General features: G+C 35.3%; 9 protein-coding genes across 16 annotated transcripts in view; 6 read left to right on the forward strand and 3 right to left on the reverse strand.

Moving 5' to 3' along the window:
• Window positions 1–9,478: 9,478 nt before the first annotated feature.
• On the reverse strand, window positions 9,479–12,820 carry LOC108999213 (protein NUCLEAR FUSION DEFECTIVE 4-like). 2 transcript variants are annotated; one of them, XM_018976036.2, is made up of 3 exons: window positions 12,166–12,820; window positions 10,779–11,869; window positions 9,479–9,610 (listed from the first exon to the last, which is right to left on the reverse strand). In XM_018976036.2, the coding sequence occupies exons 1-3, from the start codon at window positions 12,616–12,618 to the stop codon at window positions 9,508–9,510; spliced, it is 1,647 nt and encodes a 548-aa protein (XP_018831581.1). In that variant the 5' UTR covers window positions 12,619–12,820; the 3' UTR covers window positions 9,479–9,507. The 2 variants fall into 2 exon arrangements, with proteins under 2 accessions (XP_018831581.1, XP_018831580.1); XM_018976035.2 differs by lacking the exon at window positions 9,479–9,610 and having other exon boundaries at window positions 9,831–11,869.
• A 3,691-nt stretch (window positions 12,821–16,511) lies between these two features.
• LOC108999087 (protein NUCLEAR FUSION DEFECTIVE 4-like) lies at window positions 16,512–19,541 on the reverse strand. The gene is made up of 3 exons (XM_018975886.2): window positions 18,673–19,541; window positions 16,875–18,067; window positions 16,512–16,790 (listed from the first exon to the last, which is right to left on the reverse strand). The coding sequence occupies exons 1-3, from the start codon at window positions 19,153–19,155 to the stop codon at window positions 16,778–16,780; spliced, it is 1,689 nt and encodes a 562-aa protein (XP_018831431.1). The 5' UTR covers window positions 19,156–19,541; the 3' UTR covers window positions 16,512–16,777.
• A 5,835-nt stretch (window positions 19,542–25,376) lies between these two features.
• LOC108999086 (protein NUCLEAR FUSION DEFECTIVE 4-like) lies at window positions 25,377–28,547 on the reverse strand. Its single transcript, XM_018975885.2, has 2 exons — window positions 27,920–28,547; window positions 25,377–26,766 (listed from the first exon to the last, which is right to left on the reverse strand). Exons 1-2 carry the CDS (start codon window positions 28,373–28,375, stop codon window positions 25,573–25,575), a joined length of 1,650 nt encoding a protein of 549 aa, XP_018831430.1. The 5' UTR covers window positions 28,376–28,547; the 3' UTR covers window positions 25,377–25,572.
• A 13,479-nt stretch (window positions 28,548–42,026) lies between these two features.
• LOC108999221 (pentatricopeptide repeat-containing protein At1g74750-like) lies at window positions 42,027–48,082 on the forward strand. Of its 5 annotated transcripts, none has more exons than XM_018976051.2 (2): window positions 42,027–42,216; window positions 45,123–48,082. In XM_018976051.2, the coding sequence occupies exon 2, from the start codon at window positions 45,141–45,143 to the stop codon at window positions 47,787–47,789; it is 2,649 nt and encodes an 882-aa protein (XP_018831596.1). In that variant the 5' UTR covers window positions 42,027–42,216; window positions 45,123–45,140; the 3' UTR covers window positions 47,790–48,082. The 5 variants fall into 5 exon arrangements, with proteins under 5 accessions (XP_018831596.1, XP_018831595.1, XP_018831598.1 ...); XM_018976050.2 differs by having other exon boundaries at window positions 45,141–48,082; XM_018976053.2 differs by having other exon boundaries at window positions 42,027–42,195.
• Window positions 48,083–49,518: 1,436 nt separating this feature from the next.
• Window positions 49,519–59,342, forward strand: LOC108999205. Of its 2 annotated transcripts, none has more exons than XM_018976022.2 (15): window positions 49,519–52,518; window positions 52,603–52,731; window positions 52,817–53,008; window positions 53,103–53,155; window positions 53,271–53,586; window positions 53,790–53,925; window positions 54,006–54,221; window positions 54,457–54,570; window positions 55,898–56,097; window positions 56,247–56,462; window positions 56,597–56,872; window positions 56,999–57,146; window positions 57,231–57,364; window positions 58,326–58,412; window positions 58,490–59,342. In XM_018976022.2, the coding sequence occupies exons 1-15, from the start codon at window positions 49,813–49,815 to the stop codon at window positions 58,574–58,576; spliced, it is 5,010 nt and encodes a 1,669-aa protein (XP_018831567.1). In that variant the 5' UTR covers window positions 49,519–49,812; the 3' UTR covers window positions 58,577–59,342. The 2 variants fall into 2 exon arrangements, with proteins under 2 accessions (XP_018831567.1, XP_018831568.1); XM_018976023.2 differs by having other exon boundaries at window positions 53,274–53,586.
• Window positions 59,343–60,414: 1,072 nt separating this feature from the next.
• LOC108999104 (LOB domain-containing protein 27) lies at window positions 60,415–63,054 on the forward strand. 2 transcript variants are annotated; one of them, XR_001997432.2, is made up of 3 exons: window positions 60,494–61,429; window positions 61,633–61,790; window positions 61,945–63,054. XR_001997432.2 is itself a non-coding variant. In XM_018975904.2 (2 exons), exons 1-2 carry the CDS (start codon window positions 60,660–60,662, stop codon window positions 61,733–61,735), a joined length of 873 nt encoding a protein of 290 aa, XP_018831449.1. In that variant the 5' UTR covers window positions 60,415–60,659; the 3' UTR covers window positions 61,736–63,054. The 2 variants fall into 2 exon arrangements, 1 of the variants encoding a protein (XP_018831449.1); XM_018975904.2 differs by having other exon boundaries at window positions 60,415–61,429; window positions 61,633–63,054.
• Window positions 63,055–69,244: 6,190 nt separating this feature from the next.
• Window positions 69,245–74,917, forward strand: LOC108999272 (calcium-dependent protein kinase 10-like). Its single transcript, XM_035687898.1, has 7 exons — window positions 69,245–70,077; window positions 70,336–70,479; window positions 70,604–70,756; window positions 72,948–73,063; window positions 73,180–73,347; window positions 73,900–74,130; window positions 74,367–74,917. Exons 1-7 carry the CDS (start codon window positions 69,408–69,410, stop codon window positions 74,538–74,540), a joined length of 1,656 nt encoding a protein of 551 aa, XP_035543791.1. The 5' UTR covers window positions 69,245–69,407; the 3' UTR covers window positions 74,541–74,917.
• Window positions 74,918–87,588: 12,671 nt separating this feature from the next.
• LOC108999256 (dnaJ homolog subfamily B member 1) lies at window positions 87,589–92,644 on the forward strand. The gene is made up of 2 exons (XM_018976122.2): window positions 87,589–88,344; window positions 91,774–92,644. Exons 1-2 carry the CDS (start codon window positions 87,746–87,748, stop codon window positions 92,216–92,218), a joined length of 1,044 nt encoding a protein of 347 aa, XP_018831667.1. The 5' UTR covers window positions 87,589–87,745; the 3' UTR covers window positions 92,219–92,644.
• Window positions 92,645–138,920: 46,276 nt separating this feature from the next.
• Window positions 138,921–144,179, forward strand: part of LOC108999219 (ATPase 11, plasma membrane-type) — a 6,753-nt gene continuing 1,494 nt past the window's right edge. The window contains exons 1-17 of the mRNA XM_018976047.2: window positions 138,921–139,254; window positions 139,370–139,489; window positions 139,582–139,680; window positions 139,775–139,912; window positions 140,048–140,182; window positions 140,275–140,454; window positions 140,552–140,758; window positions 140,844–140,963; window positions 141,073–141,192; window positions 141,410–141,532; window positions 141,615–141,719; window positions 141,857–142,001; window positions 142,776–142,940; window positions 143,059–143,297; window positions 143,490–143,522; window positions 143,666–143,747; window positions 144,136–144,179. The exon at window positions 144,136–144,179 is cut by the window's right edge and continues 117 nt beyond it. Coding sequence (XP_018831592.1) covers window positions 139,201–139,254; window positions 139,370–139,489; window positions 139,582–139,680; window positions 139,775–139,912; window positions 140,048–140,182; window positions 140,275–140,454; window positions 140,552–140,758; window positions 140,844–140,963; window positions 141,073–141,192; window positions 141,410–141,532; window positions 141,615–141,719; window positions 141,857–142,001; window positions 142,776–142,940; window positions 143,059–143,297; window positions 143,490–143,522; window positions 143,666–143,747; window positions 144,136–144,179 — 2,109 coding nt within the window. The 5' untranslated portion in view covers window positions 138,921–139,200. The remainder of the gene's footprint in view (window positions 139,255–139,369; window positions 139,490–139,581; window positions 139,681–139,774; window positions 139,913–140,047; window positions 140,183–140,274; window positions 140,455–140,551; window positions 140,759–140,843; window positions 140,964–141,072; window positions 141,193–141,409; window positions 141,533–141,614; window positions 141,720–141,856; window positions 142,002–142,775; window positions 142,941–143,058; window positions 143,298–143,489; window positions 143,523–143,665; window positions 143,748–144,135) is intronic.

Below are 144,179 nucleotides of genomic sequence, written 5' to 3' on the forward strand. Positions count from 1 at the left end.
AATTTTTTTTTATTTTTTTAAATTTTTTTTAGTTTTATTTTTTTAAAATATATTAAATTCTTCTACTTATGATCCATATACTACTCATTTGATAAGATTAAAAAAATATATATATATGAGGTATGGTGTGTAATGGTATAAAAATAATAAATAATAAAACTCTTTCCTCTAAAGTATCATTAGAAGAATATGCTTTTCTAACATGGACCCAACCAACATTCTGCCAAAATGGCCATGGGGACCACTCTGTTGATGTCGAGACATGTTTAATGCTTTGAATGTATGAATGTATGTGTTTGTATGATATACGTCTGCCTTATTCTATTATTTTCTGCCTAAGACTGTTTTTTTTTTTTATTATTATTCTACCTAGTGAAAAGTATGGGTGTAACCAGTCCGATCCGATCTGATTTTGGATAAAATTTAAGATCAAATCAGTATGTATCAATTTTACATTTTTCAAAATTGATTACGCACTGGTTACTCTCCTAAATTGATACGTCCAATTTTATCGGTTTTTAGTCCGATCCGATTTTTATGTTTTAATAAAATGCAAATTAATCATAAAAAATATGTTTATAAAAAAAATCTTCTTTAAAAAAATTTGTTTTATTAAAAATCTGTTACTATTTACAAAAATATTTTTTATGAAAAAAAAAATGGATATGTAAAAAAAAAAGCTACTATAAAAAATCTGTTATGTAAAAACAAAAAAAAAACCTGCTATAAAAAAACTGCAATAAAACAAAAACTGAAACAAGAAATTTGCTATAAAAAAAAAAAATCTGCTATAAGCCTATAAATATAACTCCTACAAAAACTGAAAATAAAAAATCTGCAATAAAAAGAATACTTAAAAATTATATATAATATTTACACCCCTATAAATAAAAGCCTATAAATAAAAATTATTACATATAATATTTAAAAAATTAATTGAAATATATATTATAGTGAACCAGTCCGGTCTGGTCCTAAAAATCATAGAACCGAAACTGGACCGATTCTGGCCAGTTTTGGCATTTTAGAAACCGGTTTCGGACCTGTTCTTTCTAGTTTTCAGATTAAATTTTACACCTCTAAGTGCGAGTAACATGTTTGTCATTCTATTTCAATCAATACTCATAATTTACCAATTTTTTTCCTTCTCAGATGTACACTTTTTTGCCTTCTATGCTTCTTTTTCAATTGTTATCAAGTTTCCATATTTTGTTCCATAGAAAATAAACTCTTGCAATCATGCTTAATGTTATACATCAGACATCACTTAAAAGAATAAATTTTATTTCATAAATTAAATTATATCGTGTTAATACTTAAGGAAAACTGTTTATCACACTGGCTTGATCATTATAAAGTTTTTCCTCCTTCAATTATTGGGGTTATTGCATTATTGAGAGAGAGAGAGAGAGAGGATCACTTTGTTTTTTATTCTTCAAGTTACCAAGATCTTCTCTATGGTCAAGATTCTCTAATTGAGTTTTCATTTATTTTTCTATTAATTACTTGAACTCTATAAATTCTGCTACTTGCTAGCTTTGACAAGTAGTTCTAGTTAACAAGTAGTTCTAGTTAAAGGCTTAAGTAACTTCAACTTTTCTAGATAATTGTTATTGTTCTAAACTATTGGTAAATATTTTGTAGATGGAGAAAGAGAAAGATCATGCATCTGCCTCCTATCAAAAATCCATCAAAAAATCCATCAACTCAGGTATGTGGAGTATTCTCACTTCTTTCAGTTTTTTCTCACTTCTTTCAATTTTTTTGCTCTTATCATGACATGGTTGTTGACATCTTAGGTGATACCAAGACCATTTTATACATATTTGTCAACACCTCCTAATACAAATGCATCTATCAATCCTACACCCAGGTATTTTGAGTATTAATTTGACACCATAGTTTTATTAATGTCTATATTTATTAATACATCTATAGTAATGTTCATTATTGATCTATATGTTAGGTGATACTAATGTCTTTTTATCCGGATTTCTCAAGCTATATGTGTGGGGGTCATGCACCAATGCCACATGCATATGAATATTCCAGTGCTCCATTTTGAATATTTTAGCTTTATCTATTTTGTGTAATTGTTTGTTAGACGTAACTTGTTTTTAATGATTTATAGCTGCATGGAAGAGATATCGAAGTTGTAGATACGTGCAAAAATTTATTTGAACAAACAGTTGTTGGGACTCAGGAAAGTGTTCACGTTCAGGTATCATACCTCTTACCAAACAGTTATAGCTGCATGGTGTTAAGATAGTGTTTGATTTGCTTTAAATTAATCTTCTTCTTCTTTTTATCTATTGTTAGCAACCCTTGATTTATTGATTTCAATCTTTAAATTAATTTAGTTTTTTCTTTTTATCTATTATTAGCCACAAAATACTACAGAGGTGTTGGAATTTAGTAGAACCTAGTTTGGTTTTACAGTGAGTGAGACTCAAGAAATGGTAAACAGAACATTTGAAGCCACCTATATTATCAAATACATCTAATTAGAATCTTTTATTTTCCTTTCTCTTAAACATGCATTCAAAAGAATTTGAGTAGACCATTTTAGGTCCATAAGAGAACCATGCAATACCCAATTTAAAAAAGCCCCAAATATGTTTACCCTATTACAAAATACACAAAAGGCATAAAGATGATGTCAAATAGATCAGCAATGAATTACTTGTAGAGTCTCTCCATCGTATCCTTCAAGCAAGCCACATCTGCGACAACGAAAATCCTTCTCTGAGACGACGAAAATTTCCAAGGAATGGACGAAACCGTTTGAGTTAGGGTTTTTCTGAACGAAATTTGGGAGAATGGTGCAGAATGGACGAAGGAGAAGGTGAAGGGTGTGGGAATGGATGAAGGAGAAGAGAAATCTAATGGAAAATGTATGAAACTACGTACAAGGGGAAGGAGAAGTGATAGGGTTTTCTTTTCACTGTCTTGCTAAGCGCACCGTTTTAGTAAATGGATTAAAAAATTCGAAATCCCGTTGGAACGATTTTGTCGCTACCTTATACCTGATCTCCAAATCTACACCATTTCATTAAAGGCAGACTTTCTGACTTGCCACGTTGGATGGGTGTGCATATGGGTGTGTCGGACCGCTTACAAGCAGAATTTTCCAGTTTGATGACCCACATTCACATAGAGTCACCTCTTGGCCATCTAAAGGTGATTTTTTTTTTTTAGATTTATATGAATTTTTCTTGCGTTTCATTTTCATTATTTAACTTTTCAATTCTTTATGTGTTATTATATTATATTTAATTTATATTTATATTTTTTAATTGTTTCAATCTTATAGAATCATTACAAAAATTGGAACACAAAAAGGCTTATAAAAAGCCTTTAAAATTTTAAAAAATATACACATAAAACAACGATGAAATAAGCTTAAGCATGGGTAGTTAGTATTAAACTTGGAGATATTCGGTTACAACCAAGATAGTATGTGTAAGGGACGAGTTTCACACCACCAACCGTATGGATTATCTGCAACAACAAAAGGGTAGCACTGGTTGCCCTTGGGAAACTCTGATGCTTAAGTCAGTAATAGTATGAGAATAAATGTATATAAGGATGAAGATGAAATGTTTGTTACCTCTCATGGGTTATTTATAGACAGACATGGACATGGCGTATCCTTCATGATCCCTTATGAACCGAGGAGGATATTTCTTGCTTTGTATGAGTTATCTTCCCTAAAATGATTACATGCAACTGTGGGTTAGATCTCCAACTCTTTGTGAGTTATTTGCCACGTAGTCACAGTTACGGACTCTTAAGGCTTGACCCTCTTAATCCTAGGCTAAAACTTTGGGCCTGATTCTTAGTCGTGGACTTGGACAACTAAAGGGAAACCAAATATCCCTTCCAGTTACCACGCTAATTTTATTTGTGCTGACACTTGAGAAATTTAACTTTTGCACTTTTTATGATCATTGCTTACCCCTTTAGTGCAGGGGCGTGCGCCTGTACTTTCCCTTACCTAGCTGGGGTCTATAACAGTGGGTATGGTCGAGCTCGTAGCCCTTCTTTTTTGGAGGGATGTGGCTTACGTTAGCGATAAATGTTCCTTCTAATTAAATGAAAGGAATGGCACTGTCGACACAATCACCCTTTCGGATTCCCAAGAACCCCCATGATTACTCTTCTTAATTCTTCTCGATTCGCTCCCTCTTAACTATACCCCCTTTCTTTCATATTTTTATTTCTTTTGCATTTCTTCTTCTCACTTACGGCACATTTCCTCTCATTTCGTATTGCCCCATCTTTCTTCCTGCGCATTTCCTTTGCTAGTTTCCTACTCAAGACCTTCCTCTTTCTTCAATGGCCAGCAGTCGTTCTTCCCGTGCCTTTGTCCTTTCTTCTGGCCCAGCTTCGGCGAAGAGCTCCCTTTCTGAATCTTCCCTCACTCGAATCCCGACCTACTTTGAGGGATTTTTTGGCGCTCTACTCTTTCTGAGAAAGATTTGGTGAAGCTGAGGAACACCGTTTGGGTCCCAGAGTTAGTGGAGCTTTCTCTTTCTCCCGTGGGATGCGTTGATAAAGAAGGGCATGTCAGCAACGTGACCTTGACGGTGAATGCCATAACGCACATTCTGTGATTTCCTTTCATCCAGCTCGTTCGTGACGTTCTGGATTTTCTAGGGCTAGCCCCCACCCAACTTCACTTGCACGCTTGGTGTGTTTTGATGTGTTTATGCGTGGTTTTCCACATTGTCTTGGAACTCTTGGGAGATCCTTACCCAGATATAACAGTGAAGGAGTTTCTTTCTTTCTACGCAGTGAAGCCGTTGTCAGGCAACATTTGTAGTTTTAGGGTTAGGTCCCAACGTTTGGCGGCTTTTGAGCCCTGTTATTCTAATGCCAAGCAGTGACAAAGTAATTTTTTTTTTTTCATTTCTAGTACCACTTGGGAGTACCCCTCTAATGAGATGCACATTCGGGATTACTCAGTCCGTGCCAATTGGGGGAGGGTCCCTGACGACAAGAGCATATTGTTGGATTTGACTGACAGGGAGCTTTCTTGTGTGGACATCATCCTCAATTGGGTGAAAGAAAATGATAAAACGGGGTTTGGCGATGAAGGACTTGCTTTCTGCCACCAATATTGACAAGTTCTTGGTGACCCCCTGCCGAGCCCATGTCCGTGGTCGCAAACTCAAACCCATTTCACCCCCACAAACCCCGGTGAAGAGATGCACCCCCAACCAGGGGGAAAAAAGGAAGACTTCTGAAATTGGCGGTTCTTTGCCTAAACGCCCTTGTGGTGGCATTGATGCGGGCGAGGTTGTTGTATATGATGTTGTGAGGGCGGAGGTGGATCAAGAGATGCGTTGTGATCCCTCCGGAGAGAATACGCCCAGAACTTCCCCGGTAAGGGTCTCTTCCCCTTTTGTCGCCAAGTCTTGGCGACCTACCTGGGATCATGGGCCAAGCCCTCACTGACCTAGCGATAACTTTTGATTTTGATTTGCCTGCCACGGGCATTGAACTCGTGGGCATGTCGCCGTTCGAGTTTCCTTCTCTTCTTTCTCCGACCTCAACGCCCAGTGTTGGCGACCTCTCTGCGGACATGTACAACGCTTTTTCTATGGGCTTGGCTAGAGCTGGGATGCATGAAGTTGTCTTACTTGGCAGCGCCTAGCCTAACGCTGAAGACAATCATGGGGAGCAAGGCTTTACCTCGAGTTCGGTCCTCGCTACTATTTCTGGGGGTGAAACCCCTACAACTAACTACGAGAGGGTCTCAATCCCTTCCCTCATCCCCTCCTCAGATGGCAATGAGGAGAATTCCCCCATTCCCCTTAAAGGTGGTGGGTCTTCCTTAGATGATGGTGGCATTGGAGTAATGGGCGTGGGCGATGAGAGTTTGGGTGATGCTAAACTTTTTTTTTTTTAATAAGTAAAGGTGATGCTAAACTTAGAGGAGAGAGTGTAGGTTCGGACCAGATCCTAAGGACCATGCTCTCTCCGGTACTATGTTTTCTTTTGCTTAGCATACTTACTTTTGTGTTAGGGTGCCTTCTTAATCATTTTCTTGTGTAGGGTGTTGACGAGTTGGCGGTTTGGATCGTGGGAGAGCATGCCGAACAGGAGTATGAGATTAAGGAGCGGCGAAAGTTTGGATATTACGCTAAGAAGGAGATGACCAGGCTCAAGGATGAGAAGACTGAAATAGAGTGCTACTTGGAACAAGCCGATGGGCACATCCGCAACTTGGAGACTAACCTTGAGCTCCTCCTTGATGAAGTGTGCAATCTTCGTGGAGAACTGCTTCGAGCCCAATCTATCCAGGCGCACGACAATTTTATCTTACAAAAGGCGGAGTCTGAAAGGGCATCTACTCGAGCCCAGGTGTCAAGGTTGAATGAGGCCCTTGCCATCCAAGCGATCACATGCGGATGCATACGAGGCTGCTCAAGCATTGGCTGCTTTGGAGGAGAAGCATACGAGGCTTGCCCTTGAATTGTCGGAGGAGAAGGCGTCTCACGTGGAGGAACGCATGCAGTCCAACATCCAATTGTCCAAGGTGAATGGGGATTATGAAGGAGTGCGGTCCAGATTTGCTACCTATAGAAAGGTGCGGGAGGATACTGACGCCGCCCAAAACAAGATAGCCCAGAGTCTGCAACACCTAAATGATACTACTAAAGACCATAAGCAACAGTTGGGAGAGTCGGGAAAGCAGTTAGCTTTGGCCAACGGGAGTTGGTTCGTCTGCACCCTCAGCTGGCCGCCACCCTATATGTTAGAGATCGCGCCTTTGGATATGGCTATGGGGCTGGTATGGCTAGCTTGTGAGCCTACCTACTGGCTAACCCCCATACCAACCTGTCAAAGCTGAATTTGAAACAGTTTCAGCCTGATGAAGTCTCTTGCCAGTTTGTGGACACTTTGGGGCGCAAAGAAATGTCTGACGCATTCCCACGTCCCTCGCCATTGGAATAAATTTTTCCTTTGCTTGTGATGATTGTTGGGCCCTGTTTTGGGCTTTGCGTAATCTTTGGGTGTTGTATTTGAACAACTTATTTTTCTTGGCCCTTAAATTGGCCTTTTCTTTTGTATTTAACTTTTGGGTTGGTTTTGAACAATTGCACTACTTTGTTACTCCATATGGTTTTGCTTTTGCCTCTTGGTAGCTTAGTTTGTTTGTTCAGCCATCTGTTATATATGACTACTTGTTGAAAGGGCTAGCCAATAGCTGGCTGTGGGGCCTTCTGGCTCCCATGCCTGTGGGCTTGCCTCATGAGTTGTACTCGAGCCTGGTGGTTACTCGTTAGGAGGTCGTAGGGTCTTCTAACCTCCACACCCTTGTTGGTTGCACCATGAGTGTATCAGTCGATCTTTGGTGGCTAACTGTTTAGTGCACCGTGAGTGTATCACTCGATCTTTGGTGGCTAACTATTGAGTGCACCATGAGTTATCTTTCTACCGCTTTAGCTCCTCGTTCTCCTTCTGCAGTTGCTCAACAACTACCATGACTTGTTTCAGTCTTTCTTCTGTTTCGGCTAACCTCATCTCCACTTCTGTCATGCTTGTTTCTGGATCCCAGTGTATGTGTGATCGCTTGATGGTTGGCACGTAAAAGTCACGTTAATGTCTGTCAGAAGATCCCACAAACGACACCACTGTAAAGGACGTGTTTCACACGTACAGATTATCTACAGCAATAAAGGCGCGGCACTGGTTGCATTGGGGAAACTCCGATGCTTAAGTTAGTAACAGTATTAGAATAAATGTATATAAGTATGAAGATGAAATGTTTATTACGTCTCAAGGGTTATTTATAGACGAACATGGACATGGCATATCCTTCATGATCCCTTATGAACCGGGGAGGATATCTCTTGCGTTGTAGGAGTTATCTTCCTAAAATGATTACATGCAACTGTGTTTTAAATCTCCAACTCTTTGTGAGTTATCTGCCACGTAGTCACAGTTATGAGCTCTTCAGACGTGGCCCTCTTAACCCTAGGGTTTAGCTTTGGGCCTACTTCTTAGTCATGGGCTTGGATAGCTAGAGGAGATCCAAATATCCCCTCCAGTATGAGTATCCAAGTTTTGATACTAAAAAATGATATTTGCAATCACGAAATGCGCAAACGTCGTGCATTCATTTAAAAAAAAATGAGTAAAAATGAGATCCACGTGAAAAAATTAATTTTTTAATAATAAATTTTACTTTTTTTTCTAAATGAGTGCACAATACTTGCATAATCTGTGACTTTATCTAGCATTACCATGGACAAGGGAATGATTAAGCAACATTGAATGAGCAGCTTTTGATTCTTCATATTAAAAGTATTATGAGTATTTTTAAAAACCTGCATCTTATTTTAACATTAACAAATTAAATGTTTAAAATCAATTATTCTTAAAAATAAAACTTACCACATATAGTGATTTAGAATGTGTTCTCTTACACCAATCTGTAAATATATTTTTTCTTAGAATAATAACTTTTATTCTATGTCTTAAGTCCTATGACTATAAACTCTTATAACTCCTCTTTTAAATTTGATCTTGTTTTATATTTTCTTGAAAAATAGAGTACTGGTCGTCCCCGCAAAAAGGGGAAAAAAACAAAAAAGAATAAAAGAGAGATCCATAATTTAAAAATACAATAAAATATATATTGGCTTTAGCCATAAAACAGTACATAAATGGATCGCAATTGAGAAAATATATATACTTCATTTGTTGAAATGTCGTTTTCTACTGTGTCATTAAATTAAACATTGACAAGTTGACAAATGAGTAGGCAATGATGGACACATTAGCCATAATTTCCCTTCACAAGAATATTAATAAAAATACTGACAATAATAATTATGAAAAAAAATTAACCTTAGTATACTAGTGAGTAAGATGTTTTAAACTCTATAGAAACACGCTAAGTAGATCTTTCGATCAATTCGCACTCAATCTCTTCACTCTTTATGCCATCATTATACCCTATAAAGTCGTCTATGGCAACTTAAAAGTAGTGGTTAAGAAGTAAGAATCATCATAAAAGCCCAATATATAAAGGTGAAGCTTTAAATCACTGAACAAAGCCAAATCATGATTTGAGAAGCATATCAAAAGTGGTGAGCCCAAAACGAAAAGCATAGAAAAACAATCCATCTAAAATTGGATATATTACAAGGACTGTCGTGTGTGTGTATATATGTATATGATACTTTTGAAATTCCAAACACATGGCATGTACTTGTACACTTTAGTTTTAGTTTCTTACAAGTAACCCACAAAAAGAATAGTTGTCTCAGCTAATACTTCTTTCTTTTTTCGGCATCCCATTTGATGGCCAACAATAGAACTATGGTTTTCATTTTTTTTCTTCCAACCATATTCAACAAATATTAATAAAAGGACATATTTTCATTTAAAGAAAATGAAAAAAAAAATAATCTAAAAAATCACATAAAAATAATAATTTTATCGAAAGTATAGAGATATATTGGTTATCAAATGGGATGCTAAAGAATTATTTTACCTAAAAGAGTGGTTTAACCTTCTGAGCACAAGTAGCTGATAGATTTGCTTAGTACGAAAGAACAAGGCAATGGCAACAAGAAACCCCAAAAAAGCCACAAATGACATTATCAGAAAAGAAAGCATAAAGCAATGAGTACCAAAGCAGAAGTTATCTTCACCACCAGCTTCCATGCCGTAAATATAGCCAATTATTCTCACAGAGAAAATGTAAGATCCAACAAATCTAAAGCGATCAGTCCTTAATCTATTTAAGTCTTGGTCGATCCTGTAAGTTTATGATCTTGCAGCAGAGCCATGTCCAGATGCTGAAGGATCAATAAAGCAGTAGAAGCCAAATGTATAGTTACTTATTAAGAACAAATTGGGGGGGGAGGGGGGGGGGGAAATTTACATACCGAGTCACCGACACCATTTCAATCGATTTCCATTCATGCAAATCTCCATTTGCTGTCCAGGAAGTAGATCACTGTTTCTAGGTTTATAACCTCAATACCCACCGCATAATTCTTTACCTAAAACTTAAAATCTTCCTTCATTAGTAGTCACTCAAAATATTTTTCTCTAAACCTCTCTCAAACCATATTAGTCTCAACTGGTGCAGCCAACTGCCAATATATAATAATGCCTCCAAGTTATGCCCCTGCAGCCACCTACATTACTGAATTCCCAACAGTCCTTAACAGAAAAATTACAGCCTTTTAAGGAACGTGTGCAGTATCCTAATGCAAGTCTTCTATGATAAATATGGATTCTTGCACAGTTTCAAGCCACATGGATGCCAAGTTCCTCCAGTCTAGTTAACTATATCGATATATCTGGTCATTATTATCCATAATGTTCTAACTGTCTACGGTCAGAATGAAATAAGTTGAACCTACAAAGCTACCTTATGAAATGCTTTTTCCAGATCTAAAACTAGTTCTCATGCAGGAGATTTTGCAATAAACATTTGAATCCATATTGGCAATTATTAACTGAACTTAAGAAGGACAGTGTTGATGACTCCCTCTGTTCCCTGATAGCCCAACTAAACTTTCACACGAGAGAGAGAGAGAGATGGGTGTATGCGCGCGGGCATGTGTGTTTTGGAATATACCTCGTTCTCACCAACCAGCAAAAACTTCATGACTCCTTCAGAGTACTTAGCAGTCTCAGCAATTTACTCACTGAAACAATGTAGCAGTCTTCTACATACAACCTGATTATAGTAATGTTTAGTCCGAAAGTACAACCCCAAGGCAGCAAGAGAGCCCAGAAGAGTAGCAGATGCCATGATGATAAAAGATAACATGAAACAATGTGTTCCAGTGCATGTGTTGCCCTCCGCTGATGATTCCTCATCATATAGATACCCAATAACCCTCACCGAAAATATATAAGATCCAACAGGATTTGCTATGGTAATTGTATTGAATATGGTACCCATATGTACCACACCAAATATCTCGGAAGTGATTGTAGGCATTAATGACCACTGGGAACCATAACAAACACCCACCAATATTGAACCAGCAAACAGAGCTCCAGGAAAACCAGAAGCAATCACCACATGACCAATGCTCATGGTTGCTAGAGTGATGACCATGAACAATGGCCTTGCCCATCCTCTAGTATGCAGGAAATAATCTGACACATAGCCAGCTCCAAAACGTCCAAGAAAATTCCAGATACTCCACAAAGAAACCAAAGTACTTGTCTCGAAGCTAGTGTAACCAAGAGATCCTCCTATCTGGCTGATGTTATTCACTGTGGCAAGTCCTGAGCCCATACCACACGCCATGGCAAGAAACAAAATCCAGAAGTCTATCGTGCGTATGGCTTGCAACAGATTCAGGTTTTCTTCTGCTGGGAAAGGTCTTTCTTCGTTACCATCAACCTCTTGATCAGTACTGCCGGGCACACAGCGGTACCCAGCAGAATCTTGTCTTACATGCATCTTCTCAGCATCTGCTTGGTTAGGATCATCCACTGGTTGGTCCCCCTCAATAAAGAGATTATGTGAAATTCCATTAGAATCCCTTTGATGGGCTCTAATCGCTACGCAAAATGGTGAGACAAGCAACAACACGAGTAGGACAAATGTGACTACACGTATTGACAATCGAAAGGTAATAACATTCTCCAAAATTATGACAAGCATAAGGTAGGCAGCGATAACCAGAGCAATTAATGAGAAACTATCTAGGTGCTTCTTTTCATCTCCTTCAATTGTGTTGTGGATTCTCACAAACCACATGAACAACAGGGCATTGACACTAGGCAAAAGAGCCAGCATCAGCAGGTAGGATGTTGGATCGTTATTGAATATTGTCCTATATACTTGAACTAAAATTGCTCCACTCAAGCCAATAAAACCCTGAAAAAAGAAAAATATGCATCTTCAGTATCCATACTTCAATCATAATAACCCACAGGCAGCAAACTTGAAGCTAAACTATCAAACACTAAGCCTCTGATCATAACAACCCAACAATCAAAACCCAGAAGAAAAAGCATACTTCTTGTATCAAGGAACTCATGTTGCTGCAGATACATTCTCTTTTCGACAGAGAACTAAACTATCAAACACTAAGCCTCTGATCATCATAAAGAATCGCAAACTTTTTTTACACAAAGCAGAAGCTTTTCACATCGGAACTGAAGTGGAGGTACCTTTATAATGCCAACGATAGTGCCACTGTAATTGGAAAAGTTCCGTACGCCAGTGACCACATTCGAAGTGTTGAAGAAGGTCGCTGCGTGGGCTGCCACCAACATGAACAAGCACATGGCGGGCACAGACGGCCGGGGGATCAACCCGACGACGGAGGCCCACAAAAGGAAGAAGCCAACGAAACATTGGACCGCACCCGCGAGGTGGACCACCCAAGGCCCAGTACGGCAGCGGTGATTCGCTGTGGCGGCGGAGTAGAGAAGACCGGAGAGGACGCCGAAGTTGCCGCCGATGTCCTTGAAGACGGAAACGGTGTCGAGCGTGGATTGATCGTAGCCCTGGCTTGATTTAAGAAGGGAGGAGTAGATGGAGAAAGTGTATAGGAAGCCACTGGTGCACTGGATCCATATGCTGGCTGCTGTGGAGACCCATTTGTTATGAAGCTTATCCATTTTAGTCTTGTTTCGACTTCATGGGATTCTTTGAATTTGATCTCTGCTTAAATAGTAAAGTTCTCCACAGGTGATACGATGTCTACTGCATAGGTTTTGTCTGGATCAGCAGCTGTAGCCTGTTTCTTCGTCGACGACTTGAGCTGGTGGCAGTCCTGAGTCCTGTGGTCTTGACAATTGTACGCTGCCTCTCCTGAACAGCCTTTTGTGTTTTGTTTTTTCCGAATCTAATTGCAAATGTCATACCACTATTACCAAATACCAAGTCACAAGTCATCCCTAGCTTGATGACCCACATAGAGTCACCTCTTGGCCATCTAAGGTGATTTTATTTTCTTTTTCTAGATTTATGTGAATTTTCCCTGTGTTTCATTTTCGTTATTTAATTTTTCAATTCTTTCTTTGTTATTATATTTAATTTTTTTTAATTGTTTCAATTTTATAGATATAGTTATCATTGCAAAAAAAAAAAAGAAACACAAAAAAGCTTCTAAAAAACCCTTAAAGTTTTAAAAAAGATACGAATAAAACACTCATGAAATAGGCTCAAGCATGAGCGATTAGAATTAAGTCCGAATATGCAGCTACAACCAAGATGGTATGAGTATCTGGGTTTTGATACTAGGATATCTGCCTATGTTAGATCTAGAGGACACCAAACAAATATCTAGACTGTACTAAGAATTTGTTTGGAAACATAATTGTTCTCAAATTATTTTATTATTATTCACAAATTATTCACAAACTATCTAAACGACCCATTATGCACTCAAATGTGAATCGGGGTATGTGTACACAAATCTACATCCGTGTGATTAATTCTAGCAATGAGTTTGCTCGAATTGACGCCAGATCAATTCAATGAGACATTCATAGGCCAATTTAAGGGATAGGTATAATATCAAGTATTAATATGAAGTTTATACGTTCTCAAAATTTTATTCAAACAATATTAAATATTGTAATGTTCACATAATGTGTGTATATATATATATATATATTTTCTAAATTGAATCATTCGATTCAATGAAGTAATTACAATGGATCTCTATCGAACGTTAGTCTGTGCTTTGGTTATTAGATTAAAGGGGAGGGAATGATTAAGCACCATTGAATGCGTGCAGCTTTAATTCTTCATGTTAAAAATAGTATTTGAGTATTTATAAAAGCTGCATCTTATTTTAACTTCAGCAAATTAAAAGATCAAAACCAATTATTCTTGAAAATAAACTTACCATATAGATAATGAATAAATTTTCTCATCAGTCACTGTACAAAACTTCACACCCCACACCCTACGTGTGAACTGGATTTACTAAAGTGAACTGGCTCTCTCAATCCACCCCCAAGAAAGAAAGCATAATTTCCCCACCCTTCAGAAATTCTTCTTTCGCTTTTCCTCTCTCTTCTGAAAGCTCCCGCAACAAAAACAGAAGACACCATGCGGAAGAAGGTAAGGGCAACGTAGGTGGCTGTGTAGAGATCAACGGTGGCAAGAGCGGTGGCAGAGCACTATGAGAGAGAGAGAGCCCAATGGGTGCTGTTGTTGGGTTGTATATAGAGACTGGTCTGTGAGCAGAAAATTGAGAAATAGTGAGTTCACTCGACATGTGCTCGATAGTGAGCTTGAGCGAATCTCAACCTGTGAGTTCGCTCAAGATGCACTCGACAGTGGGTTTGAGCGAGACACAAATCCTAGTATTCACTCGAGCCACACTCGACACCCCGCTCGAGCTAATGTTCATTGGTTGTTAACTCGAGGCGTGCTCTACACATCACTCGAGCGAAGAACGTAGTTTTTGCCAGATTAAGATTCCAACACCATTTACTATAAATATATTATATTTGACTTGTTTTTGTACGACTTTTCAGCATATTTTGATAGAGAATAATTGTCAAGTGTATGCATATTATGTGAGAAAGAAAAAAGATCCTAAAGAGTGTGAGTTCAGATTGAGTGATTGTAATCTCCTCTAGTTAATTAGATTTTTGCAGCTCTTTGGACGTAGACAATTTACCGAACCACATATATTGTGTATCGTGTGCTTCATCATGCTTGCTTTTACTTTAGTTTAGTCGTTGGTGTGTGTGTGTGTTTTGTACAACAGCTATCATACCAAGAAGCAAGGAGTAGAGGAAGAGATGTGAGTCGTCGTGGGCCTACCGAGAGAGGGAATGTCATGCGACGAAATTGGGTTGGCTGGAAGCTCCCTGCGGCAATTTCTGTGGAGGTTCACTGGTTCATGGCAACTGTGGGCACATTGGTTCATCACTGCTCTGTACTGTCCATGGTAGAGTAGTTGGCATGATGGTGGCTGTAGGTTTACGTGAAGGAGCATCACACGGTGGAGGAGAAAGGTTGTTGTTGTGGAGAAGCAACGGACGGTTGTGGAGGGTTGTGGCTTTCTGGTTTTTTGTGTTTGGTGGAAGTGTCGTGTTCTGTTTTTGGGGTGCAAGAATAAAGGTTGCATTGGTGTCTCATGGGGCTGCTGGGCTTCATGTCGTGCAATACAACCATGATGGTTGGTGTAAGGGGTGGAGTGGCAAGGGAGGAAATCATTTGTGGATAAGGGTGTGGTGCTGCCATGATAGGTGTTTTTGTTTCGATGATAGGTGTTTTTGTTTCGATAGTGTGTTGCTGGTGACTAGTTAACTGTAACTTTCTTCTTAGTTTGGACATGGAGGATTGGAGACCACAGGGTGCTGGGTAGAGGGAGGAGCAATTTTTTTTTTTTGGGGGGGGGGGGGGGGGGGGGCAGCAGAGTAGATCGAGGAGCAAACGACGAGGCAATGCTGGACAGAGGGAGGGGCATCACGGGGTGGCACTAGGCAGAGGGAGAGGGGGCGACTTAGGTTGCTGGGCAGAAGACGTTCAAAACGACGCAAGATGCTATTGAATTAGAAATGCATTTTCTTTGCCCTCAAAATGACGTTTTAGCATTTAAAAAATAAATAAAATAAAATCCATATCAGGTGTGGGTTTGGGGTGGTGATTTATAGAAGAACTCTATAGTCAATAGTGATTTAGATTGTGTGTTCTCTTACACCAATCTGTAAATATATTTTTTCTTAGAATAATAACTTTTATTCTATGTCTCGAGTCCTACGACTATAAACTCTTATAACTCCTCTTTTAAATTTGATCTTTTTTATATTTTCTTGAAAAATAGAGTACTGGTCGTCCCCACAAAAAGGGGAAAAAAACAAAAATAAAATAAAAGAGAGATCCATAATTTAAAAATACAATAAAATATATATTGGCTTTAGCCGTAAAACAGTACATAAATGGATCGCAATTGAGAAAATATATATACTTCATTTGTTGAAATGTCGTTTTCTATTGTGTCATTAAACATTGACAAGTTGACAAATGAGTAGACAATGAGGTGATAATGGACACATTAGCCATAATTTCCCTTCACAAGAATATTAATAACAAAACTGATAATAATAATTATGAAAAAAAATTAACCTTAGTATAATAGTGATTAAGATGTTTTAAACTCTATAGAAACACGCTAAGTAGATCTTTCGATACACTCTCGAACCTTCTTTTAGATTCCTTTTATCGATCAATTCGCACTCAATCTCTTCACTCTTTATGCCATCATTATACCCTATAAAGTCGTCTATAAAGAAGTAAGAATCATCATAAAAGCCCAATATATAAAGGTGAAGCTTTAAATCACTGAACAAAGCCGAAACATGATTTGAGAAGCATATGAAAAGTGGTGAGCCCAAAACGAAAGAAAAAAAATCTTATCGATTATTATTCATCATTTCACAATTTATATCTTATAAAAAATTTTATATTCTATAAAAAATACTCTACAAGTTGAATTACAGAGTAATTAGCTAAAAGAAGAATGAGAACAGAGGAAGATTTCGTAGGAAAGAAAATTGTATTCCTATTTCTGTGTTAATGCACTTACAAGGAGAGGTTGCTTATGTACAGTAAAGAAATAATTAATTCTGACAAGTCAGAAAATAAGGAATATACAGTTACGTAACAAACTGTAAAATTACACAAATGTACATAACATTTCAATTATAGAAGGCCCTTTTGGTAATTCGTATGAAACATTATTGCAAGCTTGTGAGTGCACATTGTAATGCACGAGACTGCAGGTCAGATGTCTTCTTGGTGGTGTGAGCAGTTTCATCTTGATGATCTTGAGGAATGACAGTAGAGCAGTGTTGATCATGCTGCTCTAATAATATTGGTTATCAAATGGGATGCTAAAGAATTACTTTACCTTAAAGAGTGGTTTAACCTTCTGAGCACAAGTAGCTGATAGATTTGCTTAGTACGAAAGAACAAGGCAATGGCAACAAGAAACCCCAAAAAAGCCACAGATGACATTATCAGAAAAGAAAGCATAAAGCAATGAGTACCAAAGCAGAAGTTATCTTCACCACCAGCTTCCATGTCGTAAATATACCCAATTATTCTCACAGAGAAAATGTAAGATCCAACAGGATTTGCTATCCCAATTGCATTGAAAATGGTTCCAACATGTCTGACCCCAAACATCTCAGAAGCGATGGTGGGCATTAGCGCCCACTGTGAACCATAACAGAAGCCCACCAGAATCGAACCCACATATAGAATTCCTGGAAAACCAGAAGCAATAACAGCATGGCCAGCAGCCATTGACGCAAGAGTAATGCCCATCAAAAATGGCCTCCCGCAACCTCTTGTGTGTAGCAAATAATCTGATAAATTCCCAGCTCCAATACGGCCAACAAAGTTCCATATTCCCCACAAAGACACCAAGTTACTGATCTGCACACGTGTGTAGTTGAAAGATTCCCCAATTTGGCTCAAGTTATTCACCACAGCTTGCGCAGTTCCCATCCCACATACCATGGCAACAAACAGCAACCAGAAGTTTAAGGTGCTCATGGCTTGGAGAAGATTCATGCCCTCTTCTTCTGGTAGATTAATTATGTCATCTAAAGTAGCATGATTAACTTGATCACCCTCACCACCAGGCAGTTCTTGGTATGCCAGAGGATCCTTGCCTGCAGAAGACTTTGATGACTTCATTAAAGGATTACTCTCAACAGAAACCTTCTTAAGTGATCTGATCTTGTAGTAGTCCTCTTCCCTCTGGGCTTTGATTGCAATTCCAAGAGGTGATGCAAGCAGAAGCAAGAGCAGTATGAAAGTAAAAATGCGTGCCCATGATGGCAAAGTGAAGATGTTCTCCAAACTAATTATGATCATGAGATAACCAGCAACTATCAGAGCCACTGCAGAGAAACCATTCAAGTGCTTCCTGTCATCAGTCGTGTCTGCATCTTCGTAGATTCTCACCAAAAACATAAGCGCAAGGGAGACGAACGTAGGCAATAGAGCAAGCATCAGCAGGAAAGTGCTCGGCTCGTTCTTGCTGAATGTCTCGTACCCTTGGATCACTATTGCTCCACTAATACCGAGAAAACCCTGCGACAGAAATTAATTAAGATGTTGAATGAAAACGGCCTCTCGATCGCACGGAACATATATATATACCTCAAGCAAGACTGCAATATATAGCATCCACAAAAAGACATGATCATAACTAGCCTAAGATCATAATTTGAACAAGCATTTATCTTTTTAGCTAATAACAAATTGTTCATGAAATTAAGGTTCCATTCTTAAGTTGTAATGGATATTTATTTGAATAGAGATCTTTACTAATTTTCCAACGAATTAGATGATCAAATTTTGGAGAGATAGACATCAAGTACTGGACTCTACAATTTTTGCAGCAAGTACAAAATCTTCGAGAATTAGCATATGAACTCACATGAGCAGTTTGTCTCAAATCATCTAATTTGCTTAAATAATTAGAAAGGATGTGTTTATTTTAACAAATAATTAAAAAAATATTTAAAAAATAAAAAATTATATTAAAAATTAGATAAAAATAAAAAATTATTATTATTATTATTATTATTATTATTATTATAATAGAGAATTATATAGCTAGTCAGTTAAGTATTTGGTGTGGAATTCAAGACTGTTCATTTTACATGGCTTTCTCATGAAGATATTTTATGTACCTTCATGATTCCCACAATGGTCCCGCCACATTCTGCAAAGTTCTGCACACCACAGACCATGTTGGTTGTTGAAAAGAACGTCTGAGCATGAGCCGACAAAAAGACAAAGAAACACATCAACGGCACCGGAGGCCGGTGAATTACTCCGACGACGGAAGCCCAAATTAGAAGGTACCCCAAGAAGTTCTGGATGGCCCCGGCAAGGTGGACAACCCATGGCCCAGCGAAACTCCGGGACCGAACAGTACCTGACCGGTTACTGTTTCCAACAGCCACGGCTGAGAACAAGACGCCGGAGAGAACGCCGGCGTTGCCACCGATGTCCTTGAAGACAGAAACGATGTCGAGCGTTGACTGATCGTAACCTTGGCTGGATTTCAACACAGAGGAATAGATGCTAAAGGTGTATCCGCCGACGCTGCACTGGATCCATATGCTTGCCACCGTTGCTATCCATTTGCTACTCATCAGCAACCTCTCCATAATCGAATATTGATCCCTCCAAATCGTTCTCCTCTCCTCTCCTTTTCTGCTCGGATATTTACAGCTTGTTATGCCTATCTACGCGCGCAGCATCCTAGGAGGGCATGTGATCTTCTTTTCGATCCGTCCATGTTCCCCTATGAAATACTTGTTTTCAAGTGTTGTAGCCTTGTAGGCCCGACCTTTGCTCTTTCTTGCATTATCGGAGGGTTTGGGAATGTTTTGCAAGCAACCGAGATTGCCTGTCATTGCACTGTACGTCCGACTTAAGAATTACAGGGGAAAATCGGATCGGACAACCGAATCACAGGGAAACCCCGATTTCACTTGTCACATCTACACCACTAATGTACATTTTTTTTCAAAAGTCTACGGCACGACGAAATTAGGATTGACTTTTGTTACGCAACTTCTATTACTCTATATTCTATATTTTTTTTAATTTTTAAATTTTTTAATATTGTTTTTTAAATTTATTCTTTATAAATTATTTTATTCATTATTTATATAATAAATATTTAATAAAAAAAATAATAAAAATTAAAATAAATATGAAATATGAAGTATGAGGAGGTTGTAAAGATTTATTCTTCTTGAATAAGAGTTCCAAATATATATAAAATTAAAGAGTTTTACTATAAATCAATAACTGTTTACATCACATATCCCACAAATGATGCGAAATTTTTTTTTTCATTTTTTCATAAGGAGTGAGGTGCTTTTCATATAGTGTATGAGTATTTTTCATGGAATGTTGATTCTAGAGTTGTAAATAGTAATTGATGAGAAGAATTTCACAAAATTAAAAAAGGTCATTTGCAAATTTGAATGTACAATAAAAAAATAAAAAATAATAGTAATTATTTTAATTAAATTTGACATTCTTTCAACTAATAAAAGTATTAAGTTATTATATTTTATATTAAGTTTCTCAGTAATTTATTTTTCAATATAAACTGCGAGATAAGTTTCTCCGTTTGGATGTTGAGATTCATCTTATCTCATTTCAATTCATCTTAACTCATCTCAACATTCAAATATCACTTAAACATATAGGCTACATTCGAATGTTGAGTTGAGATGAAATGAGTTAAGTTCTTTATGAATAGTAATGAGTTAAGATTGTGTAGTGAGTTTTGTAGAGTCCACTTAAGATGAGTTTAGATGTATTTATAAGAAGTTGAAAAAGATTGTGGCTCACATATTCTAAACGTAGTCTATATTTTTCAATTTCAAATTTTTAACTTTTTTATCTTATCATATCTAATTATTATAATTTTTCTAAATTTTTAAATAAAATATAAAAAATAATTGAAATCTAATGTGATATTCCCAATCAGTTTTGGATGCATGCAGCTTGGCTTTTTAGGGAGTTGTGAGATAACTACGTGGATTATGATGCTACATTGACGGCAGATAGATCAATCCCGAACACATTTCTCCACAACTTCTTCCAAAATTCTATCTGCAATTGTATCATTGGTTAATTATATGTTTACTTGTTTTGTTCTATGCAATCAAAATGAAATGCATTATGATGATTTAATTCTTCGAAAGTGTGGCCAATACAATAAAATTACATTTTCAAGCAAATTAAATTTAGTTTGTCACGTGCGTTGAAGTGTGGTATAGGCTCATTTTGTGTAGAAATCATTTGCTTCATATAATTCTCTTATTTTATGATCACCGAAATCTAAAATTTGGAGATCATATGTAACACCTGGTGCCAGAAGTTGTATGGTTAGACTATGAATTTTTTTTTTTATTTTTTTGTTTAGCTTGATATTTAGGTTATTTTTATTTTTTTTGGTTTTTAAGTTATAAATCGAGTAGTGATTTTTTTTGTATTTTTTGAGCTTGTGGCTGTTTGTTTAAATCTTGAAAAAAAAAAAAAACCCTATCGGTTTATGAGCAGCTTTCCTTACCCGCACAACTCTTTTCACATCCGCATGCATATCTCTCATGCATAGCCCCCGTCCTTTTTGGTTTTCATCTAGGGTTTCCATTCAACTCTTTATATGCATCTACTTCTCTCCTGAAAAAGTAGCAGCCGCAAATCTCCCACGGTAGTCTTCATCCCTACAAGCCCAACGCCTCACTCACGCAACCCATAGCCCTCGACTTAGCACTTGTCAACCTTGCACCCATAGCCAACCACTAGTGTGCATGACGAAAACCTAGAATAGCCGCTTCTTTTTTTTTCTCTCTCTCCCTCTCCTCTCGGTTTCCCACAATCATCTTTGCACCTTTCAGCCATCCCTGTTGCCGTCCAACACCCTCACAGAAGCCCAAACGTGTGCGTCACCACTGCTGCCCGGTTTGTCCTCCCCCAACCTCCATCTCTACTTAAAACCAATGCCCAGAGCAACCATCGGAAAACACTTTTGACAGCTACGGGAAACAGCAACCCACGGCTTTTATCAAGTTAAAATCCTCTGTTTTCCATATCGAAAATAGAGCATCACCACAAATCCGGTTGATCACCACCGTACAACAGGAAAACTATCGGACTAGCCACAGAATCTGCTGGTTGTCACTTTTCCATCAGCCTCGAGCCGCCTCAGTTTCACCTTGTCCCACACGGTGAGTCACTCTCATGTTGCTCTTTTTATTTTTTTTCCTTTCCTCTCACGCACTCACCCTCCATTCTCTCGCATTTCTCTCGCTCTCACCACCTGCGTAGGCAGCATCTCCACTGCTCGCCTGCTCTCTAGCCGCGTCGCCACTGCCTACCCAGTCCAATCATCGCACACTACCGCATGATTTCTCCTTGCGTAAGCCCCTGCCATGCAAAGTTTTTTTTTTTCACGCAGGTTATGTTTTTGTTTTCAAAGAATTATATGAAATTACGTTAGTACCCTTTACTAATTATTGTATTAATGTGCTTTTAAACTTTTATTATGTATTAATACTTTCTAATTTATTTATGTTTACAGAAACCTTTTAAGTAAATTAAATTAGTATTAAGCAAAATTTTCTTTCAAAGAGTAAACAATAATGTTGTGTTTATTATTATGATCTTGCTTATTATAATTTTAACTGTTTAATTTTTAAAATATTTTGGTATAAATATATTAGCTAGAATTAAATTTTATAATTTGATCTCATTAGTAAATAAGTTAGTTTTGTGTTTTGTTTTTTTTTTTTTTTTTTGTTCAGATTGATTATTGGGATATTGATGAATTTAGAAAATGTGATGATATTTTAGGGTTACGTGAAGTTAAGTTTTTGAAGAATTAAAATAGGTTATTTTAGCATCTTAGGCATAAATATTGAAATTGTGTTCGATTGGAAATTTATGAGAATTACGTTATTATGTTATAGGTGACAATTAACAATTGTTCAGCATTTTGAGGAAATTTCTGAAAAGCTAAGAAGTCCAGGTAAGCGGGGTTTCTATGCTAGACTTTGCATTAAAATAAAATGAGCTGAGGTTATTTTTGAAAAATATACATATTTGATTATGAAAAGAAATTTGAACTACCTCAGTTATTTGTTCTGCATTATTCATGAGATTCTGTTTAAGAATAAATTATTTTCTATCATGACTGGTGTAGACATGAACTTATTTTTGATATTCTGCTTTTGAACTTTGAAAAGAGAGCAAATATGAAATTTTGTGCATAAATTATGTTGTGATATGATTTTGTTCTATTCTGAAGATTTTCTGTACTCTGATATGATCTGATGTGATTTCTGAAAACTTCTAGCATAACATTCTGTTTCTGTTTCTGTTTCGTTCTGACCTTACCACGTGTGTAAAACTGTAGCCTCTGTTCAGGTTGGTACCAATTTTTCTATTTCTGGTGCACCCACTTTGGAAACAAAGTGATTTTCTACATGGTCTTTCCTATATGCACACTCGGGGCTCTAAAAATGAATAAGGGGAAGATTCACATTCTATTTTTGCTCGATTAACTACCAGGGTTTGCACAACCCTACCACGGGAGTTAAACATGGTATTTGTTATGATATGATAAGATAAAATGTGATGTTTCAGTTTATACTATGCCAAAAGAATTTTGATTATGAATATTTTCGAACTTTTGCTCTGATATTTTTTATAACATATTCTGACGCTGCATTTTGAAAACATTATTCTGATTCTGCATTTTGAAAGAAAATATTTTGTTCTGCATTCTGAACTCTGTAAATGCTCATGTTTACATACTAGTATATGTCTTATACTTACTGAGTTGTTGATAACTCACCCCTTATCTCCAATTATGTTTCAGATAATTTTGATGGTTCAGCTGGAGAACAAGAGTATGGAGTTTTAGCAATGTGTGACATCCGTAATGGAATAAGTGTCCGAGGGTACAAGTGCTTATTTGAGAGTCATAGTTAATAAATTGATTTATTTTTCGAGTATTTTGATTTGATGAGTTAAGGATAATTTCGAGTTTTATGAAGATTTCTAATTTATGTTATTGAGAATTTCTTTATTGTCCCCATGGAGGAACTTAGATATTTTGATTGATTAAATTGATTAATATTTTATGGGATTTTCTGGATTTTATAGTTGTGTTATTTAAGTTAATTTTAGTTATTAAGAGTTAACTCTCCGAACCTCCGGGAACGGGATAAACATCGACTTTACGATCTTTCTTTTCACTTAAATTTATTGAGAATTCCAATATAAATACTTGAACTTGAGAGACAAACATGGTATTGATTATAACTCATCTTTACTTGGTGTAAGGGAGGTGGATGAGGGGGTGATGAAACAAAGAAGCTTTAAAATGAATAGAGAATGCACTGTAGGTATTCGATAAAATGCCTAAAAAAAAACACAAGTTTTCATTTCTATTTTTCTATATTTCACCACTCTGCATAACCTTTTCTTAGCATATTTATACAGACTTTAGATAGAGAAAATAAATCACAATACTTTGATCACAAGGTTCACATCATCCATTCGGTTATGTAAGAATATTCTAGAGTTAGAACAGATATAATGCTATGATTTGTGCTTGCATGATTCTTTTCTAGAAGTTTCAAATTTTAGTATCTCCTCTAGTTGTTGCACCATCTTCTATGAGTATTCTTTTAACGTAACTTCTACTTGAGGAATGGCTGCCTTAATAAAGGGCAAATGCCACAAAATGCAAAGCGTGGAGTGACTAATTTGTTATTAGTTGGCGAGAGAAATCAAGAGAACAAACCTATATTCTAAAATGATTAATGAATGTTAGAATTTGAATTCATTTCGAATTATTATAAAAGAACTTCTCCTTATCAAAAAATGTAAAATTGTGTTTACTAACTTATGTATTTAATTCGGCTCATTACACTACAAATCCATTACAAAATAGAAATAATTACATGAGCTGAAAGAATTCACACAAATGAAGTTAGAGATGGGGCTTCTCTTTTCTTTTCTTTTCTTTTGTTCACTTAGCACCAGATAGTGGAGAGGAAGGTGTCACATAGAAAGTAATTCCATAACCTCAAAGTTGTCATTAAATAGAAAGTCAACATATCATGCCTTTCACACAACCCAAAATGGGCTACTCTGATCAGAGAGAATGTGGGCGATGATGGCAACGGCCATTGACCAGTTTTAAAATCCAAAACCCTGATAAAAGTAACAAAATAAAAAAATATTAAAAGGATAATTAGTAAGATAAGATGAGATGAAATAGTTTTATATGAAAGTTAAAAATTGAATAAAATATTAGTAAAATATTATTTTTTAATATTATTATTATTTTAAGATTTTTAAAAGTTGAATTGTTTATCATATTTTGTGTGTAAATTTAAAAAAATTATAGTGATGAGATAAGATGAAGCCGTTTTTGTATCCAAATGTAACCTAAGTAAGAAATGAAGAGAGAAATGATAATCACCGAAAATGACACAGAAGAAACGCTTGAAGCCTAAATTTCTTAATTTGTTTCCCTTTTCTTCTTCCTTTTTTCCCCTTTTGATTCCAAAAATGTAGTTAATATGGAGGTTTGATGCATTGATGTAACACATGTTGCATGGTTTTTTCGTATGAAAAATAAATAAATAAATTGGGTAAATTACAAAATCACACATATCTCAATATATTGAAATCAAGATATCAAAGCCTAAACCAGGAGGAGACTAGGAAACCAAATTGAGTTTTGGCCGTTTCGAGGATCGTTGTGCAAAAATTAAAAATTGAGGCCTCGATTTGTAAAAATTTGAATCAAAGATTTGTGCTTGGGCTAAGACCCTGTTGAACTGTTGGCCTCTTAGCATAAGTATCCCTTTGAGATCTACAAATCCAAAGGGATACTTATGATAAACTGTAAGGAAATAAGTATCAATAATATGAGAGACTTAAACTGTTATTTCCTCCTCAAAACTGAGATGCCATTCCATCCCTAAAAAGCTATGGCCTCATCTAACACCTTTCCATGCACACAAATCTTTCATATATAGTACTCATCAATTTGGATAATGCACTAAACGTCTAAGCACAACCAGCTGATAGAACCTCTTAGTACGAAAGAACAATGCAACAGCAACAAGGAAACCAAACAAAGCCACAGATGCCATGATCAGAAAAGATAACATAAAACAGCGAGTACCATAGCATGTGTCATCTTCACCAGAAGCTTCTTTGTCATAGATATACCCAATCAACCTTACAGAGAAAATATAAGATCCCACTGGACTTGCTATGGCAATTGTGTTGAAAATAGTACCCATGTGCCCAACACCATATATGTCCGAAGTGATCGTGGGCATTAACGACCACTGTGAACCATAACAAATTCCCACAAGGATTGAACCAATGTATAAATTTCCAGGAAAACCAGAAGCAATAACTATGTGTCCAACAGTCATTGTGGCTAGTGTAATAGCCATCAACAGTGGCCGTGCCAAACCTCTTGTGTGCAGCAAATAATCTGATACATACCCTGCTCCGAAACGGCCAAGGAAATTCCATATACTCCATAAAGAAACTAAGCTATTTATCTCCACAGTTGTGTAACTGAGAGATTCTCCAATTTGGCTCATGTTATTAATTGTAGCCAGCCCAGAGCCCATTCCACATATCATGGCAATAAACAGCAACCAGAAGTTTACAGTACGCATGGCTTGCAATAGATTCAAGTTTTCTTCATCCAGTTGCATGTTTTCATCTGAAGTGGCCTGCACTTGGCTCTCACCACTCAGCAATACATTATTCTCTATGGGATCCTCTGCTGTAGAAAACTTTGGTGATGTGATTTGCTCGGCATTTTCAGTTAACAGATTACTATGGATTGAATCCATTTGTGGTAATCTCCTCAAGTCCTCCTTCTGGGCCTTGATTGCAATTCCAAGAGGCGATACAAGTAGAAGCAGAAGAAGTATCAAAGTAGAAATACGTGCCCATAATGGCAAAGTGAATATGTTCTCCAAAATTATCATAACCATGAGATAACCGGCGATGATCAGCGCAACAGCAGAGAAACCATTTAAGTGCTTCTTGTCATCCCCCGTGGTTGCTTTATAAATTCTCACACAAAACATAAGCACAAGGGAGACAAATGTAGGCAACAGAGCAAGCATCAGGATGTATGTGCTTGGCTTGCCCTTGCACACTGTGTCATACACTTGGATTAGTATTGCTCCACTGAGACCAAGAAATCCCTGCCCATCAAAGAAGTTAGAATGGCAAATTTTCATAGGAAAGTATTAGAAGTTCCGAGAAGACAATAGCTGGGAATTTTGTTCATCAGTGACTTCACAAGGAAAATTAACATCCGCATAGGAATTGTTACAAACAAATAATGAGTCACAGCCAACAGTTAACCATTCTCATAGATTGTTTAATAGGATATTTTACATCATATGAAATTCAATTATGCAATGCTTTTTAATGCGCAAATAGCTCACAAATTGACTAATAAAAATAGTGGATGAATATAAACATATGCGAGAGGCTCTGAACACAAACATAACCTTTGTTAAATTTTAGTTTGGTCATGCAGAGCATTGAGACCCAGCTCAAGGAAGAAAAATAAAAGCTAGGGATTTTTATTTAAAGAGCTCGTATTCAGCTATACTGATTATCTATTAATTCTCCTCAAACTTTACCTGGTAGGCCTAAAATAAAACATTTAGTGGAAGAAACGACTAAACCAGAGGAAAGTTCTAATCCAGAAAAGCCCTGTATGCAGAAGCCATTGAATTTCGAGAGCACTAGCAAAGCCCCATGCCCCCATTCTAATTCTAACTCTGAGTGGTGGCCACCACGTCTAACTCTGAGTGGTGGCCACCACGTCAAAGTCCACAACCAAGCATTAGTACACTTACAATGATCCCTTCAATCTTCAATGATCTTTATAATGTGTTGTAATTTTATTCTTTTTATCCTTCTTGGAAAAACATGTCGAGGAAATGACTTCACGGGTATTGCTCCATGGAGTCGTCTCTTTCTACGAAGAACAGAACAGAAAAAAGTGTCACATCGCGAAAGCCATTGCTGCTGCACCTGTCCGTTACTCTGCTCATAGTTGCCCATTCCACTGCGCTAATTCGTCACACTTTATCTCCCATTGAATGCAGTTAGTCCATGATTTTTAGATCACCATGCAAAGCTTAAGAGGAGTTTCCTTCGCAGTTTGGAAATTTGTTTTCTTTCTCTTAATGTAACATCGAAACTAATTAAAATTCCTATGAAAGATGTTTTGAGTTTCCAAGGGCGTGTTTGAAATAATTTAATGGGAATACCCAGAACAGAAGCTCAGAGCTCTGATCAATCAAAGCAGAATACACAAACAACAACACCCACACGTTGTACCTTCATGATTCCCACGATCGTCCCACCATAGTCTGGAAAGTTGTGTATACCAGTGACCACATTGGCGGTGTTGAAGAACGTCTGAGAATGAGCTGCCAGAAACATGAAGAGGCACATCAGCGGCACAGGAGGCCGATAAATCAAACCGACAACGGAGGCCCACATGAGAAAGTATCCCAGGAAGCACTGGACGGCCCCCGCGACGTGGACCACCCATGGCCCACCGAGACGTGGGTTACCGAGGGTGACGGAGGAGTAGAGGAGGCCGGAGAGGACACCAGCGTTGGCACCGATGTCCTTGAAGACGGAAACGGTGTCGAGAGTGGATTGGTCGTAGGCCTGGGTGGATTTGAGCTCAGAGGAGTAGACGCTGAAGGTGTAGGATGAACCGCAGCTGCACTGAATCCATATGCTGGTCACCGTAGCTATCCATCTCGTGGTCCTTAGCCTCTCCATCTCTCTGCAATTCTCTCTGTTGCGCCTCTCACCCGCTTCATTACGCCCGTTTGGAAATAAAATGATTTTGTACTACAAAAATAAATTATTTGGCCATCCACCCTCTGCCATCCTTGACAGGATGATGAAAATATCCAGCTGTTATCATCCAACAACAGAACACATGTCTAACTGACAAAACGTTTGTAACTACTACCTACCATTTAAGTTCTGGTAAGTTATCGAAGTAAACTCAATTTATCCTAAAATTAAATAAATTATTAGTGGGATTTATTATTTTTTAAATTTATCATAAAAAAATTAAAGTCTTTAATCTAATTCATACATTTAAATACATACATTAATCTATTTATATTCAAACACAATTTAATGAGATCCAAAAAATATTATTATTTATATATCAATTTAGATAATTTAAAATCACCTCAACAATCAAACGCAGCTCACCTTTGAGAGCATTAGATCGATCATCTAAATAATTTTATTTTTTGTATTATTTCTTTTTAAATAAAATTTGAAATTAGCTTTATCACTAGTAAAATGAAAGACTATACTAGTACCAACATATGGTCAAAAGAAAAAATTATTTACGAGTCCGTTTGTTATTGAAGTAAAAATCCGTTACAAAAAATGTATTTGTACTTTAAAATTTTTAATTATGTTTAATTGTGCACTAATCATAACTTAATTTCGTAATTCGAGGAATATAAGAGCCACAAGTAGCATTGCTCATCACTAGGATTGTAAGAGTATCGGACCTATAGTTTTGTTCGTCGGTTTCATAGTGTATTTTTTAGATCGGATCGGATTGAGATCGAATGAATGTATATATATATATATATATATATATATATATATATATATATATATATATATATATATATATTTAAATATTTATATATATAATACTTATATAATAATTATATAAGTTAATTATATAATTTTTATTCAAGAAATTACCATTGATCATATATATAACAAAATTATTTAATATTTATTAACTATATATAAAACGTTAAAAATATTATTTAATTTTAATTTTATTAATTTAATTTATTTTGTGTATTAATTTTTTTGTCAAAAAAATAAAAAGATAAATGTGAGAAAATATTTATAGATCAAATTGAACCGATAGTTAATGGTCCGATTTGACAAAAATTTTCAATCAAAATTTTCAATCTTTAATCCCTCCCAAACCAGACTGAACCAATTACACCGTCCTCATCACAAACTTTTTTTCTCATATCAATTAGAATACAAAAAATCTACTCAACCTCTTACTATTCACACAACCTCCACACTCCACATTATTTTTAATTTTTATTATTTTTTTTATTAAATATTTATTATATGAATAATGAATAAAAAATTTGAAATAATTTAAAAAGAATAAACTCAAAAAAAAAATTTAAAAATATTAAAAATTTAAAAAATTTAAAAAAATATAGTGTGTGGAGTGTGGTGGAGGTTGTGTAGCAAAACTCATTAGAATATGCCGCTTTCGCTCTCACCTTTTTCTTTCTTTTTTGACACATTATTCCTAACTCTGTATTCCAACTGACCCTACATATTTATGCAGTTATGCTTGTCCAATAAATGGATTCTCTTTTTATTTCGTCTCCCTTTATTAAGAAAAAAAAAAAAATCATACAATGTGATCTACGGTCAATATAATATAAATAATTAAATTAATTAATGCGAGTGATAATTTAATATAATATTAGAATAGAGATTCTGTATTTGAATATGACTCGACACTCCACCCTATTAATTAAATAATAATATTACTACTCATTCTATGTCATCCCTAACTGGTTGTTGGCTTATTTCGATAATGCATATGTTGCGAATAGAAATTTATGATATGATAAATACTCTAGTTATAAAGTGATTATACAAAATTAATTATACAAACTAATATGATTTGATGTGATTTGTCAAATTATAAAGTTATTTTTATTATAAAGTAAATCTAATGGGTCAAATGAAACTACATCAATTTGTAATATTGTTTCTGTGTAATTTTTTTGTAGATGTAACAGTACTATTATGATATTCCATCCCCCCGCTCATAGAAAACTAATTAAGAGATTAAAGATTTCTAACTCTAATGTTTACCTAAACTTTGTATTGTTTTGCCCACCTTGTAAGGGATTTGAAATTTTGGAAGACGTTAGATGCTCTGTGTGATGGGAAAAACCTACGAAACACAATTTACTCCTTTTGGTTTCACAGATGCTCTTAATCCATCTCATCTAATTTCATCTTAGCATTCAAATACTATTAAAACATAAACACTTTTCAATTTTAAATTTTTAACTTTATTATCTAATCATTACAACTTTTCTAAAATTTCAAAAAAACACAAAAAAAATTAATTTTTTCAAATCTCAAAACAAAAATTATATTAAAAAATTATATTTTAACAATATTTTAATTTTATAATATTTTTATTCAAATTTTTATCTCTCATTTTTCAAAATCTCATAAAACTAATTATTATTTATAAATTTATTATCTCATCTAATCTGTGTAACCAAATTAAGTTGTAGCTTTGCACTTATCCCCTTACTTTGCTTACAAACTTTGTAAACCTACCCCATCACGTTTCAACTGAACCCTATTCCAGCTTTAGATTAAAGTTGAGATCAGATTGCACCTACAAGTGTGCATATTTGCATATGCAAAATGGATAGTTGAGGGTTGAAGGTTAGTTGATGGGATCATATTCTGCATGGATATGCATGAAAAAAAAATAGTGGCATGTGAGAAAAAAGAAAATTAAAAAAATAAAGATATATATCGAAAAGGACAAGGCTCCTACATTTCTTTGTGTGGAATAAAATGATTTACACCTTTATAAAGAATAATACTTTTAGGCATTGGTATCTTTAAAATTTGAAGAAATAGACATGAAATAATCTCTATTGGAATAGTCAAATACTATTGACATCAAATATGAGTTACAGTATTTTTAAGTGTTTTTTCATATTTGAAGATGTACTATTTATTTTCAAAAATGATATTTTATTATAAAATATCAAACCCAACTGCTCATAACTACTTCGATATATTAAGATAGGCTTTTATATTATACTTGGTCTTGTATATTATTCTTGGTATTGTATATTAGGTTCACATATCAATCTTCAAGAATAAGTTGATTTTGTAAATTAGGTTGAGGAAAAAATTAGTTAGGAAATAATAATTTAAATAAAAATTAAATTATTAATTAACATATGGTTAGTGTAGTTGCAAGATATGAAAAAGAATTATAAATATTATTGTTAAAAAATAATATTATATTATTATTTTGACTAATCAGATGTGGATTTATGGCTTAAAAGGTTTCGAATTTATGAAAAATATATATTTTTAGCTATATTTTGGAGATGACTTTGATGAAGCCAATAGTACTAATACTCTTAGACAAGGGTTTGATCTCGAAATTATCATTTATTATGAAATTACTTAGTAATAACAATTCAATAATTTCAATTAACGATTTTACTTGAGAATATTGAACTCAAAAAATAGAGATAAATACACGCGTCAATCAAGTATAGATCTAATGTCTTTTTTTATTGAGAAATGTTGATCTTTCATACTGTATTTTATCATTCTCGAGTTATCTTTGTTGATGTGAAGGATTTTAAGTGATTTACATGACAAGTCAATTCAAAATTGCAACGAGTTAGTGTGACTAATATGAAATATTATTGGTAGAAGCTACTATTTATAGCAGTCATTTTTGCACACATTATGTGTCAAAATCTATACCACACATTTGTTAAATTTAAAATTAGAGATGGATGAGAGAGATGATGAGAGAGAGCGGAAACGAGAGAGAGAGAGAGAGAGAGCAGAGAGGAGAGAGAGCAGATAGGAGAGAGAGAGAGAGAGCAGAGAGGAGAGAGAGAGAGAGAGAGAGAGAGAGAGAGAGAGAGAGAGAGAGCAGATAAGAGAGAGAGAGAGAGCATAGATGAGAGAGAGAGAGCAGAGATGAGAGAGAGAGAGCGAAGATGAGAGAGAGCAGAGATGAGAGAGAGCGAGACGAGAGAGAGAGAGAGAGAGAGAGAGAGATGAGAGGGAGAGGAGATGATGAGAGAGAGTTGATGAGAGAGAAGCCGCTGCATTTGAAGGAAGAAAAAAAAAAAAACACAAGTGGATGAGAGGCATCCATGTAGTGTGTGCACCACTACAGTGAATGCTCTCTAGCACTTCTCGACTAATATAGTATGACAAGTCAATTCAGAAAAGGCAAAACCATAGTATTATCCTTTTTCTTTTACTCAAAAATGGCAGAATTGTTTCTCGATTATGAAGTGTTAAGTAAGAGGTTCAATAAGAACCATCAAGCAAGGCCACCAAGTCTCCTTCTACTCCACGGTCTCTTGCTTAGAGAAAGAAACTCTCACTTCTCTCTAGAAAATTTCATCTCTTCAAGTGTCTTCGCTTGAAAGGAGAGTGGAGTTGTGGCTCTCACCCTCCTCCCTTCTCCCTTTCTATTACCGCACTGTATATACACTTTCTTGTAGTGTTTTTTTCTCCCTCCACCGGTTCGATTTTGGTCAGATTTATTGACTACAACATCAGTCAACACGTGCCCCGCCACGCCATTCTACAGTCGCTGACTACTGAGACAGAGCGGAATCGTGCCAAAAAGCTCAACGCATGGCCCTCACGCGCAACTTTTTGGTCAGATCTCTTCACGTGCTACCACGCCACGACGCCTCCGTCTGTTACACGCTTCGTACAAGCAGATTCTCCACGCCAAGATCTTCCAGATCTGCCCGGCCTCGCATCCATACCACCGGCGCGTGGTTGCCACGCGCCACCACAGATGAGCGGGAAGACATATGGCTTGCCGTAGATCAGTCCTTTCGATGCCGTGCTTTCGACTATATTACCGCTTTCCATAACTAATGATCTTGAAAAATGGACTACGGATCCACAACTTTCACCGCTTCCAGTGGTGGTTCTATAGTTCACATGACTTTGTGAGTTGCTAACTACCGTCTTTTAAGATAGAGCCCTCTTTGTAGGGCATAGATGGGGAGACCAAGAAATTGGTCTCAAAACTTTTTTTTTTTTTTTACCACTTTTGCATTGTGATTATTATACTAGGACGTTTATTGAGAAACTTCATCCCCTCCTCATATATCATCATTTTTGTTTCTAATAGAAATTTGCTTGCTTAAAAAAAAAAAAAAAATTCAATAAAGTGGGCTTGAGCCGAACCAATGTCTACCACACCTAAGGTCCATTCTAAAAATAAAAAATAAATTCGAGCCTAGTACATGCAAATTTCAACCAAGTCCTAAAAGTCCAATTCTGAACGCATGAGCTTTTATACTAGCTGTTTCTTCCGTTAAACATGAAAAATTCTATGAGAAAGTCTTATATCATATAATTTTATTTAATTAATATATAATTTATTTTTATTTTTATTTTTATTTTATCTTAATATTTAAATATACGTGTGTTTAAATAGAAAAAAAAAATAATAATAAACCATTTCTTTTCCACCCCAACATGAGAATTGCTCAATCATTTTTCATCATTTTTAGGCGAGTGTGGCATTTCACAAGTAGCCGTGACATGATAGAGTTTGAGTTTTGAAAAAATCTTCTTTGCAGCCTACTGTTAGGAGAAGTCCCAGCACACTCAACATGCTGGCTTGAAAAAAAAATAAATTATGTGAGGTGTGTGGAGAGTGCAATGTACAATAGGTTGATGAGTAGCATTTCTCTTGAGTTTTTTATTTGGTCTCCTGTAAGAGTTGTCCTTACTCTTATGTAGCCGGTCCAATTTTTGATTTTTTTTTTTCTCTGGTCCGGTTTGGTTTAACCAATTTTTTGAAATTTTTTTTCACCCTTTAGTAATGTCTGATTTATTTCTATACTATACTTATACTATAATATCTACTTACATATTATTATACTAGTATCTAACTTATTTTTATATTTGATTATGTATGATAATAACTTATTTCTATACTCGATTAATATTATATTATATCGGATTTTAATATTAAAATTTATCACATTAAAATTTATATTAAAATTTATAACAATAATATTATGTTATATCAAATATTATATTAATTTTACATTATAAGATTAATATACATGAAAAAATAAAAATAAAATTTCATATTATATTAATTAGCATATAATATATAATATAAAACATTAATATATATATATATATATATATATTCCAATCTGATTTGGTTTAAATCACTTTTCAAAACATAAAAACTGGAATCGGACCAATTTCGAACCGAACCCACCAAATCTTTAACAGGTATTTTTATGTTTTTTTCCACACCTGTGCCACCTTCATCCAATTAAATACATACAATCACAATTCCCAATCACGGAATTCCAAACTGCTCGGTAGATTGTATCCAAACTTCTGTGTAAGGAATAATTCATCGGTTCCAAAGCCAATTTTAAAGGTGAGAAATGATATTTGTCGTATTGGAGTAGGCAGTTGTTGCGTATTTTCTTTGAATAAAATAGATAAATTTAGAATTTATATAAAAAATTATTTTTTTAATAATAACATTCATTATTTCAAATGAAATACGCAGAGACTGCATATACAAGAATTATATATAGCAATACCTTTTTATAAGTTTTCTTTTGAAATTTTATAATTTTTAACATGTAGAGAAAATACGCAATTGGGGAGATGATGACAATGGATGCTGATGAAGAAGGAGTGGGATGGGGAAAATACCTAAGGGTTAGAGTAAAGTTGGACATCTCAAAACCGCTTCCTATAGGTAAAATGATTAGAGTTGAAGGAAAACTAAGGTGGATAGAATGTAAATATGAGAGATTACCAGTATTTTGTTTTCTATGTGGTGCTATAAAACATGTTGATAGAAACTCTGCTCTGGAAAAAAATAGAAAAAATCTTACAAGTAAGGGTACAACCCAATATGGTCAATGGTTGAGGGCCTCTAATAGCAACTTTAATGGCGAGAGAGAAAAAAGGTTGGGACTAAAAGGAATGAAGCAAGTTTAATCAAAGTTGCAGGTTGGACCAGAAGAGGAGCAAAATATTGGTGGGCTTAATACTAATGTTCAGATGATTAAAAGTGGCAAAGACATAACAGAAAAGGTATTCAGTATCAGGGAAGCTCCTTTACACATTGATAAAGATCAAATTGTACAGGAATCAGAAGATCACATTCAATTAACTGCAATATTTAAAAAGGAAGGTTGGGAAGGTGAGACCAGTAACTCATTGAGGGAAGACACAGAGACTAGTATTACCTGTCCAAATAATGAAAATAGATTAGTTCAACCAAGCAAATTAGTTACAGTATCAGAAGAACCAGTGCTTAAGAAGACAGGTTGGAAAAAAATAGCTAGGCAATCACACATGAGCAGGGTAATTGACATGGATCCTATGGATACTACACAGCATGAAAATGACCTAAAGAAAAGGGACATAACAGAAGTGATGCAGGTGGTTCAACAGGGTCCTCTTAAAAAACACAAAAATACACTCAATCCTGCAAAGAGTTTAACTCATGAACAAAAAGTGGTGGTTGCTGAGTAGCACCACCCACAAAAATGAAGTGTATGAGCTGGAACTATAGAAGGCTTGATAATCTTCGACCAGTTCATGAGTTTCATCTTTTGATGAGGCAAAAGCACCTAAATTTAGTCTTTTTGATAGAAATCAAATGCAAAAAGGAGAAAATGGAAAGAGTAAGAAATAAATTGGGGTATAACAAAAGCTTTATTGTAGATAGTAAAGGTTTTAGTGGTGGAATTGCTATGATATGGAACTCCGATGATCAAATTGAATTGGATTCCTACACTAGAAACCATATATCTATAAATATTATAGTTCAAGACATTGGGAAGAAGTGGCTCCTGACTGGGTTATATGGAAATCCTTGTACAGCTTTTAGAGAGGGGAGTTGGCAACTGCTAAGGCTTTTGAAACCAATAGATAATAAACCTTGGCTTTGTATAGGTAACTTTAATGAAATAATATACCAACATGAGAAATTTGGAGGGGCTTTGAGACCATATACTCAGATGAAGTCTTTTGATCAAGCTTTACAAGATTGTGAGCTGTTGGACATGGGTTATAAAGGACCTAAGTATACTTGGTTTAACAATAGACAGGGTATTGAGTTTACTATGGAGAGATTGGATCGAGTGATGGCAAATCATCAGTTCAGTAATTTGTATCAATACATTCAAGTCCACAACATTGTTGTTTGTACTTCAGATCATAACATCATCTATGTCTATTGCAATACTTAGTTTATAGAATAAAGAAGAAATGAAAGATTGTTAAGATATGAGTATAGTTGGGGAAAAAAAACAGATTGTCAAAAGTTTGTTTTTAATGAATGGATTCAAGGCACCATAAATGATAGTTCATTAGAGACAATCACAAATAACCAGCACAATTGTAGGAACAAACTCATTAGTTGGAACAGATCTCAACAGCAAGCTACAAGAGGTCTTATGGAAGCAAAGAAGGCAAGGTCGCTTCTTTTGCAACAAAGCAATAATGATGAGGATATATAAGAAATTTAACAGATTAAGCAACAAGCATCTCAGATTTTGGAGAGAGAATTCTAAGTAGCAGCAAAGAGCTAAAGAAAACTGGTTGCAATATGGGGACAGAAACACAAGCTATTTTCACAAATGTGCTTCCCAAAGAAGGAAAACAAATCAAATCAGGAGTATTAATGATGAAGGTGGACATATTCAAACATCTTTTCAAGGTATCAATCAAGTTTTTTAGACTTATTTTAACAATTTATTCACAACCTCTGATCCTAGTGGCATCAATGAGAGTTTGAAGCCTATGCAAAAGAAAATAACTGAACATATGAATCATAACTTGCTGGAAGAGTTCACTTTCAATGAGGTAACAGAGGCAATTTTTAGCATGAAACCAATGGGATCTCCAGGACCAGATGGGTTTTCAACTGAGTTTTACCAACATCATTGGTAGACTGTGGGTAATGGGATCTGTGGAGCTGCAACTAGGGCCTTAAACACTAATTATTGGGAGAGATCAATCAATGACACTTATTTGATTCTCATACCAAAGAAGAAAAATTCAAGTCAAGTGTCTGATTATAGGCTAATCAGTTTATGTAATGTGATATACAAGATAATGTCGATAGCTAACAGATTAATGAATATTCTACCCAACATAATCTCATAAATCAAAGTGCTTTTGTGCATGGGAGACACATTGTAGACAATGTCATAGCAGCTTTCGAGATCCTACATTTTATGCAGAACAGATTGAAAGGTGCAGAGAGATACATGATTGTGAAAATGGACATGGCATATGACAGACTAGAATGAAACTTTATAGAAGCTGTAATGAAGAATATGGGTTTTGCAAGTAGTTTGATACAACTTATTCTCAATTGCATAAAGAATGTGTATTACTCCACTTTAAGAAATGGAACTCCACAACTTGTTTTTAAACTATCGAGGGGCATAAGACAAGGTGATCCCCTATCACCCTATCTTTTTATTATGTGTTCAGAAGCTCTCACTCTTAGTCTCAACAATGCAGAGATGATGAAAATCTTTTCAGGATTTCCTGTGGGAAGGGGGAAGCTTACAATAAATTATTTGCTTTTTGCAGATGACAACTTTCTATTTTGTAAAGCTTCCCTCATAGAATGGACCAGATTGCAATCAATCATTGAGCAATATGAAATGGCCTCAGGACAAAGAATGAACAAAGAGAAGTCATCCATTTTCTTCAACAAGAACACAAACAATGACACAAGATGGTCCATTCTAGACATAATAGGTATTAGAACTACTAATTCTTATGATAGTTATATGGGTTTAACTGCAGTGATAGACAAATCCAGAATGCATTCATTTCAAAATGTGATTGATAAAGTGAAAAATAAAACGAATAACTGGAAATACAAGTTTCTCTCGAGAGCAAGCAAAGAAATTCTCCTCAAAACAGTCATTCAAGCTATTCCTATCTATTCAATGGCAATGTTTAAGATTCCAAAATGATTATTGAAGGAACTTACCAAGCTGATGAAAGGATACTGGTGAAGACAAATCAATCAAGAGAGGAAACTCAACTGGATTAATTGGAAGGAAATGGGGAAATCAAAAATTGAAGGGAGCTTGGGGTTCAGAGATTTTGAAAATTTTAATATGGTTTTGTTAGCAAAACAAGGGTGGAGGTTATTGCAATTTCTCAACTCTATAGCTGCACAGATACTACATTTAAAGTATTTCCCTAATTCTGATTTTATAAATACCAAACTGGGTTATAATCTATCTTATATTTGGAGGAGCTTGTTAGCAGCTAGATCTTTACTTTAAGAATGAACAATCTGGAGGATAGGCAATGGCAAATCAGTCAGAATCTGGATGGATAAGTAGCTGCCAGATCCCACCTCTTTCAAACCACAAAGTGGTCTTAATCCATTGTTTTCAGAAACTATGGTTGAGGATCTCATTAACCAAGACACAAAGGAGTGGAACTTGAACTTGATCAATGTTATTTTCTCACCAGAGAAGCAGAAATTATAAAGAAGATAGCTCTTACTCAGAGTGATAGACCTGATAAACTAGTCTGGACAGGCACACGAAATGAGACTTTCAATGTCAAAGGTGCATACCTTTGACATTGAAATTGAAGACTAAACTTGTATATGGAACCTGCACATCCCTCCTGCTACAAAAATTTTTATGTGGAGAGCATGCCTTAATATCCTACCTACCAAGGTAAATCTATGCAAAAAGAAGATATTGACTGATGATACTTGTCCCTTGTGCTTAAGTGAACCAAAAACCACAGAACACAGTTTATGGGAGTGCATTGGTACAAATGACATTTTGGAAAAAAAACTCCAAACAAATTCAGAAGATCAAGGCATCATGTCAAAGTTTGAAGATGTTAATGACAGTTATGTTCAACAAGCTTGAGAAAACAAAAATGGAAGAATTGACTTTGATTTTGTGGAACATATGGTAGAGAAGGAACCGACATATTTTTAACAACATGCTCATTAATCCTAAGACAGTCAGTACAGAATATGCAACAAGATATGAAAGGGATACAAACTACATCCAATACTAACAGTCGAAGCAGTACACACAGATCTGCAAATTGAGATATTCCCCCTCATAATTTCTGTAAGATAAACTGGGATGTAGCAGTTGATAGCAAAAACAACAAGATTGGTAGTGGGATTGCAATCAAAGATGAGGAAGGAAACTTGTTGGCAACTATGAGGAAGAACCAACCTATGTGTTATGAACATGCTTCATCGCCATCACCTCACGATCAACTGCAACCAAAGAGTAGAGGGCTTGGGGGTTCGAGGGAACGCCTTCGATGTCTAAGTTAGTGACTGAAGATAATAATAATAATACCAATAAATCCGATCCCTTTTACGTACCTGGGTTCTCCTCTTATATAGAGCTTCTGAACCATTTTGTTGCTTAAGTGATAATAGACATATCTATTATTCAAATTCAAATTTGGGGATAAGGATTCTTGTTCTAATGGATTGTTGTAATAATTGCCCTTCATTTATTGCCTCTGAGTGGTTACTTAGTCGGTAATGAGAAGTGGATTGGGTCCTTCTCAACTTGAATGGGCCCCTTCGATATTGTGACTCAAATCATGAGTAGGTAAAGGCCCAGACCTGTACTGTATGGGCAAGAGGAATTTCCTCTCCACTATGTGTCCTGATCCATTGATAGCTAAGGCTGTAGGAACTCTTAACAACAACAAAATTTGGAATGACACTCAGAATGAGAATAGTAATTCTAGAAGGTGATTCCAAAAAAGTAGTCATGGATGTTCAAACACAAAAAGAAGATGACAGCTACTATGGTTTGATCATCTCGAATATTAGAGATAGGGTCAAGTGTTTTGATACTTTTGTTGTTAGACATGTTTTTAGAGAAACCAATGTCATAGTTCATAAGTTGGAAAAATATGCACCGCTTATATCAGAGTGCAATGTGGAATTGGAGGAAACTACTCAATGTTTAAACAATTTGTAAGTGGTTCTGTCTACTGAAATGAGTTACTTGAAATAAAAAAAAATCTAGCATGGATAGTTACGAGATTGAGTGGTGCTACTCAGCTGTCTGAGTAGCACTGTTCGTCTGTACTGCTAGTTATTTTTTGTATTTTTTAAAAAAAAATTTAATATATTTTAATATTTTTAAAAAATAAAAAAATATACAAATATATTTAAAATCAATTCCTTAATCTCTGAATAAAGAAAAAAAAAAATTGTTAGAGCGGTATACTGTAGCGGTCATTTTTGGCGGCATAAAAGCTTTTCTCTACGGGATTTACATTTAACGATATGATATGATCACGTGACAGTGAAACCCAACGACAGAGATATTTGCTTGGGCAAGAAGCAACATTTGACCGCCAAATGTCGCATGAGAGGTGCTCCTTCGTCCACGTCCGCATCATTTTTGTCAGTGACAGCTGCGTTACCATAACCGTTGGATTGATTCTTCATGATTTTCCTAACCACACATAATGGACATGCAATATTTTCAGTGTTTTTGGCTATTTTTCATTGTATAAAATTAAAACATTTTCTAATATATAATAGAATATCAATAAAATCGATATTTCACATTTTATTTTAGTATGGTTTAGATTCAAGATAGTTACATGAAATTAAAAGGAAAACAAAACCATTATTTTTGCAATTTTATTCAATAATTAAATTAGTGGATATTTAATACAAGTATCAAATTGGTTCCAAATCTTTTTTTCAACAAGTTTGTACAAAATAATTACTTGGTATGGATAAATAAAGAAGATCATCAAATAGTGATAAATATGTTACATCTTGCATAATAAAATAAAAATAAGATGAGAGTGTGATGTATAACATTATTATTATTTTAAATATACTCTACATCAGCTTATTTATTATTATTTTTATTATTATATTATTAGTATTAATATTAATATTTAATTACTTATTTTAAAAAGTAGTGTGATGGGGAGACATATAATGAAAAAAAAAAGAAAAATAATAATTTTTTGTTATCATAGATAAATAGTGCTTATCCATTGCACAATAGGCCGTTACCAATAATCAGTATAGTAACATCCTGTTGATCAAGATCCCTCAATGCTTATTAAATTTTCATAGTGGAAAAGATCCACCCTGATTGTAAAGTTTGTGTTCAGATTTCGGACACTATTTCAGTTGTATTATTTTGTTATAATGTAGTTTAAACTTGTCGAGAAAAAAAAAATGCTTATCCAATTATAAAATAATTACCATAGGAAACATTATTAAAGGGATTAATAATGTATACTTTACAGGAAAACTTATAAACCGTTATTATCTAATTTTCATTTTTTTGCGAAATGGATTAACCATTGTCAATTCTTTTTTTTGAAAGATTAACCATTGTGATTGTTTGAGAATTGACCAAAAATATTTATTAATTTTCATAAAAAGAAAAAAAAAAAAGACAAGAGAAAGCACTGGTAGTAGAAGTCTCCGCCTGTCACGTGTGAAAGCCACGAATCATGAATGTCATACAACGGAGTTCTACACTACCATCCCACAACACGGACAAAAAAATTACTCAAAAAATGAAAAAACAAAACAAAAGACGTGCGTGTGATATCAGGGCTCACCTCACAGCCTCTCTCTCATATTCTCTCTCCCCGACTTGCTTGGAAAAAACACAGGGTTGACGGCAGAGAGGCGAGCCGCCACCTCTATCTCTCTCTACCTCTATTTCTCTGCCTCTATATCTCTACCTGCATAGACAGACCCTGTAAGTCATTCACCATTTCAGGTACCTCTCCCTTTATCCGTCTATGAGTATTTTTAGTGTTGTTTAGCTGGTTATGAGCTGTAGATGTTTTATGGGAACCATTTGTTTTGCTAGTTGAAGAGGGGGTTGTTTTTATTTTACATCTTTGGTGATTGAGATAGGTGAGTTTGTTGGACAATTTTTAGATTTGGTAAAAAGTTTGTTCTTTTGAGTCTTGTCTTTGTGATAACAGGTGTAAGAACTTGTATTTAAGAGGTGAAGTTGTGTTATTATGTTGTTCTATATGTGTAAATTTAAGGAACCCTGGCAGTAAAATGAAGGGATTTAGATGGTTCAAGTTTATTTTTCCTTTTCTTTTTCTTATGGTAATGATTATGGCTTTACCAGCAATTGGGAGTGCCTTTCTCTTGTCTATTGGGAGCAAGGAAAAGAACATCCAAAATCTACCGACTCAGTGATCCATTTCAAAATTTTGTTCTTTCTGGTTTTGATGTCCCGTGGGACAATGTTGGTTTAGCGGATAGTTTTAAACAACATGTATAAGTTGTTTAAAAGCGAAATCAAAGTAACAAAATTTACAATTTGAAGTGGGTGCATTGATTTATATTAACATCGGGTTCACCTTGGGCTGACATTTTCTTGTTTGTTGCTTTAAAATTTATTATTTGAGGAAAAATATTGTCTCTGTTTTGCGTACCACTAGAGACTCCGTCACCATTATAAAAACCATCTCTGACTTCATTTCATGCTTACAACAAGAAATAACTAATTGCATTTGGTGCTAGCTAGAAGCAAGTTTAAAAGTGTGCTGGATGATATTATAGGACATCTGTGGAATAATGTCAGTTAGTTTTTAACAAAAAATTAAATCGATTACGGTTCCTTAACTAATCAATATAAGTTACTAGTTTCGTATGCGTTTTGTATCTTGTTGAAGGATATCAGTTTTGAATTCTCCCAGTGAGAAATTCAACAAAATATGTGCTTTTAACACAAATTTGCCCCTCAAAGATAAGACATTAAGTTATTTGAGGTTTCAGGACCACTTGAGGTGTCAGTTCAAGTGAAGATGCTAATGATGTGGAATCACATTCATACAAGTATAGGGAATTTCGTGTTGTAGTGGTAAGTTGTGGTGTTTAGGTATGGTATTGTCTGAATTCTTTGCCTCATATTGTGTAACAAAGACAGTGAAGCAGAATACAAAGGAAATCCATTAGCATGTGTGGAGGATGCATTATGGGCTTTAACCCTTTATTTTTATATCAAGCCACAATTAGGGCGCACAGTTTTTTTTTTTATCAGCAGAGGGTACCCAGTTACAAGTCTTGCCAGGAAGAGCAGCATCTGAGCTGATTGTGGACGGTGATTACTTTAAGAGGCCATCTCTTGTTGAGGGCGGCTAGATAATAGCAGGGGCAGGATTGTCTATACTCGCCATGTAGTTTTTAAAGTCTGAAAACACGACTCCGATAAAAAATGTTCGAAAACACATCTTTGAATCGGTCACTTGTGTGATTAAGATAGTGTGCATAATTTCATGTCTCTTTGGAAAATCACAAGGTCTGGTCTGTTAGTTCAACATTTGTTTGGAAAGAAATTTCCATCAAGGAATAATTGATGGTTTAATTATTTTTTTCCCTTAGTTTTCACCAATCAATGTGGTTTTGGATGTTCTTCCATATGCTTTGCCCAGCCTTTTTGTTTTCCCCTGCAGCTTGTATGATAACGCCATCAATGGCTATATCGGGAAGAACCTAACACCCTTGGTTCACTTGTATTTAGTTCATTCCTTTACTTGTATACACTGCTTTCGACATTCTAGGTTTGATGAAGTGGACAAAAAACCCACTGAAGGGCTTGTTATAAACTAAACTTTCATATAATTGCATTTTAAGAAGTATGTGGATCGATATATGAGATGTTTCTTTGTTATATATGAATTCTTGTTCTTTTCTTTTAATTTACAGATTTTTAACATATTTTTGTAATCTCATTTAGTGTTTTATTGTAGGTGTAATCGGTCTGGTCTGGTTGGTCTTGGAAGGAGGTTTTGGACATGACCAACCGTTAAGGCTTGAAGACCAGACTGGACCACTTTGGTTCAGTCAGGCCGGTCTTATCGGGTTGTTTCGGTCCTGGCCACTTTTTTTTCTTTTGTTTTTTTGTTTAAGTTTTTGATGAAAAAATGTATGAAATGATAAAAAATAGTAATTGGGTGATTTAGTCTAAGTTGTCTAACTAAGTTTATACTTTACAAATTAATTGTAATAAATTAATAATGTTAATAGTATGTGTATTATCAGTGTTCAATAACAGACATTCACATATAACATTTTAGTTAATGGTTAATTGCCTATCTTAACATATTACACAGTAATAACTAAGTATAGATACTTAGGTTACGAAAAAATTTACCTAATTTTTTGGTTACGATTTACATTACTACATAAAAAAAGTCACAAAATGTATAATATGTTATATAAAAATTATTTAAAAAATGATATATATATATTTGGTCAGTTTGGTCGGGTTCGGGGTGAAAAAACTGCATCTTGGGACCGGACCGAAAACTAATTCTTTTTGGAAATATTGGACTGAGAGCGACCGGTCTAGTGGCCAGACCGGAGGTCCGCTCGGTTTTCTAGGTCCGGTCCAATATTTTTACACCCCTACTTTATTGCAAACAAGAGCAGGAAGTCATGTTCTTGATGTATTTGGATAGATTGACAAACACTTTCCTGGATATAAGCATCGGCAGAATGTCCTTATATAGTATGCTACTATAAGAAAAAAAATATGATACTAATGCTACTATAAGAAAGAAATATGCATTTTATTTCTTGCGATGATGAGACTGGTATGGTTTAATACTTTAATGTCTATGCTTTTAACTTATTTATGATCCTTGAAACCTTATTGTGAAGGTGCTACAATATCTGCAGATGTTAAGAGCAAAACAGATCGGTAGTCTTTCCAGTAGTGCTAGGTCATTTTTCCTTAATGGGTCACGATGTGGTGCCGCAGATGGAAGTTCATGCACTTGCTGCGAAGATGAAACTTGTATTTCAAGAAGACAGCATAAAAGAAATGAAGTTCTACTTGCACAAAAGCCATCCACCTTAGTATCCACATCTTCAGGAAGGGTAGGAACCTTGGTTTCAGAGAAGTCAGTTAAAGTGCTAGCCTCTCAGAAGGCTGAGAACGTTGGCCACCCGAGTCCTCTAAAACAGGTTGTTTCTGCCCCAAGTTCGTTGCGGAGATCCGATTGTGTAAGTTATGCTAGTGGCATTGATGCTGCTCAAAAGGATGTGGTACAGTCATCTCCCCTGGTTGCTGACCAGCTTGTCAAGGCTGGTATTGCAGCAGTAAATTTTCTGTCTGATATTGTAAATTATAAGATTCCTCTATCAGGTGGGGATGGAATACTAAACACACCAATGAACTGTATGGTTGATCCCACTAGGCCTCTTTCCAGCATCAAACCATCAAATGTGAGACGCATCAAAAGAGAGAACTTTTCCAGTGTTCATCCGAAATCATCTGTGCAGATAGCAGATGGGTCAAGCCAAACAACAAATGAGCACGCTGCAAGGGGTAAAGGTGATAGATCAAATTTGGTTAAAAATATTAAACATGTTCCTTACACTGAAACTGGGAATTCGGTGGCAACTCACAGTATATCTACGGATACTCGTGAGAAGAAGACTGTACCACAGAGACCAAGATCTCATTCAAATCGCTTCACATCAAATATCAACTCCAACATGCAGACTTCAGATGCAGAGATTTTGGGTTCTAACAGTAGAGGTTTCAACAAACAGGGTAGAGGTTTTCACAAAGCCCCCAGTAATCTGACAATGACGACTAGAATTGCTCCAATCAAGCGGCAGGTTGCAAATACTGGATATACTGTGGATAGTGTTTATCAAATACTGCAACAACTGAAGTGGGGCCCTGCAGCAGAAAAGGCTCTTGGAAATATCAGATGTTCAATGGATGCATTTCAGGCAAACCAGATTCTCAAGCAACTTCAGGACCACTCAGTGGCTCTTGGCTTCTTCTATTGGTTGAAACGGCAACCTGGGTTCAAGCATGACGGGCACACTTACACCACTATGGTTGGCATCCTTGGTCGTGCCAGGCAGTTTGGCACAATAAACAAATTACTTGATCAGATGGTGAAGGATGGCTGCCAGCCTAATGTTGTGACATATAACCGTATGATTCACAGTTATGGTCGTGCAAACTACTTGAAGGAGGCGCTCAATGTCTTCAATCAAATGCAGGAGGAAGGATGTGAACCTGACCGTGTCACCTACTGCACACTTATTGACATCCATGCAAAAGCTGGATTTCTTGATGTTGCCATGTGTATGTACGAAAGAATGCAAGAGGCTGGCCTTTCTCCTGACACATTCACTTACAGCGTTATCATAAACTGCCTTGGGAAAGCTGGGAATTTGACTGCTGCCCACAAGCTATTCTGCGAGATGAGAGGTCAGGGTTGCGTTCCTAATTTAGTCACCTACAATATCATGATTGCTTTGCAAGCCAAGGCAAGGAACTATGAGACTGCCTTGAAGCTTTATCGCGACATGCAGAATGCAGGATTTGAACCTGATAAAGTGACCTATAGCATAGTGATGGAAGTTCTTGGCCATTTTGGGTACCTTGAGGAAGCTGAAGCAGTGTTTGGAGAGATGAAACGGAAAAACTGGGTCCCAGATGAACCTGTTTATGGTCTTCTAATAGACTTGTGGGGAAAGGCTGGTAATGTTGAAAAGGCCAGGGAGTGGTATCAAACAATGCTCTATGCAGGTTTGCGGCCTAACGTGCCAACTTGCAATTCCCTGCTCAGTGCTTTCCTTAGGGTGCACCTACTGTCAGATGCATATCACTTGCTACAAAACATGGTGGGTTTGGGTCTAAACCCTTCTCTGCAAACTTATACCTTGCTCCTCAGTTGTTGTACGGAAGCACAATCACCATATGACATGGGGTTTTGTTGCAATCTCATGACCATCACAGGCCACCCTGCACATACATTTCTACTGTCCATGCCAGCAGCAGGACCTGATGGTCAAAATGTGCGGGATCATGTAAGCAGGTTTTTGGACCTGATGCATTCCGAGGATAGGGAGAGCAAGAGGGGACTTGTGGATGCAGTGGTAGATTTTCTTCACAAGTCAGGGCTCAAGGAGGAGGCGGGTTCAGTTTGGGAGGTGGCTGCACAAAAGAATGTGTACCCAGATGCTGTCAAAGAGAAAAGCTCCAGTTATTGGCTTATTAACCTGCATGTTATGTCGGATGGTACTGCTGTGACAGCGCTGTCAAGGACGCTTGCTTGGTTTCGCCGACAGATGCTAATTTCAGGGATAGCTCCCAGCCGAATTGATATTGTAACTGGATGGGGTCGGCGGAGCAGGGTGACAGGATCATCTTTGGTGAGGCAGGCCGTGCAGGAATTATTGAATATATTTAGCTTCCCATTTTTCACCGAAAATGGCAACTCTGGGTGTTTCGTAGGCTGCGGAGAGCCTCTTAATAGATGGTTGCTCCAATCTTATGTGGAGCGGATGCATCTACTGTAGTTGAAGTCATGATTTTGTTTAATCTTTGATTATAGCTCGAGCACAGTTTTGTAGCTGCCTCGTGCATTAGTATGTTTCTATGTATTTAACCTTGTTCCTGTGTGCAGCTATTTTAAGTTTCAGTGGAGAATGTGTCAATTTTGTGAGGTTCCAATATATTAGAACTAGATGACATGGTGTTCTGCCTGACATGGATTGGATGAGCCAGACAACAATCTCATTATTTATTGCTGCTTGATGCACTGTCATAACATGGATCGGTAATATATGGAGGATATTGTTTTATTCACCAACCTATTTGCTTTGGCCTTTCGGCTTTACCCAGTTGCATTGCATTCACTTTTATGGTCATCTTCTTTAGCACAAAACTACTTGCATTCATTTCTTGTGAAGAAATTTATGGCGCAAACATGTTTTAGAGTAGAATCCAGCAACTTCTTTTGTCTGTCATTTCCAGCATTTAAATCAAGTGTTCTCAATTAACTAAGGATCATGCTACAGCCCCCGCTGAGAGCTCCCGCTGGGGGCTGTAGTATATATTGTATGTGTTTTTTTTTAAGTTATTTTTTATATAATTTTTTTAATATTTTTTAATATTTTTTAAAAAATAAAATAAATTTAGAACATCATTAAAAACACTTTCTTAATTAAGAAGTAAAAAAAAAAGTTATTAAAAAATACTTTCTTAATCACGAAGTAAAATAAAAAATCATAACAAAATATTTTATATTTTACTTCGTGATTAAGCAAGTATTATTTAATAATATTATAAATTTTTTTATTTTTTAAAAATATTTAAAATTATTAAAAACATCTATATAAAAAAAAAATTAAAAAATACACATAATAAAATACACTGGAGCTCCAGCGGGAGCTCTCAGCGGGAGCCCCCAGCGGGAGCTCCAGCATTTTCCATTAACTAATGTACTAGTTGTTTGAGAGATTTTGATACTTCTTGAGAAGATATTAAAATCTTCTTCTATTTAAATGAAGTAATTAATTTCCTTGAGAATCTATGAGTTTTAAACGAATATTACAAAATTAAAAATATTTGGAAAAATAGAAAATGCCAGAGGGAATAGTGTAGTACCATTCCATATGCCAAAAAAATGAATTTTTGCAAGGACAAATACAATAAACATTGATGGCTTGACCATATTGGTGAATATTAAAGTCTTCATAGTTACATATACAATTAGTGTAATCATATCACGACTTAAAAGCAAGAAAACAAAAAGCACTAAAATCCAAATTTTTTTAATATCCATTTGAATTATATTCAAGAGAGATAGATACAATATAAAAAATTTATACAAAAGATGAATTCTACTTATCAGCTACGATTCAATCTCACACTCTATATTTATAATTTTTTTTATAGGATGTGTGGTGTGAGATAATGAATAATGGCTGATGAGAAGAATTTTTCTATACAAAATTTATATTGATTGAGAATTTTACACAACAAAGATAAATATTGAATTTTAAATGATCCAAATTATAGACAATTCAAAAATTCAAATTTAAAATATAATGGAGATAACATTTTGATACAGAGTACTAACCTCTCATGATCTAAGATATCTCAAATAAAAGAAAAGAAAAAAATTAAGGGGAGAGAGAAGAAAAAGAAATGGTTAATTAAATCAATACATTTTGTAGATGATGGGGCACATGATATATATAATCAGCATTTTATTAATCTCTGTGTTTTCACCCAATCAAAGAAAGAAAGAAAGCTTACCCCCTTCTGTGGGTAGGTGCCTGTCTGTCGCACACAGACCTCCACTCTCTTCCTTTTTTCAGTTTTCTATGCCTAGGTTTCGCCGCCGATCCTTCTCCGTCACCGTCTTCGTCTCCGGTTAAGTCCCTGCTCTACCCTCACATTTTCTTTATATTTCTCTATGATTCAAAGTAAGTCTCTTCTTCTATAGTCTATACCTCACCTTTCTCTCTATACATTTACACGCGCGGATATAATATATGTATATGCATGTGAATCGGATTGCTGCAAACTCGATTGATGGGGCATAAGAAGCGAAACGTCGCTCGCTCCAAGCAATCACCGGCGGCTCAACCGGCCGCCGGCGGCGGAGCGGATTATGCTACTCTAGCGGAAATCGACTCCTTCCCCAATCCAAATACCAATACCCACAAGAACCAGACTAAGATCGAGCCATTGGTGGAATCGAACGGTTCGTCTTACTCCACTGTCAAGCTTGAATGCGAGAAAGCCCTAACTGCGCTGCGGCGCGGGAACCACACCAAAGCGCTGCGGCTCATGAAGGAGTCATGTGCTCGGTACGAGGGTTCGCCTCACTCGGCGCTGATTCACCGAGTCCAGGGAACAGTGTGTGTTAAAGTAGCCTCCATCATTGACGACCCCAACGCCAAGCAGCGGCACTTGAAGAACGCGGTGGACTCGGCGCGTAGAGCTGTTGAACTTTCGCCGAATTCAGTCGAATTCTCGCACTTCTACGCGAATTTGCTCTACGAGGGGGCCAACGATGGCAAGGAGTACGAGGAGGTGGTGCAGGAGTGCGAGCGGGCGTTGGCGATCGAGAAACCGGTCGATCCTGCCAAGGAGAGTTTGCAGGAAGAAAGCCAGCAGAGGATATCATCGGCAGAGGCGAGAATTGGGCATGTTCAGAACGAGCTGAGGCAGCTGATTCAGAAGTCGAACATTGCGTCCTTGTCGACTTGGATGAAGAACTTGGGGGGAAGTGGGGAGGAGAAGTTCCGGCTGATTCCAATTAGGAGGGTTGCGGAGGACCCCATGGAGGTGAGGATGGTACAAGCAAGGAGGCCGAATGAGATTAAGAAGGCCACCAAGACACCCGAGGAGAGGAGGAAAGAGATTGAAGTGAGGGTGGCTGCGGCGAGGTTGTTGCAGCAGCATAAGTCGGAGTCGGACAGGGCCCAATCCCATAATGGGGGGTTGGATTCGTCTTCAGGATCAAAAGTAGCTGAGCAGCGACGAGGCAAGTATGGGGTTGTCAGGAAAAATGGGTCTAGGGCGGAGAGGAGGGATTGGGTTTGGTCCTATTGGAATTCTATGAGTGCTGATATGAAGAAAGAGTTGCTTAGGATTAGGGTTTGCGATCTGAAGGCCCATTTCGGTTCATCCAAGGATGGTTTAGCCAATGAGGTTTTATCGGAGGCACTGTCATTTGCCGAGGCTAATAAGACTTTCAAGCTCTGGGTTTGCTGTCGATGTAACGAAAAGTTCTCTGCTTCAGAGTCTCACATGCAGCATGTTGTGCAGGAGCACATGGAAAACCTCTCACCCAAAATGCAGTCAGTTTTGCCTCAGAATGTTGATAATGAATGGACTGAGATGCTTCTTAATTTTCCTTGGAAACCGCTAGATGTATCAGCTGCTGTTAGGATGCTTGGAATTCAAAGAAGAAGCAGCTGCAAGGATTCTGAGTTTGCAGAGGATTTCTATTTGGGGAATCGTACAGAGGAGCGTGAGGACTGCTTCAAGGATGCATGGGATTTCTCTTCCCCTGAGAATGATAGTCTCAAGGATAGTTGCAACAACGCTTCTTTAAAGAGCAGCAATAGCAATGATAAAGTTGCCAACATTGAGAGTAGAGAATGTGATGACGGCCATTTCTCTTTGACGTATTCCCTTTCTCATAGCTGGCCAATATCTGATGATCCTGAGCGCGGAAAACTTATTGAAAGAATTCGTGCTGTATTTGAGGTGCTTATTAGACACAAATATCTTGCTGCAAGTCATCTTAGCAAGGTGCTACAATTTACAATGGATGAGCTGCAAGGTCTTGTTGCTGCTCTTGCTTCTGGTTCCCAGCATCTGAACCTTGGTTTGGATCAAACACCTATATGTATCTGCTTTTTGGGAGCAACCCAGCTCAAGAAAATCCTTAAATTCTTGCAGGAATTATCGCATTCTTGTGGTTTAGGTAGGTATCCTGAGAAAAGCAGTAGTGGTCCCATGGATGATGCAACCAGTGGTACTCAAGCGCATGAGATTAAGGAGAAGATTGTTCTTAATGGAGATGGATCTTGTCTTCTTTTGGATGAATCTTTGCTGCCAATTGAATGTACTCCTGGCATGGGTCATGGTGCTGCCATTGATAATGTGGCTGCTGATGGCATCGCAAATGAGGATCAACCTGATGCAGATGCTTTACTATCTTGGATATTTGCAGGTCCTGCAAGTGGGGAACAGTTGTCTTTCTGGATGCGTACAAAAGAAGAAAAAATGCAACAAGGATTGGAAATTCTTCAGATGCATGAGAAGGAATTCTGCCACCTACAAAGTCTCTGTGAGGGAAAGTTTGAGCATTTGAGCTATGAGAAAGCATTGCAGACGGTGGAGGAGCTGTGTTTTGGAAAAGGTAAGAAGAGGGAGAATTTTGCAGAATTTGTGCATAGAAGTTATGACTCTGTTTTGAGGAAGCGTAGAGAAGAGCTCCTTGAGGGTGACAATGATGTACTTATCAAAAAAGAGAGTGAGAATGATGTGATGTTCCTCAGCAGTAGGTTTGAGCTCGAAGCTATATCAAATGTTTTAAAAGAAGCAGAAGCGCTAAATGCTAATCAATTTGGATATGAGGAAACATACGGTGGGGTGACTTCTCAGTTATCTGACTTGAAACCTGGTGAAGTTGTTGATTGGAGAGCGAAGGACTATTTGCACCAAGTGGACACTTGTATAGAAGTTGCGATTCAGAGGCAGAAAGAACAGTTATCCATAGAGGTTTGTTTGTTCTTCTTGATGCACTTTGTTTTAAGGGTCTTGACAATGATCACTGCCATTTAACTCCCTCATTTTGTTATGCAGCTCAGCAAAATTGATGCACGAATCATGCGAAATGTTTCCGAGATGCAGCAGTTGGAACTAAAGCTTGAGCCTGTTTCTGCCCTTGATTATCGGTCAATATTATTGCCTCTAGTCAAGTCATACCTGAGGGTTTGTATTGAGCCTGTTTTTGTGACGTTACTCCTTTTTATGGACCTAATTTTTTTTGTATTCTTCTGCCACTCTTTGTTTTTAGGCACACTTAGAGGATTTGGCTGAGAAAGATGCCACAGAGAAGTCTGATGCAGCTAGAGAAGCCTTTTTAGCAGAGCTTGCTCATGATTCCAAGAAGGGTCTCAAAGGAGGAAGTGATAGTTCCAGGCATGCACAGGAGAAGACAAAGGATAAGAAAAAGAACAAGGAGTACAGGAAAACCAAAGATTCAAAGGTTTCCTTTGTGTGGTCTGGTTTTGTTTCTGACTGCAGTGCTAGTTATTCTATGTAGAAAATCCATTATTATCTGATGTTTTCATATTTTTCAGGCTACCAGTGGTCTCGAGCCGGACACGCTTCATCCTGAGGCTGTTGAGCCAAAGTAAATCTTCCTCTTACTCTGTAATATGCATATTAGTGCCACTCTTTTCAAATATGCAACAATTTGACTCTGAATGCTTATCTTTTTTTAATAATTCTTGATATGTCTCTTGCAGCAGTTCCTTTCCAGTTGAATCTGATTGTGATCATCAAGATTCTGAGATTGTTGTTTCTGAGAATGGCAATTACTTAATACAACAGGAAGAGGAATTTAAACTTAAATTTAAGCTTGAGGAGGAAGAAAGAATGCTTGAAGAAACCTTGGAGTATCAAAGACGAATTGAGAATGAGGCTAAACAGAAGCACCTTGCTGAGCAACATAAGAAATATACTCGACCATATACAGAGGTGGCAGAAGGATTGCATGATGTTTACTTGGAGTCTGGTGCAGATGATCAAGATGTGCATGAGCAGCTGATACCTTGTACACAGGTAAAATATTTGTTCTTTGGCTCTATTGTTTGATTTAATTCGATAGTAGTTGTGCTTATTTTTCTTAAGTTCCATTCTCCATAGATGATTGGAATGTTGAACTGAAAACTGGCTATAATATGACAACCAGTGCTATACTGTTCAATCTAGATGAACTTTTATTTATATATCAAGGACTATTTTATGAACTTGCACCTTCTCAGGAGCACTTGGCACTGAAGGATGGAATCCCTAACGATCTAGAAGACATGCTTCCAAATGGTTCCCCTCTGCCAAAAATATCTACTGTGTCTGGTGCCAAAAAGATGAGTAATATGAATCACACAACAGCTAAACAAGGTTGGTAAACTTATGGTTCTCAGATGAGGCGGCTGATTTTGATATTAGAGGATGTTATAATTGTGTAGTTTGTTATGCAGTCTTAGCTAATGGAGGGATTGCAGAGGATGGCCTTTTGCCATCTGATCAACGAACAGGAAAGAAAGGTAAACGGCGGAGGAGTTCCTCCAAATTGGTCGATGGAAAGGGTCAAGCTATGTCACCTGGAAAGGAAAATATTGATGTTGGGAGTTCACATATTGAAAGTGGCTTAAAAGAGCAAGATAGATTTCATGACCCCCTCTGTGCAGACAGCGGTAAGCCTTACACTTTCACCCGGATTTTTTTGCTTTGCTACTAGATTATTTGAAGCATTTGAAGCTTTTTCAGCCATTTTTGGGCAAGTTTTGTTCTATTAATCTTTACAATTCCTTCTATGAGATGTTTGTTCTATTAATCTTCACAGTTCTTTCTACGAGATGCACATAATTTTTCTTGGCCATTTCGGGAATGTAGAACTAACATCACATAGGTTCTTAATGTGAAAAACAGCTGGCTCTATTCCGGTAGACAATGGAACAAAAACATTGAGACAATTGCAAGTAGAGGTTGACGAGGAAGAAAGGTTCCAAGCTGACTTTAAACAAGCTGTGCTCCAAAGCCTTGGTAATATTCTTCCCATCTATCTATATCTCTCTCTCTCTCTTTCTCTTCATGTTAGCCTATTGATTTATGTATTGTTAAACTTGGCATTGAGACCTCTACAAGTCAACTTATGGGAGCTGTATCATGAGAATGCTGACCAATTGATTAGTTGTTCAGCTAAGCTGTGCTGAGATCTTTCTTGAAAATTATCCATGCTGGGTATTTTTTCCTGGGTAAATTGTTAAGTCACGCATGAGTTATTTTTATACACTATGGTTCCTGTCTAGGGTGAGCTTCAGCCTAATTTCTAAGGATTCTTACTGTAGCTAAGTGGTTCAATTTGGAAAAATATGATTGATGAATAATGTAAGTGGATGTGGTTACCTGTCAAAACAAAAAAAGAAATAAAGATGAAAAATGTATGTCGTGTGTTTGAAGACCACTGGCCAGGTTTGAGAAAACCAAGGGCAAGTTATGTGACTATACTTTCATGAAGGTTCAGTGGTAAGACTCTAAGAGTCTTGGTCTTGGTGATATGCTCCCTTTAGATCTAAGGTTTGAACCTTTAGGTGCAAACAATTTCTAGGGGCGATTGGATTGGGGGGATTTCCTATAATTTTCTTTTTGGTAAGTGATTTCCTAGGTGCTCCTGAATTTCCTATTGAATTTCCTGAGGTGCACTTGCAGGAAACTCTTTGCCTGGCTTGTGCACCCCCGGGATTAGTCGGGACTTTGTTCCTGTACACTGGTGCCAATAAAAAAAATTGGAATAAATAAAAGAAAAAATTTTTTGGCTTGCTAATCTGACATCTCTTGTATGCTGAATATGTGAGCCTTGGTCAGGTTGGTTTTGCCTTATCTGAACCATTCTAAGGGACTATACATTTTAATATGTTGTATGCAGTGTTCTTTTTATACATTATAAATGCATCTATATATATATATATATATATATATATATTAGACGATGCTTAAATGAACTGAATATGTGAGAACTGAGAGTGGCGGTTTTCACCTTTAATAAAATTTTCTTATCCGTCTAAGTGACCCCCGTCTCGTTCACCCTCTGTTATATATCTATCTTTATGCATACTTTCAAGTGATAAATTTACCTGGACTTAACTCATAGATTATATACCTCGGTCTCATTTAGTCTTGTTGATTTTAGTATTAAATCACACCTGACAACCTACTTTAGGCCAATTGATTTAGATTGGATGAAATATTGTCAAACTGCATTGCAATAGCCATATTAATTCATTTACCTGAATTCTGAGTGCATAGATTCAACGTCTCCTCTTCTTTGAAGTATGCAACCCTCTGATCTTGTATATATATTGTTCCTCAGACACATACAACGCTCAAGCGCAGAAGAAACAACCTGTGGTTTCAAGTTTAAGGACACAACAGAGGATTTGTCCAGAAGCAGATAAGTTTGATGTTTCACCAAATGAAGGCACAGTGGATGTGAATCATGCAGATGTCATTGGTACTGGCCTGCAGAATGAAGTGGGCGAGTACAATTGCTTTCTGAATGTTATCATACAGGTACTGAGTTATTTTTCCAATTTATGATTTGTACTATATGATTTCATTGCTACTTATAAAAAAAAAAATGATATGATTTCATTTCTTCTCTTCTGGCACTTTATCTGGGCCTCAATATTGTTTTTCCTTTCTCCTCTGCTTGAATTCAGTCCTTGTGGCATTTAAGACGGTTTCGAGATGAGTTTCTGAGGAGATCAACATCAGTGCATGTTCATGTGGGTGATCCTTGTGTCGTTTGTGCATTGTATGAAATCTTTACAGCCCTGAACATTGCATCAACAGATATGAGAAGAGAAGCAGTGGCCCCTACTTCTTTGAGAATAGCTCTAAGCAACCTGTATCCTGATAGTAACTTCTTCCAGGAGGTAATTTGATGGGGCTTTGATTGTATGACTTGCCTTTGATATAGTTTAACATATGTTCAGTTTCCTGATTCTCATTACCATCAATTTAGTCATGGCATTGCTCTTTATGCGTCTAATATATTGTCAACTGCCAGGCTCAGATGAATGATGCTTCTGAAGTACTAGCAGTGATCTTTGACTGCCTTCACAGGTCATTTATTACTGGTTTGACTGTTTCTGATACCGAATCAGTGGAAAGCGATTGCACGGGGTCTTGGGATTGTGCAAACAATTCTTGTATAGTGCATTCCCTTTTTGGAATGGACATTTTTGAAAGAATGAATTGCTACAATTGTGGTCTGGAGTCTCGACATTTAAAGTATACTTCCTTCTTTCATAATATAAATGCCAGTGCCCTCCGAACCATGAAGGTATCTTGATGGAAGATTTCTTTTTCTGCAAACACTTATTTTTGTATCTGTAGGAGGTACTGTTTCAGGGACGTATTTTTTTTTGTCAAGTCTATTTACTGCTACTGATTTCCATTCACCCTTCAGGTTATGTGTCCTGAAAGTTCCTTTGAAAAGCTTTTAGATCTCGTAGAAATGAATCATCAGTTAGCTTGTGATCCCGATGTTGGTGGCTGCGGGAAGCTCAACTACATCCATCACATTCTCTCAACTCCACCACACATTTTCACAACAGGTGAATTATGAGTTGTTATGAAAATTTTCAATATGGCACTAATGCGTTATTTTGAATCCCAGAATCTTATGTTTGGTCTTTCAGTCCTTGGTTGGCAGAATACATGTGAGAGTGTTGATGACATAACAGCAACTCTGGAAACCCTAAGTACTGAGATTGATATCAGTATCCTTTATCGTGGTTTGGATCCCAAGAGCACGCATAGTTTGGTTTCAGTGGTATGTATGCTGTGATGAATCTTGAATAAGCTTTTGATGTGAATATTTTAGAACTTTTTTCATATGACTGGAAAATAAGAAGATATATGCTTTGTTTGTTTGGCGTAATACATTTTCTCTGTATCAGAGAAGATTGTTTTCAGGAAAATAATCTATTTCCTATTTTTGGCTGGAAGTAAGGAATATTTTTGGCTGCTGTTTGGTGTTAATGGGTTAGGGGATGGAGGAAGGGGGCCAGACCTTTTGATAGATGGAAACGGTGAAATAGTGCCAGAACCTTAGTAGCAATGGAAGGGTTCAGATTGAGGGAGACTTCATAACTTGTGACCTGGAGGCAATGACAAAGAACTTCCCTTTTTCTTTGGCCTTCTAGGGCTTACCATTTTAAGGCCAGAAAATGACATGCTTTTCCAAGGGGCAAGGAGTAACTCATCTTCCCCCCATTTGAGTTTAGTTTTCAGTTGATCAAGGAAAACATTTTTCGGTGACTGGGTTTTTGATGGTGTTGGAGAACAAGCAGAACCATCTTCTGAAAATATTCTACACCAAAACAGATGAACCATGGTTTGTTTGTTATTTTCCTGGAAAAAAGATGGCCTTTTTATGTTTGGGTTGATAAAGATTATGACTGAAACCAATATTGATCTATAAAAAAAAAAGAGTGAAACCAGTATTGGTTTTAAACTCTATTATTTCTGTAAGCATAGATTTCCATCAAGACCAATACACCCAATGATGTAGAGGTACACACAGCCAAGCTTATCACATGTATAAACTTCCCACAGCCCACCCCCCTCCCCTTCCAAGTTGCCTTCCAAACAAAAATGTAATCTATGGTTTTGCACGTGTGTTGTGGAACCATGAACCGGAGAAAGTTTCAGTGTAACCTCCAGTTTTCTATTATATCTCTACTTGTACAAAGATTTTCTATTATTCTCTAATATGTTTCTGTAACTTTTAGGTTTGCTACTATGGGCAACATTATCATTGCTTTGCCTATAGTCATGACCATGAACGATGGATTATGTATGATGATAAAACTGTCAAGGTAAATTCACCTTATTTCATAAATATTGCTTTCTGTTCTGTCCATCCACTTTGTATTACAGTCGATTTATTTTTCAGGTCATTGGTGGTTGGGCCGATGTTCTTTCCATGTGCAAAAGAGGGCACTTGCAACCTCAGGTTCTTTTCTTTGAAGCTGTAAACTAGTTTCGTGTTGGAAATTGTCATGCTGGATTAGGGAGCAGAGTTTGACATTCATCTGCTGTCTACGGTGAGGTGTTAATGCATTATTGCTGCTGAAGCCGGTGCAGTTCAAATAGCAAAACCTGCAAGACTTGGTTTTAGGAAATATTGTGAAGTTTTGATATAAAATTGAGTTGTGGAATTGAACTCAAGAGTTTTGGAGCAACTGGTCCTGGCAGGAAAATATCTTGTATTAAAGGAGAGGTTTTTGTTTGAACGTAAGGACGGCAGATGACTGAAGAGCCCGAAGCATAGATTTTGGTTCTCTTGCTTCAGATTGTTTAGGAATAGTCAAGTCATCCTTGGAGTTGTCGTTTCATTCCTTGGACCTTTTTAATAAGATGGTTGGTTGGGGATGATGGGGGGGAGGGGCTGGTGGTGGTGGTGGATAGAGTTACTATAAAAGATTGCATGGCCGTTTATACACTGGAGGAGCATATCGTAAGCCATTTTAACGATGGAAATGAGTGCAGGTCCTCGGGAGCATATAGCCAGTTGTAACAGGGTAAAAATTCAGGAAATTAGGTTCAAAAGCTCTTCAAAATGTTTTTTTCTTTTTGGAGTTTTGAATGCCTTCCTCCCCCCTCTCTCCTGTATAGATCAGATCATGGTGCTGCTTACAACAAGATCGTTACGGCATCATCTTGATAATGCCCATGTGATTATGAATTGGATAACTTTTGCTCCCAAATTCTGATTATTGATGTCAATTATCGGTTAAAATTTTGCTCGTCTTTTATCACCTCTTATTCTATAGTGAGTGTAGGATTTGTGCATTGGCTGAAACCCATCTATGGTCTATGTTTTGACCCTTTTTTTTTTTTTTTGACAAAAAAATTTAATACGTCGGTTTCTCTGTACGTTGAGAAGGTTTTGCTGCAAGTTTGCGTGGAGATGAGATGGACCCAGCTTTTGTTCGTTGGAGATAGAAAAAGAGGGAAATCATGTATTGTAAGGTGGGCAATCATGAATTTCTATTTCGAGCTCTTCCATATTACAACTGACAAGGATGCTTGAACCCATCTGGAATTGATGCGGTTTGGAAAGCTTAGGCCTTAGTGATCAACATGGCCACGCTAAATATACGGGCAGGTTTGGGGGATGGGATGAGATACAAAATTTTCATCTCATCATTATATATTTTTTAAATCTTCATATAAAATATAATAAACAATTCAATTTTTTCAAATTTTAATTTAATTTTTTTAAATTTTAATATAATAATAATACCAAAATATAATATTTTAAACATTAAAATAAAACATAAAATTATCATCTTACTCTGCCAAATCTGCCCGAAGAGTGGAGTCTGCTTATTAATAAGAACCAAAATAAAAGGGCATGAAATTGCATTATCACCCATCTGATAGAAGAAAAAGGAAAAGAGTTTTAAAAAGTGATGCACAATTACTGTCCAAGACGTTCCAATTAGGTAGGGAGCAGGTGAGTGAGAAAAGAAGTGCAACACTGGAGCTTATATATCAAAGCAAAAAAGAAAGAAAAACAAAGGAAATGACACGACGCCAGACACCAAAATGAAGGAGTTGGTGTGAAAAAGCTATATATGAGGCTATGAGCAAGGTGCAACAGCACTAATGAGGTGGCCCAAAGAGTTAGGACTCTCCTCTAAACTCCGAACATTTGTCCCCCAACGGTGGTGACACATGACTTCCATAATCAAAACAAAACTAAATAAGCAATTGCCTATTATCTCGCTTTTGCTTCCTTCTTCGTTTACTCAGTCTCTTCCTCACCCAGCAAAATCCGGTCTTATTAGACCTGTTCAGATCATATTGCTACCCATTTCAGTTCCAACAGCCCCACCCCCTCCAACCCCCCGCTCTCTCTTTCTCTCTCTCCCCTATATCATTTCTTCCACGTTCTTCCTTATATTATCAACATATCATATCTCTATGACTCCTTAATTGTTATACCATTTATTGTTTTCACCCTTCTTCTTATCCATCGTCTATCATGATCGTCATCTTCTTCCTTAAAACATTGCTTCTTGGATTCCTACTAGCAACACCATAAGGTGTTGGGAACTATGACCCTTAAGGGTGGTACAAGCCACGCCTGCGCTGCATGCAAGTATCAAAGGAGAAGGTGCTCCGCTGAGTGCCCTCTTGCTCCTTACTTCCCTGCTGAACAGCCAAAGCTATTCCAAAATGCTCACAAGTTATTTGGTGTCCGCAACATGTTGAAGATACTAGAGCATTTGGAGCCTAGTCAGAAAAATGAGGCAATGTGGTCTATCATCTGCCAAGCCAATATCCGAGACAAGTCTCCGGTGTACGGCTGTTGGGGGATAACGAGGCAACTACAGTACCAAGTGCTTCTGGCAGAGGAGGAGCTTCAAGCTGTTAATGCACAGCTTGAGATGTACCGGCAACAACATCAGCAGCATCAGCAGCAGATTTCTTCTATGCCCATTGATATGACCTCGCAGTTAGAATTAGGCATGGCGCCCCCCAGCAATGCCCTTTCACTTTTCAACCATACTCCACAGCCTTACAATGTCGTCCCTGCTTTGCCTGTAACACAACAACAGCAATCTTACTCTAATAGCAGCAAAGCTGGTTACAACTCCTCTGCTTTCATGGATACCAAGGATAATGCTGCAAACCCTTTTTGGGTTCAACATTCTTTTGCCAATAACAATAACAATTCAATGGCAACATTTCAGTCTCAGTTGGCTGCCTCCCAACCACTCGCTATCCAACAAGTAGTTCAAGACTATGATGAGATGCATCCTTTCTTTGACACCATTGATGACAGACAATCATACATTGATTCCAAAGAGGCTTATGAATCAAGGTACATTTATCATTTTGGGTGCTTTCATCATTACATAATTGTTTAAACTAATCTGAACAATATTGAGGTTGGGAGTTGAATATATGGTTAGTAGGCTTCATTCGTCGCCATGATGATTAACTTCTCATAAATTTGGAACTGCAGTTTTTTAGTGTGATTTTCATTTGATTCTCAAATACTCAATGTTTAATGTGACCCTGCAGCTCGGAAGAATCCTTGAAAGATACAAACCAGTCAATTGAGCACGTTGCAGAGAATGAATTGAAGAGTGCTGCTGCATGCTTCAGTCTTACCAGCGTCAACTGATCATATGAGCCCAAGAACAGTAGCTTGTTTCCCATCTGTATTCTTTTTCCCCAAAGTTGGTGCATAGAATAAATTCCACAATTTTGAGATTTTTTCTTTTTTCTTAATGTCACCTATTCTTTGAACAGCTCATAGTCGATTTTCTAATCAATATTTGAGATATTCCATGTTTCTAACTACGTTGGTATTCTTTTGTTTGTGGGAATCAGTGAATGTTTCTCAAACTTAGCAGATTTAAAGCAGAGGTGCTAATTGGTGCCACATTTTATGCCGATCTATTTTCTTCTTCGCTATCCACCTATATAAGTTTTCACTTGAATTTATCATCGGATTTGGGCCAAATTGGATAGAGCTTTGGCTTATCCGTGAGTATTGTGGATTAGGAAGACTTTGACTGCATGCAGTCCTATGCTCATCTCTGCAGAATCTGATTTTGTTCATTATATATGGTTCTACCCCATTTTGATTCTTGAGGATGTGATGAACCAACCCATAATGTTTTCAAAAAATTGGTGCGGAAAAGCTGGTCGTAGCCTGTTCTTGGAAGTCATTGGTTGGTGAAACTTATTGCCAAGCTTAATTAAAAATTGGAACAAGACGGTCCTGTTTGGTAGAGTGGAGCAACAACTACAACTGCAGCAATTAGAGGATTCCAATGTAGAGTACTTCGAGGTAGATCTTGTTAACAAAGGGATGGAGCTGGAGAAGTCTCTTCTACAGGAGGAAATACTTATTAAAACAGGAGGCCCGAGAGAAGTGGTTCAAGAAAAGACACATGCTAATACGATGTAATTTCCTCATGCTACTCTCCACAAGATATACATGATGATCATGAAGCAATCAAGTATTTTTTTTAATGATCTGCTCTCTCTTCAAGTGATTCTATCCCTAGCTACTCAGTCTTGCTTATTTTATTACTCGGTGTTGTTGTATTGGAAAGGAAAAATGAGCAGTTATACAGAATGCCTTCAACTGAGGAAGTACTAAAAGAGGTTTTGCATGGAAGACATTCTTCTTGATAGCAGCCCGAGTTCGGATGGGATTATCTCGAGCTTTTACCTTGAATATTGTTGTAGGTATATCGTGAGGGTGGATGTGTGCATGGGAGGCTACAAAAGACTTCATTAATGATGCTTCTTTTCCTCTTTTTTCTTGATCCTCATCTTCCTGAAGGGAAGAAGTATGGCTGAAAATGTGTCCCTTACTCAGGAACTTGTGCTTTGTCTCAATAAAAAGATGTAAGGAGATGCAATTTAATGGTTAAAGTTGACATGGCCAAGCTAGCTAGGTAGGCATATGATTGATTGGAATATTGGAAACTTTTATCCAACAGTTTGGAGGAGTTTGGATTTTCTGAGATATGCAACAGTGTGTTTTGACTTTCATTTATTCAATACGGTTTTTAATTACGATGAATGAGACATATAGAGGTCTTTTAGTCGTTTGGTGGGATTAGTACGTAGGGGAATTTATTGCCCGTATATTTTTTTTGTGTAAAAAGAAAAATTTATTACAAAAAAATTATTTATTTGTTATCAATTATTTCTAAAGAAAATAATTATTGATTGTCAAAATGAGTATTTTTTTTATCAGAAATATTCATTATCGTCTGAAATAATCTATTACAAATTCTTATTTTTTATGCAATGAAATGAGTTAATTTCTTTCCTGAAAAAGTAAAATAAAGTAAACTAAAGAATGAGATATATGTTATTATGATGGAATAGTGAAGGGTGATGGTTGGTGGGTGGCCGGGTTTGGCCGAGCGGCTTAAATAAGCATGACCAAGTTGAATTGATGGGCCAGCACCAGCTAGCCTTTGAGTTGAGGTGACGTTTTGGGTCGAACAAGATTGTTAGGTTAGGGTTTAGTCATTAATTAGATTGATGGGCAAGTGGGGAAAAAGGATGAGGACAACAAGAGAAGTTATGCTTTTGTTTTCTTGGTAATTTTTTTGTTCATAGATCATGTAAGTCAGAGGCTAGTCTGGCTAACCAATCAGCCAGATTCTCATGTTGGATTGAGTAGTAAATGCAATAGATTAATGATATACATATTATATAATATATTACACAATAATATTATAAAATGAGAATATTTTTATAAAATGATGTTATTTTTATAAGATATTTTATAAAAATACTTCTTATTTAAAATATATTCGTGTAAAGTATTGTAAAAAATATTATATATAAATCATTTTCCCTACCTTTGTATTGAAGTTAATTGGTAGAAGACCAGCTAGTTTGAATAAGTGTTTTGGGTATATAGAAATCCCACGACTATGAGTGGATGAAACGCGCATGAGATGCCCTAGACGTACGGTTGGGATTGTGGCATGAGAACATGCTTGAGATCAAATATTATTGATAATAGTTATAAAGTATATATAGGCATATAATATAATATAATATACGTACGTAACTACTTATAATTAATCAAGGAAGACGATTGCAGCATGCGTGATGAGCATTTCGTGTTGCATTTGGTCATGAGATCACGACGTACGTACGTGAAAATGCATAATATTCATGTGGCTCACGTACCTAGCTAGTTTTTAAGATTGGATGTTGTTGGTCCATGAGTAGTACTATAGATTGACGCACGGTACGTATTATATTTCCATGGAAAATAAGACAACTTGAGAGAGAGAGAGAGAGAGAGAGAGAGAGATTGGTTGATACCCCACCTACATGACTTTGTGATTTAAGAAGAAGATCATGCATAAAATGGATCAGGAGATGCATGGCCGGAGTTAGCCTAGCTTGAATAATATATCATTCATGGCAAATTCATCAACATTAGAAGAGAAGGAAATCTTGGGATGGATGGATTGCTAGCTATATATATATATATATATGTGGCATATTGTACGTATTAGATCTTTTATTTTAAAGAAAATGGCCAATGGCGCCACTGCCTATATCAAATTCTTGATTGGGATGCTTCCAAGTGAAAGAGTGGATGCTGCCCATTGTACAAGAGGTTGTGCAGGTCGTTTTTTAGACCAATGTATTTTTTGAACTTTCCAATCTTAGAATGCCAATGCTATTAGATGGCGATAGTGGATATTTCTAATATATTTTACATGTAGTTTTGATTATAAATTAAGAGTAACATAATCAAAGAGATAGATATCCATTCATAAAGATCATGAATCATCACTACAAGTAAACTACTTATTTGTAGCCAGTTATATATATTCTGTGAAAATGATTATTTTCTGTCAAAATCAATCCGTTTTTGTCGCAAATAGTCTGTCATAAATATTTATTTTTCTTGTATTGCATCCAATTAGGATAACTTTATTAAGAATCCCAAGAACCCCCCGTGGTTAGGGGAACAATTGGAACTTTTGGAATTAGGAAAAGGGTGCCTCAATGTAGGGTAAGTGCACCTTTTGAAATTGAAAAGGAGCCGAAAAGGTTTGTAGTAATCCTAATTTGATGCAGTTGGCGTGGGAAAGATCACATGCTGCCTTGCAACCCCATCATCAAACATCATTATAGTGCCAACATCATCAACTTTCTCTTCTTTTTTCACTTGGAAGAGAAAGAGATTGATTGGCCATGCCATTGCCAGGGTTTAAAGTTTGCCTATACCTTCAAAGCCACCCTTTCCTCATCATTACTACTCTTTCCCTTTGGCAAATGGTATATATATAAGATCAAGCACCTTTCAACTCAATTTTGAGATCTTTTATAGTTTTTTTTATCTGAATTTTAGGGTGAAATTAGACTAAGATAGTTTTTCATCTTATATTTTATTATATATTCTCAATTATACAGATGATATCAATCGATGATTTTTGTAGCAATTAGCACGTACATGATGATCAATATGTATGTATAATCCAAAACAACATTAAATGCACTGATGAGAATTTGGATGTTTTCCAACCATATATGCTTTGGCCATCATCAAACATGAGTATTTCTAATCCATCGCATATTCCATTCCATTAACCCCTCTAACAAAAGCAATTTACCTCGTTACGAGGAGTCACGAGAAAGCATATGCAAGTATTTTATATATATAAATATATATATATATATATAATGGATAATATTATATATAGTCTTAAAATGTGCAGAGTTTCTGTATACTACCTTTAAAAAAAAATATAGATTATTATTAAAAAAAATAATTTTTTCGTGTAGATTTTAAATTTATTCATTTAAAATATATATATATATATATAAATGAGGATTGTAAATATTTTAAGACTGTAAATATTATTTAAGGTGTATTAAAAGATTGCAATGATTGAAATGTCACATTAACGATGCCAATCGAGGACAGTTGCAAAAGCATTTTTGAAGAGTCGTCATGAGATGCTTTGTGGATTATTCTTTATTTTAAAAAAGAAAAAGAGATACTTTGTGACACCAAATATGAATATGACTAATATATGCAATTTAATAAAAGGTTATTCTACTCCCATAAAACACTAAGGTGGTCCATAATATTTTCTGAGGAGTAGAGGCATTGAACATAAAGATCATAATAATATTAATCAACTCATGTGCCAAGCCAATTGCTCAAGATTCATTAACAAATGGTTATATATAATTATGAAGAATATATAACTAAAATAAAAGGAAAATGACTACTCAAAGACAACATGATCATTCTAAGTTATATTTGCTAATGCTTTACATTTTAAGTGATTACATACGTCGACCATTTAAGTAGCAGTCATTTAAATATGCTGTATAACAACTGTGATCGAGGATGATAAAATTTAGAATGAAAAACAACATGATTATGTGTATATCAATCACATTTTTCTTGGATCCAAATGTAAAATAGTTAAAGACTATTATTTTTCAGTTTATATGGGAGATCAATAGAAAGAGATACTTTGTGACACCAATTATAAGACTAGCTGCTACAATTTAAAAGGTTCTAGCTCCATGATTAAAGTGCTCCAAATAATCTCATTGGAGGAGATATCGAGGATGAATATAATATTCATGTGTCAAGTCAATGTTAAGATATATATATATATATATATATATATATATATATATATATATATAAAATATAGACTCTTCAAATTCATGCATATCATCGTCCAATTCAGTATGCATATGCAAGTTCTTTAAAAAGCATCAAATTATAGCAATCGAATCCTATCTACGTGGGTCAATCTATGAAATTTACAAAGTGATTTTATAAAAGTAAAGTGATAAATTGATGTAATTTTATTTGATACATTAGATTTATTTTATAATAAAAATAAATTTATATTTTAATATATCATATCAATTTATAAATTTATTTTTATATCATTATTAAAATATTTTTCGATAAAATATTTACGTTAGGGTAAAGACATAAGAACTTAATGAAGGGCGTGCATTGGGGTCGGGGTCTCGTTTTTTGAGAACTTCTTTAATTATATGCTATTAGCCTTTTGACTCTCAGAAATTGTCTTATTATTGAATATATATATTTATTTGGATACTCTTACAATAAGGTACAAATCTTACGTAAAAAAGTCCAAATTATCAAAAAAATAAAAATTTGAAACAGTGTCTGTTTCATGCGCGTAGCTGCAAAATAACATTAGCAAACCCTTTTATAGAAATTGAAAGAGTATGAGAAAATAAAGCCATAGAATTTGATTTTGGTCACTATAAAAAAACTGTTTATTTATAATTAGTTATTTTTTAAAAAAATAATTATTTTTTATTAAAATGAGTCTGTTTTTATTATAAATAATCACTCATCATAAATAATCCGTCATAAAAATTTATTTTTCTTACAGTGAATTAGCACTACCAAAATAATATTTGAATGGTAAAACACATTTTTATTAAGAAGCAACGCCAAGACATTTTCCTCTTTCTTTTGCTTAAAGGAAGATGGACTTGTCATCATCTTTGTTGACTTTAACAAATGGAATCTTAGATCTTCCATCTTGATGAGTTAAGGAGGGAGGAGGACTCTCATGGCCTCTCACCATCTTGACCATGTCTCCACCTACTTCCTTTCTGTATTTCTTCAATCCTCTTTCTCTCTCTTTCTGGATATTCCCATACTAATGACTTGCTTGTCATGCTAATCATACCCTTCTTTTATATAAAACTTTTTCTTACACATCAAAATTTGACGCTATAATTTTTGTAGGTATGTACGAAGTAGTCGTGAGTATAAAATGAAATTTTATAAATTGACGTAATTTAATCTAGTGTAACAGATCTATTTTATTTTTATAAAAATATCTTTATAATCTGACATATGACGTTAATTATTGTATAAAATAATTTTTATATTATTAAAAAAATATTAAAATGAATTTCATTTTATTTTATTAAAAAAATAAATAAATTCCAAATACAACAAAAACATTAGTTGGGCATTTAATGAGGTGGAATAAAGTCAATGAAGAGTAGTTCATTCCTATAATAGTGTTGCACTATTATTCCAAAACCAAACCATTTTGTTAAACTACTCAGAAATTTCCCATCCACCAATAAAAACAAACGAACAAACACACGTATATTCAGTACTTTTGGATTTCAATTACTTCAAAAATATACTTATCAAGTTTTTTTGGATATTTCTATGGAAACTACAATCATGCAAAACCCCCATATTTCACGTCACGTAAAGACGAAATATTGTATCTATCTTTCCTCGAATTAATTATTCATTTCGTGAGTAAATGAGATGACGCGAAATATTATGATAAATAAATAAATAAATATATGTCATCCTTTTACCAAATAGGCTCATAATTTTTTTTTTCTTTAATATAAATCCAACTAATATTTTTTTCGAGAAATGCTTTGATTATTAAAAAAAAAAATTCATAAAAAAAAATTCACTGCATAATTAAAACTATATTTTAAGTAATGTTACATATAATTATAGAATGCATAAATATCGTGCAATCATTTAAAAAAAATAAATCTATCATTAAAAATTTAATTTTTATTTATTTAATTTTTTTAAAAAAATTACGCGATATTTACTGTAAATTCTCGTTTTTATAAAATCTTGTTGGACTGTTGCAATTCTCTTCTTTCCGTATGGAATGGAGAAGAAATAAAAAAATATATATAAAATAAAAGTCAAAATACTCCCACCGCAAGGATCTCGACCGTTGAACAACTTCAACAACTATTCTCCACGGCATCTTAAACAGTAACACTTAGCTCATTGACCATCGGATATAGGTTTCACAAAGAAGAAAATAATAAATAATAATATTATTATTATTCATAAAAAAAATCTATAAAAAAATCATAAATTAATGTGGTTTACTAGATAATTGTATTCTAAATAGATTATAAATGATTTAAAAAAAGAGATATTGAGTACACCAAAATCTCATGTACCCTAGCACACTTAACAAATTACTCCAAACTCGTATAGCCAATGTACTGTAATATAGATAAGGACATTTCAGTAAAATCAAGTTAATCTTCTAATAATAATTAAAATAATTTCAGAAACTTAAAATATAAAATTATATTAATGTTTTTTCAAAAGCCACCTTGATTGTCCTCTAACTGAAACCCCGCGTTTTCTCTCTCCCCGCTGGCCGGCCCGTGTAACTCACCGGCGCCACCACCACCCGAAACGCACCGTTTTTCAGTGGCAGCGACACTGAATATCTCTCTCTCTCTCTCTCGGTTTGTGTCTGTGCGTCTGTTACAGCATGGGAAACTGTAATGCTTGCGTTAGAGGAGACGCCAAAGCAGAGAGGAACTCTAACCGCACAAACCGCAAGAAGAAGAAGAAGAAGAGAACTGTTGAGCGGAAGCCAAACCCGTATGCCGAGGACTCGATTCGTTCTCCCGCCCCCATTCGAGTGCTGAAGGACATCGTTTCATTAACCCATCGCACCCGTATCGGAGACAAGTACATCCTCGGCCGGGAGCTTGGCCGGGGAGAGTTCGGCATCACTTACCTGTGTACGGATAGGGAGACCAAGGAGGCACTGGCCTGCAAGTCTATCTCGAAGCGGAAGCTCCGGACGGGGGTTGACGTGGAAGACGTGCGCCGGGAGGTGGCGATAATGTCGACGCTTCCGGACCACCCGAACGTGGTGAAGCTGAAGGCGACGTACGAAGACAACGAGAACGTGCACCTCGTGATGGAGCTGTGCGAGGGAGGGGAGCTGTTCGATAGGATCGTGGCGAGGGGGCATTACAGCGAGAGGGCCGCAGCGAGCGTAGCGAGGACAATAGCCGAGGTGGTGCGGATGTGTCACGCCAATGGGGTTATGCATAGGGACTTGAAACCTGAGAATTTCTTGTTCGCCAATAAGAAGGAGCATTCGCCGCTCAAGGCCATCGATTTCGGTCTCTCCGTGTTTTTTAAGCCAGGTACGGTACTAGATGTTAATTTCGGTTGTTTTTGTGGTTTTGGATTTTTTTTACCAAGGGCCTATGGTTTTGCTTCATATTTTAGTTGATTTCAGACTCTTTGTGATGATTAAGCCTCGCATGCAAGTGATTTCCGGTTCCTCGTGACACATGCTGTGTGGGTTTTGGGTTGATTGTTGGTTTTTCCAATATTGTATTTTTGGTTGATTGTTGATTTCTTTTTCAACGCTAAATTTGGTGTTTTATTGTGGTTCTTAGGGGAGAGGTTTTCGGAAATCGTGGGGAGTCCCTACTACATGGCGCCGGAGGTGTTGAAACGGAATTATGGACCAGAGGTTGATATATGGAGCGCCGGCGTGATCCTTTATATTCTGTTATGCGGGGTTCCTCCATTTTGGGCAGGTGTTTTTTTTTTTTTTTTTTTTTTTTTTTTGTGTTGTTTTTTTTCCCTCCCTATTAAAGCCAGCTTTGGTGAACGTGGCGGTGAAAATCTTATATTTTTTATTCTTTTGATTGTTTATGGCAGAGACCGAACAGGGGGTTGCTCTTGCGATTTTAAGGGGGGTCATCGATTTTAAGAGGGAACCATGGCCTCAGATATCTGACAGTGCTAAGGGCCTAGTTCGACAGATGCTGGAGCCGGATCCCAGAAAGCGGTTGACTGCTCAACAAGTGCTTGGTAAGTTCTTTAGCAGTTTGTGATACTGGGTTTGACTTGCTGTCATTCAATACAAAGTTGAATAGTTTTCGAAGCTTCATTGTTAATTTGGTTCCAGATTTTACGTCGGTTAGTAATGGACTTCTTATTGGGAATTAAGTGATGCACCTTAGTGGCAGTAATCTCACCACTCTAAATTCTGGCTTTCATTTAATTGAGGTTCCACCCAAGGGCTTAATGCGGTGTTGAGAGAATGTTTTGCTGTCTCACTCTCCGTTTCTAGGATTCTATTCTTCTTGTCATGAGAAGGTTTTACGATAGTGATTCACTTGCTTGAAATAGTTTTACCATTTGATTATGCATGATCATCAGTATCATTTTAATCATCAGTCTAAATGACCACACTTATCAGAGAAAAAAATCAATCTAAATGACCATGGAATACTATTGTTTGCTAGATTTTGACTTAGATTTCAGGTTTAGCCTTTTAGATTGCTTGATAGAAAATCTCATGAGTGGTTGGCAAAGAGGAAGAAGGGATATCTTAAGGTTGAACCACTTGGATTTAACTTAAACTTTCGGTTTGGCTGGTGTACTCTTTTCCATTCCCGGTAAAAGGGGCTAACAACTAAGAAAATTTGAACACTCTTTGTAGTCGCTCGCTTTTTTTTTTTTTTTGGGGTGGTGTTGAGATCGGAAAGAATCATTTCTAGGTTGGGTAGTGGTGGAGCCCCAAGTAGACCAGAGGGCTATGCGTCGTCCCACCCAAGAGAAAAAAAATTGAAGGCATTTCTTACACCCTTAGTGATATAAATAGATCCACAAGTCACCTGTAGAAAAGAAATGTTAGGCCCTTCTCGAAGTCTTTTTAAATTCTTATAAACCTCTTGTTAACAATACCAAGCAAATGAACCCATTAAATGTAGCTAAGTTTATACGTATATTTTTCGCATAAAAAAAAAAAAGAAAGTATCAATAGATCATTAGCCAACTCATGTTATTATATTACAATCATTTAAATGTTACGAGAAAAATTTTGTTTTATGTCAACGAACATGTACATTTATATTTTTTAGTAAAACAATACGTCATATAGTCCAACATGGTGAATTCCAAAATGAATCTCACCATGATAATAATTATCTTACCACCTTGTGATATTTTTTCTGCTTTTTATTTGTAGAGCAATTTGATTCATTTTTACAGTGTGTATACTTTTATGTGGTTAAGGCTAACCATGGCCTCTACATAATAGTTTGCATCTTGCCACTTGACTTTAGAACTTTAGGGTGCTGTGCCATGCCCTGAAATCTTAGGAGGCTTACAGGTTTTAGACATTAAAAAAAGTTTAAAGGGTATGGAAGGTGTATTTTGTGTTTGATGTTGCCATTATCGTAGATTCGTAGTGATTGAGTCTCTTAAGACTTAATCAGCAGACTCGGAGCCTCCTGGAAGATAATAGCTGCTATGAGGCAATTACTTGGATAGTTACATCATGCATGGCTTGCTTTATGTCTTCAAGATTGATATCTCCGATACTGTTTTTTTTCTTTTTCTTACCTTCCTAGATAGCCTTTCTTTGAACTGTTTTGTTTCTCAAGATCTTGATGGCTATGATCTCTTCATTATTCAGAAATTGCCACGGTAAATCTGAAATATTTGACCGTGTCGATAGCCCACTCCTAAGTCCTGCTAAATTTATTTGAAAATAAAATTGAAGACCACTTTTTGTGGTCACTTCATTGGGCCATGACTTTATTTGGGAATCACATTGTATTGTTGGTGGCTTTCCATAGACAAGATTTTCTTAGAATGAATCATTTTAAGATGTATTCATGATAAAAGGCTGGACTTCACTACTCTTTTCTACTTGTAAGTTGACGAATAACATTCATGTAGTTTCAATGGAAACTGTATTCAACACTACTCGCTATATCCTTGTGTTTAGTGCAGTAATCCCTTCTTTGTTGACAAGTTTCTATCTCAAAAGGAGCTATTAAACAGCTATTAAAAAGGCATGTGTTTATAGACACAAATGCATATTCTCATATCACTTGGAGGCAGTGTGTTATTTTGGTTGGTACAAGGAGGAAAATTGTTGAGCTGCTGATATATTTGAACTGTTTGGAGTTTGAGTTTTTCTGCAGTATGGCTAGCTTTCTTAAAACTGCTAATACTAATCTGTATTTTCTTCTCTTTCATCTTTTGGTAGATCACTCCTGGCTGCAAAATGCAAAGAAAGCGCCAAATGTCCCATTGGGAGATATTGTGCGGTCAAGACTCAAGCAGTTCTCTGTGATGAACAGGTTCAAAAAGAAAGCTCTTCGAGTAAGAATCTATTTAGGTTTTAGGTGTAATTGTTGGCTCTATTTCTGACTATAAGAGTGGTGATGTACAATTTGACTTTGGTCGGTGATTTGGGTTTGTTCGATCAATTTATGTAGGTAATTGCAGAACACTTGTCTGTTGAAGAGGTAGAAGTAATCAGAGATATGTTTACATTGATGGACACGGACAGAGATGGGAAAGTAACATACGAAGAACTGAGGACTGGGCTTCGAAAAGTTGGTTCACAATTGGCTGAACCAGAGATAAAAATGCTGATGGAAGTGGTAAATTTCTTGCTTGTTTAAATGCAGATTTGAAAGTCACTTCAGTTATTTTCAGAGATAAAAACTATCATACATGGTTCACTGGACAGCATACCTTGGATTCCCCTTTGGTTAGACCTTTTCTTCTCAAACCTCTGTCCTCATGTTACTACCCACAAAATCCTGCTGATGCCATTTGCTCTTTACCACTATGCCAAACTTGGCACCTCCCTATGTTTTCAATGAAGTGAAAATGCTTTGAAACCTGATAATTTCAAGTATTTATAAGCAGTTAGGATGACTTAAACACTTGTGACTATTACTATGTATGGTTCAAATAATGTTTCCTAGACAAGTGAGACTCATAAAGAGGATAAATTTTGGTTGGGTTTCACTGTAATGTCAACACTCATTGATTGATAAATGCTTTCAGATCACAACATCTAAAAGCATTGGTTTCTGTTCAATATGGTTCAGTGCTCCATTGTCCAAAATTTTTATGATAGATTTTGTTGTATTTTGTTTTTTTTTAATATTCAAACTAATAGACTACAAGTTGTGATATCTATTTAGGCTGATGTGGATGGGAATGGAGTACTGGACTATGGAGAGTTTGTAGCGGTAACAATTCACTTGCAAAGGATGGAGAATGATGAGCATTTCCGCAGAGCCTTTATGTTTTTCGACAAAGATGAAAGCGGATATATTGAATCAAATGAACTGCGGGAAGGCTTAGCAGATGACTCGGTTGAAACTGATACTGATGTGGTGAATGATATAATGAGAGAGGTTGACACAGACAAGGTTTGTCTTTCAAGCCTTACCGTCTCTTGTATTTAAAATTCAGGACCCACCACCTGTCAGAAACATCACTTCTAGAACATCTTGAAACAGGAAACGAAATGGTAATAGTGATAAATATTTGGAACTTGTCAAGATGCTGCAAAGAGAGTTGAAGTCATCAAGATTTTAAAATTGATGTTGAGCATTCTGATATCAAAACTCTCTCTCTCTCTCTCCCTTTTGCAAATTCTTTTCAGGATGGGCGCATTAGTTATGAGGAATTCGTTGCTATGATGAAAACTGGAACTGATTGGAGAAAGGCATCTCGACAGTATTCTAGGGAGAGGTTTAAGAGTTTAAGCCTCAACCTGATGAGGGACGGTTCTTTGCAGCTTCATGATGGTATTACTGGTCAAGCTATTGCTGTATGAGCTAAAGTTTTCGTGGTCTTCTTGTTTGTGCCACCGAGAAGTTTCTTTCCTTTTATCATTGCTGTACACGAAAATATGGCATGTGCGTTTTCACCAAGTACAAAATTTTCAATCAGCCGAAGACAGGGGAACACTAAATATTCTTTGGTTACTGTTGGAGGACTTAAGTTGGCCTTTGCCTGTTTGAAGCTGCAAATTGACTGGGGCTCATCGGCTGTCGACAGAGATAATGGATCTAAGTGTTCTTTTAGTAAGTGTCACATAATTCTTGTATATTTGTTATGTTTTTCATGCTTGATGTATTGTTATTTCCCTTTTTTTCCCTTTTAGGATTGTGCAGAAACCACTTTAAGAGTTGTTTATTGGAATTGAGAACACTGGAGAAGCTTTTTAATGGTTTATTATTGCATCAATATGAAGCCAACCTAATTTCTGAGAAATCAAGGACTTAATTTGATGACTTCTTTCCAATTGTTTGTGAAAAAAGATACTAGGCTTGAGTGTTGCTTTGGATAATGAAAATCTAAATACGGTTCACACAGGCTTATTTGTATAATGAAGAATAAAACTTTGATCGCTGTCATTGGAATGTTATCGCTATTGATCTTTTACCTTCAATTTAATCACAAGAAAGAAAAATATCTTCTTGTATCACATTACAACATATTTTCAAGCATGATTAATCAACTGCTACTAGATCATAACTATATGGAGTATGCCAAGAAAAGGGAGTATAAAAAGGCCAGTTCCTTCTTGTTCTTAATGATCCGACTCCATCGCAGACAACAACTGTGTGATTCTGCAAGATTGATCTAATGAATTCGAACTCACATTGAATCCATAATCAATATTCTTGTTCTCGGACTCAATGGACACTAGGCTTTGGGTATCTCAACATCTGAGTGACTTCCAATATTGCTGCCTTTTAGAACTCTTCCATGCAGATCATACACTATCCCCCACCCACCTAGCTCTTACCCTTCTTCGAGCTTTACCTTCTCCAATCCCTCAATGGATGATTTTGTCGCCACCCATGGGCTTGACCTCGTTGGCATCGGCTTCCACGTAACAGTACTTCCACCACCTTAGACTCGGCTCATGGTTGTCATCAACCTTCTTCTTTCATGACCACCACCATATGCAACAACCAGTGGGGATCCAACACAAAGAGGGATACACGTCAAATATATATGACACATTTCAAATGGATGTCATTTAAGTAGTTGCTATTAGGGCCGGGCAACTGGGGGTGGGTGGCCCCGCCCGCATCTGGCACCCACAATGGGGGCGGGGGCGGGATGGGGTTCACCCCCGCCCCAACCCCGCCTTTTATAATATATATAAATATATATATAAATAATTGTATATTACAAATTGTATATATATTACAATTTATTAGACTTGTTCATAAGATTGTACATGTATTGTATTGGCCAAGGATGGATTCACCCCTGTCCCGCAAATATCCTGCCCCGCCCCCCGCCTTTTATAATATATATAAATATATATATATATATATAAATAATTGTATATTACAAATTGTATATATATTACAATTTATTAGACTTGTTCACAAGATTGTACATGTATTGCATTGGCCAAGGATGGGTTCACCCCTGCCCCGCAAATATCCCGCCCCGCCCCCGCCTTTTATAATATATATAAATATATATATAAATAATTGTATATTACAAATTGTATATATATTACAATTTATTAGACTTGTTCATAAGATTGTACATGTATTGAATTGGCCAAGGATGGGGTTCACCCCCGCCTCACTCCCGCCTTTTATAATATATATAAATATATATAAATAATTGTATATTACAATTTATTAGACTTGTTCACAAGAGTGTTAAACTTATCCACAAGATTGTACATATATTGCATTAGTCACCTAGGCCAACCTTTATATAGAAAGTCAAGTAATACAAAAGCCTTATTTGAGCAATGTGGGACTCACAATCTACAATACAATCTTGTGAACAAGTCTAATATTCTTGTGATCAAGTCTAACAAATTTAAAAATTGATAACATAGTTTTATGTTATCAGTTTTTAAATGATTGTTATATATTATTTTAATTTACAATTTAAATTATATACTAATTTTAGTTTGGGTCCAAAAAAATATTTTTTGACCCAGAAATCATTTTTAAACCGAATGGGACATCAATACCCTTGAAGTGGGCGGGGGGCGGGGCGGATGAGATATCCTCCCCTACCTCCCAGGGGCAGGGTGCAGGGCTTGAAACACCCCCCCCCCCCCATATGTGGGGGCGGGATGTGTGGAAGGGGTGACCCCGCCCTCGCATATGCGGGTAGCACCCTAGCGAGGGCGGGGTCACCCCTAGTTGATATAAGAAACCATTTAAAATTATTAGAGATTACAAGATTTAGAATGAAGAGTAATATTACTAAAACAATTGACAGTACGTACGAGACTATAAATTATTGAATTGTTGGATATATACATTATTAACACAAACTTGCTGGAAAAAAAAGTAACATAGTTATACAAAGATTTTTTATTTATTTATAGGAAAACACCATATTATTGATAAGAAGCATTACAGATTATTTTTGTCAAGCCAAATGGCCTACGAAACAACAGTTGGAACATTATCCCACCACATCTCAATGCTTTCAACATTACAAGAATAATAGGCAAGCTTATGGGCTGCCTCATTCCCTAATCGATTAACATGTTGAACTTTGCAAACTCTGAAAAGTTGCATAAGCCTTTTTGTTTCTTTCACCGGTATCCTTAGAGAAGAATGGGAATTTGTAGCACAATGTAGTTCTTTGATTATCAACAAGCAATCACTCTCAAGTATAATATCATCAATGCCCATATTTACACAAAGTTGTAAGCCTCAAAACATGGCTAGGAGTTCAATAGTTTCAAGGTCATGGACCTCATTTTCTAGTTTGCTAGCAGCCATCACTATGTCTTTCGTTGTATCCCTGAGAATAACTCCCACACCTGCTTTGTGCTGATAAAAAAATATTGCTCCATCTATATTCAGCTTTAAGAAATCCTGAGGAGGTGGTCTCCAGCTACAACAGGTTGTCGACTTTGTGCTTGGAGTAGCTTTCAGTTTCTTGTGAAGATTCTGAATTGATAAAGCATATTCAATCACCAGATTAGGATCCAGACATACCTTATCGTGCATCATTTTGTTTCTTCGATACCAAAAGCCCCATTCTATTAGGAAGAACATAGCAAGGTCTTCAATAGTGCCCTTTTCCTTCACACTTAGTGTTATATCTCTCATATTCATATCCTTGTTGATACCTTGCAGCAGCGGTACATATATGTTCCCGTGATTTCGAATTTTAGGACAGTAAATGATGGCATGTGGAAGGTCTTCCATATTATCCTGCCAAAAACTGCAATTTGCTTCCACTTCAATATGCGTTTGTCTAAGATTAAAAAGAGTGGGTAGTCCATCCCTACAGGCTCTCCAATGCAAAAACTTTGAATTTGTTAGAAACTTTCAATTTCCATAATGTATGACAAAGTGCTTGTTGTTTGTTTGCATCTTAGCTCTCTCCTGGGTTCTGTTTTTCTCTGAAAAATCTATATGCACTTTTTATACTAAACTTGCCATTCTTTTCTGGGGTCCGTGTCCGCTTATCTTCATGGTCTCTTGGACACATAATAATCTTCACAATGTTTGCTACTATAGTTGGATTGAAAAGAGCTTTAATCTTCATGATATTCCACCACTTAGTATTGCTATCAATAAGACTATCCACAGTATCTTCATTCTCTTCTATTTTCATATTATTGAGTTCCTTATAAAGAGCTTGATGACCTTGAATTCAGTTGTCCTTCCATTTCTTCACAGATTTTCCATCCCCTATACTCCATCTGCAGCCTTGGATAAGCAGGTTTTTTACTTCCCAAATTCCTCTCCAGGCATATGAAGGATTATTGCCCAAAGAGGATTCAAAGAAATTAACCTTTGGGAAATAATTGCCTTATAAATTTTCTGCAACATGCTTCCTTCCTCTTGTGATATTCTCTACCTTTGTTTTGCTAACAACGCCATATTAAAAGTTCTCAAATCTTTGAAGCCTAGGCCTCCTCTGAATTTGGAGTCGCACATCTTGGCCCAATTGATCCAGTGTATCTTCCTCTCATCTTTTTTCTAACCCCACCAGAATGTAGTTATCATGCTTTCAAGTTTAGAGCATAGACTACCAGGTAACTTGAAGCAACTCATAGCATAGGTAGGGATTGAGAGTGTCATAAGCTTGATTAGCATCTCCCTTCCCCCTTGAGAGAACATATGCTCATTCCAACACTGTAGTTTCTGCAAACTTTATGCTTAATTTCTAAAAAAGCTTGAGATTTGGATCTTCCAATCACTGGGGGCAAGGCAAGATATTTCTCATATTGTTTTACTGGGTAACACCCCCACAAAGACATAATCTTTTCCTGCTTTCCAATTGGCACATTCATGCTTAACACCATAGAGGTTTTCTCTCGGTTGATTTTCTAACCTAATGCATTTTCGTATTTCTTCAACAATAGTTGCACTCTCCTATTTGTCTAAGCATCTGCTTTACAAAATATAACATTGTCATCTGTAAAAAATAGGTGATTTAGTCGATGTGATCCTCTACATATTTTAATGCCAAGGATGGAGTGATTGCAGTCAGCTTCCTTCAATAAGCTAATAAGCCCCTCAATGCACAACAAGAATAGATAGGGTGAGAGGAAATCCCCTTGCCTCAGCCCTCTACTAGGAATTATAAGCCCTATTGGCTTTCCATTAATCAATATAGATGTTAATGTCGTGTTTCGCACACCTTTGAGTCAAGCTCCGATAACTCAGATCTTCAAAAAGGGGCCCTGCACAAGATAGAAAAGACTGCGATTTTGAGAGGGTGGCCTGGGGCTGGGTAACCCTTAATGCCAAAGTTAGTAAGTATTCTTGGAAGGTAGCAAATAGGTAAGAGAGTCTAGGAATTAGAGAGATATTCTTGTACCTAGGATCTGCTATTTATACTATAAGCCTGAGGAGCAGATAGTGCCTGCTACCATGATGTCGGTGTTCCTCATATTGTTCCTTGTGTCAGAGTTTTTAAATGCAACATGACTCTTTGACGGTGTCATTAATGTGGTGTGTTGTTTGGGTGGTGGAGCTATTAATGTAGCATGGTTATCCGATCTCCTTTTCTCAGTAGCCATTAATGCGGCATGGTTATCCGACCTTTTTTTCTCAGTCTATCTCCCTTATAATCCATTCATACCCTTTTTTTCAGTAGATCAAGGGTTCCTCGTATATTACACTTGTCGTGCGGGAAGGCACTTAAGGGCTAGACATTACTCGAGGGGGCCTTAGCACGACGAGTCACATCCTTTACAGTACCATCTCTCCTGCAAGTTGTGTATAGAGGAGATTTCCTGTAGGCTGGGTTAGGGGCTTGTTACTTCGGGCCAGGTTTCCGATCTTGCTCCCTTTCATTTATGGGCCTTTTAGGCTTTAGTGGGGAAAATCCCCTTACAATAAAGAAAGAGATAGTTTGGACACACATCATAATCAGCTTTATCAGTTTGTTATCAAAGCCCAGTTTGTGCATAATAAATTGCAAAAAATCTCACTCTTTGTCCAATTCCAAAAACATAAAGCATTTGTTTCCTACTCTCTTTTGCCTCAAGTAGTTGATCAGTTCATAAGCTATCAATACATTATCTCTTATGACCTTTCCAGGTACAAAGGCACTTTGAGAATTAAGATTATGTAAGGAAGCACTAGTTTCAATCTATTGACAATCACTTTTGAAATAAGTTTGTAAATAACTTTGCAAAGGCAAATGGGTCTAAAATCTGTCACTTTCCAAGGGGATTTCTTCTTTGGCACCAATGTTATGAAAGTATGATTTATAAATTTTGGGAACTCACCAGTATTCAGAGATTGGAAGACTGCTGCAGTGAATGATTTTCCTATTATATGCCAAAACCTTTGAAAAAAGAGGGGGGCCATGCTATCAGGTTCAGGAGCTTTTGTAGAATTCATTTGTTTCAGTGCCCTTGTCACCTCCTCTTCAATATAAGCCTTAGATAACTCTTCATTCATGCTGCTAGTGACTTTCTTTGCCAGATCCTCCAAAAAATCAAAGGAGCCCCTCTTATCAGAGGCTGTAAAGAGTGGTTGAAAATAGTCTAGGATAATTTTATCTCTATTCTCTCCCTCCTACCATTCTCCATTCTCCATACTCATCTTTTATTTTTTGTATTATGTTCTTCTTTCTCCTTTGTGAGGCTTTTGCATGAAAGTACTTTGTATTCTGATCTCCATCCTTTAGCCATAGAGCTCTTAATCTGTCTTCACATAATTTACTCTCTTTCTAACCACAGTTGAACTTCTTGTCTTGCCGATATAGTAGCTGAGATGTCAATGCCTTTTGGGTCCCTCTCGTGCAACATATTTAGTTTCTATTTTGCCTTTTGCAGTTGCTGGTGAACCTTCCCAACATATGTAGTTGCATTGGGTTTTATTAAGTTTGATAATGGGCCTTCTTTATAATATTCTTCTGTTTGGTCCAAGCCTTTTTGTTGTGAGCCCATATTCAACTCCATGTCCCCCCTCAAAAGGATTGACCATTGACTTATCTTCCTCCTCACGCTGTCCCCGTACCTCCAGCTCCTTATTTTCCTTTTCTAATTTTTTGCTTTCTTTTCCATTCAAAACCATATCTTCTATTGATTTTGCAGGGTTCTTCTGTTGCAACTTTCCAATTTCATAGTGAATCTCATGAGCCAATCCACCCACAATTTACATTGTGTCAAATTTGTTCAGAGCCTTTTCCTTGATTTTCGTCGGGCTTGTTTCTTTCCTTTCGTTGTTCACCAAAGTTGCCACCGATGGTGATGCGCGCTCAGCTTCTTGTTTCTATTCTTGTCTTCCCCAACTCATTCCTTACTCCCAGCACATAACCATTTTCTATATGGAAATATTTCTGTTTCATAGGATTCCATCTCAGTCTTCCATTGATCGCATTCACAGTGGCCATGTCCCAACGTTCTGCAACAATAACAAAAACTCGGGAGTCTTTCATATGTAAATCAAACCCAAAGGGGTTCAATTGTGCCTATGTTGATCTTCTTTCCTTGTAGTAGAGGTTTTGAAACATCTAAACATACTTGTAAGGGATAAAATATAACGTGCCCATAGTATTTCCTAAGCCCAGCCCAACAGAAGGAACTCATCAGGAGGGAAGAAAGAGAGGGTGAACATAAATGATGGGTAATGTGACATAAAGTAAAGGGAAGTGACACAAAGCAAATGGGGCAGGAGATAAAAGGCAAATGCATATACAACTCTAGGAACTTTTGACCAGGTTTTTCCTCGAAGGCTTTTTCAACCCCACGAAAGGAGTTTCAGCGACAATATCTCATTCAAAAGACAAAACTTTGAGATCGATTGTACAGTGAGAATGAGAGACCATGAGAGACTGTAAAACAAGTTTATTATAGTGGATTCTCCCTTCCCCGAACCCTTGTGGACATAAACTTAGTGCCGAATCACATAAATCTATGTGTCTCATTCTCTTTATTTTCCCTGTATTTATTTACTGTTCATCGTCATGGATATACGTTGGACACCGTACAACCGTACTGGATCACTGTTGGGGACTCCACACAATACCAATCTAGGCTCAGGCCCAAAACAACCTCAGCAGGGCCAGGAATGAATCTTTCTACCCTTTTGGACTGTCGCGCTATTTTAGACGTTAACACATGACGCCATCTGTGGAATTGAGATTATTTTTACACCGGAAGCGGAAGAAGAACAATTTTTTGACACGCAAAATAATCTCCGAAAGAGCAGATAAAACTTTTCCAGATAAGTATCTTCAACCTTTTCACTTTTATTTTTATGAAAAGTACTATTGCAAAAAAGGGGCGAGTGAACCTTTCATCGCCTAGACGATTAACTGCACTGCACTGCACTTAATGTTTTTCCATGCACGCAACGTGTAAGCCGGGAACCAAACTCCCCGGCCACTTAAGCTGTAAGTGCCATTGATTCGTGTACTTTAAGTATATAGCACACTTGGAATACACACGCGAGTACACACAAGTGTACAGTGCATAAGGATGGACGAAGATACTTAAATCCACATCGCTTCGAAGATACTTAAGGACTGAAAAATTCCCCAGCAATAAACTGACTGAGTTGAGAAAAGAAAATAAAAACAAAGAGAAAAGAAGAAAATGAGCAATAAAGAAAAGAAATAGCAACCAGTAGCGGATAATTTCGGTCAAGCAACAACTAGTTACAACGGCTAAAATACCCCAGTTTGTCTCCTTCAAAACTTATGTGAATTTTATTTTTACTAATATGATTGATTCTTATAGCGCGAGACATTTGCTAAACGCCCTACCACACTCAAACACCTTTCAAATGCCTCAGTATTACTCCATCAAGGTAATCTCCATTAACGTAATCTCCACCAACGTAATCTCCATTAGCGTATCTCAAGCAACGTAATCTCCACCAACGTAATCTCCATTAGCGTATCTCAAGCAACGAAATCTCCATCAACAACTACTTACCTTCCCGCGAGGCACCAAAGGGATAAGTTACGCCAGAGGCTGCTCTATCCTTTTCGCGGTGGAGAGCGGGCTAGCCCTCGGCTGCTCGACACTTACATTTCTCGTGAGTGTCAACAGGCGAGAGCGAGTCTAGTCCCAGACTACCCGATAACTTACCTCCCTGCGAGAGATAGCGAGATACGCCTTAAGGCCATCTCGACGAAGAGTGGGTCTAGCTCCTCGACTGCCCGACAACTTACCCTCACCTCTGTTATGACGAAGAGTGGGATTAGTGCCAGCCTAACCCAACATTTACCTTCCTTGTGATGTCAGCGGGTGAGAGCAGGTCCAGTCCCAAACTGTCCGATTACTTACCTCCCCTTAAGGACTAAAGGATGGGCAAGCAGCCCAACCTCCCTCACGAGGAGAGTGGGTCCAGTTTCTCAGCTCCCTGAAATACTTACCCTGCCTCTATCACAATGAAGAGCAGACTGGCTTCTCAGCCGTCCGACACTTACCTCCCCGTGAGGCACCAAAGGGATGAGTCACACAAGCGGCTGCTTTTTCCTTCTTGTGGTGGAGAGCGGGCCAACCCTCAACTGCCCTACACTTACATTCCTCGTGAGCGTCAACAGGCAAGAATATGTCTAGTCTCAAATTGCCCAATAACTTACCTCCCCGTGGGAGATAAAGGGCGAGATCTGCTAAGGTCATCTCGCCCCTCCCATGACAGAGAGCGGGTCCAACCTCTCGGCTATCCAAAAACTTTCCCAACCTCCACCAAGAAAAAGAGTGGGATCAACGCCAGCCTAACCCAACACTTACCTTCCCTGTGCTATCAACGAGTGGGAGCAGATCCAGTCTCAAACTGCCCAGCGAGTTGCCCCACCCCCATCGTAGTGAAAAGCGAACCAACTCCTCAGTTATTCGACAACTTACCTCCCTGGGGGCTTGCCTAAGGCATCCCGACCTCTCATCCGGTGGAGAGCGGATTTAGTCTTTCGACTGACTGACACACCACAAGCAATCTCCTACAACGGAATGCCAAACGAATCAATGCCTCAGACCCTTGCCACACGCCATCTCCTGCAACTGAACGCCAAACGAATAAACGCCTCAGACCTTCACCACATTCCATCTCCTGCAATGGAACACCAAACGGATAAACGCCTTAGACCCTCGCCACAGTCCATCTCCAACAACAGAATGCCAAATTGAGTAATGCCTCAGACCTTCACTGTACCCTTGCAAGACAGCTCAAATTTATGAATTCCACACCCGTGATTGGAGATTGTTTACACTAACCGGTTAGACTTTTGCAGCATGATTGAACATCTCCTACTTACCTTCCCATTGAGGGTTGACAGGCAGGTCCAGCCTTAAGGCGGCCCAACCTGACTCACTATGAAGTGCGGGTTCAGTCTTTCGACTGCCCGATGATTCTCTAGGGATCACATCTCCTCCAGCAAATGCCAAGCCTCTAATCTTCGCCGCACTCCAGGACAATGAGTCAAGTTTGCGAATTTTGCACTCGTGATTGGAGAATATTTACACTGACCGATTTGACTTTTGCAGTATGGTCAAACATCTCTTACTTACCTTCCTATTGAGGTTCAACAAGTCTGTCAGCCTTAAGGCGGCCTGGCCTGCCTCAATACGAAGTGTGGATCTAGTTTTTCGGATACCTAACATTAATCTTGAGATAGCATCTTCTCTAGCAAACGCAGAGTGTTTACACTTGAGCCATGGATGCCTCCCCTGGGTTATTTTTGACAACGAGTCAACAAACGAGAAGGGCCAGGGGCCGCTTGGCCCCCCTGGCGCCCAACAGGCTAGCAAGTCACCTGACTACCTGACTTTCACACCTTATGCGGTAGAGAGCATCTCCCACCATAACCAAGCTAGCGCCTAACAGGCGGGTAGGTCACTCGACTACCCGACCTACACACGCTACGCGGTCGAGCATATCTCCTGCCATAGCCAAGCTGGCGCCCAACAAGCAGGCAGGTCACTTGACTACCCGACCTTCGTACTCTATGCGGTTGAGCATGTCTCTCGCCATAGCCAAGCTGGGGCCCAACAATGGGCAGGTCACTCGACTGCTCGACCTTCACTCCTTACGTGGTAGAGAACATCTCCCGCCATAGTCGAGCTACACGCTCGCAACTTACATGGTACATCTCTTACCATAGCCAAGCTGGGGACCAACAATGGGCAGGTCACTCGACTGCCCGACCTTCGCTCCTTACGTGATAGAGAACATCTCCCGCCATAGCCGAGCTACGCACTCGCAACTTACATGGTACATCTTCTGCCATAGCTGAGCTACATGCTCGCATCTTACGCAGTTGAGTACATCTCCCGCTATCGCCAAGCTACGTGCTCGCACCTTACGCATTGGAATACATATCTCGCCATAGTCGAGCCCCGCGCTTTCACCCTACGCAGTCGAGCCTATCTCCTGCTTATCTCTCCAAGTTGAGCCACACTCTCGCACCCTATGCGGTCGAGCCTATCTCCCGCTTATTTTGCCAAGACGAGCCTTACACTCGCACTCTAAGCAGTCGAGTCCATCTCCCGCTCACTTTGCCAAGACGAGTCTCACATTTGCAATTTATGTAGTCGAGTCTATCTCCTGCTTATCTCGCCAAGTCAAGCCCCGCACTCGCACTCTATATGATCAAGTCCATCTCCTGCCTAATTCTACACTCAGAAATCTTCACTGCGTAACGCAAGATGAACAAATAACCAAGGACCAGCTCCCGGAACTTATTTCTCTACAGACTTGGGTGGATTATTTCGATTGCATATTTTATCTTTGAAGATTCTCAAGTTCTTCCTTTTAGAGCAAATTGTCTTTAAGAATCGCGGTCAATTACAAGTGATAAATATAACGGGCCCTTGGTATTTCCTAGACCCAATCCAATAAGGGAGAACTCATTAGGAGAGAAGAAAAATAGAGGGAATGAGCAGACAAAAGGCTGAGAAGGGTGTGAGGGTGTTAGGAGAAAAATATGGGAGTGGACATAAATGAGGGGTGATATGACATAAAGCAAAGAAAAGTGACACAAAACAAAAGGGCAAAAGGCAAGAGCATATACGACTGCAAAGACTTTTGGCTAGGCTTCTCCTCGAAGGCTTCTTCAGCCCCACGAAATGAGTTTCAGTGACGATATATTCTCCAAAAGACAAACATTCAAGATTTATTGTATAATAAGAGACCATGAGAGACTATAAAACAAGTTTATTATAGTAGATTCTCCCCTCCCTGAACCCCGTGGACGTAGGCCTAATGCCGAACCATGTAAATCTATATGTCTCATTCTCTTTATTTTTCCTACATTTAATTACTGTTCACTATCATGGATGTACGTCAGACACTGTACAACCGCACTGGACCACTGCTGAGGGCTCCATACAATACCGATCTAGGCCTAGGCCCAAAACAACCTCAATAGGACCGAGAATGAATCTTTCTCCCATTCAAGACTGTTGCACTATTTTTAAGTGTTAACAATACTCTAACTTGCATGAATTCACTCCATGCCATCTCACCTTTTTCCAGATCCACTTCTTCCGCCCTCCCAATGGTGTTTTCAATCAAGTTGCTTATATACTCGTTTCTGGCTATGAGTGGTAAATCATGAATGCAGACCCAAAAAAGAGCTTCAATTAATTGAATTTGATGAACTTGTTGTTTTCCGTCAACTTCTTTCATCAACACCAATTGTTTATCAAATAACTAAGGTCCTTCACATTTTACTCGTTCTTTATCTCAAATATATTCGAATTCTAGAAAAATTGGATCCAGGTCTCAAAACTTGATATACTTTACTGGGCACCAGATTTTCTTCATAGACTGCTTAAAAGCTTCAATTTATAGTACCGATTGGTTAACAACGTAATTATCAAACATTTTCCACTTCATTCCAACAAATTCGGTTCCACTTGAATCTCCTTCTCCTCTTATTCAGTAAGAGAAAGTGTCCTTTAAAACTTCTCTAAGCCATCCTCCATCTTTCTCTAATGTCCACTATCAGTTCACATTAGAGAAGATCTCATGCAGATGAATCTGCCACAATGAATCCTGTACTAAGACAGCAAGGGGTGACCTCTACACATGATATTTTATTTGAAGATGTTTTTATTTGACTAGAAAATACACGTGTCTTTCGTTTGTGTGCGTGTAAACTACGAAAACATCTCTGATTAGACCAGAGGCCCGCTGGGGCAGGGCCTAAAATTGTGGTCCAAAAATTCAGCACCGCCCCTGCTGGGTGCTTCCCCCAGTAGTTTGCAGCACGTAGATAATAAGATGAGGTAAGCTGATTGATTTTATATATATATAAATATATATATTATTATTAAATAATAAAAAATTATTTAATAATAATAAATATATAATATCTTATTTAATAAAATAAAAATATAATAAAAATCTGTCTAAATTTTTCATATATATATATATATATACACACACGTACGTATATATATTTCCGGGACCCAATCATCGTCCACAACACAATTCCCTCCTTTATTGAAGAAAACGAAATTGCTCCCACTACACAACCGTCGGATTTTCTTTCCTGTACTCCATCTTCCCCTTCTCCGACCATTTCCTCCATTGCCGCACAGAAACATAGAGATAGATGGGGGTGGATTACTACAACATTCTGAAAGTGAACAGGAACGCGAGCGATGATGATTTGAAGAAGGCGTACAAGAGGCTCGCCATGATATGGCACCCTGACAAGAACCCCGTCAATTATGTCGAGGCCGAGGCCAAGTTCAAGCAAATTTCCGAAGCTTACGACGTTCTCAGTGATCCCCAGAAGCGCCAGATCTACGATCTCTACGGAGAGGAGGCCCTCAAGTCCGGCCAATTTCCCCCACCCCCCTCGTCATCTCGTGCCGCCAGCGGGGTCCCCCATAATCTTCACCATCAATACTACAATAGCAACCGCCAGCATCCCACCTCCTTCCGGTTCAACCCCCGGGATGCCGATGACATCTACGCCGAGATTTTCGGATCCGAGAGTAATGGTAGTGGCGGCGGCGGTGGTGGTGGAGCAGCAGCTAAGGGATTTGGTAGAGACGGGTTCTTCAGAACGCCTGGTGGTGGGTCAGGTACCGGGTTTTCTAGGAAGGCCGCGCCGCTAGAAAACGCGTTGCCCTGTAGCTTGGAGGAGCTCTACAAAGGTGCTAAGAAGAAGATGAGGATCTCCAGGAACGTCTATGACGCCTCTGGGTACAAAAAATTACAATAAAGTTCATTTTTTTTCTCTTTACTTATCGGCCCCAGATAACGATTATATAATGATAATGGTCCTGCTAACCCTTTTTGGCACTATAGTCACTAGGCATTGCAATTCAATTTATCTCACAATGTTAGTTTCTTTATTAGCTAAAAGCATTAGGAACCTGTGCGTGTTGAACCGTGTAAAACATGATGGTAGTTTTTTTTTTTTTCATGTTATGTCAGTTGCATGGAACTTGCAGCAAGGTACTTTGCTTATTTTGAACGAATACTTGGAATCTGTTAGAGTTGAGGTTGACAGAGTATGTGCAGTATTAGAAGTGTGCACGGTTTCCCGGAGTAGAATGGATTTTGGGATGGAAACTTCTCTTTCGTGTCTATAATTGCTTATTTTAGGATGTGAGGATAGAGTTTCAAGTTGATTATTTGGCATGGTCGAATTTAGGTTGTGAATGACAGTTGTGGCAAAGGTTATGTTGTTGAATTCTTATTCTATTGGGGCCAGTTGTCTAGGTGGTTGCCTGTGCTCCCTAATCAGCCTGTTGACTTGGCATAGAACTTCTAGTTTTTTTTCCTATCCAACATGTGTTCCTGTCGGCAACTATGATGAGCGTTATCAACTTATTAAAAAAACTTTGATGAGCATTATCTCACTAGGTACATTCAGTAGTTTTCCGAGCTCTTTGCCCTCTCTTGATAGGTGTACTCAGGGAATACTCCGTGTGTACCTTGATGTTGCCTATATTTCTCTTTATTGGTTATGAATAAATTTTTTAATCAAATTAATTGATTTGAGTAGATTACAGGCTGTTGAGCATTGCATATTTTGCTTTTAATTAGTAATTTGTAATCTTGTACAAGCTGGCGGAAATTATCTTAGCTACGCTGGTTTCAATAATGGCTTGGCAATACTGTTTAGTGGTCTATTTCTGGTTCTTGACATATTGCTAGCTTTTACACATTTTTAGTGCCGTTTATGATTTGGCCAGTAACTTTCCGTATGTTTCATTCACAGAATAGCTTGGATCCTTTCCAGTCTTGAAATTGTCTAGCCTCAATTCTCCCCAACATGGTTGGCGAGATCATTGAACTCTGTTTAGAACTTTAGATATTGCAGCTTTCTTCCAATGGCTGCTTGGTTTTCTTGTGAAAGTGTTTCATTACAATAGTTAAAAGATGTTATAGGGTATATTAATGTATACACCTGGACCTGTCCTAAACAATCATGGATGCGGCATAATTACTAGCACCAAAATAAATAAATAAAGGGCATAGTTAAGGAAGTTGAAGTAATGGATTTGAAAGGTTCCCATGAGGCTATTTATCAAAAAAAAAAAAAAAGGGTTCCCATGAGGTTAAATTTTTTTTATTATAAGAATGAAGATTAGGCCTCAATGGATTGTTATGAAATCTAGTAACTTTTATGGTAACAAGCAGTTTTAAGAATCAGTAAGGTAAGCATGTGTACACTTGACTCTTTGACCCGATGACATTATATTTTGTTATTGGTCCTCAATGGGTTTGGGGGCAAGATTGGGGACATGGTTTCTGTGTAGTGCAGCCTCTAGCTGGACATTCAAATTGTAGTCACACAAGGCCAAACCCAATACATTTCTATCTTCCAGCACTTTGTGTTGCATGTGCAAGAAGAATGGGGAAGTGGTAGATCACTTGTTATGTCATTGTGAGGTAGCTAGGAACTTATGGAACAACTTCTTTGTTAGAGGAGATTAGCATGGATGATGCCTAGAAGATTGGTCAAGTTTCTAGCTACTTGGAGGGGTCTACAAGGTTATCCACAAGTGGCAACAATATGGAAGATTGCTCTCACATTTCTATTGTGGTGCATTAGGAGGGAGAGGAATGTAGAAGCTTTGAAAATCACAAGCAAACAATGGATGAACTTAAAGTTTTCTTTTTCAACACCCTGTTCCTTTGGGCAGCCACAACAAATATTAATGGACTAAGCGTCCAAGACTTTCTTGTATCTGTTGTAAATCCTAGATGGATGTTTCTCTTGTATATGTCCCATATACTTGGGTTACGCCTATTGTTTTCAATTAATAAAACTTATTGATTACTTATATAAAAAAATGCATGGGGGGAGATATATATATATCATATAGATAGAATCCATCAAGTGAATCCAAGAAACTGCTTTTCATCTCCATCATTTAGTCCTTTGATGAGTTATAGAATAAAGAAAACCCCTACATGTAAATTTCAGCCATTGAACTCATGCTTTGTTCTTGCTGAAAATTCCGAATTGTGTTTTGTCTAGGGAATCAAAGCCAGTGGGTTTCTCTGTTTACATTCATTATCAAATAACGTGTTTGGAGCATATGTCCTTTTGTGGTTGTAGTTAAAAATCCCAGTCTTAAATATTGATGCTAATGTTCATATGGGTTATATTCACCTTCATGATTTTACCCATGCATTCTTTCAACTATGGTCTACAACAATACAGATACGCTGGAACATGTTGCCATGGGGAGTTAGATGGAAGTGTTCCACATGTACTGTAGTTAGAGGCAGCATCATCCATAAAAGAGTGAAGACTAGTCAGCCTTGAAGATGAATAGAACATGTTGCCATTGGGGGAGGGGGGTGGGGGGGACTAGATGGAGGTGTTCCACATGTACTGTCGTTAGAGGCAGGATCATCCATAGAAGAGTGAAGACCGGTCAGCCTTGTAAGATGAATAGGAGAAAAGTTCAGCAAGTGGGATTTTATTTTAAGCTTAGGGAGATTGGTCAGATTGGATATATATGGTCTCCTTTCTGGGTAGTGCATTCCATATAACACTCTGATAGTATTTTAAAAACAAAGAGAGAGAAAAGAAATAGAAAAGTTCCCTTTTTCAATAGGAATAATGCTTGTTTCCTGGCTGGTGCAAACAAAATTGTTGTTTTCAGCTTTATTTTATATATGAATGAAGGAATAATGCTTTTATCAAGTGCACTCTGACAATATTGGGGATGATTATAATTGATTGAACTCATCTTACTTCTCCCTCAGGTGTATTAAGCACCAAAAAGCTATGTTCTTTTTCACTTCTTTCCTATCCTCTGCTTTGGTTCTCTTTGGTTTGTTATTGAAGCCCTACAAAACCATAAATCTAAAAGTTTGGGCATGAGTCTATTATCTTGGTCCATCCTGTTAAGACAAGTAGGTCTTTTCTAGACAAGTTTAAAGACCTGCACATCATCTTAAAAACTGCATATTTGCATATAGATAATTTAAGGTTTATGTAGTAAATTCAAAAAGAGGAAGTGATGCCCTTTTTTATGACTGCCATGGTGGCATTGGCCTGCATCAATAATCTACTGTACTGTATACATTCTTTCTGTTAACTCTGAATTAATGTTTTGCTTCAACGTTGTTTACCTCAACTTGATGGCATGAGCAATTCCCTTGCAGTAAGTTTCGGACTATGGAGGAGATATTGACCATTGAGATCAAACCTGGTTGGAAGAAGGGTACCAAGATAACATTCCCCGAGAAGGGTAACCAGGAGCCTGGTTTCACACCCGCAGATGTGGTTTTTGTGGTAGACGAGAAGCCGCATGCTCTTTATAAGAGAGATGGTAATGATCTGGTAGTCAACCAAGAGATAACACTTCTGGAGGCCCTCACGGGGAAGACCCTTGACTTGACTACCCTTGACGGAAGGAATCTCATGATCCCCCTGACAGATATAATCAAACCTGGAGCAGAGGTCATTTTCCCAAATGAAGGAATGCCAATCTCAAAAGAACCTGGGAGGAAGGGAAATTTGAAGATTAAATTTGCCGTCAAGTACCCTTCAAGGCTTACAGAAGAACAAAAATCTGATTTAAAAAGTGTTCTGGGTGGGATTATATAGCTTTGAACATCAGAGGTGACAATCAACACAACTAGTGGTTGTTGCTATTGGATGTAAATATGGCACTTGTATCCCATTGAAGAATGTGAATACTAGGAAGTTTGCAGGCCGGGATCTTATCCAAAAAATTAAAAACCGAAAAAGAAGTGTTTAGGGTTGGTTTTCCCAATCTTTCATTGGGGGATGGCTTATGCGGTAGGATGTAAATGGTCATGGGGCTGGGCATCAGTCTTAACTAGAAGAAATGGGTAGGAAATACTACTTGACCTTCTTCCATTTTTGCCATAGTGCTATTCTTCATTTGATCTGGATGCTATACATAGAGATGATAGTCCTTGGATTTTCAACGTATTGTGGAGTGACTTTGATGTTTTAACTTGGGGAAGTATTGAAATTTATTATATTGTTGGTTGATTAAAATTTAAAGATATAAGCTCATTTGTTTTTCTCTTAACTTGTGCTTGAGAAGTTGGAAATGTAGCGTTACCACATTTTAATTACTGAATCAAAAGCATATATGATGATTACTCGCCAGTCTGCAGTTTTTAGCCAGCACGGGTCCTTCTGAAGCAGCATAGAATTACCGAAATATGCATATTTGTGGTTGGACTGTTTTCACTACTGTCCGTTTTCATTCAACACCTCCCTCGTGTTTGGCTTATTTTGTTTGGATCCAGGACTCCATTGGCCAATACTTTTAGATCTCAGTCGAAAATTGTCATTTGCCATCCTTTATTATGAACAATCATTGCCTAACATGGCATTAAAATATTAGCAAATTATTTGTTATTTTTTATTTATCTACCAATCATTTAATACCAAAATAGTTAAAATGGTAGAGAAGTTTTACAGTTGAGCAGGACAGTGGAAGTTAGCACCATGTACATCGTCTCATAGTTTATTAACTCCAAACTCAGTTCCCTCACACTGCGCTTCATGAGGATCACCATCCCTTTTTAAGTTTTGCTCAGAACTTTGAAAGCTTCAAGCAGGAAATATAAGAGAAATAGAGTTTGGATGTTGAGTTGAGTTGAGTTGAGCTGAATTGAGTTATTTATGAATAGTAGTGAGTTGAGATGGTGAAGTGAGTTTTATGAAATCCACTTAAGATGAGTGTAAATGTGTTTGGATGTTAAGATGCATTTATGGGAATTTGAAAAAGGTTGTGGGTCCTCCTTGTAAAGAGGTTTTGAGTTGAGATGAGTTTAGTAATTTGAGAGTTTGGTGTTTGGATGTTAGACTCAGTTTAAAATTAGACTAAACTGAGTTGATCTCAATTGAGTCTAACTACCAAACGGGGCCTAAGGCTGCGGGCTGCGGGCTGCGTTTGGATGTTGAGCTGAGTTGAGTTCTCTATAAATAGTAGTGAGTTGAGATGTGTAGTGAGTTATGTGGGACTCACCCAAGATGAGAAACATGAGTTTAGATGTATTTATGAGAAGTTGAAAAAGGTTGTGGGTCCCGCATGTAAATAGGTGTTGAGTAGAAAAAAAGTTGTAGATCCTACGTGTAAAAATTTTTTGAGTTGAGATGATTTTAGTAATTTGAGAGTTGTGTTGAATGTTAGAAGAAGTCTAAATCTGAATCAAACTCAATTGAGCTGAGTTCAGTCAAGGAACCAAACAAGCTATAGGCTCCATAGCATTTATTGAGGATATAATAATACTTGAAAATTCAAAAAGTCATATATAAGTTTTATAATATGATCTATTTAAGGTATCTATCTTTCTCTTATTTGAGATCCTTAAATTTAGATAGATTTAACATATCCATCCTTTTTGGCTTGATAGAGGGCTTAGAGCATCTTCATTGGATTAGTCAAATACCACTTGAGCTCTTAATTTAGTTAATGTCATCATAAATTGCACTACATTAGATTAGTCAAGCCAAAGCATCTAGTCCATGAGCTACAGTAAAGCCAAATACAAATATGACTTGCTACTGTAGCGAGATCATATAATTTTATATCAATTTTATATAATTTTATAGATTGTTGGATTGTGAAAATGAAAATGATTGTTGGAAATTATGAAAATGAAAATAAAAAAATAATTTAAAAATAAACAAAAATACATTAAAAATAGACTAAAAAAAATTATTTTATTATTATAAAAAATGAGATGGCTAATTCCAATGTGAAGTTCAAGTTTTAAGTGATTAGCCAAAAAAAGTGACATATTAGCCAAACTTTAACTTTTAAAACTGCTAATTCGAAGATCAGGGGTAGAACTAGGATTTGGTGTTTGGGAAGGGGAGATTAGCAAAATGTGTGGTATGTGTCAGTATAAGTATTATGTATTTTTTGCACGTGATTATATAAAAAATAATAATCACACGTTATACAATTGTAAACTAAAAATACATGTCTATAAATCATCTTATAAGATAAGTTTCTTTAGGATTTCCATAGTTTGTTAGAGTCCTTTACAAAAAGAAAAGAAAATGAAATATCAACTTAGGATTTCTTCTTTAAATTAAACTCGACGACGATCTTTCATGGAATAAAATTCGTCTATTATCATCTCCGAAATGAAATTCTTGACAATTTCTTTATCAATATAAACTAGCAAATGATCTGCAAGAAACTCATCTTCTATTTGAGTACGCAATCTAATTTTTATAAGTTTCATGGTAGAAAATGCTCTCTCAGTAGTAGCAATAGAAACAAGAAGAGTTAATACTAGATGAATTAACTTGTCAATCAAATAATAAATCTTTGGCATTTCTGAAATTGCTAGTCCTCTACATACCTCAGATAATGTAGACATATCTTGAAAGTTCGGATGCGTCAGCACATCATACTCATAATGCTGCAATTGAATTCTCAAAAGGAATTTTCCTTGCTTAGTAAAATCGGATAAAACTTCTCAAGCAATTTGCATATATCATCAATTTTAAATGATTGGTATGTACCTTTAGGGTTTAAAACAATACTAAGAATGATAAATTTCATTGTATAGTCATTAAATCTATTGTTCAATTCTTGCAAATGGAAGTCTATTGTAGTAGTAAATATATCAATCCTAAAATGATGTCCCATTGTTGTCAATGACTTGTCAACTTGATGACGAGATTTGCCTCGAGCTCTAGTATAATGATCATTCATATCTGGAATATCAGTTTGGTGTTTTTCACAAAATAATTTAACATCAGTAAGTAAAGACTCCCACCCATCATCTATCAACTTTTGAATTAGCACTTTTGTGGTTGAAACTAGGCTCGTGGCATTCATAATATTTGAAAATTTTGTTGCAAAGATTGGCAAAGTGCATTAGTGATTCCCATTATTATTTTTTATCATATGTAATATCAGAATAAATTCAAAAGATGTTAATACCATGTATGCCGCTTCAGCATCACCACATTGAAAATAATTTGATCCCTCATTTGAGATAGTATTGATAATTGAGCAAGTGGTACCGAACATCATCATCAATCTACAAACAGATTGAAAATGAGATCCTCATATAGTATTTCCAGCTCGTTGTAACGTACCAATTTGATTTGCCCCTTTTCCAGACTTTATCTCATTGGATGCGATCAAACTTTCAATTTCAGCAACTTGAGCAAATTATAATTCATCATTACGTTTAGAAGAACCAATAATAATATTAAAATGGATATCAAATGGACAAAAAACTTATGAACATGTTTGGCTTCTTTAGAAACTGCAACTAAAACCAATTGTAATTTATGAGCCCAACAATGCACATGATATGCATAGGGACAATTTTTAAAAAATAAAACTTGTAATCCATTCTATTCACAACACATATTACTTCCTCCATCACATTCCTGACCTCGAATATCTTCAATTTGAAGGTCATAACGAGAAAGAAGAACACATATCTCATTTTTTAGCGTTAGTGCCATAGTATCTTTGACATACAGAATATGACAAAATTGTTATCTAATAAAACTAGTTTTATCAACAAGTCTCAAAATACTAGTCATTTGTTCTCTTTTAGATTCATCTCGAGTTTCATCAACAAGAATACAAAATTTGGCATTCCCGATTTCTTCGCGAATCACACTTCGCACATTATTTGCAAATATATGCAAAATTTCCTTTTGAATTTTAGGTGATGTATATTTGGCATTTTGTCGAGCATTTTCCATGGCAACTCCATTAACTTGATCATTATAACTTGCTAGAAGTTTTATTTGTTCAATGTATTTACCTTGACTTTTTGAGTCAGATATTTCATCATGATCTCCGAAGGCACAAGTTTGGAACATAAGCCATTGAACACTATCTATCAAAGTTTTGAGCTGCAACCGATTATTCCTCATCTCTTATGATACTTGTTTTTCAACTAACTTATCAATATGTCTTGACTGATTCATTATATCCTCACAATATTTCACAACATTTATATGTGGTGAATTTAGATCTCTCTCCACGTGTCTTATTAAATGACAATTCATTCTACCATTCACTTTTTTCTAATTGTCAAAACTTTTATTGGTAAATGCATTTGATCCTGGATGGCCCGTTGATTTCTTAGCAAAAACATAATATGAAAGACAAAATATAGAATTCTTTGATGATGAGTATTTCAACCAATTTGAATATCTTTGAAATCAAGAAAATTGAAATCGGCGACGCTGATTGCCTATTCTTGAAAATGGATATTCTGAAAATTTAGGTTGATATAGACCAGCTTTAAGATAGGGACATCGGATCTCATCTTGTAGGTTAGTAGGAAATTTCTATATTTATGGTCATAGTCCTGGATCACGTTTCAAAGAGGTAACATCCATCTCTTAAGGTTGGATTCTTGAAATTTTAGACGGACACTCATCAATGATAGAAGCATCACATTCTGTTATTACCGAGCTCTCTAAACGTATATTACTTTTTGAATTGTCCACGTCTTTCTTTTTAAAAAAAGAAACAATTGTTATTGGATTGGTCATATTTTTCTATAATTTAAGAAAAAATTATAGATCAAGAATAAACCTGAAAAGTACCTAATAAGTAATGGTATAAAGTTGTTAGATTTTTTTGTTTTTGTATAGTTTGTATTATTATTAATAAGTGAACAAAAAAATTTTATAAAAGTAAGTGAACCAAAAAAAAAAAGTGTGAATCTCTCACAAATAAAACCACTAGAGCACTAAGAAGAAGACAAGTGGGCCTAAGTGGCTGGTTTAATACAAGTACTTCCATTTTGTCGACAAATCCACTATTATGAGATTTTGTTTGTTACAATTTGATCTCATATTAGTTTTCTACTCTTAATCTCCTGCTAAGATGTTTTATAGAGAGAGAGAAGAAAAAAAATTTGGAAACCATGTATGCCTGTGGCTCATCTATGGCTCAAGCCCAAGATAAATTATAATCACGATGATTCATAAACTTCTAGATCCATGGATTTAGAACATTAACAATGGAGATGAAAGGAAATAAAATAGAGTTGTTCTTGCAAGTAAACAATAATAATGTACATCAGTACATGTTTAGATTAACATACCCAGAATTGTATATCTAGTGTTATTTGTGGGGACTGCTTTCAGAGAAAATCAACCAGCAACTATGGTCTGTGTAGTTGTGCTTTGTCTCTAGCATCAATGCTGTAGAAAAGGAGAAGAAAATTTAAAGATACAGATTGGATAGTAGAGAAAGAGAGATACATTGTATCATATTGTGATAGATCAAGTAAAAGTGTAAGCATTCCCAATGGGTGCTGTAAAATACAGTTTTCTTTAAAATATAAAGAAATTTGTTCAAAATTGCCCTCCAATAGATCTTGTATTTCATCTTTACTTTACACTTTGCTACAATACTCCCGCTACATATAAAGGATAACTGTTCATGACTGTAAACATTTTAAATTAATCTCTCTCTCTCTCTCTCTCTCTCTCTCTCTCTCTCTCTCTCTCCTATGTTGCTGATTTTTTTCCAATTTTCAAAAGTCCCTATTTTCATTTCAGATCCCTCTCTCTCGTTCCCACGCTTTCATCTGTGTTTGGTGCCAAAGACGAAGTTGTGGCTGAAGGCGCCATTTTCTTTCGACTTCGTTGTTGCTCGTCGACTCCATTAAAGGTCGATCTCATACTTCAAGCATTCATTTGAAAAATTGGATTGAAAGTTGTGGTTCTCCTCTCTACGGTTAAGCATTCCTAAAAACCCACGGCCGAGGTAAACATTGAGAAGTTTTTTCTAGGAAGCTCTCTCTCTCTCCCCAAAAGGCATGAAAGCATTGGTTTTATTCTTCTTCTTTGTTTTTCCTTTGCTCTGTTCCTGGTTTGAAGAAGATAAAATTTTAGAAATTTTTTTCTTTTCAAAATATGGGTCAGGAGCTTGCGTGCCATTTCATTAATCGAGTTCTCTATTTCTTCTCTGATTTTCTTAACTTGTATATACATATATACATACAACATAAGCCGCATTCAATTTAGTTATTGCTTGTATCATACCAATATGTTTTTTGGATCTTTTTTTTGTTTATTTTCTCTTGTACTTGGATTTTGGACAACTAATTTCAGTTGTGATGCCATTTGATTTCTCGATTTCCTTGTATCAATGATTTGGATTTTTGGTGATCTATGTTATGTTGTTCTGGAAAGTGTCTTGGATGGGTCGTGTGTAGATTTAAATTGGACTGAAAGTGTTTGTAAATATGTCAAAAACAAGAAGTGGAGAAGAAGAAGCAGTTCCAATTTTCACACTAACTCTGTGTTCCTCGTATATGTGTTTGTATGTGTGTACAATTGAACTATTCCCTTGTATATTTACAAGAGGCTTTAATTGGTTCTTATAAAACACTTCTTTCTTTTTCTTTGAATTACAATATTTACTCAAAGACATTAGGTAAACTTTGCTTCATTTTCTAGATCGAACTTTGGGTTTTTGGTTTGGGTTTTCGGTGATCTATGTTCTATTGGTCGTGGAAAGTGTCTTGGAGGGGCCGTGTGTAGATTTAAATTGGACTGAAAGTATTTGTGAGTATGTCAAAAACAAGATGTGGAGAGGAAGAAGTAGTTCCAATTTTCGCAATGAATCTGTGTTCCTCGTGTATGTGTTTGTACGTACATATTCTCATGTGAGGATTCTTAGGCTATATATTCCAACTGATAGATGTTATGTTTTCTTTGTTTTTTGATCTGAAAAATAATCCTTTGCTTGTTGATGCACAATTGAACTATTCCCTTGTATATTTACAAGAGGCTTTAATTGATTTTTATAAAACACTTCTTTCTTTTTCTTTGAATTACAATATTTACTCAAAGACACTAGGTAAACTTTACTTCATTTTCCGGATCAAACTTTGGGTTTTTGGTTTGCATTTGGGTTTGTAAATATGTCAAAAACAAGAAGTGGAAAAGAAGCAGCTCCAATTTGTCTCTAATATATCTCTTTTCGAATAGTGAAGATTTGATGAATATTATGGATGTATGAATATTAAGTGTCATGTATGAACGTTGTGGGATTATTTATATTTTAACATGATTGTGGAAGTGCCATATTATTAATGCTCACACATGCATAATGAAGTGGTTGGCTCAAAACCAAAATTAGCATCTTAGAAACTCATGGCTCCCTTTAATCTCATTAATACCAAGTAATCAACTTCCTTTTTTTTTTGTTTTTTTGTCCACCACTAACCTACCATGTTATTATCCCCATTTGATAAGATGGATAACAAAAAATGTCTGACTTTGTTTGTATTTTTATCAAAACAAGTGGTACTTATCAAAATTTAGAATTTCACAAACTTTTTAATTGAGTTTGATTGAGTTCCATGATCCCTTTTTTTTCTTTTACTTTTTTCCTTTGAATGATGGATTCAGAACTCCATGGAGTTCATTCCTTCACTACCCTCTCACATCTTTGAATGATTTAGAATCCCAAATTACTCATTCCAACTCAAAACAAGCGACTACTAGAAAAACAAAATCTAAACAATGAAATTTTAGTACAGAATGGGACAACTTACTAGTGTCAACTTGGCTTAATACTAGTTTGGACCTGATCAATGAGGTTGATCAATCTAAACATTCATTTTGGACTAGAGTACATGAATATTATGAAAAAAATGAAAAAATTCACATCTTGTGAACATAGTTCCAGCTCTCTATCAAATAGATGGACAACCATCTAACATGCTACACATAAGTATTGTGGGGCCTTAACTCAAATTTAGGAAATATCTCCAAGTGAGCTTACTGAGCAAGATAAGGTACACAAACAATATCATTTAATTTCATCGTTTAAATGATATTGTATTAGATATATTTCACATCTCATTTTCAGATTTTTCAGATTTAGCAAGCAAATGAACTCTATTGAAGTAATTAGTCCACTGTGACTGTGGCTGAGGGCACAGTGAAAACTAAGAGAAGATCAGTAACCCCAGATGCTCATTTGCCTGAGTTTACATGTCTAGATGAAGACACCCTATCTCCATCTATAGATATGGATCTGAAGAGACCCATTAGAGAAAAAAAAAACAAGTGAAAGAGGCAAGATAGTATATCTTCCAATCTTGTTCATTTGGTGATTGAAATGAGAAAGGAGAAGAAGAGAGCAAATGTTGAGAAGGGAGAAGATAGGAAAGAGACTATCTGCATTACAAAAGAGATGCTTGATTTGGATCAACGGAGAGAATATAAGGAAATTATGAGGATTAACACCTCAAGTTTGCCTTCAATGCTGTAAGAGTATTTTTGTAGCCTCCAATTGGAAATACTTGAGAAGTAAAGGTCTACAAAACCATGATTGGGTTTGGTATAAGCTGCAAATACAAATTTTTTGACAAGTTTACCTCCAAACCAATGCAGCCAATTTTGGAAATGCTTCTTTGATAGTTTTTTGTATCGAACATAGCACAAACCTGAAGCTACAATTGCAGCCACATTTGGAAGTTCTACTTTGATAGTTTTTTTGTATAGAACACAACACAAACCTAAAGCCACAATCCAGCCAATGGATAGTTATATTTTGATTCTTTTATAGAACACAACACAATTCACACACTAAACTGTCTTAATAATCTAATGTGTTCTCTGTTGGAGAAATTATGATGTGGCACACTAAACTATGAGTTCTTATGGAAACTAAAGTGTTGTTGTGAATGGTTTGAGAGTATTATGTAAATAAATGAACATGAATGAGTTGCTTCATGTGTTATGTGGATCATGAAATGAATATTATTTGGATGAATGAGTTGTTTCGTGGGTTTCTTGATAGCTGTTTGGATCTGTTCGTGCATATGTCACTTTAACTTTGATAGAATATGGATAGGCTCTATGGGGTCAACTTGCATGCTTATTCTTTGCCTGTTGAATGTATCCAAAATAGTATATATATACCATTTGATATTTTATTGACAAAGATTAGACACTCACAAGGATTGATAAGGATTATTTTAATGGCCAAACTTTTAGTATCTACTATCTTAATAGTCTAAAGGCAAGTTGGTGCAGGAAGTACTATGTAATAAACCATTCAAAATTGAAATTGAGTCTCACATATCACTTATTTAATAAACTGACAAGTAGATTAGATTAGAAATTAAATAACACAACCATACATGCATATATAGTTTTTTGAAGTTAAGGTTACATCTTGTACAAAACAAGAATATAACTTTAGGCTAAACATAGTGAAATGTAAAATACAAATACTTAAGATTGACTATATATTTGTCATTAGAGGTGATACCCGCCCCCTACGGGGCGGGGCCACCCCTCCCCCGCCCCCCGCCCCCGCATATGCGGGGGTGGGGAATTTTTTCCTGGACCCCACCCCCGCATGGGCTGGAGCAGGGTCCCCCGTCCGCACCCCCTCATCCCCCTACTGGGCCTTCGGCCCAGTACATTTTTCTAGACCACTTTGAGCACATTATTTAGATTAAAAAATATATAAATTTAAAAACAGAAAACAAATAATTTTTTTTTATAAGTAGAAATCAAATAATATATATATATATAATTATAGATTGAACTATTAAGTAGATATTAAGTTTCAACTATTAACTAATTAAGTAATAATCATTACTAAGGCAATAAGGCACTATGCTAAAATAAATAGTTTACAATTATACAAATTAATAGAACTAATAAACTATTACACTATTACAAACTCCTTTTAAAAAAATAAATATTACAAATTGTACAATTAACTATTGTAGCAATATTACAATTAATTGTAAATTAACAAAATTGATTTTGGGGAGGAGCCATAGAGGTGAGTTCACTGAGTTGTGTCGATTGCTGTGAGACTGAAAATCAAAATCATAAAAGTTAATAAGTTATAAAACCTGAAATATTAATAAGTTAAAAATAAAACAAATTAGAATTAAAAAGTTATAAAGATGAAACAAAATTTTAAATGTAAAAAATAATTATGGGAGAAATTATACAAACCATGGCAATGGTAGGTCCAATACAAAGTCATACTGCATCGGAGGTAGCCGTAGACGCCATCTCATGTATCACTATAAGTATTAAATTTGAAATCAAATTAATGAATACCAATTAAATGAAAATAAATAAATTAAAATAAGAAATTAGAAAATGAAATTAAAATAAATATCAGATCCAGACTGATCATCACCCTCCTCCTCGACGTCGGCCTCCTTATATTCAAGAACATCCGAAACATGAATTGGAGTTCCCTTGATCCAATTCTGCGTGCAAATCAAAGCCTCCACAGTGGCAGGAGCTAATGAACTCCAAAATGAATCTAATATACGTCATCCGGTGCTAAAAGCCCACTCTAAGGCTACTATGCTAACAGGGATGGCCAAAAGTGTGCGGGCTATCTCTCCACGGATAGGATACTTCACAGCATTCACCTTCCACCAACTTAATATATCGAAATCTCTTGAAAATGGTAGAATATTTGCTGCTAAGTATCTGTCTATCTCTGACTGAGCTTCTACAAAACTTCGGAGGAATGGGGTATGCTCATACCTCTCACTCCACTCCATTCTACGCCTTTTCTCAACCTCGACTTCAGGAAATTGTGAGCCTGAGGCTGAGGGGGTAGGTGTAGGTGCCGCAATATTACCACTCCATATAGTGGAAAACTCATCAAATAATCTAGTAAGGGTTTTCCGAATCCTTGCTGCAATAAGCTCCGCCCATACTTGCCCGTACGCAATCCAAATATCATGCCATCCAACTTATACCTCGGGTCAAAGACGATAGTTACATATAACAAAATATTAGCCCTAGTTAAATCTCTCCAATATTTGTCATACTTTGTCCTCATAATCAATGACATCTCCCGCAGCCTAATGTGACCACCCGCGACTATGTCATCTAATTCTTCTTTTACCCTACATATTTGCTGACATACAACATTGGATGTAGGGTACAAAGTTTCTGATAGCCTCGTGGTGACATCGTAAAAATGTATCAAAAACTTTACAAAAATAGTTACAATATCCCAATCATCATCTACGGGTTTCCCCATTCCCCCGTGATCATCAAAATATTTAACATATTAGATGTCTTCGTCACCCAATAATACAAATGCCAGCCTATATTCTTGGGCCGCCTCCAACATCAGAAATGTTGAGTTCCATCGTGTAGGCATATCAGTACAAAGACCCTTCTTAGATGTTAGACCCGCAGATCTCGCAACAACGTTGAATTTCTCCAACCTCGAAGGAGAAGATCTCACCTATCTCATAGCAGTCTTAACCTGAGCAATCGAGTCATGAAAATCCCTCAAACCATCAGTGACAATCAGATTCAGAATATGTGCCGCACATCTCACATGCAACATAAGTTTTTAGATGTTCCAATGCAACATCGTTAGACGAGGCATTATCGACTGTGACTGTAACAACTCGGGTCAAACTCCACTCTTTTATTGAAGCCTCCAAGGCCTTCCCAATTGTCTCATCCTTATGATCGGTGATTTTATAAAATTTTATAATTTTCTTTTGCAATGTCTAATGACAATCAATAAAATGCACAATTAAAGACATATAATTAAAATGTTGAATCGATGACCAAGTGTCAGTGGTGAGACAAACAAATTGATCTGCCAATTGACCCATCAACTTCTCATTTTCAATGTAAAAATATTTTTTTACATCATTTGCCACCGTGTGGCAAGAGGAAATATTAAACCTTGGTTTCAAGTAGCGAGAATATGCTTGGAACCCTTTCCCATCAACAATTTGAAAATGTAGCTCGTCCATTATGACCATAAGAGCTAGGTGTATTCTACACTCATCAGGATCATACTTAGTATACCCTCTCAAAGTTGCACCCCAACTAATCCCATCCACCATTTTTTGAAGTCCAATTTCTATCTTAGATTCGCTTTTCTCTTGTAATGATCTTTATATTGGACTTTTTTTACATTGCTCTTCTAAGTGCACCTTTAATTGTGAGGTGCCATGTTTCCTATAGTGACATCCATAAATTTTTCCACAATGGTTACACTTGGCTTGGGGGTTACTTGAGTCACCACCATCTAATTTGGTGAAATGACTCCAAACTATTAAAGCAGGTTTCTTGCTGGACTTGGGGGGGCTAAGGTGCCGTAGGGTTAGGGGTAGGGATATAAGTAGGAGGGGTAGGTGTAGGTGTAGGTGTAGGTGTAGGGGTATGGGTGCCCTCGGCCTGAAAATGAGAGCTCGCACTAGAATCTGCTGGCATATCCATGAACTCAAGCAAATAAGAAATCTGAAATTATAGAAAACATAACAACTATATAATGAACATAAAAAAAAACTAGAATAAAAAAAAGTATCATTTGACATTCATATATATATATAAATATATATATTGAGTACTTTGGTTATAAATGTAATAAAGTATATTAACAATATAGTTTCTTAGACTTGAAAGACAATAAGCATAGCAACTATATAATGAACATAAAAAAGAGTTGGATTAAACATTTACAAATATTCACGTGGAAGATATGTATATGTGTGTGTATATATATACAAACATTCAGATTGGAAGATATTTATACAAACATTTATGAACATTTACAAACATTCACGTGGAAGATATTTACAAACATTCAGATTGGAAGGTCATGACTCATAGTATTGTCCTACTACTACTATTGTATATATGTATATGTGTGTATATATATACATATATGGTATATATGAGTTATTCTATTGATTAATGCATTACAATTTTGCTAATGATCATATATACTTCATGATTTCTTAGTTGCTAATGTGCCTTTGTAGATAGGGCATACTTCTATGTGCCTTGAATTTTGTATAGGATTTGACTGAGATTTCTTATTCCCAAGATGAATCAGTTTTCTTGTTTCAGTATGAACAATCACAGTTTATAAATTTATTATTCCAAATCTTGTATAATAAATGCATATTAATTGTTTTCTGATTTCTCAAAATTTCTTGAACCTGAAATCTGGTTTGCTTTTCTATTTGCTGCAGCATAGATGAGCAGGTGTCAAGGGATATACGACTCATTTTTGTTTCTGTTTTCCTTGAAGATCTTCTTTTTTAATGTATTAAACTATACCAACATAGGCCAGCTTTAAACTTTTCTTTCCTTTCATAGATGTACCCCATATAAAAATGATGTCAACTATGTATTGTCAAAGTTTGGAAAAGTAGCTCTTTGTTCCAAACTTTGGATGGAGTTTTTAAAAGATGTCATGAAGAATTCTATTAGCAAATGTGTTCATTTAGGATTGCATATATTAGAACGGATGTACCATTTAAAACTTGGAAGATTGTACACAGGGAATTGGCCAACAACAAATGCTTATGGTAGAGTAGGGGTTTTTCTAGGTTCATTTTATACAAGTATTAGAACTTCATTAAAAAGAAGAAAAAATTCAATTTTTTTTTTATAAGTAAAATAAGTGTTATTAACAAGAATGGGCATCAACTGCCAATTACATAGAATTATGCCCTATCTACGAAGGCACATATGCATTACAATTTTATTTATTAATGCATACATATATTGTTCATGATCATAAATTTCATGCACTGCTTAGTTATAAAATTGAATTTAAAAAACTTAAAAATGGTATGTATGCATGCAATAAAATTTAATTAATTTAGGGTTTATCTTTGAAACCCCTAAATTAATTTAGGGGTTCCAATCCAAATTAATAGTCTTAGATACAAATAATATGGCACTCTTTAAAGTATAAATCAAACAAAAAAAAAATAATTACAGAAAACAAACACAATTCACATGCACGAAGTCACAGACTCATTCAAAGTTCAAACCAAACCACATGCACAATCTAAGCTCCACAGCACACAATTCACAAAAATCTCATCCTCCATCTCCTATAAATCTCATCCTTCCTCCAATCTCCATTAAAAATATAAATCACAAAAAAAATAAAATGGGATAAAGTTTCTTACCTTCGGATATTCGGTGACAGAGATGTAGAGAGAGGGACTAGATGCGAGTCGTGCGACGGCGACGTTGAAGCGGACGGCGATGCAGAAAGAGGAACTAGGTGGCTGAATGTGACGCCAGGAACTCAGAGAGAGGGAGAGACGAGTTGAAGCACGGGTGGGAGGAACCGAGGAAGTGAGCACTGAGCGTGGGTGGGAATGGGGGGTAGGATTTCGTTATTAACCCAGGCATGAAACGACATGCCTGGGTTTTTAAAAAAAAAAAAAAAAAAAAACCTACGCATGAAACGACGTCGTTTCATGCGTAGGTTTTTTTTTTATATATATAAATATATATATATATATATATACATGGGCGGGGCGGGGGTCACCCCATCCCACCCCCCGACAGAGGCCCAGATGCGGGCGGGTGCCCTCCCCCCCCTAGCGGACGGGGTGGGGCAGCGGCCCCGCTGCCCACCCCCATTTATCATAAATGTTTGATAAGATCCGATTGGAGTTGAGAATGAAGTTCTCGATCTCGAATGTGATGATGACGTTGAATGAAGTTTACAAATTCATCTGTATGCTTATGGGACACTGGCTCTTGGGATATTTCATTATTTTCTTCATAAACAAAGTCTTTTACTTAAAGATAAGAATGCCGCTCATCTTCTACTATCATATTATGCAAAATTATTTATGCCATCATAATTTCTTTTAGCATTTGTCGATCAAAAAACCATGCAAGTCCACATATAATTGCAAATCAAGCTTAAAGCACTCTAAATATCCATTTTACATCTTTTCTTGTTGATTCTTAAGCTACAGGAATTTTTTTTTTTTTTTTCATGTGATGCATGAATTGTTTTGACAAACATCGACCACAACATCAAGATAATATCTCATTAAGTAGTCATTTACATTTATTAAGTAGTTGACCTTTGGAGCATGTCCTTCAGCGAGCTCTCTAAAATAGAAGAATATTCTAGAACATTAATATCATTATGAGAGCCTGATAATCCAAAGAATGCATGTCATATCCAAATGTCGTATGACTCTATGGTTTCTAAAATTATCATTGGTTCATGATTGTGACCACAATACATTCATTTCTATGCACTTAGACAATTTTTCCATCATCTCAAGAAACCCACGATTTTCTCCAACTGTGAGCAATCGAAAAATATCGATATTGTTTGGTGATCTTAAGTACTCGTTGGAGAAGATGCTAATGATAGCCTTAAAAAGTTTCTTCAGACACTCATTTATTGTATTTTCTGCAATCTTTAAGTATTCGTCCATAAAATCACCAGATACTCTATAAGTTAATATTCTCATCGCAATAGTTATTTTTTGAAAGGTGGAATGCCTAAGTCTTCTAGTAACATCTATTCTTTGGACGAAGTATGGTTCATATGCTTCGACTGCAGCTTGAATATGCAAGAGAAGATGACGTTGCATTTGGAACCTCCTACGGAATAAATTTGGAGGATATGTGGGTGATTCAGCAAAATAATCTGCGAAAAGGCGTTGGTGGCCTTTAAACGAATTTCTTCAAATGAATATACGACGCGGAATAGAATTATGATGCAATGTCTAGCCTTTTTCATTACCCAAACGTTCTTCTTTCATAGCAAGAACTAAATTTAATCCCGACTCCTCGTCAGATGACGAAGAGTCAAATATCTCAAAGATAAGATCCATAAGAACTATATAGAAAGAAGAGCTAGAAGAATTATGTTAAGAAATGGAAATGAAAATGTTGGTAAAACTTTATAAACAAATGGTGCTATTTATACTTGAAATTTTGAGAAAGTCAAATGTTTATTCTCATAATATACTAAGAATATTCTTTCACAATTATTGAAAATGAATATTCACAGAATATATCAAAGAATATCTTAAGCAATTATCGAAAATGGATATTCACGGAATATACTAAAAAATATCTTAAGAATATTCTTCTATTATTATTGAGAATGGATATTTTCATAATATACTTTGATTATATTTTCATTATATAATCTCTTCTTTTTATTTTTAATTTATATTTTGGTTTAATTTATAAATTTAGATTAATTTAAAATAGAACATAATTATATAACATTATATGCATGAAGATATTACAAATATAAAAAAATATGAAGATATCATTGGTAGTTAAAGAAAATATTTGAAATGAATAAAAAATATTAAAAGGTATAATATTTAAATTATATGAAAAAAAATAGATAAGTTAATGTATAATATATTATAAAAATTATTATGTAAAAGAAAAATAAATAAATTTTAATGATATATTTTAAAAGATTTGGTAAAAAATTCATTAGAAATGCTCTAAGGGCAGGTTTGGGAGTGGGATGAGACATAAAATTCTCATCTCTTCTCATCTGATCATTACACTTTTTTCAAATTTTCATACAAAATATAATAAACAATTCAACTTTTTCAAATCTCAATTCAACTTTTTCAAATCCCAATACAATAATAATACTAAAATATAATATTTTAAATATTAAAACAAAACATAAAATTCTCATCTCACCTCCCAAACATGCCCTAAGTGTCAGAGTATAAAATCAAAATAAGATTAATCTCATTCGGAAGGCTGTGTTCAAATAAAAAATTGTGTTCAGTTAGAGCACTCTCATTGGAATGGCTAAATTAAAGTACATTTTTGATGAATGTAAGATGAATTTAACTTTTAGCTATTTCATTTTTATAAATCTTCACATTGGAATAGCCATTTTTTCATTATATGACAATAAAATAATATAAGATGAATTTAATTTTGACTATTCACATCAAATTTTCAAATTGAATTATCAATTTATTCATTATATAGTAATGAGTAATTAATAATTTTGAAATTTTTTTAATTTTTTTAATTATAAATTTATTTTATTTTATCATATTTTACTATTTATAATATTATATATTAATTTGTAATTGTATTCTAATTATATTTTTTCAATTGTCATTTAAAATAGAGAGATAAATAATTAATATTAAAAGGAGAGAAATAAATAATATAAAAAGGATTTGATGAATGAATAGTGTGTTCCAAATTTAGAAATTAGTTTGGATATTACTGTAGCTATATTCCAAATATTTGGAATATAGCTAATTCAATGTGAGCAATTTATTGACCTAATAGCTAAATTCTCATTGGATTTAGCTTTTAGCTAATCCAATGAGAATGCTCTTAGCATGTTGAGTCAAATCATCGGTTTTGCAGCAAAATTGCCAAAGATAAGTGAAAGTTATCAATATTATATTAATTTTTAAAAAAGTTTTTTTTTTTGTTTTGTGGGAATTATTGGGAGAGCAATTTCAGTAAAATTTTTGGGTGCTACCCGAATATTGGGGGCAGTTTCATTTATACAAAGGAAAATTATAATTATTTATATAGTATATTAATTTTTTAATATACAGTTCCGCCTCTGCCGGGGATGCTCTTACTATTCGTTTTGGAAAATAATAGAGTTACTACTTTCGTACTACTCATTTATTATTTTTTTTATATTTAATTTTTTTTATAATTTTTTATTTTACTTAATAGTTAAGGAAGTGATAATTAGTAAATTTATATATTTTTTTAATTTCTTCTTAATGATTAAGGATGTTAAAAAAATACTTAAAATAAAATGATAAAAAAATAAAAACACTACAAATAATAAATGGGTAATAAATAGATAGTAAGCCTATCACTGCCCATTCATTTTTCCCCACGCTAGGCTTCATTGAAAATTAGGGAAACAGTTCAAAAAAAATTAAAAAAAAGGTAAACAGTATTGGACTCGAAAATTGAAGATATGTTTGTGAGCTATGAGCCATGGAATTGCTGTTCACTTCATCTTGCGGCCCAAGTATATGAAAGCAGTACTCTTAACTCCAGCATTCGATATGTACTGCAGTGACATAATCAAGTAAATGGACCTTATCGACAATGTCACGAGCCCAATTTCCTTTTCTCCTTGTAGCCTTTTCTTTATAAAAAGATTAATACTACATACAGTCGTAGATTGTATAAATTTCATACAGTCACTTTAAAAAAGAGTAGAGTTTATTATTAAAAAATTAATTTATTTTCATGTGAGTCTCATATTTATTCATTTTTTTCAAAACGACTGCACGGCACTTGCACACTCAAGACTGCAAATATCATTTCTCTTATAAAAATTGTGTGTGGCTGCTCCCACCTAGGTTTCTTCAAAGCAAATTGGGATTAGGGTTTGAAGAATATATTATGAACATGAGCATGACAACAATCGGACACTAGGTTTCTGCCAAGCAAATTGTTTAAAGAGCGAAGAGCTTGTTTGAAATGTGTGATTTCAAATTCAAAAATTAAAAGATAATATCACGTCAACATGGTAAGTTAAAAGTGAGATGAAAGCAGAACAGATCTTTATATATATATATATATTGAAAGTACAATCATTGCAGCGTTAATTATATGTTTGATTATTTAAATGAAGGATTGTGGGTGTCCTAAACACCTGAAATCCTCAAAATTATAATTTGCAAAGATTCCATGAGATATATAGATAGAATGGCCAAGTTGCACATGCATACAACAACTGTTACAGATTCGTCTTCCAAAAGCTGCAGGTTCTCATCTTTTGTTTCCGATGATCTCTTATTCTACACTCACTGATTCCATTCCACCGGGACATAGAAACAAATGTCAAATGCCAATGACTAAGCCACGACTACAAAACGCCATTAATTAATTACCATGCAACGTGACCCCCACAAACAACCCATCTAATTGTTTTTATTCCTTGATGCAGACTCTTATAACTATCTAATTATATATGCACTGGCAGATTGTATCTGTCATTAGTGATATCCAACGCCATCTCAACAGCTTTCCTGAGAAAATAATCCATCAGCAAGGCCAAAGTACTCCAAGTTGTTCAGTCTAGATCTTGCCAAATGAGTCATGACTTCCATGCTCTTGCAAACTGCTGAGTACAAAATCATATGAGCCAGTTTTGACTGATCAGCACATGAAGCATTCCCATACCCTATCTCTTCCACTCTCAGTTTGAATGAATTGAAGATAGTGAGAAAGACCCGTCATTGTCCCTTTTTGTGAAGCTATAGTGAACGTATTTCATACTGTCAGTATGATCTATCTCAGTTTACATTAGACTATCAAGTTCAATCGATCTTTAATTGACTTATCTCGGTATCTGCCATTTGATTATCAAGGACGGTCTTGATCATGGTTCGAACTCATAAGTACTTTGGGATTGGTGTAGTTACAACGAACAACTTTGTAAACAATAATTCCTCTTATCTTCTGATCATGAAATGGTTCTAAAAAAATCTTTCTACCTTCCTAAATTTAATGCTTATTTTCTTCTCTCTTGCTGGAGCACAAACATAAAAAAAAACTGGAGTAGTGGTAATTGTTATGGACGTGTTTAACCGCTACCACCTCACGATTACACAATACACTTTTAACATGTTTTCTTTTGAGAAATCAAAGCACTTTTTATCTTTTCAAATGTATAGAAAGTATAGATAATGATACTTAAAGCAAGCATGCAAAAGAAAATGACACTAAGGATTCTGCTTGTGCCCATAAAGATGGATCAGTGTACATCAGAATCCACTTGCAGGTAAAGACACCCTTCCTTTAAACAAACGGCACGGCACAGCACACAGAAAGTTTTTTTTATTTCTTTTCCCCAATCAAAGAGCTATTCATTTTCTTTGATTGTCTTTATGCTTTAAAGTGGACAACTACTGCTTGGCAAGTTGGCAGCTGGTTTCACTTTCAGTATCTATCTATAAATGCATACACTTGGTGGAGATCAATAATAAAGGGGAAACTCCTTTTGTACACTTGAAGAAATTTACTACAAAAAAATATAAATATTTGTAACAGATTATTTACAATGATAACGACTATTTGCGATTAAAAAAATTCATTTTAGCATGAAATAATCATATTCGTTGAAAATAACTAGTCATAAATAAGCAGTTTTATTGTAATAATAGATCTTTTTTCTTTTAAAATCCTAAAATGAGTAGTAATTGAGAAATAAATAAGAGCCTAAACCCCATATCAATATATAATTCTAGTAAGGCTAAAAAAAAGTATCAAATTGTGTCATACCATTCAAGCAGCATCCAGATCAATGGAGTTCAAAGCAAGCTAGCTAAGCCCCCACAAGTGCCCAAAATGAGATGGGAACTGATGCTATTTACTCCAAAATTTATTCACAGTCTGAGTCTGCACCATTTTCTTTTATTTGCTGCATTTATAGGAATCAAAGTTATTATAAGATGGTATGGATTTCGAGTCTGAGGCATGAATTCCATACCCAAACAAACCAAGATTAAAAACAAAAGGGGGGACATATGAGTAGTAATAGCAAAGGAATATATTATTTGTAGCTGAGTTAAGGCTGCAGCCCGACCCAGAACAACCGAGTTTGTACCTGACCCGACCCGAACTTCCCCATTTAAGGTGCCAAACCGAATCGACCTGACCCAAATAAAATAGAATCAAGTCGAACCCGTATGACCCGACATTTACCCAAAAAAAAAAAAATTCAACTTTTTGCACATCTATTTATCTCATATCTGAGGACAAATAGACAATAGACAATTTTTCTCTTCGTTCACTACCTACAAAAGAAAAATAAAAGAGAAAAAAAAAATTCTCAGAAAACAAACATAGAGAGAGAAGATAAATACGAGAACCCGAAAACTTCCCAGAGCTGTATCTCGCCATCCTCATAGTTCCCCAGACATGATTGTGTTTTAAGGCTCAACAACAGTGTTGGAGACCTTCGGGAATGGGAAGATGAAGAAGGTGAGCATCATTCGGTTTGTGCATTCCTCTCTCATCTTTGGGATCAAAAGGGTACCCATACCAGATCCATGCTACCAGACTCCAAATCCATGAGAACATCGCATTGCCCACCTTGGATGTGAAGGATCTCATGCATCTTTGCTTGAAGTCGGAAAACAACGACAATGACACACCCACTACATTCTCTCCCTTCATCCCGCAACAAACCCAAAGTCCCAAACACATCCCAGCTCCACCACTTCTTCTTCGACCCACGGGCCTATCCAAGAGCAGAAAACCTATATCTTACCGAGAGAGAAAGAACACATCTCTGCAATGATAAAAGATGGTGATGGCAAACGCGAGTCTTCATTTTCGAGTCAAATGTTTTCATTTTCGAGTCTTCGATAGGGTTTTTCTTTCAGTTTCGACAAATTCAACGAGTTGTTGATATAAAACTCGTAATTAATTTTTGACCTGATGAACCCGTGTTTATTCGGATTGAAAAGTGGGTCTTTCAGATGGATCGGGCCAATGCCCTTTTTGCACAGGCCTAAGCTGAATAGATTGGAGGGAATATTGTTCATTTATATGACGAACAACAATCAAAGGATTTTTAACAATTATATGTGCATTTCTTTTTGCCTATTTTGGTTATAATTAATACACTCATGGTCACCGCCCATGATGATCAAATCTATCTTCTTCCTCATCCGGATGAGAAGATTTTAGAGTGTTGTGTACCACTCGAGTAAGCAAGCAAAATAATCGTGATAAATTGTACAAAATGATTGTGGGCGGCAGAAGCACATGCCATCATTGTTGAGCATTTATTTCTTGGTTACAAAAACAGATAGGATTTGAGGTGGCATCACTGATTTTATTCCCTTTTTTTTTTTTTTTTAAATCGGTGGTTGGACATTGATTACTCCATTGCCACAAATTGTACTGCTTTCTGACACATAAAAGGGAGCATGTCCTGGACACTTTCCAAGCTATAAGTCTCACCTCAATTATCCTGTTTCATTTCATTAAATCCTCTTTTGCATTTAGGTCCACAAGTGTACAAAATTTGGACATGGTCCCAAATTAAACCCCCACATAAAGAATAGTTAGAAAAATGGACATGGTCACAAATAAAATAGTAGAAGATAATGGTCTATCTTTTTGGTTAAATTATTTTATATTTTGAGATAAAAGCTGTCATGTTATCTATCTAATTTCTCTTTTCGACATTTGAATTTGAACACACATGAAATTTGCATTTTATTAAAAATAACATAAGATCATGATGTGTATATGTATAAGCCAGCCAAATCCAAATCTCAAAAAAGCATATATAAATACGAAATCAACCTAAATAATTAGAATAAAACAATTTAATATGATCAAAGCTCAACTGATAATTTTAAGTGGCGTTAATAAAGATAATTGATCCATAATTCATAATTACAAGTCGATTCTTCATTTCTTGTACGTAGTTTATAAAAATAAATAGATTATAAATTAAACATGATGGAATTTTTTTATCAACTTATAAACTATTCGAAGATGGATTATAATTTAGATGGTCAAATTTTTTTTTTTTAATTGAGTAATGTTATATACAGTCTAAAGATATATAAGTCTACAATATCCTTTAAGAAATATGAGGTCCATCATAAAAAAAATTAATTTTATCATATGAATCTCAGACTTTTTTACTTTTTTTATTATGCAAAACTTGCATATGTCAAGACTGTATAAATATTTTCTTTTTAATTATAAATAATGTACTATAACAAAAATAATTTTATTTAAGAAATTAAACCCAATAAGGAGCTATGGCCCCTGTGGACCCCCTTAGTTTCGTCTATAATATTACATAGATCACATATAGGCCGGTTAGGTTGGGAACACAAAACGTTTTTAAATATTTTTAGATATTTTTTATTTTAAATATCATTCAGATATAAAAATATTTTTTAATTTTAAAGTTTAAATTTTTTATTTAATTATTATAATTTTTACAAACTTCTAAATAAAATATAAAATATAAAAAATAATATAATTTTTTCAAATTTTAAAATAATTTTAACTTTATAATATTTTTATTCAATTTTTTACTCTTTCTTTAATCAAAACACAATAAAATATCTTAACTTAAATTATTTAACTATTATTTACATTAAAATATTCTAAATGTCCAAATGAAGCTATTCTATGATTTCTATCCCTTCGAATTACATAAAATAAATTAAATTAGAAAAGCGTAAATCAAAGACTCTTTATTCTTTATTAGGCAGGTTTAGGACAACAAACAAAATACAAAATTCTCATCTCATCTCATCTCAGCATTACACATTTTTCAAATGGAAAAATTATATACATAAGTCTCACACTCTTGCACACCACTTAAAAGTATATGAATTTATTCTTTTACCCTCATGTTTCATGAAATATGAAATATGAAATATGAAGATAAAAGAGTAAAATCATATATATTTTTAAGTGGTGTGTAGAGTGTGAGGCTTACGTGTAGCATAACTCTTTTCAAATGTTCATACAAAATATAATAAATAATTTAATTTTTTAAAATCTCAATACACCTTTTTCAAATCTTAAAACAATAATAATATTAAAACTTAATATTTTAAACTTCAAAATAAAATATAAAATTTTCATCTCATCTTTCAAACCTATCCAGCTGTTGTTCATCAAATGCATTAATTGCAAGAGATAGAGATAAGAGAAAGGAAAATCGTATCTTCAAATAAATTAAATGACGAAATTAATTGTGAAAGCTAGTAGGTAAGGATGTGAGATGGATGACAACAGGCCAGCCACTTTTTTTCCTTTTTTATCTCCCCGAGGGACGACAAGCCATCCCATGCACGCATGCTGCATTTATAAGATAAATGAGATTTATAATTATAACAGAAATGCTAAATATTCGAATATGTGTCTTGAAGATGTATCTTGAAATTTTTTATTTTTTATTATTTAATAATTAAAGAAGTATTTTTTAATAATATTATAAATTTTTTATTTTTTTTACAAATATTTATGATGATTAAAAAAATACATGAAATATAAAAAATAAAAAAATTAGGAGATGTTTAGATTCATAGATGAGTTGAGATGGTTTGTGAATAGTAGAATAAAAGTTGAATTATTTATTATATTTTGTATAGGAATTTGGAAAAGTTATTTTGGGATTTGAAAATATTGAATTATTTATTATATTTTATGTGAAAATTTAAAAAAGTTATAATGATAAGATGAGATGAGTTGAGGTAGGTTGATGTGAGTTTTAAATCCAAACCTCTCCTAAATTTTCAGTTCGATGGACTTTTAGATTACATCTCTCGAAAGATGTAGCACTGCTCTAATTATAAATATGTAAATATCATATATTTAAAAAAAATAAATAAATATAAAATTTACATAAAAAAATAATTTTTAAAAGCATTTTCAAAATTGAAGGTATATCGTGCAGTGCGTATCCAACACAATCGAAATGACCAATGGATTGATGAGTTTGTAAAGGGAAAATCCAATGAAAATAATGAATGAAGCATGCCGTGAGTGCATCACTTTTCACACCTTTTTGAACTACTAATGCAAATGCAATGCTACTTTGCCCTCCATTCCATTCTCTTTTGCTTCCTCTCAATTTAAAGAGAGAAATGGCTTGACGTGTTACGGTGAAGTACGGAATGGTACCTTTATTTTTATTTTCTTGGTTTGCACAACAAAAGGACAGACAAACCTCATGTGATGTGATTTTTTTAGTAATTTTTGTAAATTGGTTGCCTTTTGGATGCCTTCTAAAGTTGTTTACTGCATATGCTGACAAACCCTACCACGCTTGTCTCTCCATTTCACATGCCTCTCCAATTATTAGCCCCACCCATCCAATTGAAATCAATTTACAAAATCAAAGTGCGACATATTATTTAATATAAAATTTAAAATAAGAAATAATATTGTTATTCATATTTAGGATGAATTTAGATTTTAAATCCATCTCAACTCATCGTTATAATTTTTTTAAATCTTAGTATAAAATATAATAAACAATTCAATTTTTTCAAATCTTAAAATAATAATATTATTAAAAAATAATATTCTAACAATATTTTATCATCTCAACTCAACTCACTTCAACATCCAAATACACTTTTAATATGAGACGCTTGCGTTTTCTCAATTGAATTAAAATCATGATAAATAAGAATTTTTTTTTAACAATACTATATAGAATCATAGGATGTGCAAGATTCGTATACTCATTTAAAAAAATAAGATCTATTATTAAAAAATAATTTTTTTTCATGTGGATTTGGATCTCCAGATTTTTTGAAGGGAGCACTCGGAACTTACACTCCTTAAGACTGAATATATTATTTTTCTATTTTAATTCAAAAAAATATTTTAGAGATATATTTCATGGTCAGAGTTCCACCAAGAGATACATTTATATGGATGCATCTAGTTGTATGGAATGCTTTAGATCGAATGATTTGTCATTATGGGTAATTGGTGGAACATTTTTATGTGTAAAGTGTGTTGTAATGTTCCCAAGGGAGTGAAAGAAAAGTAGGTTGGGCTTTTGGTTTTCATGAGTACGTGCTTAGTTTGAAAATCTCGATTGGTTTTCTTGGTGTGTTTGGTGACCTTCAAATTTAGGTTTGTAAGTTCAAATTTTCCTATCAAATTTAATCGAACGAATGAGGAGTGAGAAGCACTTGACAATTAATGAATAATAACCAATAATCTTGAAAATGACGTCATTTTTGTAACATTAAAAAATATATTTCTATAAAAAAAAGTCCGGAACAAGGCTTGAAAGGTCGTTGGATTTTAAATCGGAAATTGATCAGTATTAAATAAGAAAATATGCAATGCAATTTAAATATGTAATTGATGTATAAATATGTTTAGAATGTGAAATTATTAAAAAACATAGTAAAAAAATTATATAAATCTAGATAGCTTTGATAAGAATGCAAGTCATCATGTATGCATGTGACCTAAAATATCCTCATTTTTTTTTGCCTCAACATCCTTATTTATGAACAAAATAAATACCCTAATTAAATTATAAGATCATAATATTTTTTGTATTTCGTTGCATCATCTCTAATTTAATACAAAGCATTCACTTCTCTCATAACTTTATTCTTCAACCAAATAAAGAATCAGTTTCGAGTTGGATATATTATTGTATTACTATTTTCAAGCAAGCCATTGTTTGGAACTATTGATCATATACCATTTGAGTATTTGTATCCTTATTTTAACCAAAAACAACATTAAAAAGAACGTAGAAATTAACATCTGTTTATATTATGACCCCCCAAACTATCAACTTCTTCATTTGACACTGCTACTTGATAATTTAGTCTCAATCTATTTTATGCTACTTGTTCTTTTAAGGTCTAAACAGACTAAATTATCCTCGCATTGTATGTTATTGCCTAGGGTTGCAAATGAACATAGCAGCTCGTGTATGCTCGGTTTGAACTCGATTTAGGCTCGCGAACAAAACTCATATAAACTCGACTTAACTTGTTTGAATTCATTTTGAAGCTCGTAATATGTGTTATATACATATGTGTTATATTTATTACATGTAGTTATATTTTATATACTTAATTGTATATTATCAATTTATTTATAGTTTACGTTATTTAATATATTTATTATATTTCCAAAGTGTGTATAAGATAATTTGTATAATAATATTTTATACAATTATAACTTTTGGTTTATTATATTATCTATATATATATATATATTAAATAGTTTCGTTTATTACATTTATATGTATTATTATTGTTTAATTATAATTATAAGTTAATTTATTTTATAAAAAGTTATACCATAAGAATTTTTTAATCAAAACATAAGATTCAGTTTTAAAAAAATCGAGTTCAAGCTCGAGCGTTTATTTATTTTTTGTCGAACTTGAGTCGAATTTGAACAATATTAATGATTAACGAGCCGAGTTCGAACAAGAATATTCGAGTTCGAACGAATAAGCATGCTACTCAAGCTCGAATATCCTTATTTGAATTTGATTCAACTCAATTCATTTGCAGTTTTTAAATAATAAATATTACCTTCTTTTGTATTTCTTTTAATCAGAACTACAATTTGCAGGTCATTTCATGTTGAAATTAAGATGCAAAGTATCAAAATTAGTCTTCAATTCGTCTAACACGTCCAATCCCAACATAAACCAAGTCTAGTCTTTATTTCATTTTCCTCGTGATAATGTGATTGAAAAGAAAGAAAGTCTGGAAGATTTGGGAGCACCATCACATCATGAATTCGATTCCACGTTGAGATTCATCCCTCTGGATGTATCTATCTATCTTCAATAATACTTTTGATAGTTACATGAAGTGAATATATTCACATGCCTTAATTGTCATGATCAGCTAGTGGTGAGCCTGGAACAATATTTTATGCTTTTTTTTACAGTAAAAAATAAGCATAAAAACAATATTTTATACTTTTAATGTTCTTAAAGGAGTGAAAAAAGTAGATTGGACTTCAGGTTTTTCATCGTGTGCTTATTTCCTAAAACATATATGTTTATGCATAGAGCAATTAATGCTATTGCTCGTGCTAAACACTTTTATTCTCAATTACACGTATTAATGTGTCATATTTCAAGTAGTTTCTTTTATAAATCACTTAAATGGTATCCACTTTAAATCTTAAGTCACCAAGTACGACTTGGGGTGACAAAAATCATCATCGTTAATTTATTTTTAGAGATGAGATAAGATGAGTTTATATTAAAATTAAAAATATGAATAAAATATTTTTTAATATTATTTTTGTTTTGAGAATTGAAAAAATTGACTTGTTTATTTTATTTTGTGTGAAAATTTGAAAAAAATTGTAATAATGAGATAAAAGGTTTTCAAAATTTTGGATTTTAGTCTTCAAAGCAAACCAGGAAAGTTTAGATAAAAATGATATGAGATGAGATGATTTTAGATGAAAGTTGAAAGTTGAATAAAATATAGTTAGAATATTATTTTTTAATATTATTAATATTTTGAGATTTTAAAAAATTGAATTATTTATTATATTTTGTGTGAAAATTTAAAAAATTGTAATGATGTTGAGATGAGATGAAACGAAACGAAACACTTTCACCATCCAAACGGGGCTACGTTCAGGTAGTGAGGTGATTTCAGATAATCTGTTAATAGTAGTAAAAAAATAATGATAAAATATTAAATTGTAGTAAATAGTAGTAAAAAATAATAAAAAGTATGTGAAAAATAATGATAAAATACTCAATCATAGTACTACCAAGCACAACCTAAAATGATCAAGAAGAGTATTGCTCCTATGCATAAATGTAGAGTGGTCATGATGGTATTCCACGGCGAAAATTGCAATCGACGGAAAAAAAAAAAAGCACATTTTTTTACTTAGAATATTTTTTTAACAACGATTTAAGTTAGCGCAAATGAATTCTTTCAACAGTGATTCTTGACTTTTGCGCCAAATACAAAGCACTGGAAATAAATTTGGCCGCAAAAAGCAGTATTTCTTGTAGCATGTTCTGTGACCTTCATGATTAGCTTACAACAATTTTTTATTTAAAAAGATGCAATTAGGTATTTTAAATTCTTGTTCGACAATTTTAAATTTGGCCTCGTTTGAGAAAGAAAAATAAAATAGAGGAAATAACAGAAGATAATTTGAATAAAAATGGTGTTTTATTTTTAATGAATGGCAACATGAACCCTTAGACTATACAAGAGGAGTATTTAAGCTAAGTAATACAATGATCTTCCATATTCAAAAATTAAAATGAATCCCATAAATCTGCTGTGTTGACATATGATCCTCAGATTTTGTAGTTGATGTATATCTCTGATTTTCTACAATTAGTGTTGATCTCGGATAGGATTTCCTGCAGTTGCATTGATCTCGGATCCTTTTGTTATTGACAGCTTTATATTAGGGTCTCCCTTATTAGTCGAAACTAATATATCTTCATGTTGATCTGATTCTTCCTTATTTTTAGGACTTGTTGGATCATCATTTTGGTTTGAACTTGTTGTCGTTAGAGATCCAATACCTCTCAATGTCTCTCCACTGATTTCGGCAATATTGTGAGAGTCTTCCTCCATTTTCCTCCAGGAATCTCGTGCTTCCTTATTGCTCTATAGACTCTTACTGTTGTTGAGTGTGTCAAGCTGTGGTATACTACTAATACCCTCCCTCAAATTTTGCCAAGGTTGGAGGCAAAGTTTGGTTCGGAAATATTGAAGGGCTGCTTTTGACATTGGTTTTGTGAAGAGATCATCAACTTCATTATCAGTGGAGATATGTTGAGTGATAAGCAGTCCACGTGCAACTCATTCACACACAAAATGGTAATCCAACTCAATGTGTTTACTTCGAGCATGGAATATAGGTTTAACTGTCATATGAAGAGTGCTGAGATTGTCACAGTAGAGTATGGGAGGAGACGTCATTGTAATTCGAAGGTCTTTGAGAATGAACGTCATCCAAGTGAGTTCGACTGCTGTGTTAGCCATAGCACGGTACTCTGCTTCCGTGCTTAATCATGAAATTGTATGTTATTTTTTTGCACACCACGAGATGAGGTTCCCTCCCAGGAACGTACAGTAGCCTGTGGTTGATCGTCTTATAGTAGGACACCCTGCCCAGTCTGCATCTGAGAAAGCAAAAAGATCAAGTGTAGTGTGTGAAGAAAAATGTAATCACATTTCAATTGTTCATTTGATATATCGCAGGATACGTCGAACCATTTTTAAGTTTGTCATCATGAGAGCATACATGAACTAGGATACATAATTAACACTAAATGAAATATTTGGGCTAGTGAATGTAAGGTATTGCAAGGCTCCAACAAGACCTCGGTAGTAACTTGGGTCTTCCATGAGAGTTTCATTAGAAGAAGTTTTGGTTTTAGCTTCAAGAGGTGTACTCATAGGCTTGCAATCTGCCATATTGGATCGTTCAAGTATGGTAAGAGCGTAGTGGGACTGAAATAGATGAAGTCCATTGTTTGTTACCGTGATTTCCATTCCAAGAAAGTGATGAATTGGTCTCAAATCTTTCATTGCAAACTCATCGCTTAGTAACTTAATGAAATTTGCAACAAGTGCTGGAGCAGATCCTGTAAGCAATATGTCATCCACATAAATAAGTAAAAATAATGAACCAAATTCAGAATGATAAACAAACAATGAAGGATCGGCTAGACTACAAAAAAAACCAAATTTAAGAAGAAAAGCACTAAATCGATCAAACCAAGCACGTGGTGCTTGTTTTAATCCATATAGTGCTTTTTTTAGTTTGCAAACATATGTTGGATGTTGCGGATCTGTCATTCCTGGTGGTTGCTACATATATAGATCTTCAGAAATTAATCCATGCTAAAAAGCACTTTTTACATCTAGTTGATGAATAGACCACTGCTTAATAGCGATAGTTATAATCATACGAATTGTTCCTGATTTGATAATGGGAGAAAAATTTACAGTGTAGTCTATTCCATCAACTTGATGATATCCTTTTGCAACCAAACGTGCTTTGAGTCGATCTAAAGTCCCATCAGGCTTAAGTTTTGACTTGAATACACATTTTGAGCCAATGACATGCATGTTAGATGTACAGGGAACAAGTTTCCATGTCTCGTTTTGATGAAGAGTAGCAAGCTCTTCATTCATGGCTACTTTCCAACTAGGTTGTGCTAAGGTTGTTTTGATGTTTTGAAGGTCACGGGGTATATTGGTAGAGGTGATTATGTTCAAGGCATACTTAGGATTGGGTTTTACCACATCTAGTTTTGATCTAGTGACCATGGGATGTGTGTGTTCTGCAGGAGCATGTGTATGATGTGGTAATTCTGTTGATATGGTTGCTAGCTATGGGGCTACGGTTGGATGTATTTCTAAATTTTCTGGTGTGTGTGTCTCATGTGGTGATGGAATTTTTGTTGTGCCAGTGTTGGCAAGGAATTCTGGAAAGTCATTTTCAATGTTCTCTGTGATGGTTTGAGATACTGTTTATTAGCAGACTTATAAGGAAAAATTAGCTCACCAAAGACAACATGCTGAGAGATAAAAAAAACTTCTTGCTTGATGGATGAAAACATTTATAAGCCTTATGTTTTTCACTGTAGCCAACAAAGATGCAAAGAAGTGTTTTAGGATCAAGCTTCTGACATCGTGTATCCCAAGTGTAGGGAAAGCACTTAGATCCAAAGGCTCGAAGTGATGAGTAAATCGGATGTGTTCCATGCAATGCAAAATATGGGGTTTCAAAATTGAGAGCTGATGAGGGTAGCCGATTCATGAGATAAACAGTTGTAGTGAAAGCTTCTACCCATAAAAATAAAGGAGAACCACAAAGAAACAACATAGTCATACCTAATTCTCTTATAGTTCTATGTCGTCTTTCAACCATACCAGTTTGCTCGAAAGTGTATGGAGCTAATATTTGATGAAAAATACTTGTGAAAAGAAAGTGAGTTGACAGTTTTGAATTGATGAACTCACCTCCTCCATCGGAATGGAAGTTTTTATTTGCTTTTGAATTGTTGAGCAACATATTTTTCAAAGGCTAAATATGCATTGAAAAAATCAGATTTTTGCCGTAAAGGGATAATCCATGTATACTTAGAAAAATCATCAACCAAACAAGCATAATATCTGAATTTTGCAATAAAAAGAACAGAAGCAGGTCCCCACAAATTACAATGAATTTTCTCAAAAATGCTGGTACTTGAGTGTTCTGAACAAGAAAAAGGTAAACGACTAAACTTTCCTAGTTAACAACTATCACAAAGATGTTGCGATTTTGTTGTCCCTACAACATCAATTAATCCCTTATTTTTTAACATTTGCAAAGCTGAAGATTGAGGGCGGCCGAGGCGTTGATGCCAAACTTCTGCTATGCCAGACTTGAAACGATGAGAGAAATAAAGTTTTGGTGAAGTGGGTAGGACATAGATGTAAACGACTAACCTTTCCTAGTTGACAACTATCACAAAGATGTTTTGATTTTGTTGTCCCTACAACATCAATTAATCCCTTATTGTTTAACATTTGCAAAGCTAAAGATTGAGGGTGGCCGAGGCGTTGATGACAAACTTCTGCTGTACTAGACTTGAAACGATGAGAGAACTAAAGTTTTGTTGAAGTGGGTAGGACATAGAGATCACCCTTACGTTTCCCTATTATCATTGCATGTCCTGTTTCTCGTTCCTTATCACAAAAATCTACATTAGAAAACTCACAATTAACAAGAAATTGAGTGGTTAGCTGACTTACAGAAAGCAAGTTCTTTTTCAGATTAGGAACTAATAACACATTATTTAGAGGTAAGGCTGATTTTTTTTTTTTTTTTGCTTTATATAAGAGTCTCCAATTGCAAGAATTGGCATGAAAGATCCATCTCCAATTAACACTGAGTCGGAACCAAAATAATGTCGAATATTAGTTAACATACCTGGCTTACCTGTCCTGTGATTGGAACCCCGGTGTCGATAATCCATTATGTGTCTGCTATGGTATTGTCTAGTGTCAATGCAGCAAGTGCTTGTGGAATTGCATCTTGTGAAGTTGATTTTTTTGGTACCCACAACATATTTTGGCAATATAGCCCATCATGCTGCAATATTGACACTATTGATCACGATATTTCTCCCTTTCGGACGGTGTCATGCGACATTCACTTGGTGGTGGAGGTCGACGTTGTGCACTTGCAGGAGAAAAGTTGTAGGCTTGGCTTTAATCCTTGCTTTGTTGTGTCTAGAATCTATGTCCAGTTGACGTGAATTTTTGTGTTGAACCACGATATCCTAAATTGTTTGTCTGAGAACGTTGTTATTGTTGTTTTCCATAAAATGTCACTTGATGAGAGAGTGTTGAAACTTGTACGTCGGTGTGGCTAGATAACCAATTTTGCATTTTATCATAATTTTAGGTTTGAGAAACCAACTCAAAATAGGATGGTCTCGGAGGCTTTAACATAGTTGTTGTGAATGTTTCAAACTGTGGACCATGGCTGGTGAGGAGACACAATACATTTTCTTGGTCTGGAACAGGCTTCCCAATTGCTACTAAATTGTCACAGAGACCTTTGAAAGTGTGGATGTGCTATGTGATTGCTGTGTGGTTTTCTTTCCAAAGCTAGGTAAGCTGTTGACGCAAAGTGAATTCACGTTCTTGTGATTCTTGGGCATATGCATTCTTGAGAGCCTCTCATACTGCATGTGTTGTATCAAGACTAACGACGAGTCCGAGAGCTTCCTCAGGGAGCGTCCCAATGATCCACTCTCGAAGAAGATGGTCAGACTTTTGCCATGTTATGAAAGCATCTGTTAATTGAGCAATTGTATTGTCTGCACTTGTGGAGTTGCTTGGGTTTGGTATAATATATTTGTTTGGTGCAGGATGTTCATTTGTGAGATGCCCCACTAATTCTTGGCTCTTAGCTAGAGCTAATGCTTGCTCACGCCACAAGGGATAGTTATTTGGGATGAGTCTTAGAGTGATGAAGTTGCCAACATTGAGAGATAGTGTAGCCATGGTGAGCGGAAAAAGGAGCTGTGGTATGCTGCCTAAGGTTCATAATGGCTCTTGATACCAATAAAGAAAAATAAAACAGAGAAAATAACAGAAGATAATTTGAATAAAAATGATGTTTTATTTTTAATGAATGACAACATGAACCCTTAGACTATACAAGAGGAGTATTTAAGCTAAGTAATATAATGATCTTCCATATTCAAAAATTAAAATGAATCCCATAAAATCTGTTGTGTTGACATATGATCCTCATATTTTGTAGTTGGTGTATATTTCTGATTTTCTGCAGTTAGTGTTGATCTTGAATAGAATTTCCTACAGTTGGCATTGATCTCGAATTCTTTTGTTATTGATAGCTTCATATTAGGATCTCCCTTATTAGCCAAAACTGATATATCTTCATGTTGATCTGATTCTTCCTTATTTTTAAGACTTGCTAGATCATCACTTTGGTTTGAACTTGTTGCCGTTAGAGCTCCAATACCTCTCAATGTCTCTCCACTGATTTCAGCAATATTGTGAGAGTCTTCCCCCTTTTTCCTCCAAGAATCTCGTGCTTCCTTATTGCTCCATAGACTCTCACTGTTGTTGAGTGTGCCAAGCTATGGTATACTGCTAATAGTTTGTTTTCCCGAAACTTTTCAACTCATTTTATCTCATCTCATCTAATCATCACAACTTTTTCAAATTTTCACACAAAATAAAATAAAAAAATTTAACTTTTTCAAATTCCAAAACAAATATAATATTAAAACAATATTCTAGCAATATTTTATTTAATTTTTAACTTTCATCTCAACTCATCTGTGAAAATAAACAAGGTTAGAATTCAAAGTGGGAGAGAAAAAGATGATAAATTTTGGTGAAACTCAATTTATATATTTATTTTTCTTTCATTTTACATCCTAAAGTCTTGAAGGAAATAAGAACTCTAAAGGCTATATTTGAGAAGTGAAATGAGTTGTGAACATTTTATCTTATTTTAAAATATTTTATAATTTCATTCATAAACATCATTTAAAGACATAACACTTTTTAATTTCAGATGTTCAAATCTTTCATCTAATCATTAAAACTTTCCTAAACTTCCAAATAAACACAAAAAAATAATACAATTTTTTCAAATTTTAAAACAAAAATTATATTCAAATAGTCTTTTAACTTTATAATATTTATATTAAAGTTTTCTCTCTCATTTCTCAAAACTCAATAAAAACATCTTAATTCAAATAATTTCACTATTATTCACAAATCATTTCTCTAATATTCACAGAATTCTCATTCCATCTAATTACCTCATCTCATAGAATTCTTATTTTTATAAATTTAACTAGTCATTTTTCAACAATACAAAATAACAGACTCTCTAAATCTATTACTATTATATTAAAATATTAATTTTAATATTTTTATTTATTTTAATTCTAATTATAATTTTCTAACATTGATATTATTCTTAATGTATAAATAATGAATTTTACTTTAACTTATAAGGTGTAGTTTACAAACCAGATTTAACTATATAGGTAAACCAAATTTAAGTATATAAACTATATGGAAGGTGTAGTTTACCAACCGGGAGGTAGACAAGCCAAAGACGTTTTTCAACCGACCCACGTGGGCATGATGCCTAATGATCATTGAATGTGAAAGTCTTTGTAATAATGATCGAAATTAAATAAATGATGCCAAGAAAAGAAAAATGACAAAAATGCTTTTCTTTTTGTATAATCAAAGGAATTATATATATCTGATTTGTTGACAAAATCAAACATCTGATCTTTGCCTAAAAACCATATTGGATTTGGGTTACGTCCCACTTTCTCCCTTCCTCTTATTGAATCACGTGAAAGGGAATCTATGCCATAAAAAAACATATATTTAAGTTGAATTAAAGCCTTGATCAGGGATTAGATGATATTAATAGCATGATTTTTGACAGATTATCTACTGCTCTACACAAAATTCAATAGTTGTAGATTAAAATATTATTAAAATATATATTTTTAATATTATTATTTTTTTAAAATTTGAAAAAGTTATATTTTTTATTTTATTTTGTATAAAGATTTAAAAAAATTATAATTATGAGATGAAATGAGATGTATTATAAAAACAAATGAGGCAGAAACACCATTTCAATTAATGCTAGATAGTCATGTAGTGTAGAAAAGTAGAACAAATTAAACCTTTTTATTTTTTTCCCCTTTTTTATCCATTAATTGATGATTGAAATGTTCATTTCTGATTTTGCTCTCTCCCTTTTTTGGTATTTATTATAAAGAAGAAAATAGGTCCAACACCCTCATTGCTTTAAGGGTTGGTTTGGTTTTAAAAACTCATTACCAATTTTTTGACTTTAGAGTTCTTTTAAAAAAAAAAAGAAAAAAAAAACTATTTTGACATTGTAAAAAGCTAAAAAAGAAGGTTTAAATATGAAAGAACACTGGAGAAAGAAAAATGTTTAGTTTCTAATGACAATTCATATATACAAACTTACAAACTGATGTACTTAATGTGACATATCATCTTTTTCTTTTAAATAAATTCTATGTATCATATTTAGTCACATCAATTTATAATTTTTTTTTTTTTTTTTTAGTAAACTATTTTTTTGGCTTGTGAAGCTTTCTAGAGCTACATTTCGTGCCCTCTACCCATTTTAGTCCTTTCTTGCTGCAAAGAGAAAAGTCCACTACCACCCTAACTCTTTGATCACACTCCATATTCGATTTTGACCAATGATTGTTCGAAAGACACAATCTGCAACTTAAGAGGTCGAGAAAGAGGTAGTGGCGGCTAGAGTTTGAGTATGAGAAATTGAGAATTGAAATCTAAAGATAAGTTAGTATTTATATTCGGACGAGTTGAGAGCAACATAAAAAATCCGTTAATAGTCAGGTCTCCAACCCGATCACATAACAACCCGATATAAGCCAAGTCAGGTCAGGTTATCTTAAGCAAGTCTATCAGTTTTATGGGTCACCTGCAGAGCCCTAAATGTAACAATTGTCATATGTTTGTTGGGCTGCCTTCTTTTTGTATCTTTTCCATTTTTCTAGGGTGCCCTACCTATTAATAATAATAATAATATTTCTTAATTATATAAAATACCATAAAACATATAAAAACATAAACTAAGAAACGTCATCGATCGATCGATCTTGTTTTCCACATGAACCACCAAACCTACATATCCATCACGATCCAATAATAATTACGAGAAAAAACCTATTAAACCCTGCTAGCTAAAGTACTAGCTAGTACTTACGAGGTTAATTTTCCCACCAAACAAAGTAACGTCGTACAGTGGTGCCAATAACACACGTAATGCATGCACCTCATCCTCTCACATCTCGAGTTTAAACGTTAAAGTGGGTTGAATTAAAATGATAAAATATTATTAAAATATTATTTTTTAATATTATTATTATTTTAAGATTTAAAAAAATTGAATTATTTATTATATTTTGTGTTGAGATTCAAAAAAATTATAATGATGAGTTGAGATGAATTGAGAGTATTTTATGTTCCAAACGCATCCTTAATATATACGAATAACTTCTGCAACTATTTATAGGTTACATAAAAAAATCTGATTTTATTTAATGTAATTTATTTTATAATAAAAATAATTTTATATTTTAATTAATCACATTAAATTACGTTAATTTGTACGATTATTTAATATCTATGATCCGTATTATATTGCCAAAGCTGAAAACTTTGAGACCGAGCGGTAGGGTTGTTGATGGGCGGGTGAGCTACGAAAGCCATGCAATTGGAGTCAACAAGACGTGATCAAGGTTTGAAATTTACGATGGAGTAAATATATATATATATAAATGATACTTATAGTTGTAAGTATGTAAGTGTCGTGCAGTCGTTTTGAAAAAAATAAATAAATATAAGATTTATATTAAAAAAATTAATTTTTTAATAATAGACTTTACTCTTTTTTAAAATAACTATATGATATTTACATATTTTCCAACTGTACGTAACATTCCTCATATATATATATATATATATATATAATTATTGTTATTTTAATACTGCAAATTAATTACTACTATATTATAAATGCATTTTATTCGTGAAAACGAACACATACATATCAAACATGTAAACAATCTTTCTCCTTTAAAATATAATTATATAAAATATGATATCATGTCTATCATCTTTCTTATTTCTGAAAAGATTCAGTGTCACATCGACCAGATTTAAAACATCATTGATTATTATATAAAAATAAATAATATTTATAGTTATAAAATATGTAAATAATATATTTTAATAATATATTTTTTAAAAGAATAATAATAAATATATACCCTATATAAAAAATTAATTTTATACTATACTTACATAATTTATAATTCAATCTAACGAATCTAACATTTTATTTAAAGAGATGTATGATTTATATGATATCATATTATGTATATAAAATAGATATTTTTAATAATAATTTTTATTTATATTTATTTATATTTATATATATATATTTTTGCACGTAAATTAAAGACGTAAAAAAATAATAACAATAAACTATAATAAAACTTAAAATAATATATTTTAAAAAAAAAAGATAAAAGGAAGAAGAAAAGAAAGCGGAGAGGAAGAGAATTGGGAAAAGCAGAATCATCGGTCATGACTCATCACTGACTCTAATGACTTTCTTTGTTTCAATTTATTTATTATTCTATTGAGCAATTAATGTTTTGGCAGAAGTTAGGATTATTAGCAGCTGTGACTTTTGTTGATTGGTGCACGTATGCATGGCTGGCTTAGAGCATTAGTAATAATTTAGTCATTATCAAGTTTAAATTTTGGCTAGGAATTTAAGCTTCGACTATAATATTAATATTTGGTTAGATAAATTTATATTAGATTATTCATTAAATTAGTTAAAATAATAAAATAATATTTTTTTAATAATATTATTTTTTAATAAACTATATATTAATTAATAATTTAATTTAATACTTAAATTATTATTTTTCAACTACTTCCTCAACTTATTATTTTTTATTTATAAAAAATATAAAAGTTACAAAGTACAATATAGAAGAAGAACTTGAAAACTAAGGATAGATTTTCAAGTTAGATGGGATTTTATCGAATAATTTATTCATTTGGTCTATGTATAGAAACTCGTTAAATATGACCAGCAGGTGCTTGTCATTGTAACTCAAAGCCAAAGACTTATTACTTTGACTAATCTAATGCAAATAAATTTGAGATAAATGTGACAAATATTTGGATGGCAATGCCAGTACTCTTATGTTAGCTAAAGTCATGAGTTAATTGAAATGGGGCCCATACACTCTCATTACCCATACATACATCATCCCTTGGCATCATGTGTGTATGTATGTATATTACAAATTGAATTTTATATGGTAACAAATATATATTTCTTTTTTTACACTTTTTTTTTTTTTTACAAAAAAGGGAAATTCTTACCCTTTGAAATGAACGAATATATTTGATATGTAAATAAATTTTATTTTATCTGAGATTTATTATTGTTAATAATACTTATTATATCATGTGATACATGTTAAGTAATTATCATTTAAATACTGAATAATATATAAAAATCAGTTAAAATAGATAAGATAATGCTGACAAGTGACAACATGCAGGCAAAATATGTGCACATCATCCAAATTTGGAAATTATAAGGTACATATATTTTGGATAATCATACATTTGGAATGAAATGTGGCTAAAGGACATATGTGGGGAAAGAAGAATAGGTGACAATTTGGTGTCTACCATGCACCTTATAATAAGTTACAAACCAAAATCCAAATATAAGACTTGTTTGGATACCAAGAAAAAACCCAAATTTCTAATCCGCTGCAAATTATTTTAAGATTTATTTTATTTTTTCATTTAATAAGATGCATTTTTATGAGTTATTTTAGGGTTTTTTTGTTTTTAATTTCTTTTATTTTGAATGGAAAATGAGAAAATTTATAACTAATGTTTCATTAACCGAAAAGCTAATTAATAATAATGTTACCAAATTTAGTTTCCTCTCCTTAATACAACTATGTAACAAAAATAAAGGTGTGTAGTTGTAACAATAACAGCATTATTAATGTGGGAAACATATATTAATCATAAAAAATTAAAAGATTTAGAAACTTAAAAATCAAGCTATAACTTTATTATATATTGTCAGCTCAATCGTGTTGATGTAGTGTGTTAAATATTTTATTCTCAAATTCGTGTATAAAGCATATAATAAAATATTTGTATGATATAATTTGATCGAGAATATAAATTTTAAAATTTAATTATTACCAATCAAATCATATAATTTAAATGACGTGAATAATATGCTCTACTATTGATACTATTTGAAATATCATCACCCAAAATAACTTAGGTTAAATACAAAAAATAATTCACGTTGCTGCTACAAAACTAAACTACTACTTGACTTTCTAGTTGAATTTTTTTAATTCATTTAATTTTGATACGATGAGATTGATCTATGCAATCAAAAATCCGTAGTAAACTTTTTAAAAATTTAGAAAGCGTCACGCCGATACTAACCAACCAAGAGATGCTTGACACGTGTTACTTGAATAAAAAACTAATAGTCATAAAAATGATAAAAATAAAAAAAATAAAAAAAAATTCAAAAAGCCATTCCCCATGATCGAAAGGGCAGTCGAGGAACCCTCTGCCACCCAGGCCACCTCTAGGCCATTGAGCTGCCTGTGACGAGCCATCCAACACATGGGGAGGTAGAGGTGTTACCCGCAGACATAGGGGTAAGGTCGAGCATTCCTCACACCTGCCCATGCTGGAAGTAGGGTTTGCACCCCGCACTCCACCCCGGGAGGAAGGGGACAGGGCTCCTTGCCCCGGTGCCAGAGGCAAGGTCGAACACCTCATCCATCCCGCCCCCCGCCTAATCCAATGGTACCCATGATCCATTGGACTTAAAATTATTTATGGGCTTAAAAATAATTTTTTGGACCCAAATTTCCACATAATTAAAATTGTAAATTAAAATGTGTAAATATAACCATAATTTGTTAGAGTTGTATTAATTTTATTGCCTTGAACTCCTAAGTCAATCCTTATATAGGAGACAAAGGCAATACAACAGTCTTACTTAAGTAATGTGAGACTCAATGCAATGAAGTGAATAGACCTCTGACAAATTGTATATAAATATATGCAATTTATTTATATAAATATTTATATTGATATATATGTATAAATATATATTTATATAAATCTATGTCCTAGCGGGACAAGGGCAGGACGGGGCCCTACTGGGTCAGTTCGCTCCCCGTTAGAATTTCTCCTTGCGGGGCAGAGGCCCTCGCCCCTGCATGGGTGGGTGCGGTTGTCCACCCCACCATGCGGACAGGGTGGGATAGGGAGGTGCGGGTCCCCCGCCCATCCCTATGGGGAGGGATTTTGTTTACTTTTTCTTTCTAGAAAATATATTGTAAATACATTTAATTTTTATGAATGATTTTTATTTATTTATTCAAGTAACAGTTATGGAATGTTGATAGGTGCTGATATGGCGTTTCTAACATGTTACCAATGGATTTTCTGACCATTGGGGCCAATTTAATATCTTTATCAAAAAAATAATTTTTTTTTTTTCAAAAAGCCATTCCCCATGATCGAAAGGGCAGTGGAGGAACCCTCTGCCACCCAGGCCACCTCTGGGCCATTGAGCCACCCGTGATGAGCCATCCAACACATGGGGAGGTAGAGGTGTTACCTGCAGAGTCAGGGGTAAGGTCGACCATTCCTCGCACCTGCCCATGCTAGGAATAGGGTCTGCACCCCCGCACTCCACCCCAGGAGGCAGGGGACGGGGCTCCTTGCCCTGATGCCAGGGGTAGGGTCGAACACCTCATCTGTCCCGCCCCCCGCCCAATCCAATGGTACCCATAATCCATTGGACTTAAAATTATTTTTGAGTCTAAACATAATTTTTTGGACCTAGATTTTTACATAATTAAAATTGTAAATTAAAATTTGTAAATATAACCATAATTTGTTAGAGTTGTATTCACTTTATTGCCTTGACCTCTTAAGCCAATCTTTATATAGGAGACAAAGGCAATACAATATTCTTATTTAAGTAATGTGAGACTCAGTGCAATGAAGTGAATAGATCTCTGACAAATTGTATATAAATATATGCAATTTATTTATAGAAATATTTATATTTATATATACATGTATAAATATATATTTATATAAATCTGTGTCCTAGCGGGACAAGGGCATGGCAAAGCCCTGCTGGGTCAACCCGCTCCCCGTTAGAATTTCTCCTTGCGGGGCAGGGGCCCTCACCTCCGCATGGGCGGGTGCGGTTGTCCACCTCACCATGCAGACGGGGTGGGATAGCGAGGTGCGGGCCCCCTGCCCTTCCCTATGGGGAGAGATTTTGTTTACTTTTTCTTTCTAGAAAATATATTGTAAATACATTTAATTTTTATGACTGATTTTTATTTATTTATTCAAGTAACAGTTATGGAATGTTGATTGGTGCTGATACGGCGTTTCTAACATTTTACCAACGGATTTTCTGACCATTGGGGTCAATTTAAAATCTTTATTAAAACTATGAGAAAAAAAAATATAATAAAAAAGTTTGAAAGTAATTTGATTTTGAAATAAACTATATTGATTAATTTTAAAGAAATGTTTTAGCCACAAAGAGATCTTATAAAAATAAATTCACAAACTTGCGTACTTTGATATAGTACGTTAGATTATAAAGTTGCTTTTAATATAAAGTAGATATAAGATATTATATAAAACTATATCAGTTTTTAGATTTATTTTTATAAGATTTTTTGTGACTATAACACTTCGTTTATATTTAACCCAACTAATTATGAGTAGAAAAATTATACTCATCATCCACACATTATACATAATTTTTATTTTATTTTTTATTTCTCTAACCAAATGTGTGATATATGAATAATGAATAGAATATTCAATTAGTTTAGGAAGCATAAAACTAAAAAAAAATAAAAAAATAAAAAAAAGTATGATGTATTGTATGAGAATAATAAATAGCAAAACTTGAATAAAGTAATTATACTATGCCCCTAATTTATACCACTCACTTTGATACTTGACGTGATACTACAATATGATGTATGGAGCCTTATTAAAAAAATTAAAAAAACATATACTCAAAATAAAATGGCGTTGGAAAGCATAAAAGATGAAGATTAAAATTCTAGATTTTCTTTACCATTTTGCGTTTATGTTCTTAATTTTTTTAATAAATTACGTAGCACGTTAGACTAACAAAATGAATAATATAAATTAAGGAGGATATAACCATTACTCGCTAATTATATATATATGGTTTCCTATTGGTTAATTGAATTAAAAGGCAACGAAGTTTGTGAGAGTTTAAGCAAACAAGTTACGTGATAGAGTTTGAAAAGATTAGGGGCTGATGCACGTGAGCTCTACGATTCAAGGCCTTGGTTGCTGTCCTCATTCCATTAAATTGTCAATAACGATGATGTCAATATCAGACTTGTCTTCTGTCACTTCTAAATATATTAGGTCAAAATAACGTGTAAAATACGTTTATCTAATTAGATTAAATAGTTGTGAAATTTATTTCGACGTAATTTCTTGATATTAATTATTATTTAATATTTAAATTACTCTCTATTTTAATTTATTTTATTGTTGGATTTTATTGTTTTATTTTGTTAATTTTTAGTTGTAGTGTTTTTATTTACCTTTTTTCTATTTATTTGTCTTTTTATTTTATTGAGCCTGTATTTTTCAGATATGACTTGTTTTTAGTGAGTTTTCTCTGTTTTGGGCCTAGCCTGTTTGGCTTTGTGAAGCCCAACCCGGGGGCTTGTTTTCAGCCCAACCCTCTCTTCCTCAAACGACGCAGTTTTGGCCTAAGGTTTTTTTCTTATTTTCTTCTCTCCTAAGCGCCGCTACCTTCCTTCTTCTTCTTCCTCTTCTCGGTTTCCAACCCGTGCAATTCCCAATAGAAACAACAATTACAACGACAACACGTGCATCAGCTACAAAATCAGCAACAGAGGAATCAGAACTTGTTTTTTTAGAACAGTTCTCTAACTTCTTCCTTGGAAGACAACACCAATGCCATCAGCAACAATAGTCATCTACCAATGCTGTATTCTCAAAGCATAGATTCTCCATTTGAGGGACAGAGGCAAGAGATAGATTAATATATCATAGCACAGGTTAGACAAAACACCTTCATATTATTTTCAGATTACTAAGGCCAGAATTCTATTGTTTTCCCACATTATTGTTGGAATTGAATCGTTGGGTTTCTTCTTATTTTGTCAAATGTTTAGCAGATCTTAATTTCTAATTGGTTTATTTCTTCGTCTGGAAGTAGAATGAGAGATTGAGATCAATATTGCAAGAGCAAAGAGAGAAACAACTTGCAGGATTGTTGAAGTATTTGGCAATGAAGAAGAGGTCGGAAGATGTGCAAGGCAGGGCAGAAGTTAACGGAAATTTGATGGGAGAGCAAGAAAAAACACTATAGCAGTTAGATAGGCACTTATATAATAGAGATAGATATTTTTATACATCTATTTTACAATCAATAAACTTAATAGCATTAATTCATGCAATTAGTAGAACGGACAGGAAGAAATCACTTCCTATTTTAAGGCAAGACGGAGCTATAGAAGAGACTTAGTGATTGTTTGACAGAAGCTGAGCTGAAATATAGTTGTTGCTATGTGGAGGATCTGGCTAAGAAGAAATCACTTCCTGTTTCAAGGCAAAATGACGGATCCTAGCAAGATAATCCAAGGTATTGATGAGCTATTGGAGATGTTTAATGAAGCACAGGAGCAAGGGCAGGGGGTTCATCAAGGGGGATCTGAAAAGCATATTGCTCAAAGATGGAAAAGACCAATTGAAGATTTCATTAAGGCCAATTAGGATGCAACAGTTGATGAAGGTGCAAGAAAAATGGGAATTGGGGTGATTGTGCGTGATCATGAAGGGGAGATATTGGCATCGCTGTTTGTCAACAAGCCATTTAATTCAAAACCAGTTTTGGCCGAATGTTTTGCTTTGTGTAGAGCTATAAAACTATGTAATGAACTTAACTTCGGTAATGCTATATTTGAAGGTGATGGCACAGGTGCTTGTGAAGACAGTGATCGCTAAGGGTGAAAATTGGCTTGGTTTGGACAAATTGTGAAAGATATACAATAAATGCTTCAAAGGAGGGTAGATTGGTAGGTGTCATGGGTTCCAAGAACTGGAAATTGTGTGGCACATTAGTTAGTTAAGTTAAGTTTCCCCTATGAGAGTGAGATTGTAATGATTGAGAAAGTCCTGAGATTATCTCAGGTAATGTCTTGTTAGACAAATTCTATAATTGATATATGTTATCAATGAGATGTCCTTTTAAACCAAAAAAAAAAAAAAAAAAAACAAAGTAGAACGGACAAAAGATTTTAAGACTTAGAAAAATAATAATTTTATTTTATATAATTTTTAAGAGTAATGCTATGTATAAGTATAAAATGTGCAAATTTTGGCACCAGTTGTAAAAAAGTGGGCTTTACTATAAAGAATTTTTTTTTTATGTAATATTATTTTACTCGAGCTTTGTTATTTATCATCCCACACATCACACATAATTTTTTTTTTAATTTTATTCTTCTTAAACTAATTGAGTTCTTTTACTTATTATCTGTACACTATACATTTAGTAAGAGAAAACAATAAAAAATAAAAAATTATGTATGGTGTGTGGTGTGTGGTGATGATAAGTAGAATTTTTCATTCTAAGATTTCTACACCACACACCATACACGTGATATAATTTTATTTAGAAGATAAATTTTAAAATTTGAGTCTTACAAATTAAATCTTACTATTTAAATAATGTGGATGCCATGTAAATGGTGTGTGGTGTAGAGAACTTAGAATAATTTTTTTTTTTTTTCATGATGCAGTCTATTTTTTCTTATGAAAATGCATGTGCCTTATATATTTGGGACTTGTAAGTTATTACTCTTTTATTTATACAAAAATAACTCTTATAATTGAGAAATGACATTTCCAATCGTGAAATACACAAACGTCACGTAATTTTTTTAGAAAAAATTAGTAAATATAAAACTTACATAAAAAAATTAATTTTTTTTTTTAGTAATGAACTCTACTTTTTTATAAAAAAATTACGCAATATTTGCATATTTCGCTACTGTATCTAATATTCTATCTTATAAATAATTTGATAAAAATATCTTCAATTTAAAGCAAAAATATGAAAATAATTAAAAAAAATCTGTGTATCTCTCGTTAGTGTTGAGGTTTTCTAGAGTTTAGATATAAATTTGATATCTCTACATGACTACTGTCTTATAACTTTAATTCTCGTTTGGATGATGAGATGAAATAAGATGATTTTAAATAAAGATTAAAATTAAAAATTAAATAAAATATTATTAAAATATTATTTTAATTTTAAAAAATTAAATTATTTATTATATTTTATATAAAAATTTAAAAAATTTATAATAAAAAATAAAATAAAAGCGTTTTTATATCCAAACCTACCTCAATTTTAAATATTGCTAAACCTTATATTTCGGCATGAAGCCGGATACAAATCCGTACTAGCGTAAAGTAAGGAGTAAAAGTTCCAAGGTGCTTCTTTCAGTTCTTTGATACGCGGTTGCGTTTGGATGTTAAAGTGAGTTGAATTGAGATGATAAAATATTGTTAGAATATTATTTTTTAATATTATTATTATTTTGAAATTTGAAAAAGTTAAATTATTTATTATATTTTATGTTGAGATTTGAAAAAGTTGTAATAATGAGTTGAAATGAGTTGAGAGATGTTTATAAACCAAACAAAACCTTAAAAGTTTTGTTGCAGGGCTTATTTGATATTTTGTTCAAAGAGAGTACAAAAAGGTTGCGACTGTTTATTGGCTTGCCACCACTCCACTGCTCTTTTAGCGGTTCTTCTCCCTGGTTTTCTTGCAGATTTCGTGTTGGTGGACTATCGTCATTTTGGTCTCTAACCTTAAATTTGGGTTCAAAACCGGTTTTTTTTTTTTTTAGTTGTTTAAACTGGGTATTGCTTGGTTTCTGTTCCAATTCTGAGTTTTTGTGTTACATGGTGGTTCCTTGATGGGTTCTGATCTGTGAATGATTCTGTTGTGAGAGGAAGTTAGAGTGTGACTGGGTGTTAGAGAAAAGGGAAGAGATGGGGGACAAGTCTGAAGTTTTGGAGGCTGTTTTGAAGGAAGTTGTGGATTTGGTAATAGATCTGAACAATTTGAAGCCTTTTTTTGGTTTCTTATTGTGTCTGTGCTGTGGTTTTTGTTCTTGTAAGAGGTTCTTCTGTGTTAATATTTTGGACTTCTTGAGTGTAGGAAAACATACCCATTGAGGAAGTATTAGAGAATCTGAGATGTAGCAGAGAGGGCCTCACCACGGAGGCTGCCGAGGAGAGGCTAACCATTTTCGGCCACAACAAGCTTGAAGAGAAAAAGGTACTGTTTCATTTCTATGGTTTTCCTCGTTCTATGGTGAAGTCAGACGTTGGTCTTCTGCTTTCTAATATTGTCTTCTCGTTGTGTTTCAGGAGAGCAAATTCTTGAAATTTTTGGGGTTCATGTGGAATCCTCTGTCTTGGGTGATGGAAGCTGCTGCCATCATGGCGATTGCGCTTGCGAATGGAGGAGTGAGTACTCAGCTTTTCTGGTTCTTCTCGTTATTTCTTCGAGAATTTGTTGGTTCGCTATGACTTTGTTTAATTATGCCTTAAATTTCTGCAGGGGAAGCCCCCGGATTGGCAAGATTTTGTAGGCATTATAGTCCTGCTTTTCATCAACTCAACAATTAGTTTCATCGAGGAAAATAATGCTGGTAATGCTGCGGCCGCTCTCATGGCTCGTCTCGCTCCAAAAGCAAAGGTAACGGATTTGCTGGCTTGCTCTTCTGTTGCAAGTTAGCGATCTTTAAATTCGGGTTGCGTATATGGTCTCGTGTCAATGTTTTTTTAAGGGTGATTCTGAGATGGTTTCAATCATGATGATTTTGTTATAAAGGTTCTTCGAGATGGAAGATGGAGTGAGCATGATGCTGCGGTTTTAGTTCCCGGTGACATTATCAGTGTTAAACTGGGAGATATTATTCCGGCTGATGCTCGACTTCTTGAAGGAGATCCATTAAAAATCGACCAGGTTTGTCTCCTACTATTGAGTGTTTTGTATTCTGTTTTCATCCTTACAATTGGTATTTCCATTTTTCTTAATTTCTGATTTGGGCTTCACAGTCTGCACTTACTGGTGAGTCCCTTCCAGTCACGAAAGGTCCTGGAGATGGTGTCTACTCTGGTTCGACTTGCAAACAGGGAGAAATTGAAGCAGTGGTCATTGCCACTGGGGTCCATACATTCTTTGGGAAGGCTGCTCACCTTGTTGATACCACCAACCAAGTGGGCCATTTCCAACAGGCAAGCGGATAGATGCACTCTATCTGATTCTTGATCACTATTCCGTGTCTTTCACAATTTTCATTTCAAGTATATATCTTTTTACCTGGTTTTGTAGGTCTTGACTGCAATTGGGAATTTCTGTATTTGTTCAATTGCTGTGGGGATGGTTATAGAACTTATTGTTATGTATCCCATCCAAGATCGAAAGTATCGTCCCGGAATTGACAATCTTCTTGTTCTTCTCATTGGAGGAATTCCAATTGCCATGCCTACAGTTCTCTCTGTGACAATGGCTATTGGTTCTCATAGGTTATCTCAGCAGGTTCGTTGGGTTGTGCTAGTTGTCCATGTAAATGTGGCATTAGGAGTTTATGGTTTGTGATGGAATATGGTAACAATGATGGCAGGGAGCTATCACAAAAAGGATGACTGCAATTGAAGAGATGGCAGGCATGGATGTCCTTTGCAGTGACAAGACTGGAACTTTGACATTGAACAAGCTTACCGTTGACAAGGCTCTTATTGAGGTCAGTTAGGTGATTCTGTTGCTTGCTTGGTTACAGCTGTATTTCTTCCTGTAATAAGATTGGAAAAATACTTTGTTTTAAACACATGCCTGAGAATTTAGCTCTTCAGGTTTTCGCGAAAGGAGTTGATGCAGATACTGTTGTTCTGATGGCAGCTCGAGCTTCTAGAACGGAGAATCAAGATGCAATTGATTCTGCTATAGTTGGGATGTTGGCTGATCCAAAGGAGGTAACTTAATTGAAGTCAGGGTGGTTCAATATTTTTTCTGGGTGATGGTAATGCTGTTACTCGTAGTTCATTAATTATGGTAGTGAAATCAGGATTCTTTTTCTTGGAGGAAATTTATTATGTTCATTTTTTTTTTCACTTGATTTAGTTATTTGATTCCAGTTAGTTAGTTTGTTTTTGTTTTTTTTTTTTAATATTCCATTCTTGCTCCTGAAAGGCACGTGCTGGCATTCAAGAAGTACACTTTCTCCCTTTTAATCCTACTGATAAGCGGACGGCATTGACTTATATTGACCGTGATGGTAAAATGCACCGAGTCAGCAAAGGTGCACCAGAACAGGTAAGTTGCCCTCCCTAACTTTTATATGTGGCAGTCCTTTGATACAATATCACCCTAAGCTCGTGTGCCATATGATTGTTAGATTCTGAACCTCGCGCATAATAAGTCAGACATTGAGCGCAGAGTTCATGCCGTGATTGATAAGTTTGCAGAGCGAGGTTTACGATCTCTTGCCGTAGCATACCAGGTAGCGGGATATCTGTTTCTTTCTTTTCAAATCCTATCATAACTACAGAAGATGTGCATCAGTGATTTGTTGTTATATTATATTTTACTAATACAATTCCAACACTCCTTGATTGGATTTTCATCCATTTTCTGCAGGAAGTTCCGGAAGGAAGGAAGGAGAGTGCTGGAGGACCATGGCAGTTCATCGGTCTAATGCCTCTCTTTGACCCACCTAGGCATGACAGTGCAGAGACAATAAGGAGGGCTTTAAATCTTGGAGTGAATGTGAAAATGATTACAGGTGCGTTATATTGTAATTGGAAGCCAGGGTTTTGCTCGAAGTCCGGTAGTTGAAGTGCAACTTCATATATGCTTTTAAATCTTTCTAAGCAAAAATGTTTCCTTTGTGTCTCAAGTGGTGTATTTGGATGGAAAGGAATGAATTGTGTTTCAATGATAAGGAGCGTACTTTGGAGGAACTTCAGAATTTTTTTGTGCACTATTTATTGCTTTGGTTTTCTGCTTTAGTGCTTAATGGAGCTTCTGCTCATGATTGTTTGTTGTTTTCTGCTCCTTGAATGTATTTAGGTGTTTTCTTTTGTATACTTCTTGTATTCATGGCATTGCCTATTTCATCCGATTTAATAGAATTGTCTTTCTTACTTGTAAAAAAAAAAATATTTAAAAGCATAAATAAAATTCTATTGCATGTGAGGGAGCCCTTACAAAAATGAGACTTAAAAGTCTTTCAATCTGGTTCCAAATTTGGGCTGGGTTTCCCTATTTGGATTAAAGCTCATATTGGATGTAGAAGTTCAAAGCTGCCTTGACCACAACCACTGGTCTTGGTGGGTGAGATCATTTTATATAAGCTATAATTCTACCATTCTCATTTATCCTTTAATCAACTGAAACGGTTCTTTTTTCTTCTGTATTCATAGTGCTGGTGATCAGCTTTTCTAATATTACTCTTATATCATTTATTTTTTGAACCATTTATCACCCTCTCTTGAAGATGCATCAATACTGTTTTTAGTAGTTGGCTTATGTTTCTGAGCCTTGTGTTTTCTGTCAGGTGATCAACTTGCAATTGGAAAGGAAACTGGACGTCGGTTGGGAATGGGTACTAACATGTATCCTTCATCAGCTTTGCTAGGACAGGACAAGGATGAGTCTATTGTAGCTTTACCAATAGATGAGCTGATAGAGAAAGCTGATGGCTTTGCTGGTGTTTTCCCTGGTATTTTGATTTACATTTCTTGTTTGAATTGTATTCAGTCTCAGCTAATTTTAATTGTCACTATAGGTTGCCAGTCATAGTGCTATGTTGTCCTTATATTGTTATATTAATTGCTCAGAGCACAAATATGAAATTGTAAAGCGTTTGCAAGCGAGGAAGCATATATGCGGCATGACTGGTGATGGAGTGAATGATGCTCCTGCCCTAAAAAAAGCTGACATTGGGATAGCTGTTGCTGATGCAACAGATGCAGCTCGTAGTGCTTCGGACATTGTCCTCACAGAACCTGGTCTTAGTGTTATCATTAGTGCTGTTTTGACCAGTCGGGCAATCTTCCAGAGGATGAAAAATTACACAGTAAGCAATGGGCATAGGTTTCAAGTTTGATTTAGTATGCTTATAGTTTTATTATGCTTATAGTTATGATCAATGCCAATTTTTATTGTGATGATAGTTCTAAATTTATTTGTGTCAAGTACGCATAAGCTCTGGTTTTGAGTACAAGTACATATTTGATCAATTTACTAAAATTTGTCTTCTGCTTGTCAGATTTATGCGGTTTCCATTACTATTCGTATTGTGGTAAGCCAACTGTTCTTTGATTTTAAAGCATAGATGGCGCCATCTATGTGCTTTATGGCAAGTCTTTGTTGATGATTATATTTGATGAGTTAGTGAGTTATTTTCCACTCAGAATATGTTCTGCTTCTTTGATATGGTTGCAGCTTGGCTTCATGTTGCTGGCGCTCATATGGAAGTTTGACTTTCCACCTTTTATGGTGCTTATCATTGCCATCCTTAATGATGGTTCGTGGTTTCTTCACTTTCTTGTCTCTCTCCCCCCTCCCATTTGTGTGCGTGTGCAGCACAATTGATATAATTATTTCTTGCACATTAAATAGGTAACGTAGTTGCTCAAAAACAGGCATTCACTGATCTTGTTTAGTAGGTATTGAGATTTCACTGAATAGATAAAGGCGAATCCTGTCTCTTTTAGCTCCATATTTATTCACATAACAGTTTCTTATGGTGGTACTGTTGTTAATTGATGCTCGCTCTATCATGGTAGTGAAAAGGTTTCTGCTGTGCTAACCAATTAAATGCTCTTCTAAGTTTCATATATTTTTTTAACTAGCAGTTTTAATGCTGGTTGCGAGTATCTTTGAGCTTTGTTACTTGCATTATGACATGTCAGGTACTATTATGACCATTTCAAAAGATAGGGTGAAACCGTCTCCT

The sequence above is a fragment of the Juglans regia genome, chromosome 2, assembly GCF_001411555.2.
Source record: "Juglans regia cultivar Chandler chromosome 2, Walnut 2.0, whole genome shotgun sequence".
NCBI lineage: Eukaryota > Viridiplantae > Streptophyta > Magnoliopsida > Fagales > Juglandaceae > Juglans > Juglans regia.

What these genes read in the sequence shown, in the direction of transcription:
- LOC108999087 (XM_018975886.2), bottom strand. Translation starts at nt 19,155, where the DNA reads ATGGAGAGGTTGCTGATGAGTAGCAAATGGATAGCAACGGTGGCAAGC. An exon ending in CCATTGTGGGAATCATGAAG is followed by an intron (nt 18,068 to 18,672) that starts GTACATAAAATA and finishes TTTCTGTCGCAG; the next exon opens with GGTTTTCTCGGTATTAGTGG.
- LOC108999213 (XM_018976035.2), bottom strand. Translation starts at nt 12,618, where the DNA reads ATGGATAAGCTTCATAACAAATGGGTCTCCACAGCAGCCAGCATATGG. An exon ending in CTATCGTTGGCATTATAAAG is followed by an intron (nt 11,870 to 12,165) that starts GTACCTCCACTT and finishes TTCTTTTTTCAG; the next exon opens with GGTTTTATTGGCTTGAGTGG.
- LOC108999086 (XM_018975885.2), bottom strand. Translation starts at nt 28,375, where the DNA reads ATGGAGAGGCTAAGGACCACGAGATGGATAGCTACGGTGACCAGCATA. An exon ending in CGATCGTGGGAATCATGAAG is followed by an intron (nt 26,767 to 27,919) that starts GTACAACGTGTG and finishes TTTGATGGGCAG; the next exon opens with GGATTTCTTGGTCTCAGTGG.
- LOC108999272 (XM_035687898.1), top strand. Translation starts at nt 69,408, where the DNA reads ATGGGAAACTGTAATGCTTGCGTTAGAGGAGACGCCAAAGCAGAGAGG. An exon ending in CTCCGTGTTTTTTAAGCCAG is followed by an intron (nt 70,078 to 70,335) that starts GTACGGTACTAG and finishes TGTGGTTCTTAG; the next exon opens with GGGAGAGGTTTTCGGAAATC. An exon ending in TCAAAAAGAAAGCTCTTCGA is followed by an intron (nt 73,064 to 73,179) that starts GTAAGAATCTAT and finishes CAATTTATGTAG; the next exon opens with GTAATTGCAGAACACTTGTC.
- LOC108999104 (XM_018975904.2), top strand. Translation starts at nt 60,660, where the DNA reads ATGACCCTTAAGGGTGGTACAAGCCACGCCTGCGCTGCATGCAAGTAT. An exon ending in AAAGAGGCTTATGAATCAAG is followed by an intron (nt 61,430 to 61,632) that starts GTACATTTATCA and finishes GTGACCCTGCAG; the next exon opens with CTCGGAAGAATCCTTGAAAG.
- LOC108999221 (XM_018976051.2), top strand. Translation starts at nt 45,141, where the DNA reads ATGTTAAGAGCAAAACAGATCGGTAGTCTTTCCAGTAGTGCTAGGTCA.
- LOC108999205 (XM_018976022.2), top strand. Translation starts at nt 49,813, where the DNA reads ATGGGGCATAAGAAGCGAAACGTCGCTCGCTCCAAGCAATCACCGGCG. An exon ending in TAGTCAAGTCATACCTGAGG is followed by an intron (nt 52,732 to 52,816) that starts GTTTGTATTGAG and finishes CTTTGTTTTTAG; the next exon opens with GCACACTTAGAGGATTTGGC. An exon ending in ATAGTAACTTCTTCCAGGAG is followed by an intron (nt 56,463 to 56,596) that starts GTAATTTGATGG and finishes GTCAACTGCCAG; the next exon opens with GCTCAGATGAATGATGCTTC.
- LOC108999256 (XM_018976122.2), top strand. Translation starts at nt 87,746, where the DNA reads ATGGGGGTGGATTACTACAACATTCTGAAAGTGAACAGGAACGCGAGC. An exon ending in AACGTCTATGACGCCTCTGG is followed by an intron (nt 88,345 to 91,773) that starts GTACAAAAAATT and finishes ATTCCCTTGCAG; the next exon opens with TAAGTTTCGGACTATGGAGG.